At 45.8% G+C, this 126729-nt stretch overlaps 2 protein-coding genes across 5 annotated transcripts; one reads left to right on the top strand and one right to left on the bottom strand.

Moving 5' to 3' along the window:
- Positions 1 to 14587: 14587 nt before the first annotated feature.
- On the top strand, positions 14588 to 101206 carry LOC119399625 (protein argonaute-2). Of its 4 annotated transcripts, none has more exons than XM_049417795.1 (5): positions 14588 to 14717; positions 29465 to 29571; positions 33717 to 35671; positions 98900 to 98958; positions 100890 to 101206. In XM_049417795.1, the coding sequence occupies exons 1-5, from the start codon at positions 14630 to 14632 to the stop codon at positions 101150 to 101152; spliced, it is 2472 nt and encodes an 823-aa protein (XP_049273752.1). In that variant the 5' UTR covers positions 14588 to 14629; the 3' UTR covers positions 101153 to 101206. The 4 variants fall into 4 exon arrangements, with proteins under 4 accessions (XP_049273752.1, XP_049273753.1, XP_037522358.1 ...); XM_049417796.1 differs by lacking the exon at positions 98900 to 98958 and adding an exon at positions 67024 to 67082; XM_037666430.2 differs by lacking the exons at positions 98900 to 98958; positions 100890 to 101206 and adding exons at positions 67024 to 67082; positions 68674 to 69132.
- A 6341-nt stretch (positions 101207 to 107547) lies between these two features.
- Positions 107548 to 123392, bottom strand: LOC119399624 (xaa-Arg dipeptidase). Its single transcript, XM_037666427.2, has 6 exons — positions 123185 to 123392; positions 122301 to 122449; positions 112925 to 113074; positions 110080 to 110221; positions 108900 to 109145; positions 107548 to 108325 (listed from the first exon to the last, which is right to left on the bottom strand). The coding sequence occupies exons 1-6, from the start codon at positions 123390 to 123392 to the stop codon at positions 107982 to 107984; spliced, it is 1239 nt and encodes a 412-aa protein (XP_037522355.1). The 3' UTR covers positions 107548 to 107981.
- Between the last annotated feature and the right edge of the window lie 3337 nt (positions 123393 to 126729).

Below are 126729 nucleotides of genomic sequence, written 5' to 3'. Positions count from 1 at the left end.
CTATGGCAAATGACAGGCTGAAGAATGGCTCAACTAGCAGCACGTCTGTTGCTTTCATTTTCCGAGGTGCTGCAAGATCCAACCGATCGGCATGTGTAGCTATACGTTAGAGCATCTGTGTATCTTGCACAAACACTGCATTGGGCCCATATTTGGGACACATATTGTGCCCACAGTTCCGAATACTGGAGAACAACATGTGCATGTTGCCCATCTAAAAGGACACACCGGAAGAAATGATAACGCAGCAATGTTATAAATTTCAATAAGATTCACCAAAACGAAACAATCCTACATTCATACAGTCCTATGACACATGGATTTCACAGGTATGCGTATAGCTTAAGCGCACGTGAGTGCTACATTCGTCACAACGGCGCCCTACTTACAATACTGCCTTAACTAAAGTTGCGTAGACTTGAAGATTGCTCGTAAAGAAAATACTTTTTTTTCAGTAATATTTAAAGCGTTTTCGAGTGAGTACTCGTATCCCTACCTTTCAGAAAACTGTAATGCATAATTTTAGGAAGAATTATCTTCGCATTGAAGCACGATAAAGACTTTTATAATTTTCTGACGTGCGAGTGGCCTATTGGAGAGAATATAGTTTCCCTTTTGCTCATTTCTTTTTTTGTTTCATGTGTACTCTTTCTCTCGCCTCTTCTTTCCTCCTTTCTCTTTCTCCTCGCATAGGGTAACAAACGACATGTCGGAATTCTAGCTAAAATTTTGCGCTTTTATTTGATTTGTATACCTCAATTGCTCTTGAAACAATTGTAACGCTTACTTGAGAACTGTGCGAAGATGTTCACTCTTGTACGTTGCTCTATAAAAAAAGTCAGCCTAAATTGTGTCGCTTCGATTCATTTCATTGTGGCAGTCGTCGCGCCTTTTTCTCTTTTCTTTTCGATAACCGCACAACAACACGGACCACTTTTTCTTGCTTACGCACGGCACGGACACCAAAATGTCATACGCAAGTTCGGCCAAACCCGGCCCTGGGATTTCAAGCTACTTATTCCACTCAATAATAATAATAATAATAATAATAATAATAATAATAATAATAATAATAATAATAATAATAATAATAATAATTGTTCGGCTTTTACGTCTCGAAATCACGATATAATCATGAGGGAGGCGATGTACGACCCGTTAGCCCTTGAGCATAAGAGAAGCATGAACTACTTCTTGGTAGTGTTAAAGATACTAGGCGCTGACAGATTATTTGCAAGAGGCAGATTACTCTACGTCAAAAGGTCCGAAGAAGGGGGTATGTTTATATTATTCAGAGCCATTCTGCTATGAAGAGATGGAAGACCAGCGCAGCTCAATTCGAGGGATCAGGAAACTAGCCAAAAAGTATCCAAGTAGCCAAAACGTTTTTTCTTGCGCCACCTAACTAAAAAAGTGGCCAAATTGGCGTAAAGTAGCCAAACCTGGCAACCCTGCTGCTTACCTTCTCAGAAATTAACGGCGGTGGCCAATACACGGATAATTTTAAGTGATATTTTTGGTGGGGAGGCGGGATCCTTTAACAAAGTTCTCGGAGCGGCTATTACATTGGTGTGGCCATTACATGAGTATATGCGGCACGTGCTTGCTGAATTCTCCCTTGACATGAAAGCAAAGGGCCCATTTCCCAACTGATACGCCGATGAAAAATGTAAAGGCTCGTTCACACTGAGCATTCCGGCGACCGGAGAGCCGCAAAATCCGGTTCGGCGGCGGCGAGATTCGCCGAATCGGCCCTCTCCGCGCCGATCGCTCCCGGACCGATTTTTGCGGCAACCGCCGCCGGATCCGCTCGCCGCGGAACTTGAAAACATGGCGGCCAAGTCCGACACGCTCGTCCCGTCGCAGTCGAAAAACATCCACATAGCGGAATTGCTAATCGAAATGGTGCGGAACTACTGGAACTACCTCGTCCTTTACGACAAACGCCACCCGAAGCACAAGGACAGTTTGCTGAAGGACGATTTGTGGAATAAAATTGGCAACGAGCTTGGACTGACTGGTACGTACGAGTACTGCTGTCTATGTTGCTTTGTTTCTGATGCAGCTAGCACCAGTTCAAGCATCGCGATGCAGCTGCCTTGCACGCCCTAGTCGCAAAGAGCGTTGAAACGAGCATGGTCGTTTATAGCAGCGCTGAAGACCCGCAAAATTGCATGGCGTAGTTGCGAGCCGCGACAACATCATGAGAACATCCGGGCAACTGCGAATCCATCACGCGCTCACCCGTGGTTGATGGCTTACTCGACAGATGGCGCAATATGGCTATCCGGCCTTTAATCCGGCGGCGCGGTGCGCGTGCAGTGCGAACGACACTGTGTTTCGGCGACAGGAGCATTCCGGTCGCTGTGGCCGGCGGATTCCCCAGTGTGAATGAGCCATAACAGTGGGATGCGGAAGCGTTAGCGAAAACACGAACCGTGACAGCCACAGCAGCTTGATATCGAGAATATCATTCGACAAAGGCTGCCAACAAAAATTTCCGAAGGCGCATGATGTGAAGTCACGCGGATAAGCTGCATGTTTCTGTATATTGCTTTTTTTGACAGCTAGAGCGTGAAACACCGATTACATCAACAGCATTGCTTTGAAGTGGACAAATGTCCGCTCGTGTTGTATAGCTTAGCTGTCAAGGTCGTAATTGGCGTGGGTTTAATCAGCTTGCTCCTAATTGTCGTCGTTAATTACCATGATCTTAATTAGGTCGGTCTTAGCATGACACATTATTAGCGTGACCTTTATTAGCATGTTTTTGCACTACTTGGCTTATTTTTATCGGTTTTAGCATGACGGCTTAATTAGGTTAGGCATAACATGTCTTGGCCTAATTATCTAGGTCTACTCCTCAGCTAATTAAGTAATCAGCCGGGCGCACGTGCTCGGGGAGCGAGGCGACGATGAACAAGAGGGCGAAGAGATAGCGCACCGGCCTATACACCTTTTCCCAGGAAAGAAAAAAAATCACCGGCGATTACAATACTGCCTCATGCGAATTCTGAGCGCAGCTGTTTAGGTGTTTTGATTTTGCGATAAAGTTGAGGCGCGACTGCCTCGCTAAACAGGAGACCGCGGAAGGCAGCGCGTGGGCGCGTTCTACAACAGCCGCCGCAGACAGGCGTCCGTTCATGCAGCGCCTTATTTCCATATATGGTATCGCTGGCTGCCCTCGTCGCATACCTTAGTGATGACGTCACTGCGACAGCCCGACGGAACGCGCTATTGTGGCGCCGCGGGTGGCCGCCGCGAAACCTGTCGTCACGCCACTTCCGTTCCCTCCTCCTCGCACTGTCCTCGCGATTGGCGTCTCTCATCCTCCGCTGCGCTCCGCGTTTGCTTTCGCCCTCGATGGCTCTGACGGTTACGATGACACTGACGCCGTTCAACGCAGGAACAGGCGCCTACAACCTGCGCTTCAAAAGTTGTGTATTATTGGCGAACTTGGGGCCGGAAAACTAGATGCAAAATCCAAGAGTCCGCTAGAGCGTTCCACACTAAGTGTCCCTTCAACCAACGCACGTCTTCCCCTTCTTCCAAGCGTCGCAGATCAACCCACTTTGTCGAGCCCGTACGCGACAGGCATGCGTTGCACCGTCACAAGAAGCGCGAGCAGGTACGAGGCATTGCAGACGCCAACACAGCGGCTCGCTGCGCTCCGCGTTTGCTCTCTTTCGTCCTCCTTCGCTTTATCGGTTACGCCGACGATGACGGCGACGCCGCTCAACGCAGGAAAGGGTGCCTAAGAGCTGCGCTCTAAAACGTCGCCATGCTGGGCTGTGGTACGGGAGTACAAATGCTGACGTCAAAGTCTCGGCGGTGCATTTTTAAGAGTCACACCTATTTGGCACAACCCAGAGAGGCTTATGGCGGCGTCTAGGGAGCCCGTCTGGGAAAAAATGCAAGGCAGCGCGCTAGAAGGTAGAGGGCGATCATGGTGATCATGATAATGATGCATGTTCCCTCGGCAATTAGCTCCGGCCGCGTGCTGTTGAAAGGCGTTCGGCAGGAGCTAACTCTGAGACTACCGTACTAATTATGCTAAAGAATACTTAGTTCACGCATTAAACTCTTGAAAACGAATTTAAACAGCCCGCACCTCCAAAAATAATCATTCGCAAATATTTCTGACACTTTTCATGCATGTAGTGCCGGGAGTCATCACGGCTTCGGCGTGCTTACAAGCGCCATCTCTGATGCGTTAGAGAAACAGCGAATGGGCTCGAAGATGCCCTAGGGTTGCTATACGCCAGACGGTGTATGGAGAAAGCGACGCTTAAGGATTCAGGTCTCAGGTGGCACTGGCTTCAAGTATCAAGAGGCGCCGGATCTACCCGGGGGCATTGGACGCTCGACTCGCATAGCGGTACGACGCATATAGGGCGTCGCCCAGTCATGTAGCGTTAGAGCTTTGAATAAACCAGTTTTATAATTCTACTCCTAAGCGCATCACTACAGAACATGGTGTCAGAAGTTTGAGCTAGGATACGTCACGTCACAAAGTGAGTGCTCATCAAAACCTCCACCCATGACTGAATCAGGAACTCAAAGTGATCAGCGCATCCAGCAACAAGCCCCTCAAGCCTTCAGCTTCATCGCCGAGCAATGGAGTGCCTGGAAGCGAAGGTGGGAGCGTTTCCGAACCACCAGTGGTCTTTATCACCAATCAGACACCGATCAAATCAACTCATTGATCTGCATCATGGGTGACAAAGCTGAAGACGTCCTCACGGCACTTCTCCTCACAACCGCCAATGCGAAGAAGTATGCCAAAGTCACAGGAGCCTTCGACAGTCACTTCGTCGTCAAGAAAAACATCATCTATGAGAGAGCGCTCTTCAATCGCCGCATACAAGACGAAGGTGAACGAATGACAGACTTCATCACAGCTCTGCACGCTTTAGCCGAGCGGTGCGACAACGGCCACTTACAGGATGAATTAATCCGTGACAGGATTGTCGTCGGCGTGCGTGACCAGAAGTTGTCGACGAAACTTCAGCTTGAACAAGACCTCACACTGGAGAAAGCAGTACTCTGCGCAAAGCAGTTCGAAGAAGTCCTCAGCCGACGCTCACAGACAGTCAACGACTTCAAAAGACCGAGCAAGGAATCAAGCTGCGCCAGGAAAGGAACTACCATCGTCACCGCGGTGTCCATCGTTTACCGGTCCTCAACCCAGGGCAGAAAGTGTGGATAAAAGACCTCAAACGCACAGGTGCCGTCCTAAGACAGGCTGACTCGACACGCTCATACTGGATCCAATGCGAAACGGGCCCTGTCAGCCGCAACAGAAGACACCTCGTCAAAGACAGCGCAGGTGTGGCGTTGGACAATCATCCGGCATCAATCATTCGGCAGAACTACTACTGTTTTGATTCCAATAAAATAGTGCAAACACTGTTTCTTGTATCAGTTGAGGTATGGCTATTTGTCGTGCATGCAAATGGAAGAAATAAACTACAGTATGCAATACATATTGTTGAAACACTGCTCGCTCAATGTAATGGCCTGTGCTTTATTACCGAACAAGTAGAACAGATGATTTACACATTAGAACAGATTGTGGAAGACAAATAGGTGACAGGCAGTTAGGCGACAAGTCATCACTGTGTTCTAACGTAGGTTGGGTGGTATTTCATTTATCGTAGCATAATTGAAGGTGCCTGTTGTATAAGTGAACTTCAACATAATGTGCAGGTGGACGAGGGAGTGCCCATATGACAGTTTTTCCAGTTTTGTACATATTTGCTATAGTCCTCGTGTTTCTGTGTTATGTATGTAAAATTCCGAATTGTGAACAAGCCAACCTGTCTACTGCTTGGAATATAGTATACTAGCAATTCAAACGAACCATTATTTTCTGGAGAACAGCTGTTACATCTAGGAGCACTGTAATAAATATTTTTTTAATTCGCACTGCGTCATCTGTGCAATGGGAGTGCCAAGTACACATGGACGTTCACAAGGAAGAAGTGCAAGTGCATTAACTTTTTATTTTGCGGGAGACATGTCCCTGGTAAATCTGTGGATGTTTTGCTTGACCAACGTTACTAGATTAGCTTGACATCGGGGCACGCTTTTGCAATTCGCTTTAACGCGGTGGTGTGATGCTTAGTAATAACGGTTAATTAATAAAATAGTAGGTAGTCTACAAGTATGAAAGCAACTAAATACAAAAATATCAGTTATAAAGAACCACTGTATGCCACGCTAAAGCGCAAAATGCAAATAAGTGCTAATTGCGGAAATAGATTATCGTTCAGCTGCTCAGAAGGTGCTGTTGCCCCTGCGTGCAGCTCGCGATAGTAGGCGCGCTTTAATGCACGTAATGTAGGCGCGTTACAATATCCTTGTAACTGTGGCGTCTTCGTGTGTAACTTTTATATGCTATGGGAGCGGCAGCTGCGAGCGCGCCGACGCTAGAAGAGAACGGTGGACACGGACACGCTCGCGGCTCGCGCTCAGTGACCGTTGACAGTGAGTCGCGGCCGAGTCTTGGAATTAAAAAGACGGGTTGCTCAGTGTCTCGTCCTCGTCTCTGAGAGGATCTGCGCGGCGGCTCGCCCATACCCCTACAATGCAAACACAGGTGGTCTCAGAACAGCTCAGAACACGCTGCTGCCACTGGACGCCTGCAGCTCGCGGCAGTAATGACTAAAATTTCCCCACAGGATACGCCCATGGAATGCACATACGTTCGGCCAATTGAAGATAGCTTTGTCACGCTGGTATCTACGAATTTCGGGCGAGCGAAGCATTGTCGATATATGAATAAGCACTCAAGAGGGCATACGTTTATCATTTCTTAACGGCACGACACGACGAACCGAAGAATTCGGAGCCGAAGGTGTTCACTTCAGCCTGCATGACGCCCCACAAATTATGTAGTGACCTTACGTAAGTTTAACATACGCCTATGGTTCTTTGAAGACGACTAGAAGCAAAGGTACTCGCAGTGAGTTGACAGTGGAATTCAGGTTGTATTATTTCGACCTTAACGCTGAATCCATCTTGGGGATATCTGTGAGGTGAAATGTATTATCCAAAGGTCAAATGATCGTGTGCATTCTCTTTCAAAAGAATAATAGTGTTAAAACCCTCAGCTATATTCCAACCCTCATGGTTCACGAGGGGCCGCTCTCTGGCCTGTTAATTAAGAACTTGCTTGCAACTCGATCTGTGCACGCAATGATCAAGACAGCACGAGATCCATGGCGTTAGAACTCAACGCCACACACAAGCTTTGTGGGATTTGAGGCCAGTTATGACATTCAAAACTAATCGAAACTAGCGAGGCACAAGAGGCTGCGATACTGAAAAGGCAGTGTGGCCAAATTTAGGTTACGCTCGAAGGTGCGCGGGCGCGCTGAGTGCAGCACACGACAGTTGGCCTCTACCGAAAGTGAGTCATCTTTTTGAAAACTCACAAGAAAGGTTTTCAATATTTCAGTCTCTTTATTTAACTACAACAACTATTGTACACAGTGTCAACGGGAACAAGCGCACCTGATCCAAACACCGCTCTTGATTTATGTCGGCTATTGGCCAATAAGGATGCTATGTCTCTTGCGACGCGGAGAAGCAGATCCGTGACGTCAGCCGGCAGACGCCCCGCCTACCGGCGAGAGTGAGAACCGGCCTCTGTTTGAAAAGAGGGCGCCTGAGAAAACGGCAACTTCGCGCTCCCCTTGTAGCGTTTACGCGGCGCGCACGACTGCAATATTTGGCTGAGCAGTTCATAGCCGTGTCAGCTTTCCGCAGGATGCGTTTTTTCAACAAGCCCAAGGGGTGCTTCATGACTCCTTTAAGGGCTCAGGTCTGAGGTGGCACGGGCTTCAAGTATCAAGAGGCGCGTGATCCACCCGGGGGCATTGGACGCTCGACTCGCATCGCGGTACGACGCATATAGGGCGTCGCCCAATGATGTAGCGTGAGAGCTTTCGATAAACTAGTTATATAATTCTACCCTACAGCGCATCACTACAGAACAATGCATGTGTGAGCTTCTGGACTCCGCGAAACAATAAACAAATAAAAGAAGATGCCGCTAGTTTGAAGACACCAACCAACTTTGTCGGCCGCCCTTGACGTGATGACGTTCCATCGTAACCAATAGAACGCGGCACGCGCTCAGTGTTGGATTTGACCTTTTCGTGCTATTCGTTCGTTCAAAATGGGGTTTCGCAAGAGTTCGGAGAGATTCCGAGTTTCGCCAGACTCGGGCTACCCTACATAGCATCCCTGCATTGGTCTGCGCCTTTATCTGGTGGCCAGCGATCTGCTGTCCTTTCAGCTGTGCTCGCTTCTAACGAAGTGCAGAATCCCATTGTAATAATCACAGATTACATTGACATAAAAGGTCGTTAATCAACGTATAGCCGCTTGATCCTTCGTGGTGTTCTAGCGATTGTAAACGCACACCAGAATTTGACGAACGCGTCATCTTGCGTGAGGAAAAACAAATGCTTCTATGATTGAGCCTACACTTGCCGATATATTAGTGGACGTGCATCAGTAAGGCAGCGATGGATTACCTTGCATAAACAAGAAATACTCTGCTTAACCGGTTATTTATCGCGGAGACCCGCACACGTGTCAGGTTGAATACAGACGCTGCATTGCCGAGTATTTGCAGATAAGTTATCTAGTAACCTCATTCACACCATAGCGCAATCCTTCAGTTGATTGCGGCGTCTGTGTTGTCTTTTCCCTTTTTATGTGTGTGTGCGTGTGTGTGTGTGTATGCACGCCTGACTTCTTCTACGATGGATCTCCACCAGCTAGCTCAACTTTTACAGCTTAAATTATTCTGAGCTGACAATAACATCCTATTTTAGTGGCGATGTTCTCCGCCGCCGCCGCAGTTCGTCGCACCTCTCGCGCACAACAACAATAATAATAATAATAATAATAATAATAATAATAATAATAATAATAATAATAATAATAATAATAATAAAAAGGTGACATTTTCACAGCACGGGCGAAGCAATGAATGAAATAGCAACAAATTGCAGTTATAAGAAGTGAGGTTCGCAGCTAACTGTTTTGTATCCGATCTCGCGTAATTAGAAAACGCTGGTGTAAGAGAATACGGTCACTCTAGGGAGAGATGCTCTCCGCATTGTCACTTCGCGTTGAGAGCGCAGCACGTAGTAGGGTATACGAGCCGCCCTCTGTGATGGCTGCCGAGAAAGCGCGCGCACCAGCAGTCGCGACCACGCCCTTAGGTTCAAAGTGCAAAGTTGCTGCTCGCGCGGCACCCCCCCTCCCCTCCATCCGGTCTTTTCATGCTCGTTAATGACGGGCGGGGCGTTTCCTGTCTGCTTCGACGGCAGGCCTCCCGAGAGCGGTGATGCTATCGCATGCACTCTCCGAGCGACGGAAATGGGCCTGCTCGTTTGGTCTCTGTTTCAGCCGCTTTGGTTGCCCCCGCTCACGCGCTTTTACCCGCGGTAAAACATAGGATGCGCGGGAGATCTTATCAATTTGGACTTCATACGGGAGGGACATGACATCGACTGCAAAAACCCGGCGAGACTGTCCATATAATTGCTATCGCAATAAAAAAACAGGGTTGAAGAATGAATCTAACACAGATACTCTGCGTGGCATTCAAGTGTTCTACACAGAACCACGGCACTGCTTCAAGCGTCTTCGCAAAAACACCGTTTAAAGGCGTCATATCGGGTGAGGAATCACGTTAACAGACACAATGTCGCGCGGCATTGGAGTATCACGGCCCCAGACGTCACATCATGTGAACTGTGCAACGAGTGAGAGGTGTAAAGCTTCTCACCCACTACAAAGAGGTCATCCTCATCATCAACAGCCAGAGCATCAATAAAACTTGCTGGTATGCGCATGCGCGTATTACCTTACAGACGCGTAGTGGATAACCCGCTAATGATGCATTCAGACGGCAGACCGAATCCGGATTTGGCGTGGAACCGGATGACGAGTCCGCGGATCATCCGCTTTCAGGTGAATCCACATGACGGACAGAGTGCTAGCGCACGACAGCACTAGAGAGCCAGATCACTCTGGACCGCAGCTTCCGCACTGGCTGCCAGCAGACAGGGTTGAGAGTATGCAACAACATAGAAGCTAACAGAAAACAACGCTCGCTTTGTGGAACGTCTAGCATTGTCGAGGAGTGTGATTTGTTTCGGTGAAAACGGCGTTACTGGCGGAGAGGAAGGGTGGGAAGAAAAACCTGCTGTACACACAACTGCTCAAAACAGACCTCGCTGCTGTCGTGCGTGGGGCTCCGCATACAAATCGAGGATACAGTGATGCGCCGATCTGTATCGGCAGTGTTTTTCTTTTGTTGATAACAGGTATTGACCGTGCACAGTGCTCTGCTGCACATTGTGTTTCTATCTCTTGGTCCGCGTCTTTACCTGAAGTGCAGTCTTGAAACACGGCCGGTATTATGAAACAACCGCCCTCGGTGACAGCGCCACTTTGCCTGCCGCAGAATCCCACGTCTGTAAAGAATAAATCGACCACTCACCCGTTATTCTCCTCCAAACCACCAATCAGCGCGCATTGCAAGTCATAGATATCTCAAATGTGATCGTCTTAGAAAACGGCCCCAGAAACAAATTCAACCACGTCCCAGCAAGCGATGAACTCATCTCAACTGCGAGGGCAGACGTACGGTACAAGCAGGAGAAAAGTTTACTGGTGGCCGGACCCGGCTGGTTTGTCCGCTAAACCTGCAGCGTTCCGCCGTGAGAATTTCGATGCCAAAAACAGGTTGGCATTATCCGTCCGCGAGTCGCGCGCGCGAGGTGCGGATGAGCCTTATTCCTGAGGCGAGGTCACGTGACGTACCGTCCGCCCCTACAAATCCCGATTTTGTCCGTCGTCTGAACGCACCACAATAGGCAAAATGATGTTGTGGGTACTTCGCTACTGCGCAAAAAGATTATCATTCGCGTAGTGTGTACCACGCAACTGTACTTGCAGTAGGCACCCGCATAGAGAGTTTACAACTGGCTCTATGAAGGCCGATCCTCCTGCTTACGATGTCACTCTGCGGCGTGTTCCGCGCAGTCCTGGCGTTTCCTTTCAGCTCTAAGTTTCTCTCTTTCTCTCCTTTTCTTGATATACTTTATGTTCTTTAAAATCATTTTAGCTAACCTTTAAGTCCGTTCTGTGCGCGTCGTTCTCTCGTCAGTTGTGGGCAAGAATATTTGCATCGCTCCACAAAAGAATGTGAATTTCCCCACTAATGGAAAGCCTGCGCCATCTGTTTGGGATGAATGAAAAGAGAACACACCAAGCATGAAGTGCCGGAAAATAGAGGGCGCTTCAGTCGGCAGGGAAGACACGGAGAGGGAAGTTGAAATTTGCTATACAGGACCCAATCCCGTACCATGCAGGATGTTTCTGTTTTAGTTTACTTTATAGCGATAGCGTTAAAGAGCTCGTTTCGCAGAAATTCCGGTGTCGACGGTATGTTTTGCTGTGAGCGAGAAATACGAGTTGTCCGTGAGCTCAAATCAGAGGCAGATGCAAATAAATAAAAAAAATGCTCCTGTTCGAGTGGGATCCGGGATTCGAACCTCCTATCCCTCGCTCCGTGGCGCGATGCCTCAGCTGCTCGGCCAGCAGGCATACATCTTTTTTTTTTCTTTATTGCCAGCACGCATACACCATATTGCAAGCTAAGGCGGGCTATTTATATACACCGTTTAGCGTTGGTGGTACGCACATTTCTGAGGTTCTTCAGCGGCTTGACAGGACACCCGCGAGATGGCGCATGGGCCGACGGGCGCGCTTTCTGTGTTCTGTCGCGCCGCATGGAGGATCTGGGCGCTGGCGCGCGTCCGCACTCTGGCTTTCCTTGTGGCACGGCTTAGGTGTCGACTGAAAAGAGAAGCGAGGCTAGCGATTGGGAACGCGAAACGAACACGGTGTGATTAGGCTCTCGCGTCCTACACTTAAAACGAAACTGAAGCCTCCTTCAAGTTTGTTTGCTATTCTCTCTGGGTCAGGTGCACTCTGCGAAGGTCGCGACCGTACTCGTTACTTTTGTATTCCTTTGAACTTCGGGAATTTAACGAAAGAAGGGCGCCACAGAAGCGAACATATCATACGTGCTCGTCATGATTTATATATTTATTTGGCCATTAGCTTATTTATCCATCTCAATATATTGAAGGCCCGAAGGCGTTACAGAAGGAAGTGGCTACTAATACTGTTACGTGAAACACACGAGTGTTACATGTGTTCAGTAAGAGTGACCGCTATAACGCATAACTTTTCCCTTCTCAGTCTGCTCCGTATTCAACATCTTCATGACTGGACAAAATCTTCTGGGTCATGCCCACAGCGCTCGTTTTCCATGCTATGTAACACGACCCCCGAAAACGTTCCACAGCATAGTCAGAGCATCGGAGAATAAACTGGTTCTGATACTGCGTCCTGCTCACCATTATTCATTCGTTATTGTTCCGTAATTTTAGGGGCGAAGCTCCTTAAGGCGGCACCCGTTCGTCCCTCGTAGTCGTAGTCGTAGTAGTCGTAGTGCGTAACCAGTCTTACGCTGAAACTGACATGCAGAAACTGACATGCACGTAGCTCGTTTTGATCTCCCGCACGGCAGGTTTGCCTAGCCGCGCTGCTGCACCAGCGATGATGCACCGGCGCCGATGGATAGGCGACTTGGGAGCGGCGCGCATTGGCTATGCCCAGTTCTGCAAAACGCAAAACTTCGTTGAATTGATTTTAAAGATGAGCCTGGTTCAGCGGATAAAGTTCGTTCAACTGAAATGTTCACTATTCAAAAATTCGTTTAATTGAAAGGTGTTGTGCATAGAATGCATAGGAAAACAGCCGGGGATTTTCTAAAAGTTCGTTATTCTGAAATATTTCTTAACTGACGTTCGCACAAGTGGGAGCTCACTGTACATACATACATACATACACACACACACACATATATATATATATCCATTGCCTAGTTGGCTATCAAACGTACGGCTGCAATTCGTAAATTGTAACATGTATGTCCCGTAATGTAATTTACTTACGCAGTTCTTATTACGGCAGGCATAATTAAGATTTATTTAATGAGTGATTGCGAATTCGTCAAGTACTCATTCTGATTTCTAATACCCCTGTCACACGGCAAATCTAATGTCATTTACAACAAATGACATTAGGTGAACTTAATGTCATTTTACCTGCCTGCTGTCACACGACGAAAACAAATGTCATTTTAAAATGATGACCATGACCTTAGCCCTCCGAGCCGTGACGTTGGGAGAAATAAAAGTCTGTTAAAACTTGCATCTCACATGCGTGTATCCTCGAAAAGAATTTTCTATCACTAAAAAGCTGCTCGAAGAATACAAACGCAGCCGTTTCACACAACTTCCCACAGCTGTACGACACAAACGAAGTCAAGCCAAGAACCAATCGAAAACCAACATGGCCGACGATATGACCGGGCGTTGGTTCGTTGGTACATAGCGTTGGTACAGTGAACTAAAGCGTGCGAGCACGACTGACTCTCCGGCTGCAGGAATGAGACGGCGGCAGCTAATTCGTGTAGTCACCACCTTGATCACCAAAACACGTGCAATCGGACGATCAACACCCGCGATACAGGCAACAACAAGAGAGCACAAATGAAACATGGCCGGCGTCCAGCCGCTGTAGTTGAGAGTAGCTTTCTTTTAGAAACTTTCGCGCCTGCTGTTACATGATCAAACCAGTAATAAGTTAATCTAGTAAAGAATAAGATATTTACGAATTACAAAAGTTACGCATACATAAGTCAACAGTTATCTCCCTAAAAGGTCCCTGGCGTCGAGACTACGCATTCGGTCCGAAATCGAATGCGAATGTGTTTCGGGAACTCATTCGACTGGAAATGTCATTTTCATCGAATGGCATTAGTTTCCCCGTGTGACAGCAAACAAATGACATTACAAACGAATGACATTAGCTGTAAATGACATTAGATTTGCCGTGTGACAGGGGTATTAGATGTTTTTAGCGGGTACCACGGCTCTTTTGAATACAAAAAAAAAAACATTTAATAAACATCGCACGGCAAGCGATCGCAAGTGAATTTGAGTCGTTAAGTGCGCTGCTCTCTACATTTTACACATACCGTACGCTCGGGACACCACTCGTACTCAAGTGTTCAATTATTAAAACTGTTATTGGAGCGTCTTCTTCTTCAAGTCGTCAGACGTATAAGCGTTAGTTGTGAAGCTCGCTCATAATGCGACGAGAAAATAATAACCTTGCGTTGCTGCAACGAGTGGACCAATTTCGACAAAATAACGAGGCGAAAAGAGCTCTCCTCTAACGTTTTATAGTTGTCGCATTCGCTCTCCGAACTGACATTTAAATCGAGCTCAAGATTAACCCCGCTTCAAACCGCGAACAAACGCGGAATACTTTTCTCCGGGTGGGAAATGCAAATTTGGCGCCGTCTGTCGTGCGTAGCAACGGCTGACGCGGAGTACGACAACCCCAGCCGTCGTCATCGGCTGTGGCGGCGCCATCAACGGCCCTGGCGGTCGCGGCGAGGGACAGAGGCGGCCTCAGACACGCAAAACACAGCTGCCGTAATCAGCAGCCGCGGGGCAGCATGGCAACACGCGGTCCCGGACGAGGCGGCGGCTATCGCGGCGACAGGCGAGGCGGGGGTCCCGGACGCGGCAGGGGCCGCGCTAGAGGTGAGACTTCCTTCCAACCAGCTCAATCCACGAGCATCCGTTATGCATCGTACGACGAGATGTGTATGTGTATTGTGCGGTGACGTGGCCTGTGCGATCCGCTCCGTGCAGCTAGCCCATCGGGCCGCAACTGGTGCTGCATCTAGAAACACGCACGAGTGCACTAATCGTAAAGGGCAATTTAATCGGCCCTTCCAAGGCTCTACAGGTTCTACAAGTGACGCATGATGCGAGAGGACATGCCAGTTTGCCCTTAAAAGTTGCTTAAATTGTTCTGTGCAGTGATTATTGGCAAGCTCGGCGCATATACTCCTACATGGCTTAACAAGCAGAAATGCTTTTGTGAGACAACCAATTGATCTGTTTGACTGAATATTAATACATTTGAGAGAAAATGTTCAAGCGACGCGTAATTTTGATTTATTGCTTGGAAGGTTCGTTGTTTTTGTACAAGTAGAACTTCCGTTTTGAAAGGCGGGCTCCTATATTAATACAAAAGAACATAGAAATTGCTTTTTTTCGGTCAGCAGCAGCACCAAATTTGATCGCGTTTGTTACACCTGAAATATAAAGTCAGCATGTAGGGTGTGGATCATGCCTATTCTTTTGTTTACACCGTAGATTTATTATGAAATTGTCCAAAACCACCAGGATTCAAAGCCGAAACTATGGGGCGTGTAACTTTTCAACTCATCAATTAAGCATAATATCACTATTCCATGAATTCGACCTTATAATACGTTACAAGAACATCAAATTGATATATATTTTGCTAAAGATGCCGGTTTGAGCATGTCTTTTTTTAAACTTCTCTGAACGTCGTGACATGATCACATCAGCGGTACATACAGGCGACAAATTTGCCCGGTTTATAACTTAATAAATGTTCAACAGTGTTAGTAAATGTTAATAGATGCGTTAACAGAGAGTTAATAGTCATTTGAAAAAACTAGCATATCTCTTTTGGTGAAGAGTTGCAAAAGCAAGTTGCCTTGTATTTTTGAAGCATGCCTATTTTCGCAACATTAAAATGAATACCAGGCCACGAACAAAAATTGTTCTTCGGACAGTTGTTATATAGGACTCAACCTTCCATTTGAAATTCAAGACTTGGCCGCCGTTGGGTCCAAGGGTTCTCGCGTAAAAGGACATTGCGCGTCTTAAGTCTATTTAAATACGTGGCATCGGACCTGGCGAGACATGTTAAATCTTCATTTTAGGTGTTCAATGACACTTTGGCACACAAAACACCGCTACGACGGTCGTTAGAGCGACTTCGGGGCCTGCTGAGGTGCACTTATGCGGCTTAGTATAATGGCATCATTGCTCTATCGATGTTTTTTTTTTTTTTTTGATAGGCAGTTCCAAAGCAGTTGAGAGATCTAACGCTCCTGTTTCTCGAATCGCACCACTTCCAATTGTGCGGCTTATTGCCATATCGCAAATCGGAAAGCCAGAATACAAAACATTAAATACGTTTGTAAAGGCCAATCGCAGGCACTATGCACGCATATTGTTTGGGAGTCTCTTACGAAATTTTGATGTGGGAGGTTCAATGTCATTGTCTCTCTCTCGCTATATACTAAGAAAAAAAGTTAATCGTTATTCGGTTTAGGATATAAATTAAAAGTCACAGTGACATACATCACATTTATTTTTTAGAACAGACAAAAGAGAGAAAGAGAAGAGGGAGAAAGGAAAGACATGGAGGTTAACCAGAATAGAACAGACAAGAAAGCCAAGGAAAGTATAGGGGATGTTATTTGTAGTAATCAGGATGTAAATCAGAAGGAAGTAAAGTGGGCGAAAAGATAATTTGTTGCTGGCAGAGACCGAACCTGCGGCCTTCGAATAACGCGTCCGATGCTCTACCACTGAGCTACGGCGGCGGTCATGCTCCCGTCCACTTTATAGGGTATGTATGTGCATTTGAACCTATAAGAGTGTATTCTGCGCCGGTAGTAGCCATGACGGCAAGTGTGGAACACTCTTTTTCGGCCTACTGGCAAGTTATCTTTTCGTTCACTTTGCTTTCTTCAGATTTACATCATAATTACTACTACAAATAAACAAATAAAGAGTCTCTCTCATACTTTACTACAAATAACATCCCCTATACTTTCCTTGGCTTTCTAATTAATGTTGTGTCCAGCAAAGAAAAGCGAGCCCTTAAAATTCCTTTCTTTCGTTATAGATTTCAAAACAGGAGAAAGTGCCTCAGATCAGGCTGGCCGACGTTTCGATAGGGGACCTATCTTTGTCAAAGGCGCCTTGTCATCCCTGGCGTGTTAGTTTTATGGGGTTAGTGATGACGTCATGTCCAGCGGCGGCGTGTCTGTTGCTGTTGGTAATTGATGCCTGGAAAGAGAGAAACTCGAAAGCAGAAGAGTAAAGCCCTTGCCACATTTCAAGAGAGTTTGCAAACACGTTCGGGTCTGCCATGTCAGAGTTAAAGGTAGCTGCAAAGAAAGGAAAAAAAAGGGAGAGAAAAAAAGGGGGGGGGGTACAACCAAGCGAGAGGGCGAGTGCAGCCATCACAAAGAGCTGCAGAAGGTGGTGAGGAAGGGAACTACAGGCGGGGAGAAAAACCGGGCGGCTTCCGTTTAAATGTCCGCCAAGGAGCTGCAGAAGGTGGTGGGGAAGGCAGCTACAGACGACAAAAAAAAAAAAGGAAGGTACTCGGGCGGCGTACGTTTAAAATGCCGCCTGCCTACTTTAAGTGATATTGAAAGGGTTGCCCGAAAAGCAAGCTCCTGCTTAATGGGTGAAGTAATTGGCTGGCATATGCATCCAGTGTCGTCGGTGGCTTCCAAAAATTGGGCGCCCGTCAACTAAGAGGGTGAAGTAATTGGCTGGCATATGCATCCAGTGTCGTCGGTGGCTTCCAAAAATTGGGCGCCCGTCAACTAAGAGGGAAAAAAAAAAAAAGTTGAAAGGAACGAGGGGCGGCCGGGGGGGAACAATCGGAATAAGACTCGTAGAACTTCCTGAGAAAGCGAGGGCTGTGACAATGCTGGCCAGAAGCGGCCTTTGGAGCGCGGAAAGGGGGAAGGAAACCGTGGCTCGGATTCACTAGAAAATGAAAACATCTTAAGAGAATAATATCTACACGTATGTGCACATTTATACATGCAAGGTTAAGAGATATTAAAAAAGAATATTGATAGTGTATTATGGGAGCTGGTCGGGATTTTATTTTGCGAATAGGTTAAGGTTTTTGTACGCTCAGCTTTCAAAAACCTTAACCTATTCGCAAAATAAAATCCCGACCAGCTCCCATAATACACTATCAATATTCTTTTTTAATATCTCTTAACCTTGCATGTATAAATGTGCACATACGTGTAGATATTATTCTCTTAAGATGTTTTCATTTTCTAGTGAATCCGAGCCACGGTTTCCTTCCCCCTTTCCGCGCTCCAAAGGCCGCTTCTGGCCAGCATTGTCACAGCCCTCGCTTTCTCAGGAAGTTCTACGAGTCTTATTCCGATTGTTCCCCCCGGCCGCCCCTCGTTCCTTTCAACTTTTTTTTTTTTCCCTCTTAGTTGACGGGCGCCCAATTTTTGGAAGCCACCGACGACACTGGATGCATATGCCAGCCAATTACTTCACCCTCTTAGTTGACGGGCGCCCAATTTTTGGAAGCCACCGACGACACTGGATGCATATGCCAGCCAATTACTTCACCCATTAAGCAGGAGCTTGCTTTTCGGGCAACCCTTTCAATATCACTTAAAGTAGGCAGGCGGCATTTTAAACGTACGCCGCCCGAGTACCTTCCTTTTTTTTTTTTGTCGTCTGTAGCTGCCTTCCCCACCACCTTCTGCAGCTCCTTGGCGGACATTTAAACGGAAGCCGCCCGGTTTTTCTCCCCGCCTGTAGTTCCCTTCCTCACCACCTTCTGCAGCTCTTTGTGATGGCTGCACTCGCCCTCTCGCTTGGTTGTACCCCCCCCCCCCTTTTTTTTTCTCCCTTTTTTTTTTCCTTTCTTTGCAGCTACCTTTAACTCTGACATGGCAGACCCGAACGTGTTTGCAAACTCTCTTGAAATGTGGCAAGGGCTTTACTCCTCTGCTTTCGAGTTTCTCTCTTTCCAGGCATCAATTACCAACAGCAACAGACACGCCGCCGCTGGACATGACGTCATCACTAACCCCATAAAACTAACACGCCAGGGATGACAAGGCGCCTTTGACAAAGATAGGTCCCCTATCGAAACGTCGGCCAGCCTGATCTGAGGCACTTTCTCCTGTTTTGAAATCTATAACGTGTATCCATCCGTCGGCTCCCTTCTTGATCTTTCGTTCATGACATTTATATGGCGATTCAACCGGAAGGCCAGTCTTCCGGTCGAAACGCCAGAATCAATGTTATGTTTTTCACAATGGCTTTCTTTTATATATATATATAGAGAGAGAGAGATTTAATTTGGAAAATAATCGGGGGAGGGGGGGGGGGCTACGTTAGCTTCCTGGCCTTTATTCAACTAATATACCTCTTGAATGAACTTTTCTGTCATGCGTGCATTGTTCCGGGAAGTCCAGCCACTTTCACTGACGCTTTCATCGAGGGCAACGCTCTCAACGTGCGCTCCCTGAATCCGAAACTATGCTGACGTCAACGCGCATTCTACAGCAGCATAGCTATATTCAATCAAACTGTGCGGAATGCACAGAGCGTCAGTGAGAGACAATAAAAAAACTGGATCTGGAATATACAGTGGCATGTGTGCACAAATACTAGGGGTTTTAAGTGTGCGTGCGCAGAGTCAACAAATACGGAACGTGTTGATGTCGCTTAATTTTTGCTTTGCTTTCTTTTGAAAGTGCGATAAGCCAAATAAATATATTGATGTTCATCTTTCTTTCCATGAGCGTTACTCCTACTGCACAGCTAACTTGGAGAAACAACCGCTGAGCTGCGTGTTTCAAACGTGCAGCTTAAAGCCGCACGTTGTCTCGAACCCTGGACATAACCATGTCATATCGCGAGTTTTAGGGGCGAAGCTCCTTAAGGCGGCACCCGTTCGTCCCTTGTAGTCGTAGTCGTAGTAGTCGTAGTGCGTAACCAGTCTTACGCTTTGACCTCCAAGGTGGTGCCGGTGGGAGATTTTTCCTGTGCGTTGTTGAACAATAAAAAATTCGCAGCGTGCGCGTTAACTAAAAGCCGAATTCTTCTGTCGCTCATTCCCCATTAGCAGCCATTGGCATGTTCCAGTAGGAAACGTTAGTAGAAGTAGAAGTGTAAGTGTTAGCTAAAAGCCGACTTCTTCTTTCTCTCATTCCCATTAGCAGCCATTGTTTACCTCCAAGGTAGTGCCTGGTGAGATTTCTCCTGTGCGTGATTAAACAATAAAAATCTTGTTCAAAACGCCGTTGATTGATGAAATAAACCAACGAAAGACGCCAGATGTTTTGTAAAAGCAAAACGAAAGAACGCCAGATGTTTCTAAAGCAAAACGAAAAGACGCCAGCTGCTTAACGAAAGACGCCAGATGTTTTCTAAAGCAATGGTTTTCTAAACAATGAAAATTCACAGCGTACATGTAAAATTAAAGTGAGCTGCAAGTCGTCATAACTCATCGAACCTTTAGTATAAACGCGCCCGATCTCACGTCGGTGATGATGTACTGGGCAGAATTCACGGAAGATTCACGGTTTACCGATGAACCTCGGCAGCTTCGCCCACTCATCATCATTCACTCCGTGGATATGCTGTGATTTTTTTAGTGTCTCTGTTCTACCTCGTCTGACTGAGAGCTACGCAGTGTGCCTGCGTGACTTGTATTCGACACATCGGTAGTTTAACGTTTCATGCATCGGCATTCGCTTAGCGGTAGATGGTTGTTTTTTATTTGTTTTTTTTTTTTGCCCGGCGATAAACTTTTGCAACGTGTAAGTAGGCCACCTACAATGTGAAGCGGTTATTCTGTCAAAATCTTTTCGTCATATTTATGACATTAACTAAGTGATGCTGATATTGAATAATAAAAAAATAACGTTTATTGGATCGCAGAGTAAGCTCGTTCGTGGTACTTTTTTTAATAGCATGACATAAGTTTATTAAGTGAAGTGCAGAAGACAATGCACGTCCACAGCACGGGTGAAACCGATATTTCTTGAGACGCATCGAAATCGCAATGAAAGAACCACGCATCCTGAATTAGTCAATTATTCTATTGACTCATTGTGCAAGGAATATCGAGAAAGCGAGCTAAAATGTAGAATTGTGCACTCTCTACAAGCACTTTAAATAAAAGTCCAGTCATCCTAATAATAAAAACAAAAGTGTTTATTTTGTGAGGAAGAACGATTAAAATATTGCATTATCCTTGCGGCTCTCATGCGTCATTAGTATGAACCATTCAGCAGGTATCTTGTGTTTTGAACGGTATCCTTTTACCTGCTTTGGTCTTTAGGGACAAGATAGTTACCATTGCAATGCTGGCTTTGTGTATTCTTCGAGATAAATGTTTACGCTTTACCGTATATATAAGATATCACTAGATGTTATTATCGTAATCAACAACGCTGTGAAACAATACGTAATTCACATAGTAGTATAGAATGGGATCCAAATACCAGGCCGTAAAAATAATCACTTTCCCTCAGCTCATTTGGGCCGTAAGCCTTTGAAGACTTCGAAACGCCATGTTGTCAGAGGACAGAGTGAGGCAGCTAATTGGTTGCGGCTCGATGATAGCACACAGATAAGAGAGAAGACTCACGAACTGTAAGAGGAATACAGCAAAAAGACAAGACTGGACCCTCGAACCGTTGCGCGGCCGGGCTACTGATATTTTGCCTGACCAAGAGATAGCATCACATTACTTGCACGTCTCAAAGCAAGCGCTCACACTATCTGTCAACTTTTTCCAAGTGGCTGGGGCCATGACTCACAGCGCGGCAACGCAGATCAACATCCATCTCGTCTTATCAGCGCGGCCAGTCGTTTCACGTTTCGTCAGCATTACAAAACCTGCTATTGTGATTGGCGTTGGATATCTGCGAGGTTCTCTCCGTGCCACGCCGTTACCGTTGCCTGGTAAGAGCGAATTTATATATTATTTAGCGCAAAGGTTGTTCTCCTTGCATTTTGCAGTCATATGCTACACCGCTACCTCTTATCAGCGCTAGCAACGGCGAGCTATTCGCCGTGAGATCAGGCTGCAGATGGCGGGACTATCGCCGCGTTATTGTGCATACGTGGTCGGAGGCACCTATCCAAATGTATACAACGGTGTTTCGCTGTGAGCCGCTTGTCAGTGAATAAAGCGCGTTGCTTGCAGCCTACTGGTGATATATACGCTCTACATTGTCACATTAATGCACAAGCCAGACGAGCGTTCCTATTACGTGCGAGAGAACCGGACGCACTCAGCACCACCTCGAAACCTGTTCTATAACCTGCTCCTACCTAACGGTAGGAGCACGTTATAGCTACCGTTAGGTGTGCTGCGTAGCAATTGGACCGAGAGATATATGCTCACACCACGAGTGCTCTATTTCTATCATCTTCCCGGCAGCGTGCTCCTTTTCGAAATTGAGCATCTGAAATCTTGTACGGTTTTCTGCGAGAAAAATTTTAACAATGTAAATTATCATTTCGCGAGCACAGGGGTGGGGGGTCGCCTTTTCCTTTGTACACACCTTTAAAGAAAACTAGCGATCCGCGAAAGAACCAGACTGACAGCCGTTCATTGTTCAAACTTCTTCTGTGCAGGGCTCGCCGGTACACGTTTATTCCTTTTGCTTTTTCAACACACTCCCGCCCCCCAGTAGTGTTGCACAACTCCAGCTTGTACAATTTCTATACTGGCCTTCCTAAAAGCTTTCCATCTTGGGCTTTCACTCGGCAAGTTCGGATTATACCATCTTGATCAGGGTAAACGTCTGATTCGCCCTAAGGGCCAAATACCTCTGGAAATGCCAGGCTCCTCGATGATCACCACATCAACTTCTTGGAGACAGCTGCTAGGATGCGCTGGGTGAAGGTAATGCGCCCGTAGTTCTAATAGGTACTCTTCCACCACATCCACCGGTGATCTACCAGCTTCTGATGGTGTCTCAACTTTTTGTTGTCACGTCGAGTAGCCTGAGCACTTCCAGCTTCGTAGTCGTTGTTGGTTCGCTCCGGAGAAGCCAGTGATGAACGTTGAGATGTCCGCATACGTGGAGGTGAAGCGGTCTTGGATTAAGAAGCACGTCCAGTTCCAGCTGTACAGTCGCAATTTTCTCGCTGTTGAGCTTGCTCTTTCCCGGCACTTGGCGTAGCGATGGCTTGAGTGATTGGATAAGTCTCTCCCACCAGCAATCCCACCAAGGCAAACCAAGGGAAATAAACTTGAGCTCTCTTCCATGCGTCGCGAGCAATGATGAAAAGGGAGAGCACTTCAGGACGTTCTTAATGAACTCCAATTCGCGCGATGGTGTCCTAAATGGGAGTGAGTTATCGGTGTAGAGTGCTCGCGCTTTTCTTCCAGCCAAAAACCTTCGGAGTGTCCGTAAGAAGGCGTTGGCTGAGATCCCACTCGTCAAATCATGGTACGCTCCTCTTGTCGCTGCACGAGTTGCATAAACTGAAATATGCATCTCTAGATTAAGGCTCACACCTTTATGAAGCCAGTTGTTCAGCAGTGGGATGCCTTGAGCTTGTGACAATGCGCCGACCACGAGTTGGAACTTCGTAGTGAGAGAGTCTTCTCTGGTAACTTCTCAATGTGTCGCACGATAGATAACCCGATCAATAGGAATATTAAATGCCAAGCATTTTTTAGCGAGCCATTGACACTTTGAGCGTTTCTATCTATCTATCTATCTATCTATCTATATATATATATATATATATATATATATATAGCTCCTTAAGTCTTGATGCTCTCATTAACGCCTCCTTAACGTGGTGATGAACAAAATTGGCATGGGAGGGTAAGCGAATTTGTCGGGTAATAACATGAATAGCATGAAAATCCTTTGCGTACGTCGTCAAACCCTTTCCTCAGACACTTGTGGCACATACCCGTTTACCATGGGCCGCGGTGTACGGGTATGCGCCACAGGTGACTAACAGTTTATATCTGCCCAGGAACGACGAGAATAGGCATTGGTAATTTAAATGCGAGAGCGCCAAGAAAAAAAGTCACAGTTTCTCCGCAACGGCGAAGCAATGAATGTGATAGCAATAAATTTAAACGTAACGCGAAGAACGGAAAGCAGCTCGAAATTGCCAGCGCGTCGCTCGAGCCCAAAGGACGCACGAAAAGAACGCACACAGGACGAGCGCGAACTGTGCTGCGTCACAGCTCGACACTTGAAGCGCACTGCTCAAAAATAAAGCAGGACGCACGAAACAAACAAACAAGTACACACAGGACGAGCGCGAACCAACTTTCACAGGGTTTACTTACTTTTGTTTGAACAGCGCGCTCCTTTCGCAAACGCGGCCGCTGCAGCGAGCGAAGTGACCTTCGTACGCTCTGTGACTTCAGCGCGGACATCGCGCGGAAATCACAAGGCATACGACCCCCCGCTCCATGCCCCCCCCCCCCCCCCCCCACCGACCGCCCCCTTCTTTCCTCGAGATAGGCGCATGGAGGCGACTAGAGCTGTGCACGGGCCGTATTTCCGAGCCCGAGCCCGGCCCGGGCCCGCTGACTTTGTCGAAGGCCCGCCCGAGCCCGACGGCAAAGGGCTGCGAGCCCGCCCGGCCCGGCCCGACGTACGAAAACACAATCCCGGGCCCGGCCCGGCCCGGCCCGGCTTTTTGAAGGTTCGCTGCGAAAACAAATCGTTTTCCGGTAATTTTGCATGCAACAAATATTTTATTTCCAGTGCATACCTGCGACAGCGCGGCTCTTTTGCTATGCAAGTAGACGGCCTCATGCCAGCAACAATGGAGTTCGCTCGTCAAAGCCGTCACGTGAATGGGGTATGCCCATGCAAGCGTCAGCTTGCACGAAGGCGATCTACGTCGGGGCACTCGTCGCTATCGCGTGCATTTTCACTCATATGGGATTTGGCCTTAAATCTAACGCGAACAGTCGCGCGGCGTCGTCACTAGCTCAGGTGGTGTTACTTCTCTGTTTGTCGGAGTGCAACAGAGGCAGTGCTTTACCTGCTCCCATTTTGTTTAAAGTAGCGAATGGAAAGGAAAAGTAAAGGGCGGTCGGGGAAAAGGCGCTGCATGCGTGCTGGAAAACAATTCCCACTCGTTCTCTATATTTCGGGCTTGAGTCGGGCTTTGCGTCGGGCCCGAGCCCGGCCCGATAAAACTCCAAGTAGCCCGAGCCCGGCCCGGGCCCGAGGTGAAAATACGTCGGCCCGCCCGAGCCCGGCCCGCGGGCCGGGTCGGGCTCGGGCTTTCGGGCTACCCGGAGCCCGTGCACACCTCTAGAGGCGACCACGCCCTGTAGCGCGAAGAGCAACGGCGTTCGCAAGAGCGGGGCGACGACCTTTAAAGCGCGCCACGCGTGCACGTCGCGCCATCTATGTGGTAACTAAGAAAGCATGCTGAAGTAAATGGTGTATATAAATCATAGAGTTAATATACTGACTCTAAAGGAAAAGCTCCCCATAGGGCCCATGCATTGAAACCTATAACCGCATGGGTTCCGCCATGATGGAACAAAACGATCGTTGCCAGCGTTGCCAGACCCTGAGACGCTCGCTATATTTGACGGTAGTAATCAGTTTTAATCTACCAACCTAAGCCAGCTACGCGCTGTTCAGAGAACAGCTGTGCTTTGATGCGTGAAGCCGTGTGTTAGTGTACGGTTGTCTGTGCAGCTGGTCCGGTTGATAACAGTTAAAATTTCCACCTGTTTGTGCATGGTTTTTACTAGGCACTCCCTACCAAAGTTTCTCCGTTCGCTGGCACAAAGGTCACTCGACAGATTCGCAGCTCGAAGCAAAGTCCGTAGGCCGTGGTCGCGCGCTGATTCGACTTGCAATGGCGAGACACCTGTATCCACGTTCTTTTTCAGCTCATTGCTGCCGTACTTCAGCGCAGAGAGCCGTAAAGCAGAAAAATGTCGATTGCAGCATGCAGCGGCGAATGTGAGACATCTCCCGAAAGCTTCAATCGAAACTAAAGTTACACGGCCCACGAAGCTTTATCGCCGTTAAAAAGTCTTTAAAAAATCGGTTGCGACTAGTTCGTACATAACTTTCAGGGCTTGTCTCATCTCTTCTTTGCCGTCCGTCCTGGTTTGCACTGAAGTATTCAGCTTGAAAGAAAAAAGGGCAGTCACATGAAGTCGAGTTGTACGTGCCAACAGAAAGCGCACACAACGGGACACTATGACAACTACGAGATACACGACGCGAACGAAGTTTCAGGGGCTTAAACACGACGCGCAAACCGGCGTAATCGGCCACAAGCACACACTCGCGTACTCGCGAGTGTTGATATGGTGGTGCCATCTAGTTAACCAGCCTGCAAACGCTCCTTTCCGCGCGCAGTAAATTGCATAAATAGCCGTCGTATTCTTTCGTAGAAGTATTCAATATAAACACAAAACAATATCCGCAAGTTTTTAATTGTGCAGATGCTTCTTTAGGATTGATATGTGATGGCAAGAATGACAACGTTCCAAGATGTCAGCGTTCTTGTGGTTATAGGTCTCGCGGCCCAGCTTTTCCTCTAGAGTCAGTATATTAACTATGATATAAATAGCTCGCCGTTAGCAGGCTGAAACACGGTACCGTTGGTGGCCTAACTGCTAACGCCGCGTGCTGCAAAGTGAGAGGTCGCCCGTTCGATTACGCGCGTCGGAAAGTTTTTCTGAATTAGTTTTCTTTGTGTGGCTTCTATATATATATATATATATATATATATATATATGTATATATATATAGAGAGAGAGAGAGAAACAGAGAGAGAGAGACATATACATATACGGGGAATGACGGCGGCGACGGCAAAAATCAGCCGAGACTGTCCATCTAATTGCTATCGCAATAAAACTGACATCGCCAGCGTTGGCCCGACGAATGGAAAGAATAAAAAATTCGGCAGATCCCACTCCTTGTGGGAATGGGTTTCATGCGAAGCAGTGAGCGAGTATATTTTTATGCTGTATTTTATGGCTTGAGGTCACGCGTTTCGAGGTGGACTGACGTGCTTTTGTAAGTGTAGTCGTTGCGTGCACACCGTGGGCTTACTAGGCACATCGACGATACTGGCGTTTAAAGGCAACTTATAGTCCGGCATAAAGTCAGCACTGCTGTTAGAGCACGTACGTCAGTATTATCAAAACGAAGTGCACTTTACGGTGTAATGATGTGAATGTCACACGTAACTTTCGTTAATGCATTCCTCCGGGGTCGAGCAAAGCTTGAATATAGGTTGCTGATTCATAGGAATACAGATGTGATGTTTATTACTGCTACAAAAGCGGGGCCAACACTGGAACCACAAAACCTAACCTGGCATGACACCTCTGTCGTAGGAGTCCATATGTAGTGTTATTGCTTTGTTATAAAATTATACATCTAGCATCACTACCGCAATTGACGTTGCACCGACATCACGCCTGCATAGGGTGTTTTTCTAAAACAGTGTCTAGACCTGGCGTGGACCTGTTGTAGTGTAGCTGACTGCAACGTAGAATACTTGGGTTCGATTCCTGCTGGGATCGAAACTTTCGCCGCCTGTTTCCTTGACTGGTTGCTGTAACTATGGCAACTGTGACTCAAAGCGAAGCATGGCGATGTGGTGTGAGATTGCCTTCGTGAATTGCGGCCCTTGCGTTGCCGTACATACCGCATTTGCGTCTCTAGTCGCCGTGCTTGTCATCGTGTTTGAGCTAAACGCCAGGACTTCATTTGACGTCTTGTTTCAACGAAAGAAAAGCGCGTATGCCGCATGGTGTTTAACTGCATGGGTCATTGCATACGTTGCCGTTATGTTCACGCCAGGCGATGTACCCGGCTAAAGTGGCGGCGATTAAAAGCTTTACGTGGGACTGTTTCTCGCTTCGACAACTTGCACTGGCGCTGCCACGACCCCTTCAGCCCTTGAACATTCAATGTTTTTATTTATTTACTATTTATTTATTTATAATTGATTTGCTACATACCTGCATCGCCCCAATGGGCATTACAGCAGAGGGGCCCAGTTTTGCTGGAAAAGGGGCCCCTAACTTATTTGTATGTGTGTCTGTGCGAAGGTGTACGTATATATATATATATATACGTAGATTGTGGAGAGGCTGTCTTCTGTTGCCGTAAGACAAATAGGAAAAGGATATATGCTTCTAAAAAACTTTATTTGTCAATGTTTCGATCGGCGACCGATCTTTATCAAGGCGAAATTTACGAGGCTTCGATGCGCTTTTAAAGCATCATCCTCCGAGCAGGGAGACAGAGAAAAAAGAAAATAATTTTTAAAAAGTGAAAATAAAGAATGTAAAAGTGAAAAAGTGAGCACCCAAAAGACCACGCGTGTACACTCGGACATACAAAAACACATGATCCTCGAGGAAAAACAAAAGAAAACATATAAATGTATATATAGATAATCAAAGTGGACACAATCAGTAAGTACATTCCCTTCGTCCATTGTCAAGCCCCACCACAAGTTGCGCGCCCTTACTGAATGCTTGAGATACGGCTTCTTTTGGACTGTCGTTCGATGAGTGATGGCGAAGAAATTAGCCGAGGTGTTAGGCCATTGCTAAACTGATTCCAACTACCAATGTACAATTTATTGGCTATTGATATTACGTAACACCACTCAAATTTTATGCACTTTTCTGAAACCTCTAGTGACGTCACAAATCTAATACGTTTTCTATCCACGTGCATGTTTCGATTTACCTGTGGCGCAGAGAGACAGCGCCCTCGAACACTGCGCACCTCCTGGGAAGTAAAAGGAGTTGCCCGCATCACCGCTCGTTTAAGGCAGTACGCACCGGTTCGCACATTTCTTAGGCCACGCGTGCTCCTACACGCAATATCATGGATTCTGAAATCCCCACAAGGCCTCGCCCTGCGGCGGGAATCGGGTAGCTTGGGCGGTGTACATACTCAGCGGGTGACACTGTACATAACGAATAGATCGTTTGTATAAGTTTTCGGCCGTTTCTCTTACACATCTCTGTAAGGAAGGGCGTATTACGCTTCCCTGTGCCATCCTGACCTGCCTTTGGGTATTTCTTTTTTGGGGTGTCAGAATTTTTATGTACATTCCATTCCATATTCTCATCTTGCACCGTTCGCATCCGGACCATCCCGATGATGACAAAGGCAGAGCGCCATTCTGATCCTTGGGGAAGGGAAAACGAAGATAGCAATGCGTGGAATCTAGACATCGTGGTCCTCCTTTCCTGCGGAACATTCGCTGCTCCATCAAGCCCACAGTAACGGATGCGTTGCCTCAAGGAAACGTTTGCGACTCTCACCGAATAGTCAAAGCTATCGTCAATTCCCTTGTATTTCGCGGTACCTCTTCTTTTATGTTTAGTCCTTTCATTTGAAGCACAACTGTTCTTATCTTTGTTAAATTGGCTTACTTTTTGTTTCTTCTTGATTTCATTAACCTACGAAAGTGTATTCTAGTTATGCAGTTCCGCACACTCCTGATCATTGGCCAATTCGTCTCGTTTGCTTTGAGCCGATATATTTGAGGTAATCATCATTATAACACAGTGAAGTTCTTTAAGGCGTCTCTATCAGTGATTAATAAGGTGATTTCAACTGAGAACGGGCTTGCTTCTAACTTTTTTTTTCTTTTTTGCGTGCTTTCAGATGGCCAACATGAGGCCCCGCAACTTCCCCAGCCAGGGAGACCGCAGGAGGTGTCGTTTGCAGAAGCTATGCGTCGGCGGGCTATTCAGGCTGAACAGCCAATACAGGTAAAGTCACACACAGACAACAAACGCGCACATTATTGAGGTAAAATTGGGGTGCCGAAGACATGCTGGCCGCCTTACGCTTTCGTGTAAAAAATGCAGGCCGCCCAGATCGAATATTCAGTACCGAGTCTGGCACGCTCTCCGATGCTCCGAGGTGGTCTGGGTAGGCAGTTTTGCTGTATCGCACTTTTTGAACAACAGGAGTGCCCAGAACACACTTTGGTAGTTTTTTCGCTTGTTCCAGAGGGCACTTGTTTTTCCAGAGTGAAAGAAATATCTCTAGACAAGGAGTGATCTAACGCCTCCTCATGGAGGAAAGCACTCCTGCAGCATTCTAGTGAAGGCACTCCTCGGCGGGAGTAAAATTATCACGTTGAGAGAGCATTGGTATAAAATAATCGCGCGCAAAAAATGTGAAATTCAGACACGCACACATCCACGCAACAAAAACACGTAGAGCGCTCGCAACCAAAACACGCACACTAAAACAGAACCTTCCCGATCTCTTAGGGAGAGCTGTGAATGCAGGTGTGATGTTTGGGAGCGTTTCGCTACACTGTTTGTCAAATACTCGCTAGGATCCACGCCTGTAGGCAGGAAATCCGTTCAAATTACGGTCGCTGCTAGTTAGTCCATTATGCGACTACGTGCGCGGCTCCTAGTGAAAGCTGCAGAGCCTTGACGCAGCTTTTGCGGATTTTAGGACAAAATTTACCTGGCTAGGTGCGGCCTGCAACGCTTACCCGTGGCGTCCTGTCGATAGGCGGCCTTGGAGCGGCTGCGGGAAAAAATTAATTTTTCGCACTTCAACAGCATTTCCCGCACTATTTCCAGTACCAATCATCTCTGTGGTTAACTATGAAATAGACCACTGAATTTACACACTAATTTGACATAATAAAATGACGCACGGCACAGGAATCGAACTCGTGACCAGAAGCCCCGAAAGCAGAAACCATTCCCACTGCACTACAGAGCCACCGCGTACTTGTTTAAGTTTTCATAGGCTGATATATTTACAAACTGGTTTGCTGGCGGAGCTTGCAGCTTCTGTTCTTTTATCATAGGCGTCTGTTTTCGCGCGCATTAGGTTAATAAAAGGTATACGCGGCGTCATCAACTCACGGAGACCACCGTAAAAACCTTCGGCTCCGACTTCGGTTCGTCGTTTGTCGTACCTCAAGAAAAATGATAAACTTGTGTCCTTAAGAGCGCTTCTCCATATATAGCTGATGTTTCGCTCGCCAAAAATTCGCGGATGCCTACGTGACGAATATCTTCAGGCGGCGAAACTCACGTATGTGAGCGTGTGCTGTTGAGCAATTCTGGTTATTAAAGGCGATAGTCTTTCTTGGACGCAGTCTTTCTTGGGATACTCGAACGCAGAAATTTTGGTCTGTCTGTCTGTCTGTCTGTCTTTCTGTCTGTCTGTCGCACAATTCAGCCACACGGCCAAAGTTTAAGCCGTTGCTGAACGCCCAGCTATCTTGAACTGGTAGCTGCGTTCATACTTGTGAACATTGATGATCAAAAAGCAAATATTGCGCATATCTGAGGCGCAACATCAATACGTAAGTATTGGGTGATGTGTTCCTTTACTAGAACATACATAGATACGTAATTCTAAAGACCCTAGTGTTTATTGGACTGCGCTGAAAATGCGACGCTATGCACAAAAAAGCCCTCTGCCGATGATATGGTGCTGCCACCTGGAAGTGGCCCTGGCAACAGCATCAAGGGTGGCCGCGGATGAGACCAGGACTCGTGTAGTACGGCCGGCATAAGACTATCGTCTTTCGACGACATTTGCAGCGGAGCACGCAGATACGCGGCCAATTTTTTTTACCGCGTGCTGCACGTGTCTGCAGTGGCAGCAGCGCGTTCTCAGCTTGTCGAGGACGCTCTGCTTTGGCATAATAATGTTACATACGTAGATGCCAGAGTTTAAAGGGTATTTTAGCGTGCACCCGCGCAAATATGTGTACTTATTGCGCGTGTACATGCTGTCGCTAGCTGCACGCAGAGGCAGCGGCACCTTCTGAGCAGTTAGACGAAGATATCCGGAATTAGCCCTTAAACGCTGTAGCGGGGCATAAGTTGTTCTCAATTAGTCATAGTGTGTATTCATTTGCTTTTGTACTCGGAGACTAGCCACCCTATTACTAAATAACCAGTTCAATATCACGCCGTCGTTGGAGTGAATGTTGAAGGCGGGCACCAAGGCTAAACACCATGTCCACTAACTCGGGAGTTGCATGTCTTCATGAAAATAGAATAGATTATACGTTTCTACCTCTCTGTCGCGGACGCCCGTGTGTAGTTGGCACTCCTCCTGCAGTGCCTATAAGAATATGGCATTGTTTCATGCCTGAGTGGAGCAGCTGTTCTTCAGTAAATAAGGTTTTTGTGTTTGGTAGGACATCATTGCTACCGAATGGCACAACTTTGCTTGTTCGTGATTCAAAGTTATACATAGCACGAAGATGAGGAGTGCAGCAGATACATACAAACTTACAAAAGGTGGGTGCCATGTGTACTCCCACTGCCTCGTGTGTCTGTACCTGGTGTCCAAATTCATCATACAATTATGCTGCCATTGATAAATGACTAACCCATCAATGTTCGATCATTCTTGATCTGTCTGTGTCTACTGCCTGTCGCTTATTGCTTTTGCATGATGTTTTGCAAGAATCGTCGGTTCAACCTTTCTGATAGAAAACAAGCATTAACTACACGTCATTGTTTCAGCAGTTTCTTTTGCATGCACAAGATTTTTTTTGCCTGCATTACGAACTGTTAAACTTCAAGTGATACAAGAAATGTTGGTTGCAGTAGTTTATTCGAATCTAAATAGTAACATCTGTAATGTCAACACAAAAAATATACATTTTCATGTCCTCTCTTCTTACTATGGTCAGTTTGCACAAAACATAAAGATCGAAACAAAGGAGCAAATATTGCTGTAATTCCCCACGTTCATAAACTTTCCAGTGGTCTAAAAATAGTTGGTTCCCGCTACGTGGATCAGCGGGTCTTTACTGCGCGTAATAAGCGTGGGAGTACTTGCGCTGCTCTTCAAAAAGAAACTTGAGCAGGTCCAATCTTCACAGTAAGGAGACGGTAGCACCAAACACCGAAATCAATACGTGCAGCGCGAAGCGCGATTCCGGCATAATTTATCAAATTCCTGTGACTTGTGGGCTTGTTTACATTGGGGATACGGCATTCTGCCTGAGCACCCACCTAAGAGAACTTTAGAACGGTTTAAACACTGAGTATTGCTCCAATTTAAGGCTCGTTCACACCGGCGACTAGCAACGGTCGCGCGACTAAGTTAGTCGCAAAGCGACTGGTCGCAAACGGTCGCAAACGGTCGCAAATGGCCGTTTTGGTCGCAAAGCGACTGCTTTGGCTCAGTCGCTCGCTGCTCGATTTTTCAGTCGCGCGACTGCAGTCGCAAAACCTCTGAACCAATCAGATGCGCAGAAACAGGACGTCAGCCTATTTTACGGGGCAACGGCAATGCAAGCTGTATACGAGCAGACGTGAATTCTATATGGCGACGCATATAGGTCGCACGCAGGTGTGAACATCGGTCGCTTTGAGTCGCTTTTTGACTTCCAGTCGCAAACGGTCGCGCGACATTGCTAGTCGCCGGTGTGAATGAGCCTTTATCCGCGCATTGCAAGTTTTGCAAGTGCCTACCGACATTTCACAACAAAGCAGTATGATAAAGGCACGACGACGACACCGCACGCTAAATAATGGAAGCACTCTTCATTAAGAACGCGGATGATAGCTGCGTCAGCTGTCCCTCAGTTGCGTTATTGCGAAGCGAAAGTTTCTGCCGACGCCCCTGAGTGTCATCACTGTGGTGTGCTGAACAGCTTTCCTGGTCAGTGACAGAGTGCAATGGTTCCTCAGTTTTTTTCTGCGACAACGCCCGCGCCAAATTAGCGGGTGGCTCACATTAATTGTGTGTGAATTCGTTTTGCTAAAAATTCAGCTCTATATCAGTAAAAGTAGTTTTTCGCGTAGAGACGATGCTGCGCGCCCCTTATTTTCTCCTGCTTACTTACTAGCCAATTAACTGTTGTTTATTTTGACGCTCTACTGAACGTATGACAAGTGAACTTTTTACGCAGGCGCTGCCACAGCGAGGCGGCGCTGGCCGTGGACGTGGCGGAAACGAAGCACCTCCTCCTGTCGCGGAACAAGTGGCAGCTGAGCCTCAGCGACAGCGCGTGTTTCCTGGGGCTGCCCGGCAGCCTCTGCACATGGCTGCTCTCAAGGAAACTTTGCCCGCTGCTCCGGAAAGAGCCGTCGTTCCACGGAAGACAACATTTCCCGTACGGCCGGATAAGCACGGAAAGATGGGGCGACCAATTGAACTTCTGGCAAATCACTTTGCGATTCAGTTGCCCGATGGTGACGTCTACCACTACGACGTGACAATCATTCCTCCTTCCAAGAAGGAAGAGGCCAAGGCTCCCGACCAGAAAAAAATTCGCTGTCTCAGCACACGTGTCAACCGGCTTGTCATTGAAAATCTAGTGGCTAAGTATCGTGGCGAGCTTAACAAATGCCTTCCTGCATTTGACGGGCGAAAAAACTTGTACACACGAAGGATGCTGCCATTCAAGGAGAGGACATTCAACGTACCCTTCACAGAAGATGACCGCGATCAAATGTTCATTGTTCACATTCAATACGCAGCGACAGTGAACTTAGACGCACTGCATGCGGTGTACGAAGGACGAGCGCGCGTAGTGCCGCAAGAAGTGATCCAGGCATTAGACATCATCATGAGGCACGGCCCATGTGTAACGCTAACACCTGTAGGACGATCTATGTTCAAAGCACCACTGCCAAACATGAACAGTTCCATCGGGGGAGGTCACGAGGTGTGGTTCGGTTACCACACCAGTGTGCGTCCGGCTCAGTGGAAACCCTTGCTCAACGTGGACCGCTCTGCGACGGCTTTCTACGAAGCCATTCCTGTGATTGAATTTATGTGCAAGCTGCTGTCTGGAAGTCAGCGTCCGCTGCGTCCGGAGAGCATCCGACACCTGAGCCCATCACAGTGTGTGCAGCTCTCTAAGGAGCTCAAAGGCGTACGTGTCAAGGTGCTTCACCTTAAATACCCTCGAAAATATCGTGTCGGAAAAGTCACGCAGCTACCAGCACAGGATCTGAGGTTTGCACTCGAAGACGGAAGCAAAATTTCAGTGGCGGAATACTTTAGAAAGCATTATCCGAACTTCATCCGTTACCCTAACTTGCCATGCATTCAGCCTGACACGAATCGACCCGTCTATCTCCCACTTGAAGTCTGCCACATCGTGGAGGGACAACCGTACAGGAAAAAACTGAGCGGTTCCATGACCACGGAAATGATACGGCGCACTGCACAACCACCCGAGCAACGTTTTCGGGCTATCAAAGAGTCAGTTCATGATATGGTGCAAAGGAGCGCATCATATTTGAATGAGTTTGATATTCAAGTCAGCACCGACCCGACGCGCCTCACCGGCCGTGTTCTGAATGCGCCATCGTTGGAGTTCGCTGGCCCGCAGCCACATGTGCGACCAAGATATGGTGCGTGGGACTTAAGGAACAGTAAACTCTATGATGCGAAACCGATTGAAAGCTGGGCTCTTCTCGGTGTCAATTGCCGGCTCCATCCACAAAAGGTTGGCAACCTCATAGGCGTGCTTAAGAAGATCGGCGGTAATCTGGGCATGAGAGTAAGTGACCCGGTATGCGTGGTGAGCGGTGACAGTAGGCCAGTCTTCCAAGTGCTTGAGGAAATGAAGTCCAGAGGCGTTGTGCTGGTCGTTGTCGTACTCGGACAGCAGGCTTCTTATGCGGCCATCAAAGAGGCGGCTGAAGTCAGGCTTGGCATCCGCACCCAGTGCATCAAGGAATTCAACTTCACGGACAAGTGCAGAGATTCATTGATAAGCAATCTGTGCTTGAAGATCAATGCAAAACTTGGTGGCACAAATAACAGTTTCGTGGAGGGGGAGAGGCCAAGTGTCCTCCACGAGTCAGTAATCATCATTGGCGCAGATGTGACCCATCCAGCACCGGGCGACAAGTGAGTAAATGAATGCGGTATCTAATGCAGTATCTCGCTAAATAATGTGGAAAATCTGCCACGTCTGAAATTCTCCTAATCAGCTGTACTTAGCCGCATTAAGGAAGACATTTTGAGATACCATGTCCATATTTAGAGTGACCTAAAATTATTCGTAAGCGTCGCGGTTAGTCAAACTGGCATCGGGAGACCGGATGCTCACTGCTTTTAAAGCATATACAGAAAACATCGCACATTTGTAACAGAGCAGTACGCAGCAAAAAAACTTTCTTGTAAGGATTAGTATACCTTGAGACGTTACATCCTCTCTGTTACTAGTTATGAAATCACTACGCCTCTAAAAAAGCGCAGTCCTTGTCGTTCACCATAATCTTGCCTTGACTAATACAGTCGTGGTCCCTGTTTCCAATATGTCGTGCTTCCGCTATCTCACCAGTAACTTGATCCATAGGCTGAACAATTATTTCTGTTTTAGGAAACATGCTATAAAATCCGAAGTTTTTACAATAAGCAGCAATGTTAGGTCTGCTTGATACTTTTATAGATGCGTGACGTTCTCTAAGCCATTAATTTACGCATCTTCCGGATTGGCCAACATGCATTTTATCCCAACAGAACACCGCGCATCTATAAAAGCATCGAGCAATACTGATTTAGCTGCTCATGGCAAACAATGTTGATTTTACTCCGCGGTTCATGAAATAGAAATTATTTCACTGAATAAGGTCAAGTCACTAGCGAGATGACGAAATCATACCACAGAAGAAAAAAGGGACATGACCGAACTGGTCAAGCCGCGGTTACGCTGTATGACACGGTTTTCTATAACTGAGTGATTGTGATAACTAATCACTGAAATACTCGCTGTTTGTCCAGTCACATCGATAGCGGTGCCTCGGCAGTCAAAGAAGATTGTTATGCATGTGTTCCAGGCAAAAGAGTAGAAAGTGTAGACTGCCCTTGATGTAGTACATACAACTACTCCTTCTGGGACGTAAGAAGTTCGGCGCAGACGATCTCGCCAGTAACCGGGCGTAGTCTGTGCACGAGGTGAGCGTAGTGCGCAGGCGATCACATCTCCAGGTTCAAACCATAATCATCAGCCTGTTTAATTCTATTGGAGGACGGGGGCCTGTGGAAACGATCTCCTTATTCATATCTCATTCCCTAGTTTATTCCATCATACACGTGCTAATTTTATCGCACCGCTGATTATATGCCGTCTACAACTGAATTTTTGCCTTGGCACCCAATCCATAACAGACGCCGGTTATTTATTTTATGAATTACATTACCTTCTTACCTTCATTTGTTTTATCTCAAATCGAGCAGCGGTATTGGTCGCAGCCTTTCGCTGTTGAATCTAAGCGGCTGTCTTCCCGTCTCTTGATGCTGTGTCTAACATTTATCGATCCATCGCTCGTCGCTCATTGATAAACTTTGCAAGCTCCCTCGTTCGCAACAAACGCGTTCAGTACATGGTGCGTACTATACGCGAAAGAATATCTTCTTTTGCGAAGCTGTCACTCTTGGAAACATAATGAGGTTGTTAAGTCTCACGGAAAAAAAATTAACTCTTCCAGGCTCATTCCTAACTTCATCATTATTATCAGAATTCATTACACTTGCAGATGTTCAAAAAACTGAAGCGGCATTCCTTATACGGCGTCTGTTGCATTTAGCGATGTGCGATTTCATGCCGGGCCATAAGAATACGTGGAGAACACGTGCTTTACGATTGCCAACAGGGTTAAGCCGTCCATCGCTGCGTGTGTGGCAAGCATGGATTCCATCCCGTCCCGCTACCGGGCTTCCATTCGTGTCCAGATCCAGCAGCAACAGGCAGTGGCCCGAGTAGAAATCATCGAAGACTTGAAGGTCAGTGCGCATACATAGTTTTTGTTAAGCCTACATACAATAGAAAACGGAATCAATGGAACCCGTCGCTGTACACAGAACGTTATGATAACGATAATCTTGACATTGGGGTATGTGTCGGCTTCAAATTGGTGCTACATAGCGGAGCAAGTGGGATGAGACTATCGCACAGAAAGCATTCCTCAAACGCTCACGGGTCACGCATGAGGAATGTAGGTTGCTACATCACGTGACCTATGCCACGTGAAAGGAAAGAAAAGAGCGAGGATTGGTATATTAGCGATCGCAGAAAACGTATCCATTCCCTGCCCTAATTTTACTTTGCACAGCTCAGCCAAATATGTCTAGCGACCTTGGCTTTCAACTATTTTCATGCGATGAGGTCCAAGAGCAATAACGAAGGTTCTGTTGGAGTAATCCAAAGGGTATCGATTGCAGGGAAATGAAAGTCGTCGCCGTATTTCTTTCCTAGAGTTCTCGTTCGTTCATTTTGCCATGCTAACACATCGTCTTGACCAGAAAATAGTACTTGTCCTGAAAGGGGCATTTTTAAAGTGGTTGATGCCTTAATCGATCCCCCTATTTATCGCAGGCGATGGTTGCAGAGCTCCTCATAGCCTACTATCGGGAGACAAGAAAAAAGCCAGGCAAGATCATCTTCTACCGAGACGGGGTCAGCGAGGGCCAGTTTGGATTCGTGCGGGACCAAGAACTGTCAGCCATCAGGGAGGCCTGCCTCAAGCTCAGCCCGAACGGCTCGTACAAGCCTGCAGTTACGTTTATCGTAGTCCAGAAGCGGCACCATACTCGCTTTATGCCAGTCGACCCAAGAGATGGCGTGGGTACGCCGAAAAACATTCCTCCCGGCACGACCGTGGACACGGTGGTGACCCATCCGGTCGACTTTGACTTCTTCCTCTGCAGCCACGCCGGAATTCAGGGAACGAGCAGGCCCGCGCACTACTACGTCGTCCACGACGACGCAGACTTTACTTCCGACGAGCTGCAGAAGCTCAGCTACTACCTCTGCCACACATACGCGCGCTGCGCAAGAAGTGTTAGCATTCCTGCGCCGGTGTACTACGCCCATTTGGCTGCCTTCCGCGCCAAGGAGCACATTGCTAGCGCCTGCAACGTCTCGAGCGGCAGCAGCTTTAGTTCGGAAGGAGGCGACAGTATCACCACCGAGGAGTATGTGCGTGCTGTCAGCGTTTCTTGCGATTTGCAAAATACCATGTACTTCGTCTGAAGTCGCAGCCATTTGGAAGCAACTTGACTAAGGAAGCCTGAAAGCGATGTAATTTAATTCACAACTCACTGAGTGTGTGCGCCCATGCTGTGGCTGTGGAACGGGACGGCAGGCTGATTCCTCGCTGCATTAATCTTCCGCCGGGTCAGCAAAGGTACTGGTTCCTTTAACAGGTTATTAGGGACCTGTTTTATGGACCTAATTACCCCGACGACCGAATGTGAGGGTTAGAGATAAAGAAGATGGCTTGTAGATGTGTCAGCATACTTCTCAGAGATAAATTCTTGAACATGGAGTTACGCTCCAGCCAACGTTTCCACAAGGGGACTTGTCTTCTTCAAAGCTGCAACTAAATAAGACAAGTCCGCTTGTCGGAACATTGCCTCCAGCGACACCCCGTGTTCAAGAATTTTTCATCTCTTCAAACTTACACCTTCCCCTCAACTTTTTCCTTCACGGTACTTCTCAATCTCACCAGGGTAGCCTCGGGCCAACGGACTAGAGCTTGACTAAAATGATCGGAGGAGAGACCTATAAGAGTGACAAGACGACGTAGAACGATAAAGAAGACGTTTCCTTGCGCGTTTGCGTAAAGTGCGGAGAGCTGAACAAGCTGCTTATGAACAAAACGTGAACGCAGAGAGGCTTCCGCCTGCAACGTACGCTACTTCGCGTCGCTTTCCGGGAACACAATAAATGCTCAATTCTCACCTCTGGCCACGTCAGCCTGCGTGGCAGCTACCAAAGTAAGAACAGTGAAGCGACTTTTGCTGTCACTCCTACATTTATTGCGTTTTCTACTCATTACCGCCGTTCAGCGCAGTACTTAATCCGAAATAAACATCGATTTTTCTTGATTTGATGTGTCTTCGAGTCGTCGTCAACTCCTTGTGACTCCATAAGACCCCCTCTGATTAGAGAGGGACAACATGATGTTTAAAGCTTTTAGGCATTGATAGTGCAGTAACCTGCGACAGGCAGCAGTTCAAACGACACGCTAGCTTGTGGTGGAGCGTCTATTGAAAGCATCGCTTCGATATATATCGTGCAGTGGTGAAAGGCATTGGGCAAGGTAAAGGCAGACGATATCTCAGATAGGACCAGGGGTAAGGAGAGGTGGTGCAATAGCGTGCACGCGCACCGCTGCCTTGGCTGGTCCGCAGAAATGAACAACGAAAACATAACATTCCTTCCCTCTTAATTTAGAACCGTTGTATCGGCTACCGAGTTCGTTTCGATCGCCTCAGGAGAGGCTGTGCAAGGTCGGTCACCTCTGCGGTCGCGTCGATGCCAGGAACCTGCTGCGGTAGTCGACCTGGGTCTTCACTGTGGCCCGCCCATGGCTGTTCAGCTGCGGTCGTTTCCTCGTCTGCTGCGTGATTATTTGGTGCTTGAGGGGCTACGCTAGTCGCGCTGGTTGAAATGGCAGTACTAGTTTTGTCAGCTCGTCCGTCCCTCTTTTCACCAGCCGGGGTTTCGTAAGCCGGCCTTCCAGGTGTACCTTGATGACTGTGGCGGGCTTCGTCGACGTGGCGACTACTTTGGCTGGCGTTTCCACTTTTAGCATCCTGGCTCTGGACGTGGAATGCACACGCCCTGGCGTCCACTGTGTGTTCGTGACGTAATTCCGCACATATAAGCTTCTTCCTAGCAAGACAGCCCAGTCAAGGGATACTTTTCATTCCTTTGGGTGGTTCACCTGTAATTAAGCAACAGCTGGAATAGGTTTCTTCCAGCGCCCGTTCTGTCATTTTGCGCAGCCAATCCTTCCCGCTTATAGCCGCTCTTTCGGCGGCTGCGTTCGACTACGGATGGAATGGCGCTATTCGCAGATGAAGAATGTTACTTCTTGCTACAAATATGGCTAACTCCTTACTTGCGATATGAGTACCTTTATCAGAATCAGGCACGATGGTGTGCGGTACTCCGAAAAGGCAAAACATGCTTCCGCAAACAGTGAACAGGACAAGCTGTGTTCGCAAGCCTCCTGGGAACCGCTTCAATCCACTTAGTGTGTGCAACAACCGCCACAAGTATCATCTGTCCTGCTATTGGCAGTGCAAGATCTGTATTGATCCGGGACCACCTGTCATGTTTCGGGCAAACTTACTTGTGGGGCTGCTGCTGGCGTGGGTGGATTCTGCATGTTTTTGCAGTTTTACACTGTACCGACACGTCCTCTATGTACCTGTCAACACCCGGCCGCCTGAACAATGGCCGTGCGACCGATTTCATGGACGATGAGCCCTGGTGCGTGTCGTGTAGATGCTGTAACATATTTCGTTTTGCTGAAGATGGTATCACAACTCGACTTCCCCAGTACACTAGCTTGTGTGCCCACGACAATATTATCTTGCGGCCAAAAACGCCAGCAGCGATTCCTCCATCCCTTAGCCGTTCGCGGCCACCCATACGAAATATAGTGCGTCATGTGGAATAATACTTTGTCCTTGGTGGTGTAATAACGTTATCAGTCAGCCCGGCAGGAATAGAATGCGTTTATTCAGCGCCGATGCACGTATATATGCCGACATGTGACGTCACATAAATAAAACACCCAACGTGTGGGATGTCGTGAAGCACCTCATCCATCATAGCCTGAAAGATTGCGGGCGCACTAGCCACTCCGTAGGGAAGGCGCTGAAACTCAAACAGCCCCAGACTGGTGTTTACTGCCAACAGTGGTCGCGACTCCGGAGTAAGTGGCAGCTGTTGATACGCAGAGGACAGGTCTAGTACACTAAACACCCTTCCGCCTGCTAAGGACGTGTAAAAGTCCTCTGGTCTCGGAAGTGGATAATGATCCGTCTTCAGAGAAGGCGTTACTGTTTTGTAGCCCCACATAACCGGACACTGCCGTTTTCCTTTACAACAGTGACTAGTGGCGTAGCCCAGTCACTGCGCATTACCGGGCGCAGCATGCCTGTTTCCACATGTTCCCGCAGCTGCTGCTCAACTTTTTCCTGCAGTGCAAGTGGGACTGGCCTAGCGCGGCAGAACACCGGCTAGGAGCCCGGTCTTAAGACTATCTGTGCTTGAAACTTTTGTCTTGTTCCCAATTTTGTTGAGAACACGGCAGGGTACTTTTGTTTTAGACACGCAACTCTGTCTTCGACCGCAATCTGACCAATCTCCAGCCAGCGAGGTTTTAGACGTTTTAGCCAATTTCTCCCGATAAGAACGGGTAACTTCCTGCCGTTGTCCTTAACAACAATCATGGGTAACGTCATGCTCTGATCTTTGTACTTCACAGCCACGTCACACTGCCCTTTCAGCTGTATTTGCTCCCAGTATACGTGCGAAGTGACATTTTGCACGGTTCTCATTTCACGTGTGAAAACTGAGATTGGTAAACTGGCTCCGGAATAATAGTGACTGCCGCTCCCGTGTCAATCTGCATATTCAGTGCGCGCCCTTCAACCTCTACGCTGACTTAATAACAGGATTGGGTTGCATTAACCACATGGTACAGTTCATGCTCCGAGTCCTGGTCCGAACATTCAAGCGCATGCGTGCTCTTAGGTCTCGCTCTAGCATTTGGGCGCATGATTTTCAAATGACCTACTTCTGAACATTTCTGACAGATAGAGTTTTTGTACCAACACACTTCAGACGAGTGTCTCCTGCCGCACCACTCACAATTTTCGCTCTTTCGGACATTGCTTCCCTTGGGCTTAGCTGATCTCTGGTCTTGACGTGGTCGGCCCTTGACTACGTGCACTGATGCGTCTCGTTCTCTGGACCGCATTTGCTGAGTGTCTCGTGCCGCTAGTTCCCTGTACAGGGCAATTTTACACGCGCCATCAAATGTTAGCTCTCGTTCAGCAAACAGCTCGCGCTGGGTTTCCGTATCCCAGCAACCAATCTTTCTCGGCGGACGTCTTGCAAGAAATCGCCGTAGTTTCACTTCCTGACTAAGTGTTTGAGTTCCACGATGAACCCTTCGACACTTTGCCCCTCCTGCTGTACGCGCCGGTCTGACTTGCACCGTTCCGCTATTACTGAGCTTCTGGGGCTGTAGTGCTCCTTCAGGAGACGCTTTACTTCGTACGTCTTTTGTCCCGGGACCTCTGGCACAACCAGACTTCTTAGCACTTCATAAACCTCTGGGCCTATTACTGTCAAAAAGACGGAAAGGCGCTTGGCCTCGGCTATCTCATTAGCCGTTAAGAAATGCTCAAAACGCTCTATGTACGACTTGAAGTTTTGCGTCTTTGGGTCGAACTCCGCTATTTTCCAAAGTGGCGGCATTTCGAGAAGGTTAAATATGATTGCTACTCACCGGTTCGGTGTTTCCTTGGTTCCACTGTCTGCGAGCTCGACGGCTCGTAGCCGTTGCTGAGACGAGTAACTCTGCAGGGCGCTGGGTAGGCGGTGCCGTACTCCGGGGACATGTACTTGGGCTTTCACTGGACGAATGCGCGGCTCGCTTGCTTCCGTTCCGTCCGGCCGGCCGCTCGACTGCCGCCTACGCGGGTACGTAGGACCCTCGTCGCCAGTTGTATTAACGTTATCAGTCAGCCCGGCAGGAATAGAATGCGTTTATTCAGCGCCGATGCACATATATATACCGACATGTGACGTCACATAAATTGTATACAGATTGTCAGCCAGATATACACGTGGCGCGACATGCTGCGCTGTTATAATTCGACAGTGGCTACCATACCTTCGTGCAAGGCCTCCCGCGACAAGACGTACTCGGCTTTTGCAGAGCGATACTGTAAATGGTAAGTAAAGCTATATCACTGTTCGACGTTGATGCACCCACGTTGGAGCCTAGAGGCACATATCCATCCCGAGGACTAACGTCCATGATCTTGACTTAACCCTTGTGGAAGCTGAAATAGTTAACAACTTAACATACACCCGGGCACAGGATTATGGTGAATCCCGCGCAAAGATCACATCAACAAACACACAATTTACATTGGTAATCGGTACGCACTTATTCAAAGCGTCGTCTGACTATACAGAAGCCAAGGCGTGCGCTCCCCACTAAGAGGGCAACCTACGCCTGCGATCATGCATATACCACACAGCGCTTCAGGAACACGAGAAGCACAGCCGGCAACCCGGGAAGGCGTTCCGCTAAACGCTGGCGTCTCTCTCCCTACACCCAATGGCTCACTGCAGGACATTCAGCGGTCGACGTCATTGCCTTTTTGTGCAGCTTATTGGAGCAGTTTTCTTAGGCGGTGTTATCGCACCCGAAGCAGTAGGTGGCAGAGAAACGCCCTTGGTGCCCGTGGAAGCTGCACTACTCCGTCGACGAATCGTCACGCTCACACGACGAGAAAGCGAAATGTCACGAAAGCCAGAGGTGACGACGCGAAAGGCGAATCATCGCGTACGGCGCATTCCACCGACTGTAGAGTTCCCTACAATGATGCATTGAAAGCATCCATTACGTTGAAACTACCCAAGCGCTCCCTGTCGTCACTCGTTAATGTCATGATGAAGTACATTACTTCATCGCGTCTAGACCGCAACACAGCCGCGCCATCATCAATGTGAGAGGAAGGTGTGAGGTATATAAGGCGTGCTTCTAAAGCCTCGTGCATGTTCGTCGGTGGCGCAGTGGATAGAGCGCCGAGCAACAGTCATCGCAGGTCAAGAGGTGAGTGCGATTCTCAGGTCATCCATTCATCCTCATCGCCGAAACCTTCTGCTTTTTTGTCATCTGCTCGTGTTTATGTCACCGACGTCACGTCCGTGACGGAAATGATATCAGTGAGTCTTGGTGGACCCCTGCATAAAATGTTTCCTGTTAAACAATTTCTTGGCGAGGTGAGGTTCGAACTTGCGTACCCGCGATCCGAAGACCAGCGTCTTAACTACTCGGCTATCCGGGCACTTTTTGAACAGCGGAGCTGTGTATGCCGGCAGTGAAAACTTTGGTGTTCGTAGAAAACCACAGGTGCGTATGCGCCACAGGAATTGGGCATACCCCACTACCGAGTGCAGCAGGTTCGAGCGGTGAACAAAAACCCTGCTCGGCAAAGTGGAGCACGTGACACACGTGAAAGAGAGAGAGATAAGAAAGATAAGCAGATTATAGAAAAAGAGAGGAGGAAATACAGAAAGCTATCGAAAGAAAGAGAGAATACAGAGAAATAAAGTGAATAACGACATAAAAAGATAGAAAGACAGAAAAAGACATAGAAAGAGAGAGAAAGAGAGGTGAAGAAAGGGAATGACACGGGAATGATATATTAAAAGAACTGAGCAAGACGGGAAGAGCAAGAAAGAGAGAAATGAAGAGAAACAAAGAAACAGAGGGAAAGAGATAGAATGAAACAGAGATAAATAGAACAGAGAGAAAGACATAAAGAGAAAGAAAAGAGAAACAAATAAAGACAGACAAAGAAGTAGAGAGAGAAATAAAGGGAAGAAAGAGAAAGTTAGGAAACGCGAGAAAAAGAAAGAAATGGATAGAGGAAGAAAGAAAGAAATACGAAGAAAGAAATACAAAGCAACAGGTAGAAAGAACAGGTACAAGAAACACAGAGAAAGAGAAAGAAAGGGGCGAAAGAAAGGAAAAAATAGAGAGAAAAAAGACAGCCCACCCTAGTTCCACTCTTCCTTCGAGCATGGCACCAGTAGTGCGAAGCTGTCAGAAGCTTTGATTTTCTTGTATTTGGTATTTATTCAAATGCGAATCAGAATACAAGGTATACGAACCGTTTTTGAGCCCCGTTACGCATTGGGGCACGCGTTCGCTAAGCCCAAAGACTACACACTTGCGAACGATGAAAGCGGTGCCGCCTACAGAGCACAATGCGCTGTTTACAATGGAACTTGCATCGGCGATAAGGGCAGGAAAAGATCAACGAGGCTTAAGGAACATAGAGGGGATGTCGCTAAAGCCACCCATTCCACGTGTTGTAAGACGGAGCTCGTTAAACACTGCTGGACGACAGGGCATACCTTCGAATTGAACATTACGACGCTGCTGGCTCGTGAACGAAGCTGGTGTAAAAGAAAGCTCTGAAATCGTGGTTCATCCGTCGCGACACATCCGCTTGCAACAACCAGCGCGTCCCCCTACCCGACGTTTAAAAGGACGTTTGTGATCGGTAGTAGACTGGGCGACCTCCGCTCATTTGTGGCCAGTGCATACTGAGCATGCCACCTGCATAGGTGGCTAAACGTCTATGTTATTTTAGATGCGAAGCAGCTTTTGCTCGGGGCTGTGTCCGGCGGTGGCGTCCGCGCTCCACTGCGCATGCGCCTACTCTCTCTCCCACTCTCCTTCTTTGCGCAGGTGTTCGGTTGCCTTCTCTTCTCTCCACTCCCGCGCTGCAGCCGCGGCCTCTCCCACGTGATGCAGCCGCGCCGCTCTCGGGAACCATGTGTGCTTGCACGCGCTAGCGCATTCGGGCCGGTGTAAGAGGCTGGGTAAGACGCTGTGACTTCTTCCCCTTACACTCTCTCAGCAATTATGTGATTGCGTCGGGGAACGAGATTCTGCAGACGCGTGATGAACCAACGCGTTGTATCCTAGTCAGAACGCGCTGGCACGCGCTAGCACGTTCGGGCCTGTGTAAGCGGCTGGGTAAGACGCTGTGGCCTCTCCCCCTTACACTTTCTCAGCAATCACGTGATGGCGAACAGCAACAGCAACTACAGTGAATTCTTGGTGTGCTCCACTTGCAAGGACGCGTTAACATCGGGCAGGGTGTCCGTGATGAACGGAACTTTAAGTCGACCCATGCGCTGCTTCGCATCCCCACAAGGTTCCCTTTAGTGGGAGATGGTGTAATTTTTGTGATTACCCGTTGAGTTAAGTCGGAGTAAATATTTTAGAATCATGAATTCACGTGGCTTTTGGAACATTTTCAATCAAAATTCGTGAGGACCACCTCTTGGAGGCCAAGTTCGTGCGGTTTTATTTAGTATGGTTGCGCGTCTGTTTTCTAATAGCCGCTAGCAACTGTCTATTTCGGAGAAGGTGATGCTCACGCCAGTTTTTGTATTTCCCGACGGCGCCGCTACAGCGAAATAATTTAACACTTCCTAATGCCAGTAGACGTCATCTTGGTCAGCGACAGGCTAGGCATGTCGCCTGCAAAAACGAAGTGCGACTTAGCCGCACCGCTGTGGTTGGTAGCCATAGGCGTGAGCAGGGGGGAGGAGGGGGGAGAGGGGGGCAGTCGCTTCCCCTAGTCACTTTAGAAAGGGGGGATGAATGTCTACGCCATACAATAACTTAATAAGGAGGGGGGGACGCTGCGATGAACCTTCGCCCGCCTTCGCCCCCCCCCTGAAGGAGAACCCTGCGCACACCTACGTTGATAGCCGAACCTACGCGCAACTTGCCAGCTCAAGGTATCATACACGGTATCTCTATCAATGGCAGCTAGTAACGCCATCTGTGGTATGTTTTTGAAACTTTTAGTATTCTCAATACAAGTGATGCAACGCAAGCTGTCATTGCACACTATGTTTAACTTTTATTTCATTGAAATTTGTGTACTTTCTACCTAGGGAAAAGTGCAGGTGTCACTATGCCACCGTCGGCCTCTGCAGGAAAATAGAACTTTGTTTAAAGATATATAGACAAAAACACAAAAAAAAAATTGCACCATCACCATCTCCCCGAAGGAAACCCTGATGAGATACGAAGCAGCAGCGTTGCGCACGGGTGGCGTCACGGGTTAAACGGCGCTAACGCGGGTGCTGCGGTGAGCGCTGGAAGATTCGTTTGAAGCGAAACTCGGTGTAGCGTTTACTGGTGTAAACGTTTGTTTGAAACGCAGACACGGGAGCCGAGCGGGCGTTGGAGCCGGCAGCTGCGGGCGCTCCGGCAGGTGAGGGAGAGAGTGACGTACGCGCGAACCTGCGAGGGAAGCGTGCGAGGGGAGCGTGACGTCAACGCCCAGCTGCGGCGTGACCTACTTGGCACCGCTCCAACACCTGCGCCGAAGGGAAGCGCGTTGCCTCGCGTTTGTGCGGACGGAGGGACAGCATTACACAGGTGTGACAGGTTCGTTTAATAAAGCAACTAGAATGAGTTATGCAATACCATTCTCGAATAAGAGACGGAGGTGAGCGTTTGATTTTCAGACAAACGAAAATATATTTTCACACACAAAAAAAGAAAATAAACGAAAGGGTAACACTAGAATGAAGAAACGGTAAACTAACAAGCGTCAGCCTGACCACAACTACATAGAGTTCTCCTTACACAAGGGAAACTTATTATAAGCTTAAACGTCGTGCAAGTCCACACGCTAATGTCGTCAGGAAAGTCCTCATGTGGAATCAGAGTAGTACGGCTCACCAACGGGTTGGACACTCAAGCAGTCAGGTAGGAGGACGCGGTGGTGGAAGTCTCCAAGCTCGGGCCCTCAGCCCGACGACTCACTTCCGCTCCCGGTAGATGCCGTCATCGGCGGTGCTATCTCCCGCCCGAGCACCACAACCACGCCAAGCCGGGGCCTCAGCAAAAGCCACGCCGGTAGACTGGTCGCCAGGTCCGCGTGCAGGCCCGCGCCGGCTAGGTGGACGCCTTCAGAGCCCGGGTACAAGCGCCCGACAAGCTCGCAGTCCGCACCCTAGCCACGTTCTTCGAACAGCCCCCACAGCTCTTCTTTTTCCTTTTCGGCGCAGTGGCTCTTGGCGATTTTTTTTCTTTCGCGTTTTTTTTCCATGCTCCAATGTTCGGCGCGCTCGCGCAAGTAGCACGTTGTACGTCGTCCTCGTCGTTTTTGCTGCTCCAACCATCGGAAGCACCACACTCGCGCACTTCATTCATAACAAGAGTCCCCCTTTTGAAGGAGTTTGTTTTTCGGAGAAAAATAAACTGCAGTTCAGTGCGCGACAAATCACTAAGTGTCGTCCATACACAGAACATCCCTAACAAACAAAGAAAAAGAAAACACAGAAGTAAGCTTGTGTTTAGGGAACTATTACAAGCTCACAGCCGGCTTATATACTCCGCCCAACATTTTCAGAGCCTGTAATGTGTTTGACCCCAAAATGAATATTCTTGCAATGCAAGGCTCCCCCGTAATATCCTGCTGTTCAGGTGCTTAGTTCCTAAGGGATACTGCAGTGGCTGGTGATTGGTTTGTACGACGAATTTGTTCCATAGGAAAAGGCATGATATTTCTCGATCGCCCAAACCAACGCCAGGCATTGCCGCTCGGCTGAGGAGTATCTCTGTTCGCGAGGTTGAATTTGGCGACTGGCATACGACACCGGGTGGAGGATACTATCACATTGCTGCCTGGGCCAATACCACAGCTGTCTTGGACCTTGAAGCTAGGTAACGGCTTCTCAGATTCCTCTTCCTCCACGACGACAAAAGAGGACGTTTGGGAAAGCTCTTCTTGGCGGCGCTCTTCATATTTCTTCAGCATATTGATATGAAAGAGTTTTCTACAATGTCCTAGGTCCAGCCAATTGTCATAGTCGCTTTTCTTCCCTGTTACGGTAAACGGCCCTTTCCAGTTCATTAGTAACTTGTTATTGCTTGTTGGAAGCAGGATCAGAGCCTGATCGCCAGCTTTCAGTTCTCGTTGCTTGCTGCGGCGGTCGTAATACCTCTTCTGAGACTTCTGAGATATTTGCCCTGGGAATTTAGCGTTTGTGAATCTTCGGGAACTTTTGGGGCCTGTTACTCCAACCATAAGCAAACTTGGCTGGTTATCTTCGGCCGCAGAATGAACCTCTCGTTTGCTGGATTCATCTCGAGAATGAAGTTGCCAGCAGTCGTCTTGGTCATTGGCATCACGTGACCCAGGCATATTACCTACTATGACATCATATAGTGGCGATGCCATACACTTGACAATAGCCGTCCCAGAAAAGTAGGGAGATCTGATGTGCACCTTAGCCTCAGGGACTACAATGGTGCTCCCATCAGCTAGCCACAAAGTAGCCGTAGTGCCAGTGAGCGCTTCATCCGGTACTAATGATCGGCGTACAACCAAAGTGTTACTGCCGGTGTCCCTTAGGACCCGTACCATTTGTCCATTGACTTCGCCTGGTAACACGGGCATGTGACGTGTGTTACCCAGCGGTTGCGTCGTCACCGTGCCAGTGACACCATCATCTTGTTTTGAGTCATCGCCATCATGCGTGGGTTGTGGGCTAGTCTCGTCCTTAGGTAACAGCAAACAAGAGGTAGCTGACCTCGACGTGTTTTTCCTTTTCAAACAACCCTTGAAGTCATGTCCCGATTTACGGCAGTATGTGCAATATAATGGCTTCGGCTTAGTACGACAGTCAGAAGCCTTGTGCCCCGTACGGCCACAAACAAAACATTGCACCTCTGCTCTTGGGCTCGAGGGACTCCCTTCACCCTTGACACTTGTGTCTTCACCCTTATCCCGAACTGTTAACAAGTTCTTCAATCGCTTTGCCTCCATGAAAATATCAGCCGCATCTGCCATGGCTTCCAGAGTCTTGCAGTTCTTCTCCCGTAAGAAGAGCGCCAGCTGACTGTTGCAGTTGACCATGAATTGCTCGGCCACAATCAAGTCACGGACAGAATCGAAGTCCCTCCCTGTATGGGACATTTCTATCCATCGGTCAAAAAAAACTTTGGAGTCTTGAGGCATACTGCCTTCCAGTTTCGCCGTCTTCAGGCTTGCTCTTCCGGAACTTCTCCCGGTAGCCTTCAGCCGTGAAGCGAAAACGCTGGAGCAAAGCCAACTTGACCTTGTCGTACGATAGAGAATCGTCAGGCGACAATCGTCCAAATACTTTCAAAGCCTCTCCGCTTAAGCACAAGCTAAGAGCGGTGGCCCACTTTTCTCGTGGCCACTCTTGACCTGTCGCCACTCTCTCAAATCTCTTCAGGTAGGCATCGAGATCATCTCGGTCCTCGTTAAAACCTGGTATAAAGTTATGCGGGTTCACTACCGCAGACGCGCTCCTTTGGATACCAGAGTCAGCCACGGTAGGCTCCCCAACACCGGTCTCAGCTACTCTCAGGCGCAGTTGCAGCGTCCGTTCTTCTATCTCCAAGCGTCGCTGGCTTGCTTCTCCGCTATGGCCCTCCTTTTCTGCGACTTGAAGGCGCAGCTGTAAATTGCGGCCCTCTAGCTCCAGCTGTTCTTTCTTCGCGTCTCTCTCCGCCGCTCGTTCCTCACGCGCTCGCGCTTCTCGCTCGTCGAACCATGCCTGCAATTCTGCTCCTTCCAACCCCATGCGTTCTGCCAGCGCCATCAACTCTCGCGTGCTCATTTTCTCTCTTTTTTTTTTACCGTTACGAAAACCGAAAACTGGGTGTCAAACGCTCACGTCCTGTCGCGCGGACGCCAATTTGTGACAGGTTCGTTTAATAAAGCAACTAGAATGAGTTATGCAATACCATTCTCGAATAAGAGACGGAGGTGAGCGTTTGATTTTCAGACAAACGAAAATATATTTTCACACACAAAAAAAGAAAATAAACGAAAGGGTAACACTAGAATGAAGAAACGGTAAACTAACAAGCGTCAGCCTGACCACAACTACATAGAGTTCTCCTTACACAAGGGAAACTTATTATAAGCTTAAACGTCGTGCAAGTCCACACGCTAATGTCGTCAGGAAAGTCCTCATGTGGAATCAGAGTAGTACGGCTCACCAACGGGTTGGACACTCAAGCAGTCAGGTAGGAGGACGCGGTGGTGGAAGTCTCCAAGCTCGGGCCCTCAGCCGACGACTCACTTCCGCTCCCGGTAGATGCCGTCATCGGCGGTGCTATCTCCCGCCCGAGCACCACAACCACGCCAAGCCGGGGCCTCAGCAAAAGCCACGCCGGTAGACTGGTCGCCAGGTCCGCGTGCAGGCCCGCGCCGGCTAGGTGGACGCCTTCAGAGCCCGGGTACAAGCGCCCGACAAGCTCGCAGTCCGCACCCTAGCCACGTTCTTCGAACAGCCCCCACAGCTCTTCTTTTTCCTTTTCGGCGCAGTGGCTCTTGGCGATTTTTTTTCTTTCGCGTTTTTTTTCCATGCTCCAATGTTCGGCGCGCTCGCGCAAGTAGCACGTTGTACGTCGTCCTCGTCGTTTTTGCTGCTCCAACCATCGGAAGCACCACACTCGCGCACTTCATTCATAACAACAGGCTAGTCAAAGAGCTGCTTCGCATCTAAAAAATATCACGTGACATCCCCGCTTGCACGCAGTATTGCAGTGTTCCCTAACGTTCCGCGCTAGGCCCCGATTTGCTGCCTCGACAGAGCAGTGCGATGAAGCACGTTTTTCTAGCGGCAACACAAGCAATAACCGCTGCATCTGCTTATCGTTGTCATGAACCGACACGAAGGAAGTGTATCGTTTGCACACGGAACGTTAAGGCGCACTGCAATCACGGCTCGCATAGGCGCGGAAGCGGGCATGCCACGTGCAATTTTTTGTATTCGCATGTATCTGTAGTAAAGGTGTGCGCCGCCGCGCCACGCCGCCGCCGCCGCCTGTTTTTGATCACGCCGCTCGCGCCACCGCTGAAATCCCAAGAGAGATCACGCCACCGCCGCCGCCGCGCAATATTTGCGGCGCGCTGCCGTTAGTATTTTCTTTTATTTGAATGGGGAATCTGGAAATAAAATACAGCACTTCCCTGTAGGAGCTCTTCTCGATGTGTCCATGTAATGAACAGTACGTCTCAGCGGCCGCTGAATAGCGGGAGCTCGGCAAGAAGCGCGCCCCCTGTTTCATGTTCTTGTTCTGCAGCGCTATCATGACATCACGAAGCTTTCAAACACTCTCGACACAAATGATAGGCACGGAATGCGCATCAATGCAACGAACACAGCCCTCAGAGATTCGATTTTTGGTGCACATATTTTTTGATCGTGTCAGCCATCGATTTAGGTTTAATGCGGCCGCTCGTATAACGCAGCTGTAAGGTCGGTACGCATTCCCTGCATCGTTCTCAAACATCTGGGACACATTCACATGCAAATTCAGACTTGAAAAGTTCCTCTTTCTGTGCATTTCGTCCACTCTCTTCTTACTCTAGGAATGTGCTGGCGGGATCGGTGCAGCGACGTGGTCAAGAGCGAGGTGACATCATGGCTCACCGCTTTTTCGAATCACTGAATGCGCTCTGTCGAAATGGACTGTGGACATCTCCTTTGGATGAACGCATCGAGAATAGCTCCCCCAGAAGTTGTATCTTTTTCTTCTCCTGAAATATCACGAGTAGTGATGCAGAACTACCGGTAAATTGACTATCGATAGTATCGATAGTTTTTTTTTTTTTGATACTATCGATAGTGTAAACAAACTATCGATAGTGCTACTATCGACAAACGATCGATAGTGCAATCGGTAGTACCATCATTAATTTTACTATAGCGATATTGCTATATTATTGCCACGCGTGTTTATTGCTTTGTTTTGACGTATTCGGGTTTCACCCACAAAGACTGTTAGCAACGTTTGACAAAGACCGCGACGGTATGTATGAGAAGCTTCACAATTGTTTGAGATCATTCTGTTAAAATTACGCGCTGGACGCGAATAGTCAAGTTTATTCGAGAGCTCACGCGAGCACCAGCGATAACGCTGGAAGGTTTGATGACTGATGTATAAAGGACGAAGCGTTCTACCGATGATAAGATTACTCAACGGCTGACAACTGCTCCCGCCGCTATCAGTGCGCAGCATGAATCGCGTGTATTTTTAGTTTTGATTTTCTGGACACAAGTTCGCCCAAATAAAGAGCTCCGTATTTCCCAGTCTTGCTGCAGCATTTTTCACCGTGACAACCACGTGACAATACTATCGATAGTGGTGTGAATAATTATGCGGTTACTGGCTGGCCATATTGCCAAAATATTTACGATAGCCTACTGCCAGCTTCGTTTAATGTTTGAGCAATTTTTGGCAGAGAAATAATTCTTTTGGTAGTCAAAATGGCGGAATATGTCCATCAATAAATTCGTATCCAAAAGCAACCAGTTACACCTTACAATTAACTTCTTGGTAATTTTTTTTTATTTTGAAATAATAAAATGCAATATCAATTTGAAGCCGCGCAGTCCTACCACATGTAACGGCTTCCTCTCCGCTACAGCTGAACAGTTTGGCTTTATGGTCATGTGTCAGCAAAGCACTCTGGTGAAGAACGCAGTGATGTCAACTTTCTTCCTCTTCGGCATGGTCCTCCGGCAGCACTATGTACCACGCCCGCGAAAAACCAAGTTTATTCTGCAGTGAGTCCGCACTGTTGATTTTATACTATCCATAGTACCATCGAATTATTTACTATCGATAGCGCTATCGATAGTATTTTTCACCATCGATAGTTCGATAGTGGCTCAGCTATCGATAGTATCGATAGTACCATCGATACTTCTGCATCACTAATCACGAGTACTGCCTGACCTTGCCGCGTCCTCCAGCCTAAAAGGGCGACGACCCAACTCGCTGATTAGCATATTCTTTGAGTCTTGGAGCTAGTACACTGTGCATAAATAAAGGAAATAGATGAGTAATATATATATATATATATATATATATATATATATGTGCACTAACGCACCGATATATATATATATATATATCGGTGCGTTAGTGCACTTTTTCCTTTCATTCTTACTCGAGTAAATCCATAAATAAATACAGAAGTAAAGAGAATGGGAAACTTAGAATATAGCTGAGCTAGTTGGTAGGTATTCATGTTAAGCTGACATGACGTGGAAACACGGGCATAAGAGAAAAGTCGAGAGAGTGAACAGCTATCTCTTACGTAGACCACTACTCGCACTTGATTGATAGGTATGGCCTCTTACGTGGGAATGCGCAGATAAATATTTGTTTCTACCTTCGGTTCCGCCACTGTGTGATTTTTCAGTTGTTAGCGGAGTTTCTGGTGTCTTGACTACTCTCCTGCGTCCGTGTTTGCTAGCCCTGTTTTTATAAAGGGCCCCTAACAGCCTCTGAAAATAGAACAAAAAACAAAAACAACGAGCGCGTTATTCTCTCTTGGCGTTTCTTGTCTTTTGGTGCACTTCGTGATGCCAGAACAGTGATTCAGGTGACATCATCAGGGTAGATACTCTCGATTGCTCCATATACGAGAAATAAGAGTTGTGAATTGTCTCCCATACTGCTTTGCTATGCAGCCGCCCACCCGCTCTTGCTTCTCTCGAACGACTATTGTGCGCGATCAACTGATTTCGCTCCATTTTGTGCGTTTGCGACCGCGCATGCAGAGATAACAAACTGTAGCCGACAAGCGCGAAATCATGATAGGTTCAACGCTTCGTGCTGACATTAGCCATTAGCCGTAGATAGCCAACGAACAATGCCTGGTACAACTGCAGGAGACTCTTCTCAGAGGGGCCCCATCTTAGTCCTGCTAGAACTCGAAGAACATCTACAAAACTAACAAGTTTTGTACGTAGCGCAGCGACATGCTTATGACACCGACGTCGTTTATGACACCAGTCGTTGTTCCTTTTCCGCGAGCGAGGAACGAGCGCACTGAGATAGTCCCCAATTGTGTGACGGCCTTCAGCCCCTCGAGAATAGTCTTGTTTGTCACGTCGACTGACAATATGTTCTGCCTGCCATTTATACGAATTTCAGTCACTTGCGCAGGTGCGACTCGCTCAAAATATTCAGTTAATGACTGCCTGTTAAGAGAGTTCAAGCTGTCTGTTGTAGAGGTAGGCACATACGAGATTGTAAAACACTGCTTGTCGGTATCCAACGCCGGTTGCGAGTCTCTTGAAGATGACGTCCTTCGAAGCTGTCGCTTCAACCAGCGGGAAGTGAACGTCACGAAGTCAGCTTCCGACTCCATCTCTTCCACGGACGAGCTGTCGGTAGAGTCACAAGGAACGGATACGACGACACGGTCACTCATCTTCGGTCCATCGGTAGGCAGACGGCTGGGGCCCGTGGTCTCGTTGGGGTGATGGTCCCCCATCCCGAAGGATGACGTCCTCCGTTTCGCACGATCAGTGAGCATCAGGAATTGTCACAATTAAGGAAAAACTGGGAGGAGTCCAAGGCACAAGTATGCCCGAAAGCACTTCTTCTTCCTTCTCCAATGCATAGAAAGTTAGAAACTGGCTAATCGGACGTTTTGCAAACTGATCTACTACTTCCTCTTCGGAATTTTTAGGCCAGCTTCGTTGCTTCAAAGGTTAGTCAGTTAAGCATGATTAATTAGGCAATTAAGAAGAACACAAATATAGTTTGAAGTACTCCAGGCAACAGTCAGCAACATGCAACTGGTCACGTAGTCATAAAGTGCGTTGGCACGTTTTTAGGATATGCCTATAGATAGCTGGGGCACAATGTATATCCACATTGTTCCGGCACATCCCAATTTCCCGCACATCCTACGCATTGTGGTAATCGATGTCATGCGAAGCAGATAACTAGGAGCCGCTGATGGCGTGAGCCGTCTGACCAAAAGCCATCCACCACAGCCGTGCTAGCTAGGCAAAGAAATGAAGGAGGTGTTACAAGTTATTGCATGAAATTCTTTCTTAAATGAATTAAGACACCGACGCGTCCGCAGATCAGGCCCTCATTTTTGCTGCTCCGCACGGAATAAGTGATTTGTGTTGGCAAGCCAGGCACTGCAGCATTAAACTCGATGTTCGCAACTTCGCAACTGCATTACAGTGCTATCGCTGAAACTCTACGAATTCTTTTCCATAGACATGGATGGGTTTCCTTGGAGACTTGTGCCTGCTTTCCAGGCGAAGAGCCCGAACTCGTTCCGAGTTGACTAGAGCATGTGGATTTCGTCCTTCCCGAATATGCCGTTTTGTCCTTCAGTTTCGTCCAGCAGAACAAAGAGGCAAAAAATGAAAGCTCTTGAAGTTGATGCGACGCTAAAAGCATTTGCGTAAATGGAGGCATGCGCGTTGCGCGGGCTCACCCCACACACTGACTACGCATTCACGACCAGATGTAAGCTTACTTCCCACACTATGTCGGCACTTGCACCCTAAACACCACTCCACAACGCTAGCTAAATATTGAACAGCTACGTGGCACGGCATATGTGTGTCCAGTTATAAGATTTACGCTAGCCACGATTACATAACAGTACCTAACGGTTGGGCAGCCGGAATTGATTTTACGGGAGTGGGTACGGCATACCTGCGAACATGTTCTAATGAAGAACTTATCAAGACCAAGCTTGTGCCTCTTGTTAGGTATTATGGAAGACGACCACCGGCTGCGTCGGAGACCGGCAGTTCCATGGCGTATCCTACGAGTCTGCAGTGAAACCTCTCAGCGTCCACTTTAATTTGTCACTGGGGCAAACATTTCACCTCCATGCCTGGCGTATTTAGTAGGAATATGCTTAATGACTGAAAATTGTGCATTCCACTGGAAGTAACCAGTGGTTGACTGTAGCACAAGGTTTCAGGTACGCACGCGAGTGTACGCTTCACTGGCAAATAAAAAAGTCCCTTTCTGATTATCAATGGGGAACAGTTTATTTTATTGAGAAAGACGTAACCGACGATATATTCAGCCTTCAAGTAACTTCACACCGTGTTCCCATGTGTTGGGTACCAAACCGGTTTTCCTAACCTGTTTAACCTTTGTTTGTTTGTTTGTTTAGCCTTTGCTTCTCTAATATTTCTTCTCTTCTCTTCTTAGTAATACCGTATCCAACAGCTCCCGATGCGACGCCGTTCAAAATATTCGACGCTACAGCAACAACTACAGCTGGAAGAGCGTGCTCTTCGGTTTAGTCAGATGCGTTTGATTACGTTGAGAGCCTCGAGGAGATCTTGGCGGTGGTCTCTGATTGAATGGGAATGTCCCTCGGCAAGTAGCTTCTTCGCGTCATCTGCGGTGATCGCTGGCCTGCTGACGGTGGCCGCTTGTATTTCTGTTGCGCGAGTTAAGAGAATAAAATCAAAGCATGTTGAAAGATGCTGAAATAACAATAATGAAAAAGCGCTTTCTAGAAACACAATCACTATAAGCGCGAGTTTCATGCGTTGGTACTGTAACGACGCTGTATAATGAGGATGCTTCTAATATGCCTTCTCGCACTAGAGAAGCTGATTAAAGGCCTTCGACGTACCACTGCATGTACCTTTGGTAATGAGATGGACGTTTCGCACTCCAATCATCCCGTGTAAAAACTCGCACTTCATACGAAACAGGCCAGAGACAACGCGGAATAGGTTTTATTTTTTTTCGATTTCTTTTTCCAAAGCTCACACGCGGACAAAAGCGCAGGTCAGTGCAGGCCAGCAATATCCTCCTCATCGTGCACTTGAAGCGGAAGACAGGAAATTAAAATTATAAAACATGTACTACAGACCTGATGCTGATTGTATAATCAAACTTATTTAATTTGACGTCCGTGACTACCCTTCTACAAGACATCATCTTATTCTAGCATACGCAATATTATGAAAGCAAATATTAATCGAAGAGAGTCGGTCACCTATAACCCTCACGATAACGTCGTTTAGCAAAGCAGTTATAATCAAAACAAAAAAATTCTAAGATAAACGAAGCTAATGGAACAGGTATCGAATGTATGTAAATTGAAAGAAGACATTGTATGGATATTAACCATTAGGTAAATTCGATTACTACTTGGTTTTCTCAATACGCAGGTCAAATGCCAAACGTTCTAGGCGTCTGCCTCACGATGCAGAATATCTACTCAAGTTAAAGGCAACAAAAAAGATGAAACGCGCGACGGAAAAAAATTTCAGCCCACCCTTATGTTCACCTAAGTGCTTTGAAGGGCGTGTGCCCCTAGCCTTTCGTCTGCGTGGGAATGCCAGGAAGGCGCCAAGCGAGCCGCACAATAAGCCTACTCTCTAGCGCACCCAAACAATCAAACGGCGATCTCTGATATTCAATTAGGGCTAACGAACGTGGTGGTTTGTGCGTTTTCGACGCAAAGCTGTGATCATTCGATTATTTTCATTAATACTCATGATGATTAATTGAACCCTTTTGTGCTGAACATATGCTCCTCTATCAGATCTCTCCTATCCAAACCTTAAGAGCTCGTTCTTTTATCCGGTTTTATATTTGTTTGGAATTTTAAAGAATGTATACACCATCCCACCCTCTGCGCACATATCATCATTCAATTACTTTAATTATTTATGCTATGGGTTAACCGCCTTTTTTTTCGCATGAAACTTAGGCTCCTGTGCCTTGTCTATCATTTATAACTCTTAACGGCTCTTTTTTATGCTGTTTTTTTTCTTATTTGGGGCTTGTTCAGAATATATGGACAACCCCACTCGTTGGTGAATCTGGGGTGCACTACAAGAAAAATAATGTCGCCAGCCGCTTGTGCCATAAAAGAGGAGGCAATACACAGCTTTGGCACTTACGGCACAAGTGTCCCAGGATGAGAAGAGCCAGGGTGGCATAGGCATTCATTGCGAATAATCTGCGATGAATAAGACCAGGCTATCGTGCATAGCAAATCCACTGAACTAAAAAGGGCACGCCGCACCCACGCATTTGGTATCGCTATTTCTTGCTCACTTATTCAGGTGACTCACTGTTCAAAACTTGTCGGCTCCCTATTTGGTAAATTTGCTATTTTCAGCGATAAGTTGTTCCTCTGTGTACAGCACTTAGATTTCTCCTTCATAGAAAGGATTCGGACTTCGCAGACTGTGCAGTTGTCAGCCTTAATGTGAGCAATCTAGCAGCATGGCAATGCACGAGACGTACACGATTCAAAAAGGATTTTAACAACGTTGCTAGTATATGTACACCTTTGAAATAGTGACATACCGCGCGTTTAACTGCTGAACTTTCTTCAGCGGTAGCCAAGAAAATTGCCCAGGCTTGATTTCTACAACTGAATTTTGTGCGACTTAGCCCTTATGTAACACCAAAGATCAGGGGCGTAGCCAAGGGGGAGGGGGTGTTGGGGGGTTCAACCCCCCCCCCCCCGAAATTTTGCAGTTTTGCTTGCGTATATATACACGCACACATACAAACGCATGCACGAACATACATAAGGTATGGTTGAACCCCCCCCCCCCCCGCCGGAAAAAGTTTCCTGGCTACGCCCCTGCCAAAGATAGCAAAGGTTTGACTCGCCTATGTCACGGTAACTGGCTCCGAAGACGGTGAGCTTGGTTCTGTCTGCTTCCCTGGGACCTCGAAGGCAGCTTTGTGATGTTCGTGAAATGGGCTGCATTGCATAAAACATAAAACTCGCAGTATTGCATAAAACTGCAATTAACCTTTCGCTCTTTATACGTTGCGCAACATAAGCAGGATATAATACCTAGCTTCTTCATGCACTGCGCAAAGCATATGAGTGAAGATGCACTGGTAGCATAAAAGTACTTGAATTGATAGGCACTGAAGCTTAACTACCTTTTTGCACCAGCTCTATTGGAATGCGGCCACAGTCACCACAATTCAAGTCCGCCACCTTGTACTCAGAAAATGAATGGATGGAAAGTCCTTTATTGACAAAGAGGGAGGCGCATGGCCTCTGCGGGGATAAGCGGGACTTTCAAACTATACTAATATTTCACAGTGTCGTAGGGTTTGCACTTATTCAAGTCACAATCACTTGTACTGAAGCGACGTGTGATCAGTACTGTGGTTTGTCGGACCCCCTAAACCACACTGATCAGGCCGCTCTGGCTTCCATATTGCGCAAATAATTGCGTGTCCGGGTCCATACGCAGCGCTTCCCGATAATTTGTGCACTGCAAAGCCTGTATGGCCATTCACCCTTTAACGAATGCGGAACATTGCCATAACAAGTGGTGAAGGTCTGCGCGGCAGCGCAACCCGCAGTGATTGCACGTCACTGTCGCAATGTCCGGTGGTCGCCATTTAGATAAAGAATACGGTGTGTTTGCAGAATATGCATACTCCTTATTGATGAATACTTCTTTAGAGCGCGAAAGCAGACACTTGCTGGAAAAAGAGGACTGGTGGAGTAACCTGCGCAGTGCGTTTTTTTTACTAGCATGACGCAGGGACGTGCGCACGTTGTGCATTGTTACTACTAAGGGAGCCATTTGACTTAAAGGCTCATACGGGTTTACCCTGAGAAGTGGGGCTGAGAAAGGTTAGCCGACCCACCTGCGGAAGCAGCAGCGACGTGTGCCTCCGTATTGACCCCGGGCACACCCGTATGCCCCGGCGTCCAGATAATTTCTATCGGCCTGTCGGCTTTTTCATGCCTACGAAGGATGCTCTGAATAGCGGCAGCTGTAACATCCTCCGAGGCTAGGCGAAATATTTCCGAGTAAGCAGCGTGTGAGTCGGTAAAGACACGAAGGGGTTTCTGTATAGCGTATGGGAGGCTCGCAGTCGCTCCCCATATGGCATGCATAGGGGTACCTTTCGGTACATGGCACCTGTAGGCCCCAGTGTACTCGGTGGTCTGCGCACAAATCCACGCTATAGCGGCTATACAAGCTTTGCCATTGCAGAGAGCAGCGTTCGTGTAGATGTCGATGGTATCTAAGCTCGCTTCCCTGAGGTGTCGCATGGCGAGAACCTGGCGGGCAGTATTATTGTGACGAGATATGGGACGACGGAACCGTCGAGAGGCTATCGGAGTTTCCCATAGGGGTAAGGACTGATTAAGAGGGGAAACGTCATACAAAAATTACGGCCATTGGGATCAAAAAAATATTCAGCAAAGTAAAGCAACTATCTTTTAGGGCCCCTCATTCGTAGTCCACTCAGCAGCTAATACAATGTACTGTGACCTAATCGCAATAGGTATGCAGCATTAAAAAAATGCAAAACCTTACAGATTCGCTCTGCGGCTCTCATTGGATATTAAAATGCGCATGTTCAGTTATTACCTATTTAAGAAACATACATCCACGCCAGCGCTGATATCGCTTATCGTAAGCAATAGATTTGGGTCAAAGTACCTCCCTTGATTAAGAGCATCTTAAGTGGATATTGTTTGAGGGTATTGCCTGCTGTATTGCACGAAGGTTCAGAAAGTTTCCATTTGCTGGTAACTATAAAATCCAGCACATTTCACGCACGCATCAAACCTGCCTTGGAGGTCCCAGGAAAGGAGACAGAACCAAGCCCGCCGTCTTCTTCGCAAGTTGCCGTGACTCTGGTGAGTTAAATCATTCTCATTGAATGCGAAGCATCTCTTAGCGGACGAAAGGCATTTTTACCTTTTCTATGTCTATATCTCGCTGCCTACGTGTGGGCTTTTTCGCGGTCATCTCCTTAACTTGACATATACCAATATTGCCATGGAAATTCATGAGTATGCCAGCAACTCCAATAACAAGTCATTGTATGAATCGCGCGACATAATTGTCGCATACGCCACGAAATCCTTTCTACCAGACAAATGTTGCGCACAACAGCATACCACGGCCCATAAAATGCGGTTATGAGGGACAGATTATCGACAGGATATATATACCCAGGAACAGCGATAACAGAATTTCGTCCGCCTCGGTGGGACAGTGGTTACGGTGCTCGGCGGCTGACCGAAAGGTCGCGGGTTTCGTACCAGCCGGAGCGGTCACATTTCGCGGGAGGCGAAATGCGAGATGTCCGCGTACTGTGCGATGTTGTCCACGTTAAAGAACAACAGCTGATCGAAATTTCCAGAGCCCTCCACAACGGTGCGTCTGAGAATCATATCGTGGTTTAGGGAAAAAAAACAAATATTAATAATATTGATAACAGACTTGCGAAATCTTAATGCGATATCGTTAGGGCGCCTGTGTCGTAGAACATGTGGTGCCGGCGAGGGCAGCGTTGCATGTAAGCGAAACATCTGGTCAATGCAAAAAACAAAATCAGGCTTCGAACGGGAATTGAACGTAGGAATGCCGCGTTGCAGTCAAGCGTTCTACCTGGCAGTTATGCCTGCGCTTGATACTTCTCAGTAAATGACCCTATACAGGCGTCAGGTTGGGGGAGCAGCAATAGTGGTTGTAGCGTTGGCTCTCCACTTTTATAACAATGTCACAAATATGTCATATGAACTCACGTGAGTCTCCAAGCTATAGTCAATCGTTCCTCAACCCGGAGGAATACGCCGACAACCGCTGCTTATGATATACACAGTAACGTGCACTTCGCTTCGATGAAAGTGACACCTGTGCTCTAACGTAAATGCCGACGTTACGTTGGGCAATAAGTTACCCTTTGGGCGCCAGTGTAGATTAAGAGCACGATAAACCCACCATATAGCCATGACTGCTCAAAGTACACAAATACGTCGATCCAATTCGCAACGCTAGGTTGAAACCTATAAAAAATGTCGTATGGACCGCTACTCGCCTACTGCTTTGCAAGACGTCGCCTACTTATGTGAGATTTGCCGATTTTTTGAAGTGTTATGCTGGTGCTAATACACACAAGATTATGTTGTAGAAATCAAGCCTAGAAAATTCTTTTGTGCGCCCCTGAACAATGTTCACCGGTTAAACACGAGGTAGTTCACTGTGTCGGTACTGTGCATTTGACAGCAATGTTGTTTTAGTAGTAGTAGTAGTAGTAGTAGTTGTAGTAGTAGTTGTAGTTGTAGTAGCAGCAGCAGCAGTAGTAGTAGTAGTAGTAGTAGTAGTAGTAGTAGTAGTAGTAGTAGTAGTAGTAGTAGTAGTAGTAGTACTTTATACACAGAAATAAAGAACTCAGTGCAGGGGCAAGGGCTAAAGACAAACAGCCTGACAAAGTCCCCTGTCCCTCCGCAGGTCGTTACAGTGCATAAGCTGCGAACGTTAGCACAGCCCAAAATATATATTCAGTACATTGGTTTTAGAGAAATGAAGAACGAGCAACTTGCAAATGTACACATAAAATTCACACAAAAAAATAACAAGTTTACATAACACATTTGAGGAATTGGAGGTCGCTCTCGTAGAAGTACACAACTAAAGGAAATCGACCTAGAATTTCGAAACTGAGGATCGCAAAATGCATGCGGGTGCACCGAGATTACACTGTACATTATTATAATCGAAATAAAAATTTATGAAAAATTTAAGCATTAGCCGAGGAATGAAAGTTCACTAATTAGTTATGATAATGCATAGCGGTTGTTGTTATTATTAAGTTCTTTATTTGTTTGTTAACAGCCGCTCTACTATCCTTTTTCTATCGACGTGATATAAGGAGATGTTGGTGCACAAATAAGGCGCTGGCTACTCTTTAGCTCTTGGAGCAAAGTTCAATTGATCAGCAAGGGTATTTAAATCATGAGGTACCTGATACGCAACACATTGTTTTCCATACTTGCTTCTTGTTCTAGGAGCTCGTTTCTTTTGTTCTCGCAAGCAGTACTGTCGTCTTTCGGTGCAACTTCCTTCATGAAGCTTATTCTTTTGAATTAACTGAAGCAATTTAAAATGATATAATTGATGTATCCTGAGCATTGAATGTCCAAATAATAGTGGAGCAGTGCGCAAGTCTTTTAGGCTTTCCCTGTCTTTTTTGAAACAGCGCAATATTTTCCTTTGTACAGCTATTAGCTTATGGTAATTTTCTTGCGATGTCGTTCCCCAGACTTTCATTCTATAAGTTACTTTAGAATGGAAGAGTGCTTAATACATACTAATTTTTAACCTTAACGGGTCTACGTGCATTGTTCTAAAAAAACAACGAACTATTTTCGCTAATGCGGTAATCAGATGCTTCACATGTGTGTTCCAGTTTAATTCCTCCTGAAACCACACACCAAGAAACGCTTGTTCCCAAACGTGTGCGATGGAATTTCCTTCAAATTTTACAGTTATGTTACTGATAGGTTTGTTTATAGGTCGGAATATAATGGGGGTTCTTTTGTTCGCATTCAAGCGTAATTCATTTTGCCTTAACCAACGTGAAAGATGGCTTAGATAATTCTTTACACTGACCTCAAGTGATATTAGACTGTCTGATGGAAACAAAACGTCCGCATCGTCAGCGTACATCATAAGTTCAGGAGAATGAGGTATATCGACCATATCATTTATATATGCAAGGAACAGTAGTGGCCCTAGTAGCGATCCTTGCGGACCCCATGGTTTAATTTTATCTGCGTAGAAACTGTGTTATGCATTTGTACAAATTGGTAATGATCTTCAAGGTAACTTTTAAAAAGTTGTAGTGCACCTCCACGCACCCCATACCTCGATCATTTATGAATCAATGATTTTAACTGTATGGCGTCAAATGCCTTTTGAAGATCGAGAAAGAGCCGAAGAGTGTATTTTTTACATAGTTTCGATTATCTTATACTTGATATGCAGTGGAACAACTAATTTATTTTTTTAAACCGTACTGACTTTTTGTTATTATTAGATGCTTATCAAAAAAGGATGCAAGTCTATCATAAAATAAACGTTCAAATATTTTTGACATTTGGAAGCACGGATATAGGTCGATAGTTCCCTAAAGTATTGATATCATCATCCTTATGCACTGCAGTGACTTTCGTCACTTTTAACTGCTCTGGAAATACAGCTTTAGTGAGGGTGCACTCAACAGAACCTATTTCATCAATCCCTGACGGAACATTATTCTTAAGCTTTCTGATTAAGCTTTCTACTTGAATCATATCTCTGGGTGCCATAAAAATAGAATAACGCAATGTAAACTTATCATAAACTTATCAGGAGTTGGAGCATTATCTCTATTTCCATCTGTAGAAACGTAGGAGCCCGAATTTATGAAGTGTCCATTCATAGCATTGGCCAACCTTTCACCGCTTTTGTTTCACCGTTAATTGTTAGATCCTGTGTCCTATTGCAACCCTTATTTGTGTACGTAAGCCCATTTTTCACCTCCCATAACTTCCTCTGGTCATTGTAAATTCTTTCAAGTAATTTTTCATAATAGTTCATTTTAGCCTTCCCTATTTCTGAATTAAAACATTTCTTTATCCCTTGCATGCAGCTAACGCGTCAGTGTTCCGCGAGTGGATGAAATCGTGGTGCAATTTATTCTTTATTTGAATGCGTCAGTGAAGATCAAAATTGATCCGAGGCTTTCTGCATTTTTTTTTTATTTCTATCACGTGAGCGCGTCTGAATTGGAAATGCTGCGTCATAGCACTCAACAGCCGCAGGAATGTGTTATAAGCTTCTCGAAAGTTATCTTGCCTATAGACAGTGTTCCAATCTATGTTCTAAACTAGATGAAAAAAAAATGTTCCCGAGTTTGCTGTTTTTAATTCGACGGAAAGATGTCTTTGTTTTCATGCTAATTTCAGAAATAGGTGGTGCAAGAAGGAAGATGGGCATATGATCACTTATGTCATAAAAAATACCCCAGTTTTTATATGCTATGAACTCAAATATAACGCGCATATATCAAGGAGCGTAGCATTCCTTATTATAACCCTAGTAGGTGAACTTTCAAAATTTGAACTTCCACATATAAGTAACAGCGTTTCAAAATCTTTAGCATAAGGATCATTAGAAGAGAGGTCAATGTTTATATCGCCCATGATTAGGCAATGAGCATTCCAGCGAACAGTTCATGATAACACAACATCAAGAAACTCGATAAATTTCTTTTTGTGGCATGTGGTGGCCCACATACACCGATTAATAGAAATTAGCCAACACACATGGTCATGCATTCAACATCGTCGTGCATGACAGTATATTTATCAAGCAGTTCACTTGAGAGCGCATCCCTAAAATAAACAAGACCTCCACCTTTTTGCTGATTACGACAGAGAAGTTCATGACGATAGCCCGGAAAGAACGGGGCATCTCCTTTAAAAGTAATCCATGTCACGGAGAAAACTAGCGCATCAAATCCAATAGATGTAGACCATGGAAAAATAGCAATGTCGTGGACCTTTCCATTTACGCTTCCGCAATTTATATGTAATGCAGAAAACAAGATTTTTCCAGATTGAAGTGCTCTATTAAAGTCTTCAGCATTATAATACTTTCGGTTATTAAAAAGATCAGTCATAGTGAAATGTTTTTTTAGTTTGTTATGCCACGTGCCATGTCTAATTTCTAATTTTAGCCAGGTTTGCCTCATCGGCAATGTATATCGTTCGTGAGCCTTCATCTTTGCGTGCTAGTCGTTAATTCGGTTGTATAATTTACGTGCATTACGGATGTGCTACGCCGCTTACAGCAATTACAGTAAAGGCTGCGAATTGTGCGCAATCACTCTGAATGAGAAATCTGAGTGACGTATGCAAAATATGTTCCCTAATCTCCACGATACTCGAATTGCGGCAGAATAACAGATTCCTGAAAAAAACCCTTTGTTATGCGTACCACGTTTCGTTGCCCTTTCACTCGATTTACTATACCCGGAATAACATGATATTCTTTATCACAGATTGTTTGCTATGAAGGCCTACGTCATCTTGGCAATCCTCATCCTGGGACATTTGTGCCGTAAGTACCAACCCTGTGTATTAAGTGCGGAGCACTTCAGGTGCCCGTCCTGTCGTATGCTGTCGTAGCTTGCCGTAACGCAGGCAAAACCAGAAATAGCACAGCAATCTCTAGCATACTGAGCAAGCTTTCGCGCCAAGGAGAAGTCTTCTCCCTCTTGTTCTTCGAGCGCCTTAATGATTATAAGTGCGGCGCACTTCAGGGGCCCGGGCTGTCGTATGGTGTCACATACTGTCGTCGTTTGGCGTAACGCAGGCAAAACGACATATAAAAATAGAAGAAAAACAGGAAGAAAGCGAGAAATAGAAAGAGAGACAGAAAGAAAGGGAAAAATCCAAAAAAATAGGAAGACCAATAAACAGGAAGAAATAGATAAAGTGATGGGAAGAAATAAATTTAAATGAAGAGAGCAAAAAAGACAGTATAAAAGGGAAAGGCAGAAAAAGAATTAAAGAGAGGAGGAAAGTAAACGGAAGATAAACAAAGATGGCTGCCGAGTTCCGCCCTTCCTTCAGGCTTGGCACTTCTAGTGCGAAGCCGCCAAATTTTTCTTTCCTCGTCGTATGCGTTACACATGTTACCGCATTCTTTGCCTTTCACTTGCGTAGATGTTCTGTATGAGGAGACAGACGGGAAACAGGTTTAAAATTTAATCTCTGCATTTGCACAACCTATCAGCGATCATGATTTACGTAATCGTCAGCACGCATGAGTACTGTCTGTCTCATTCCACAAATACATTTGGCACCTGCGACATTAATTTCTTTTATTTTAGAATTTTTTCACATTATATTAACTATTTCGTGAAAAGAAGTAGTCAACTTTATAGCTGACCTTATCTCTTTTTTAATATTCAGTATCAATAAAAATTCATATGCTAGAAAAAAATCACCGCTTGTAATTTGTAAGGCAATGATACGCTCCAAATTTAATAAATTATCATCATTCGATGTGGGTCGGGTATATGCTATTTCTCTTTTGATTGGTGTTTTTTTTTCTTAGTGCGGAGCACTTTAGCAGTCCGAGCTGTCGTATGCTGTCGTCGCTTGGAGTATCGCAGGCAAAGGCACATAGAAAATTTGAAAGAAAGAGGGAGCATCGAGAAATACAAAGAGAAAGTAAAGGAAAAAATAGCAAGAAAAATAGAAATAAATTGAAGTAAAGACCGAGAAAAGCTAGAAAAACTGGAAAAGAGAAAAATAAAGAAAGAGAGGAGGAAAGAAAAAGAAAACAGAAGAAAAACAGAACAAGGCTGCCCAGCTCCGCACTTTCTTCGGGCTTGGCACCACTAGAGCGAAGCTGCCTTCATTTTTTTCTTTCATTTCGAGACTTCGATTTTGTGGAAGAGAATGCTGGTTCAATAGTACGTGAAAGTGCAGAAGGTTATCTTACAGCACTATGTTGTGTTGCCTAGCATTCCTTCTATTTATGCAACGTGATTTGATTGTCAAAGCATAAAGCACACGTTTTTCTTGGTGGCCTCTCTCGCAATCTCTTTCCCCGTTAATTATACTTTCACCATCCCCTATGCATCCACTTCAAAGTGAGCGTTGACATGTACGTTTAATTTCTTTCGGACTTGGCGGAACAGAAATTCAAGCGGCAACGCTGAGCAGTCCAGCAACGAGCACGGACGACGGAAGGAGACTACTCACCGAGAAACTTTCCCATTCCATCATGGAACACCGTGAAGAAATCATCGAGGCCCTCAAGGGAATCGAACACACTGTTGATGAAACCGATGAGCACGCTGTTCCAGCTATACTTGTTGCTGTGGCGGCGAACGTTGTCAACGGCCTCGTATCGGGAGCTGTTGGAGCCGCTGTTGGAGCTGTTGTTTCGAAGATAGTGTAGGACTAAATGTATCTTCGGTTACATCTTTCTTTCAATACAAGGAATATCTGCGCATTTACGGTGAGGATGTGGCCTTTTTATTTACCACGTAGGCGTACTCTGGGGTGCGTGCACAAAACCTTTTGTGACATTAAAGCGCTCGTTTTTTTGCAAAGGAACGCAGAGTTTGCAGTCATAAAGCATATTCTACTACATTCATGAGAGATACTCGCGGAGATGCGTGCCCCTGTGTCAGTTACTCTTGTAGGATACGTCGTGCAACTGCCGATCGCCGACGTAGCCGATGGTTGTCTTCCATAAAACCCAATAAAATCTGCACAGTTGTTCCTATTGAACTGTCAGTTGGAATAACCTTTATTATGTAGCCCTCGCCGCCACCGTCACTGGTATTTGAACTATCGCACCGCTGGGAAGGGCTACGCTAACACAGAAGCTGATTTTCCGAATGCTCTTTCCAACACGCTGTTGTTAAATTTTCATCCGTTCGTTCAGATATATGTATGCGCGTCGTTTCGCTCGTGTATTGCGTGGCGAGTAGCTTAAACAGGGGGTGATTTAGTGGATTGTTTTGGAGTGCTTGTGCAGTTTTGTGAAGCTTACCCTTCGCGACGTTAACTCCATGAATCTGGCCATTTTTATTTACATTGTCTGCGGAATATTAGGCGCACTCATATAAACACACGCATGAACATGCATAAATTTGTGTCGTAACCGCTCCAGGGAAAAAGTTTCTGGCTACGGCGTTTGTGCGCGGCGTCAGCATACATTGTTTCGCCATCTTTCTGATGTGCCTTCTTGACTACCTTCAAACTTGTGTTATCGAATCTTTGCTCAAGATAATCCAAACGTGTGTCTTTCCTCATGCGTATGATTTGACACGCCAAAGAACAACAGCTATGATCATGTACGAAGCGTGGTGTCTCGTTTTGTTCAATAGGGAAGTTACGACAATGAAAGTTTGCTTTAGACTGGTACGTATTCAAGCGGTGGGTGTATAAAATAGGAATGGAATCGTACCGTTCGTTTATTTGTTGTTTTCTTTTTCTTAACGCTTCCGCCACCTGGCGGATATCTTCGCAACCGATATGCACTATAATATTTCTCCATGCGCTTCCAGCTGTGGATATATTCGCCCTCATGTTTCCAAATGCTTGCTTCCTGGTTAGATCAGTTGTTGGAGCGACCACCCAGGAAAGGTGCAGTTCCAAGGTTCAGTCTCCGAACCAGAATAATTTTTTGGAAACTTATAGAGGCTTTCTTTCTGAGCAATCCGTATGTTTCCTCCTGGCTTCGTGCTACAAACCGGTGGTTGTCAATTTCCTATTCGTAACCCTTTCGCCACCTAGCGGGTTTCCGCGGGACCTAATTGCAAGCATTGGGTGTGTTCGCGTACTATATCCGTTTGTTTTTCGCAGTCTTGAACACGTTCCTCTATAACATATATTACGAAAACACATTCCTCGTTCTCTTCCCAATTTTGAAACGAGTTCCTGTTACAAGTTCCTTTAATGCAGAAGGAACTCGTTGTAGTTACAATTCCAGCATTAGAAAGTTTCGTTACATTAACGTTATTTTTTGGCTTTTTTTTTTCAAATTAAAATGCAGTGTCGGACGAATCCTGAGTCGAAATAAAGTGACAACTGTAAAGTTTACATCAAACTACGTATTTTATACTGATTTGAAAATTAGCGCTCCAGGTTGGAAAATATAAATATAATCTGAAGAAACGCTCCCAAACGAATTTTTTTAGAGAGCACCGGGCATACTACAGACATATCGGACTGCAACGATGACGGCGGCCGATTACACGTTGGTCTTCAAATGCGCTGACTGTAAACCCGATTGCACGCATATGGGCGCTTTCTGGCGTCTATAACTCACGCTTTTACACCCCACAAATAGGGTATAACAAGCTAGACCAGCCCTATTAATGGGTGTATCTTAAAACTTACACCCAGCGTGTGTAATAATTGAGGGGGGGGGGAGTAAAAGCACCATTACACCTTACACTCTTACAAAAAATTCCATAATTTGAACCGTAGCCCCTCCCGGATGGCTCCTACTGTTGAGCCAGAAAGCTTACCCTATAGCAGCAGCAAAAGGGACAGTTGTGCTAGCTGGTTTGGGTTCATTTTGAAACAGCGAAAAAGAGGAAAGACTCAGAAGACTTAACAACACGAGCGCTGACTGACAACTGAGTGCTTTATTCAAACAAAACACAAAGAGAAAGAGAAGAAGAAAGAACAGAACTCGCGCGTCCAACCTACGCGCATGAGACAGAGAGAGAGAACTACTTTATTGTGGTCCGGGAAGAGCGTCCCCCGCGCCCACCCGGCTATTCCCAGGTGGGGACTGACAGGTCTAGCCTGTGGGCCCTGTCGCGGGCGTATCGGACGGCCGTCCTGGCATGACAAAAGGATGCAGGCTTACAGTATCATCAGGTATTAATAAGGAAGTCAACACGTATTTGAGCAACGCAATGGGTTCCAACACCAGTGTCGCCATTTTATTGCGATAGCAATCATATAGACACTCTCGGTTGATTTTTGCCGTCGCCGTCTGTCGACGCCGTCATGTCCCGAATATGTATATGTATGTATGTATATATATATATATATATAAAAGACGCAAAGAAAAATAAAGCCGAAGAAAAAAATTCTGAAGCACCCGACCGCGGATTCGAACCAGCAATCTCTCGCTCCCCAGTGCTCTGCGTTAGACAACTCAGCCACACGCCTTTTTTTTTTCTTTATTACCGGTTTCATAACACGGCACAGGAATAACAGCAGAAAATACAACAATAGACACAACTGAAGCAATGTCAAAGCAGTGCACACCTATGATTAGTTACATGCCTAAAATTCCTTTAGGTAAGCCAGGGGCTCAACCCTGGATAGCCAGTCAGGGACAAAGACTTGTTGTTTGAGTACATCAACATATTGACAAATGCTTTCGCGAAAAAGCACGCGTGCAGGTCTCCTGTCAGGGTCGCAGTGGAAACCGGCCATCCTAGCCCGCCATAGACAATGGAGGCCAAGAAGCATTATTAGATCGAAAGGCAGTCCATCCTCATTTTCTATTGGTAAAAATCTTATTCCAAGTGAATGCAAGGGAAGTTCTTTTTTGAGCGTTCTCTGTAAAACGTCCCAGAAATAAACCCCCTCCCAACAATGCAAAAATACATGATCTATTGTTTCTGGCTTTCTGCAGATAAAACAATCGGAACCCCACGGCATATAAACACCTCGCTCTTCTAAGAAGGTCCGAACCGGCAGGGTGCCCGAATGTAACTTAAAGAAAAAGGTTTTTGCGCTCGCCTGAATTTGCATTTTCTTAACACGTTTGAGAACATCGTTACCCTTGCCCCCACTATTTATTACCCTATACATAGGTACCGGAAAAATCATGTCGCATATGTCTTTATGCAGTTTCTTTCGACCGACTGAAAACAGGTATTCACTTGAAAACCTAACTGACAAAAAGCGGACACTGTCCACAACTTCCTTAAAGAAACCTCGCGTGACTCCGGGCATGCTTGCGGTGCTAACAACAAAGTTAGGCAACACACGACAAAGGCGCAACTGGCATACTGTTCTCAAGAAGGGGTCTCGAACAGCCCGAAAGAAAATAAAGCGATTAACAAGTTGCCGCACAAATAGATGCGACAGGCTGAGTCCACCCTCTTTTACTCTTCTGAACAGATTCGTCCTACTACATCTTTCCCAGGAGGAGCCCCATACAAACACAGCGAATATCCTATGAAGCTTTTGCACATTCACTCGTGTACAATACAAGACCTGCATCACATACCATAATTTGCTCATGAAAAATATGTTGCACACAGTGGCTCTAGCAAACATTGAGAGACAGGTGCCGTTCCATTGCGCTGTTCTTTCACGCGTTTGTTTTATTTGTTCAGTCCAGTATTCATTGGTGTCTTTGTAGTGTTCGAAAGGCACACCTAGGTACTTTACTGGATGTTTAAACCACCGAACGTTAGCATAAATATCTGGGGTTGATGACCATTCTCCGTGCCATGTAAGCGCCGGCGAAATAGCGGCGAGCTATTTATATACACCATGTACCGCTGGTGGTAAGCAAATCTTGGAGGAGCGTCAGAGTGTTTTCTATCACGCAACGCCCCTAATTTTCTTTCAATTTGAAAACTGCCCTTGAGTCGTGCACGGCAAAGTGGCCCTTTTCTGTAGCCACTCGTGATGTGGAAGGAAAAAAAAAAGATGGTTGATGCCTCTGTCATAGCAATCGGTATAACACGAAAGTGAAACGTGTCGTCACAGTAGTTGATTACTTATAGCGCATTGGTATATCAGAGCTTGTATAATGTCTACTGTTGTTTGGCAGATGTAGCACCACCTGATGTGGACGCACTCACGTTGACGCCTAGTGGCACATCTCCGTACCGACGACTAACGCCCATGATCATAATTTAACCCTTGCGGCAGCCGAAGTTCTTAACATATACGTGGACACTGTACATGGTAAATCCCGGGCAAATATGTCATCAACAAGCACATAATAAGCACTGATACTCGATATGCACTCCTTCAAGGCGTCGTGAAACGCGAATTGAAACGCTACGCGCGTCGTGTCTTCCCTCTAGCCTGGCCGTAACTTCTCACAGGGCGAGCGGGAACGCGGCGCGACAGCCGCGGGAGCGTTGGAGAGCTATTTTTTATATGGATGGATGCCATGAGCGATGTTTGCGCTAAAGCCACCCTCTCGCGGTGTATTAAACGAAATTAGACTTCTATTGGAAACGCGCCCAATGGGACGGTCGCAGCAACGGGCCGCTTTTAGGGGCGAAGCTCCTTAAAGCGGCACCCGTTCGTCCCTCGTAGTCGTAGCAGTGGAGTGACATACCCATAGGGCCAATGGGGACGTTTTTCCGCTTCCGGCGACGGTGGCGGTTCCTGGGAGCGGCGGGAATTGACTGGATTCCGGAATTCTGGTGGAGGCGAGCCAATCCGAAAGGAAAAAATCCAATATGGCCGCGCCCGTTTGCGGTCGCTTCCTCGCTCGTGGTGCCGCCGGCCCCGCGGCCGCGACGTCGGTTCGAGCGTTTGCGCACTAATTGCTACTGCACTGTCTTCTCTCTTTATTGCCGATGTACGTACGTAATGTGTGTAGTTGTTTTTCTGCTTCGTTGTAGCCTCTGTGGTAGCATGGCGAATGGTGGCGAGCGGCGCCGTCGCAGCTGCATAGCAGCCGCTTTCGGCGCTCGCTCGAGAAGCAAAAAGCGCATATAACTTTCTTCACATGACATTTTATTGAAGGAAACGTAAATTGCTGCACGTTTAGGCAATATTTGGGCTATAATATCGGTAATAATAACAAAAGAAAACGAAAAAGATTCGAAATACTGCTGTGGTAAAACCTGAATACAGGAATGCGTACATCGAGCACGCGTACAATATAAATAGGATACGCAAACGCATAATACAGCATAATACAATCACATAAGCAGGGTAAGCATATAAAGAAGTGCTACATCAGCGTAAATAAGTGTACACATACGAGTTGTACAGATTATGACTAACAGCATGAAGCGAAACAATACCGCGCATTGAAATATATCATAACAAAACAAGTTGTTCGAATGGTTGGTTCATACTGTGCAAAAGATAATGACGCAACGCAAGCCGAAGAAAACAAGGGGTACAGGAAAAACACCCTTTCCTGTACTTTTTTTTTTATTGCCCTGCGTTGTGTCATTGCCTTTTGCACATATACACACGCACATACTTTTGCATATATCTACACAGAAAGTGCACCTAACAGTCGTAGCCTTTGGCGATCATGTAGACAAACCCATGGAGCATAAGTAGATCAATGTCATAATATGCTGCAGCGCTACAGCATATTATTTTGTAAAAGCAGTGAGACAAATCTACCATTTGGCTCAGCTATCCCTGATCATGTTTTCCTCCAGCTAAATGTGTTGCAGGCAAGCTCACGTGATGTGAACAAGACACGCGATGCTTTAATTTTCAAGTAATAAAGGGAGAAAAACGCAACGAAGAATGGTCTAGACTCAGTTGCAGAGGTGACCTTTGAAATTTGTGGAAACATTGTGGTTGTGACTGGTGAACAACAGGAATGATCACAGGTCATTAGTTAAGTTCGAAGTAGTGCGAAATACTCAAGGTAACATGAAATATACACGAAGATAAGCATCTTATCAAAGAAATAAGTAGAGTAAAGTGCAAAGTTGAACGCAGCTTCCCTATTATTTTTCTACCAGGTATCATGTTGGATCCATCACAATGTCAGAAGATTTTCTGAGCAGTACTTAAATTGCAGATGGAGAACGCTGCACAGTTTCATCATAATGTGTCACTAACTAGAACTGCATCGCTTGTCATTCGTTGGTTCAGGAAGTGGAATGTCGGAGTTTGCAGAGTTTAGTTAAACAAGAAACACAATTGCTCTACACAAACAGTACGTTGTGAATAGTTTCAGTGAGTATGGATGCATGCTTCTATTTTAAACTAACATGCATGTCAACCGAGTCACAGCTTCTGCACAAACCCCTCTGGAATCCTCACAGAGCTGAGCACTTCATCAATGTATCTTTTATGCCTGTGAATAGCTGACACCATCAGTTCTTTGCAGTGGCACAACATTCATGACCAGAGGTTTGTAATTAAAAAGTGACAGAGCCCCTGGGTGCTCAAAATCTTTTGGACTTGGTGAGCACCTGAATCCATGCATGCTTCAACCTTCGTGGCCCGTCGCAGTGGTCTAGTGGTTACGGTGCTCAACTGCTGGCCCGAACGTAGTGGGATTGAATCCCGGCTGCATATCAATGGATGCAATATGCTTGAGGCCCATCTGCCTAGATTTAGGTGCACGTTAAAAAAATCCCAGGTGCTCAAAATATCTGAAGTGCTCCACTACTGCATGCCTCATATTCGTATCATGGTTTTTGGACATAAAACCCCCACATTTTTTAATAATCAACCTATTTTTGCAACGTTCATTGTGAATTAATCACACTGTTACTGTTTGTAAAGGCTGCTTCAGTGTAAAACGAGTCGTCAGTATTATATAAATTTTGGCATTTTTTGGGAGGCTGGATGTTTGATTGCCTTCCAAACCATGTCAAGCAAACAGAAAGAAAGCAGAACGAGCAGGGTTTTCCAGTGCATTTTGGGAAGTGTTGGCATTTCCCAATACTAAAGCAATCCAGAACCTCTTGATGTAATACGCATGCTGATAGGGGCACACAAGGCTTCAAAAAAAAGTTAGTCGGTTAAACTTGTATAAAACAAAAGTAACACAGCAGGAGCAAAAGTAGTCAAAGCATTACCTACAACCATAGCAGAATTATAAATACACATATATAAATATATACCTAGATAAAATATACATATATACATAAAAATACGTACATATACACATAAAAAAAGAAATAGTGCAACACATCTAAAAAATGGATAGGAAATGGGTGCAGAAGGCTGCACTAGAAATCCAATTTACATAATCATATTCTAGAAAGGCACAGGATAAATTTAGCCTGCTACTTTACGTTTTTGCTGGCAGCAGCACTGTGCCTTGACTTTGTTTCTTGTGTGTTCTTGTTTACAAATGTAATGTGCCTATGCAGCCTTGTGCAGCAGAATATTTTAAGAAATTTCTCAGTGCAGCAAACTGAACAGAAAATAGCTTGACGGATTGGCATCCTTTCCACCAGATTTTTGCACACATTGGAAAAATGTGCACAATAGTTGATTTCATGTCTCAAGGCCGAATCCAATTCCTTTATGTAATTCAGACATGATTCAGAGGTTACTGCAAAGGAACCGAGGAGTTTCTCGGGTACACCACTTTCCTTGAGTAGTGCAAAGAATTGGTGTCGTCCATTGAGATAGCCACCATCCACTTTAAGGAGTGTTCTCTCACACATGCACTCACTAGTCCTCAGTTCAAGAAAGCTGTTCACAAGAGTACCAGCGACATGGCACACAACATTTTCATACACCATGTCGGTGGCATCTTGTGAAGATGCCTGCAGATCAGATGAATCAGAGGCCTGCTGCGTGCTGTGGCTTGTGGTTGTTGTGCTGCTAGGTGACAACAATGCAGATGCACTCTCCAAATTGTTGAGGAAAGTAATTGTTGTCACCTCACAGTTTCCTTGAGAAAGCTTGAAGAGCTTGCCAATCCAAATATGTTTTAGAGCCGCCACGAATTGGTACACATTTGGTGTCTCATTGCAGCCATGTTTTTGACAAATGATTCCAAAAATTTTTCTAGGGGATCTTGCTGCAATCAACGTGTGAAAAGATAAGTGAAATCAAAGTCCTCTTTTAAATCAGTCCACAGCAACAACAAGGCTTTGATTGTAATCTGCCAACCTTTAACAGTGCGCGGCTGCTTGTCCCGAGGACTACCAAAGTGCCATTGGGCAATCCAACTGATGCAAGACTCAAGAGAAGCACGGTGTTCCGACCCATCAATCACTGCATACCGCAACTTATCGTCCTGATTTTTTAGGGTCGAACTGTTCTGGCTGTCAAAAATCTTATCCATTCTTTCTGTGAACTGAGCTGTAAATTTAGCATCAAGAGGAAGCTCTTGAATGGCAATGAGAGTGAGGAGTGCCACAGAGACAGATTCACTGAATACTTGCGTGGCATACTTCACTCTTATGACAGCAAAGGGCATCTTGTCGATATGTTGCTCTTTGAGCTTCCTTGGCAATCTTTCTTTTTTAGATGTTCAGTTGGTGTGTTAGAGGTGTGATTTGCGAGTATTTTTGTAAAAGGTTTCAATGTACGCTCAGTCAAACCCCTCGGAGCCAATCGTGAGCTTGTGTTTTCTCAAATTATTCCGCGTGCAATTTATCAGGTGTGGGATGTCAAACATGAAGTATAGTTTGCAGTTGTTGACAGTAAAACATGGTTCATGAAGAGAATGGATCAGCATTCTTGACAGGCTGACATTGTTTGACCCTTGATCATAGATGACCACTTTTACCAAAAGACCTTTTTTTTCAAGCTGCATAATTACATCTAATAGCAGCTTGTGCATTGCAAGAGCTGACGTTGCATTGCGGGACACTGCAAAGGCTACTGGCTGTATCCAAATTCTCGATATGCCAGACACAGCCATTAGAATGGCTGCATGTGCCACACGAGAAGTCCTTGTGTTTCCATCATATGTGTAGCCAATCAATATATATTGATTGGCTACACATATATATCTTTGATTGATCGTACATCAAATGTCTTTTCAGGGCTATTTAATCGAATAAAAGACAGCATGCTTTGTCTTGCAGAGGCCAAGCTTTAATGATTGGTTCTATTGCATCCATGGCACCTGCCATGATACCAGGTGTCAGTGCGATGTCTGCCAGCCAGCACCTGAGTGTTCGCACATGTGGCAAGTGAAGCATTTCTCTGAGGAAGCGTGAATTGAGAGCGAATTGTTTCATCCATTTGGACCAATGTTTTTTTTGGGGGGGGAATGTACCAAGCCTGATTTGTGCTTTAAGCAGTTCAAAAAAGGTCCTTTGACAAATCCGGTTCCAGCTTGTATAAAACCTCCTGCTGCGTTACTCGCCTCGCCTCGTCCCTTTTTTTCATCTGACCGACTGCCTTGCGGTACCTTTCACTTCGTGAGTGAAGTGTTAACAGCTTCTTTTTGGTGCGAAGGGTGTGCACAGAGCTGCGTTTTCTTCGCCCACTTTTTTGGCGTTTCTTGCATCTGCTCCGCGCTGCTGCCCTCCTTGGAAAATTGGAGGCCGCTCGGACCAGGCTCAGCTGAAAAAAAAAGACATGGAAGAATGCGAAGGTATAGGCTTTCATCAGTCTTGTAGAGAAAGAAAAAAATCACGATTAAGCTATCAGGGCGCAATCACAGGGCTACTAATATACGGACCACTATGTGCTGCCATGCCATTTTTCATTGGAAGCAATGTGTATTCTGCGACTCAGACAGGAATCATAATTGATTTATACATTCCAAGCATTTTATCTTCAAAGAATCATCCATGATTAAGGAAATATCACAAAGCATTGCAAAAATGAACATTTCATGAAATGCTGAACAGAGGCAATGACATTTACAAAGTGGAGGATTTTGAATTATTCATCGCATAAATAGCTATCCGGGCTGCATAAGCCACATTTACATGAATGCACACCTTGATTGTGCATCATATTCCGCTGGCCTATCTCGCAGAGCTACACTCATCACAACAAATCGGACAGCACAATTTTCAGTGTGAACCATGTAGGTCCAACTGCACCCACTTTATATTTGAAATATAAATAATTGCGTGAACTAAATCACCGGTTGCAGGTCCTGAACTATATGTATGGTTTTGTCAACATTATAGGTTGTGACAATATTACACAGGCTTAGGTGTCCATATCTACTAGGAAAGCATCAAGACTACTGGTCCATACTTCCTTATGCAGATGCAGGATGTGTACTTTGCAATAATTCTCTCTCTCACTTTTTGCACTTACCATCACTTGGTGAAACCTGTGACGGTGGTGTGGGCCTTTTTGTGGGTGTGCTTGGCGAAGCGGCTGTTGAAAAATAAATAAATATGCTATAAAAGGCTGGCAAGCAGGTATTTTAATACCCTCACTTTGCATTGCACGTGTAAACACTGAGCAACAGACTTATGGAGCAATTTTCACATGTGCCTGAGGAAAACTACTCAGTGTTTTCATCTCTATGGAATGAGCTCAACAAAGAAAGCACTGAGTCTATGCATTGATGTAGAAAAAGAAAAGATATCTATACCACACAACAAAGCTTTCTTGCACGGAGGTTGGTTTGTTGTGAACTCATACCGAGCTTCACAAACACTAGAGGAGTAAGAATGGAAACAGGACAGAGTACAAACTATTTATACTGTGAGATGCCAAAAGCCATTTTCGCTGCTCTATCTCCCTGTTTCCTCATTTTGCGTTTGTGCAGCATACTATCAGTTCATCCATACCATGTAAACAGTGCACTCAGACATTCTTACTGGAAAGCATGCAAAATGCTACTTTATGAGTGCAAGCTAACAACATTTTTTCCCCCTAGAGTACATTTCCTGCATTTAAGGTTTACGTACAGCAATTGTTCTCATAGCACTGGTAATTGAAAAACAGCTGTGGCATTTCTACCTACTGTTCTAATTTCAGAGAACAATCTGCTCGAGTGTGCAGGTGTAGAATACAAAATAGTACCGCTCTTTGTTTTTATTTTTTGCAAGCTATTCGTGCAGTATTACAGTGGCACCACCAACCAAATATTCTGTACCCTTTCATTCAAAGCAGAAAGGTGAAACAGATCCTTGTTCGGTACACCTACCTTCCACACTAGGGGGGCAGTCTCAGCAGCAGGGACGGCAACTCGCTTGCAGTAAACTGGTTGTCTGCAATAAAGTACTCGAACTTAGTCACCCTACGGTGAAAAAAAAAATTCGGCAGATCCCACGTACCGTGGGAATCGATGTTATGCGAAGCATGCGCTTGGAAGTTGACTGTGACATAATTTTTGTTGCTGAGCGAAACGCTAGAAAATGACGCTAAACATCAGTATAAATTTTATACATACACATATATGCTCAAGAGCCGTATACGTCTTATTTAACCAGTTGTTTACACTTGGGTAACGCTGCCAACGGCAACGTGGGTATTACCAACACCGGAAGAGGTAAGCTGATATGTAGTGTTTATACTTGACTCATAATGACGGCGAACGCACGCACGTTTCACGAACCCGTGTGGAAGCGGTTCTTGACAGTTCTTGAACAAGGTCGTCATCGCCGTGGTCATTGAGCAGCAGCAGCTGGTCATGACTTGTTATTAGATCCGGTCGTCATCGCGGTGACGAAGGGTCCATGTGTAGTGAAGTATGAGGTACAGTACAGTTGTTGGAAATCGTGGATGCCTCGGTCATTTCGTCGACAAATTGTTTGTCGATAGAGCTGGCGACGTGTCGGAACTTGAAGTCACCCTTCGCGTTGGTGAGGTACAGGCCGTCGAGGCTGGTAGGCCTGGATAGTGCTACGTAGACCAACATCAGTGGATGGCGCTTGTCGTATTCGTAGACTACGTGGGCGTATGTGGCCTACGTAGCCTAGTCTACAAAGCGGCTGCCAATCAATCTGGCATCATCATCAGTCAGCATGAGGCCGTCGTCCAGCCTCGCAACAAATGAAGAGGACACTGCGTCGTTCTGGCGGTTTAAGTGCACTTCACGGTGCGATGATGTGGATATCATACGTACCTCTCGTTAATATATTCCTCCGGGGTCGAGCAATGCTTCAATATAGGTTGCTGAACCATAGGAATACAAATGTAATGTTTATTAGACTGCTATAAAAGCGGAGTCAGCACCGGAACCACAGACGTTAACCTGATATGACGGCTGTATCGTGAGAGTATCATGTAGTGTTTATTGCTTTCTTGCAAAATTAGATCGCCAGCACCATAACCACAATTGACGTTGCACTGACATTACGCCTGCGTAGCCTGTTTTTCCAAACTAATTTACAGACCTGGCGTGGCTCTGTGGTAGAATACCTGATTGCCACGCAGAATGCTTGGGTTCGATTCCTGCCGGGATCCTAATTTTCGTTCTTTCCATTCGTCGGGTCAACGTTGCCGATGTCGGTTTTTCTTAACGCTCTCGCATTTAAGTTACCAATATCTGTTCTCGCCGTTGCTGGGTAGATACAAACTGTCAATCACCTGTGGCGCATACCCGTACACCGCGGCCCGTGGTAAACGGGTGTGTGCCACACGTGTCTGGAGGAAAGGGTTTGACGACGCACGCGACAGGATTTTCACGTTATTCACGTCATGACCACACATTCATATTCGTCAAGTCCTGTTACCCTCACATGCTAATTTTGGTCTACACCAAGTTAAGGAGGCGATCACGAGAGCACCCAGACGTAGGCGGCTAGATAGATAGATAGATAGATACGTAGATAGAAACGCTCAAAGTGCCAGAGGTTCGCTAAGAAATGCTTCGCATTTAAAACGGTGGTCGTGCGGAAGAACTCCAGGGAGCACCCACAAGCGGCATAGTCGGCAGAAAAATGGGAAAAATTGGGGGACCCTTAAGCTTCGCCTTTAAGAGTTGAACGCGATAGCGAAATCCGGCCCCTAGTGCGCACTTCAACCACTAAGTGCATACTTATTAATGTGTATTGTTACACTCACACACGCACGCACGCGCGCAAATTTTACAGGCTTTCGATCTAAAGCAAGAGTGGCATGGCCTCCAAGATATACGCCGCGCGCCGGCCCTCTCGGATGCCATGAAAAGTCGATACATATTTCTCACAATACCTCACAGATGGCAGCACATTATCTAGCGTTTGCTGCGTTGGCTTGATATGTTTTCCTCTAGATGGACATAGTTGTCCATTTTTAGAGCTGTTTGAAAGTTCGTGTGTGTATTTAGCGGCGATGGCTGCACTATCCCGGCGTTTTTCGACGTAGTTTGATGGCCTCGCGAATGCGCCTACCGTATGGGCTCGTTTTCGTCGTGACACCTGCCGAACAAAATGCGTTAAGGAGACTCCTTCTACTACATGGCATTTATGTAGTGTTTTTGTCCGAAGCAGTTGCAAGCAACATCGTGGCTTTGTGGTAAGACACCTGCTTGCCACGCGAACGGCCTGGGTTCGATCCTCATTGGGACCGAAGGTTTTATCGTTTATTTTATTTGCTACTTTCTCGATTTTTCGCTCACGGATGATTTTTCGCTCACAACCAACGGTGCCGACGCCGACAGCGGAATTTCTGCGACACGAGCTCTCTAACGCTACCGCGTTAATACGGCTTACCCTTTAAAAAGCTAGGGTACTGCACGCAGGCGATTGTTGAGGCAGCGCCCCGTTTGCCCCACGTAAACATTACCGCATCATAACGGAACGCTATTTATGACACTGCTTTTGCAAGGAACAAACTGCGTGTGGTGCTTCACTGTGCAACTTCTGCTAGACGACACATTCACACTCGAGGACAGCATCTCAATTCTGACACACAAGCTCTTCAGCTTATGTTAGGCGCAAAAGTAGACATCAACATTGAACCATGAATATACGCAATCATCGCTAGCATATTACCTTTTCCTTGTTTGCCATTGCGGGTTTCTGCTTGAACATTGTTTGCTTTCTTCAAAACGTTTAATGATGCGGAAACAGTGGCGTCAAGAGAGAAGGCTACATATACCCTATAGCTACTCCTTTCAGGGGCGCATGGCCTATCATAGTGGCTTCTGCCCCAGTGGAAAAATCATGGCCTCAGCGATACTTTTATGGTGCATATGAAGCACGTCCTACATGGCCCTCACATGTGAGGTGAAATTGTAACTGCACACACGGCCTCACTACAGTCAAAATATGTTGTGTCACATACAGCGAAAAATTCGCACAGTTTTCCCAAAATGGAAAATAAAATCCATCTTTATTAAACAAAGAGCTCGTACATGTTTCAGAGACGAATTAAATGGTATTTAAAGACAATTTCCGAGTCTGCAGAACGGCCCCTATACGCTGCCAAACAAGGCATCGTATCAGAGGCGAATCACATGAGATGAAGCACTAACGACCAAGGCGTGTGGATAACAATATCAATCAAGAGCCTCATTTGCTTCGATGCAACACATACGTATTGTGCAGTAAAGCATACAAACAGCACTGAAAACAGTAATGTAATGCAAATTGCATTATTTCTCTATTATACTGAATTACTAATATATCCAGCCACATTGCAATCTGGACATTGAGATGCCACAGTTTTAATGTCTCGTGACATGCATTATGTGCAATAAGCACGACTGGAAGTACTATAATAAATGAAATGGCAAAACAGTCTTGAAATGGCCTTTTCATTTTACAATATTTCTTGTGTGTTCAAACATTCAGAATGCTGGAGGAACAATAGTTCTGGAGTGAAAACCATGAGCATATTTACAATGAGTTAACAGTGCAACTGCATCCGAACCATGCAGTATACTTGAGGTAATGATGTAAAATAATATGCGCATCATATAATTGAGAAGATGCTGGTACGAAACAACACAATTTTTGAGATGCACACACCAAAGCAGGGTTAAACGGTAATCAAATACAAACACGCAAATATAAATAAACAAATCGCATGTAATTTTTAAACTCAGAAAAACTGCAGTATACGCTGCTGTGCAAATGAAGCACAGCGACAGAGCGAGGTGGAGGTGGTTGGTTTGGATTCATATTGCATGTGACAGAGTGGATAGATAAGGGGACACATAAATGATTAAATGGTACTCAATAAATTGACCTTTTCAATTACGAAAATCAAATACACATATAGGAATACAAAAGCATAAAACCCTGATATCCATTTACCAAAGAGTAAGCATTTATGAAGCCGCTATGAACAAAATTACTGGACTCGATGCAGCTAGTAAATTTCTTGTCATGAGAAATCTGATGGTTTGGATAGGCACTTGCCAACTTTAAGTTTGATGTTGCACACTTCTCCTATCAGTTTTATTCTCCAGTTTGAATGCTCCAAGACGCCTTGTTGACTCGTTCCAAAGAGGAACCTAAGATGCATTGGCACAGACTCCCGCAGAGACAGCTAATGCTCTCTAAGATATTCACACACTCACTTGTTTGACTAACTTCCTCACAGCATGAAGAACCATTGACAGGGCTGTTGCCTTTAGAACTTTTGTTTGTGTTATATACTATAAACCTGCCGTTAATTTTCTTGGTGCACAAGTTAAATAAAGGCTATTGACGAATGGCATCAATCTTCTTTTTCAGAAAAATGTAATCCAGGATACATCTCCTCTAAAGTCCAGAAAATGCCGATAGGCAAGCACGCAGCAAGGTGGAACTTATGTGCATGTGCAAATGGTGCAGTATATATCCCGGTTCTGTCACATGCTCGAACTTGTTATGTATGCGAGTGGCCTCTGCAGCTATATACATAAAAAATATTTTAAAGAAATGCATTACCACTGAAAACTTAACGTTAAGAAATCGAAGTAAGCGGTAACATTCAGTAACACTGATCGTTGGGCGAGTTGTTATGGGTTCATGATTAAACTCGGCGCAACGGACACGATATACAAACGAAGAATACACGAGGACGGGCGCCGGGCTCTCAACTGATCTTTATGCACGTCGACACACGCTTATATACATGCACATGGTTACACAGAAAACACGCGAAGGTGATAAAATATACAGGGTTTTATCACACCGGCGCCTGTCCTCGTGTATTCTTCGTTTGTATATCGTGTCCGTTGCGCCGAGTTCAATCATAAACGGTAACATCGCAGATGAATTGCTGCAGCGCCGCAGTGGATGTTCACTCGCCAGATATCGCATGATGACTGATAAATTTCTACAAAATAACGAGAACATGTTAACTGCTGCCCAACAAATGACGAGTTCCTTACATCTCTCAGGTCAGCATGTTTTTCAGTCCGAGGAAATGGAATTCCATGGTGGAAATTCCGCACTGCTAACGCTGACAAAAATAACGCTCCTATCATGAAACTTCGATCGGAAACCTCAGCTGGTGCTGCGGTTTACGATGTATTCAATAGCTCGAACTATAAGCTAACAAATGCCTGCCCCGCAAGATATACATTACATTTTGTACACCATGTAGGCTCTGAATTGGCACTGCATGCCAGATATCGCCTTGATGCAGACGAACGCATACAGGCCAAATTAGACGCTGTGTCAATGCGAGGCTAAGCGAGCATAGACTACCGTTGATTCAAGCTACATCACCACATTCAGGGGGTAATTTCTGCTAATTCCGGTGCGCATCACTGTTTCGTGATGTCATGAAGAGAGAGAGAGAGAGAGATAAACATTTTAATGAAAAGCTGGACATGTCTGGCTGGCTGTTCGCCTGATATGCTACTCCAGGTGCTGAGTGACGATTATGATATATACAGTGATAAACGCATAACACATAGAGCCACACAAGTTTACAAAGTTTCGTTCAGGCTCGTGGCCCGCAAGAAAGTCAAAAGCGCTTTCCTGGCACGTAGCGAACAGGTGCTGCTTTGTCATGGGCCCAGAACATGTCGCAACTCAAGCACGATCCCCGTTGAAAAAGTTATTCAATATAATTTGTGAGGTTTTACTTGCCAAAATCGCGATATGTTTGTCAGACACGCCACATGAAGCGAGAAAGGGTGGGGGGGGGGGGGAATTGCTGCGGATTGCTTTTGACCTCCAAACCACCTCGTCCACGTGAATATAAGTACACAAATGTTTCTTTTTATTTCCCCCCTATCGTAATGCGGCCGAGAATGGAACCCGTATTATCGAGCGCTTATCTGCCAAATGCCATGACCACTGAGCTACCACGGCGGCAGTGGTGTAGTCAGGAGGTGGCAGACTGGCCACGTGCCCCTCCATGGAATACCATGGGGTACATAGCACTATATGACACTAGACCACATTTGCTGACCCACTCCCACTTCGGTTGAAAGATGTGACCCCCCACCCCACAAAACAAATTTCTGCCTACGTCATTGCATGGCGGTGTCCATGGTACTATGGAAGCACCAAGTGCGGCATATGGCGTATATTATCGAAGCCTTTCACATCTTAAAAAGGGGACAGTTGCGTCAGTTAACCGTCAACGCGGATATTGGAAGATAATATCCATTTTTTTTTGCTAAGCACGTGCGTAGCGTAAGATAAAGCATGGATGATGCTCAATTCATATGCTTTAGCACCCCGTAGTGACCTAACGCTGGAAGGGCTCACGTGCTATTCCTTGCCGCCTGGTTTAACTCTCCCCTCTCCTTTTACCAAGTTCAGTCCGGAGTCCGCGCACGCACCCGCCCGTTCCTTCTTCGTCCGTAGTCCTTATTGTGAGCATTTGAAAAACACCAGGAGTGAACATAAACTAGCTGAGTTTTCTATCCCGAAGCTCCTTTGGGTTAAAAAGCAGAATTTTCATTCCAATTTCTTTTTACGCGATAGCGTGAAGGAGCTCATTTCGCAGAAGTCCCGGGCTCGGCGTCGGCGTCGTTAATTGTAAGCAAAAAATCATCGTTGTCCATGAGCGAAAATTTGAAGCAGGTGCAAATAAACAAATAATAAAAATATTCCGTTAGAGTGGGAATCGAATCCATAACTCCTGTGTGGCAAGCAAATGCTCTACCACGGAGTCACGCTACTGCTTGGAACTGTTACCAAACCCTATACTAGTGTCACGTTGTGAGATGAGTCTCCTTAACGTACGTAATATTGAGTGGGAGAAGAATAGAGTCGCACCAGGAACAAAAACATGTGAATTGTTGAACGAATGGTTGGTTTAAAGGCGCACCAATTAGAATGCGCGTGGGCATAATTAATCACCATTATCAGCAACAGCATCACCCAAGTGGGCAGCTGCTCTGGTGCCCGTGTTACCTTACGGATGCGTAGTGCTTGCTTCGCCGATTCGCAATTCGCCGCGAGATCGGGCTATAGGTGGCAGCACCGTCGCCGCGTTGGTGTGGATAGGCAGTCGGCGGCGCGTATACAAATGTACGCAGCGGCGCTTCGCCGTAGGCGGTTTGAATCGATTGTCAGCAAATAAAGCTCGTTGCCTGCAGCCTCATGGTGATGTATACGCATTCCATTGCCACATTAATGCACGAAAGCGGCCTGACGTTCCTATTACGTGTGAGAGAAGCGCAATCTGCCAATCAATGTGGTACTGGCCTTCGGTCACATTAGTGTTCTGCACTGTGCTCGATGTTATTTCTTGCACGTGTTTCAATTGTGTTTTGCCTAAACCACAACATAAATTGTGTTGCGCGACTGAGCCAATTAAGTACTTACTCCTTGCTCTAGCGGCTACAAAAAAAGAACCTGTATTTCTGCGTAATTAAATGAAGTAGAACTTTGTGCACTGTGCTTTTCTGTATGCGTCATTACGCATGCCGCTATAGAAATGCATGTCTTTAGGGCTTTTTTTTTTCTACTGCTAACCGGCGTCTGCAGACCCTAGTTCATGCTCTGCGGAATCACAAGCCTTTCGAAATCGCCAACACATCACGAGATGATGTCGCTAAAATTCTGCATTCACACCTCGACATTCAGTACTTTTTGCTTCGTTTAGGACGACGTCAAATGCACCATATGATGTGCTTGAACGAAAAAGTGGTACACACATTGAAATGATTTTGGCGAATGGACAGGAATGGACGGAATGGATGGGAATGGAGGTTAGACCTAGCGCCATACCGACACGTGCGTGCACTAACTTATTAGAGTGCATAGAAGTCTCGTAAGGCGAAACGCTAATGTATATCGTGTAGGCATACGTACGAGCATTTTATACTGTGCTAGCACAACGGAATAAGCTGTAATCTGAGGACGTGCATGACGTACGCACACATGCGAACACGATGCGGCTAGCAGACGACGCAAGGAGCCATCCACACGACGGGGTTTCATGCGCTCGCCGCTAGGTGCCGACTGTGCTAGCAATAGCAAGAATCGTGGCGTAGTGGGACCTTCGCAACTGTAATTGCCGTAGGCATCCTAGGATAGTGTGAAACGTCCAATGGTACGCCCACGTACGTTACTTTCTTTGCGACACGGTGTCCACCGAGAACCGAAGCAGGCTAGCGTTTGAGAAGCTGATGCGAAAGGGGCTCGATAGGGGCCCATTTGTAAATTTCCGTCGCATTTCTCGCTTTCAACATTCGCGTCGAATTCATTGTCTGTTCCACTGACCCTTAGATTTTGACTAACCCTGTACTTATTTATCAACCGTCCTTTTGTCCATTTCATGTCTTCGACTACATCAGACCTACTTTTTCGTTGCTTTCCATGGGATGCGACGCAGCAGCACCAGCACAATGTTTAATCGCTGCTTGCCCTTTATGCATTTCCTCGCCGGTTTTCCTGGTCACAAATACTGGGGTGTCCCATGCTGTGACACTGGTTCGCATGGTTCTGCCCAGTCATTTATGGCTAGGCACGCGGATGTCGCCGAATGTTTGCCATGGGGCTGCCATATCACTACGTTATGGGACGACGCCGGCGCATCGTCCTTCAAGCTGCCAATTGTATCGTAGTTAGCGTTGTATATCGTCCACCCTGCGCCTCCATAGATGTTATTCATGCTCTTGCCAACTACATGTGCGGTGTTAATATTGCTTCATCGAGATTGATCTCTGTTGGTGATTTGAACGCTCCTGACATCGATTGGCTTTCCCTGACTGCAGCGGGTCGTGATGCTGATATCTGTCAGGAATTAATAAATATTTATTTGTGGGTGGGGCTTACTCAAGTCATCTGATGTGCGACTAGGCTTAATTATATCCTAGAGTCAGTTTTCTTAAGTACAGATCTAGATAATAGCGAATTTCTTGCGAGGCAATTGAAGTATTGTCAGACCATGAAGGTGTCTTGATATCCCTTTGAACCACGTCCAAATCGCCCTATGCATTTAGTAGCTTCCCTGATTTCATTCGTGCTGATGACAATTCCATTACTGATATTTCAGCCGATCATTTTCATACGTTTTGTGCGCTTTCTGACAATCAGCATATACATTGCCTCGTTAATTTCTTTGAGGATCTCGTTTACTCACGTATCCGAAGATTTGCACCAGCTAAAACAAAGAAAGGCAATGCTATGCTTCCTTGTATCACTCGTGACATCTTACATTTACCTCGCCGTATCCGTCGACTTAGGCGCTCCAAAATAACTAGCAATCCCGTTGTCCTCGACAGATTTCAGAGGGGAATGAGTGAACGAAACTCCAAGATGAAAACGGCGAAAGATTTTTTTTTTTTTTGCGTGTAGTTGCCGGACATGTTAAGGACGAATCCACGCAAATTTCGGCATTCGAGTTTGCCGAACAATGCCTCACCGTCTTTCAGAATTGATAATGACGTTATTAGTGCGATAGTTCAAATCCCAGTGCTGGTGGCGACGAGTGCTGCAAAATAAAGGTTGCTCCAACTGACAGTTCATTATGAACAACTGTGCGCATTTTTTATTGCGTTTTATTGAAGACAACCGGCGGCTACGTCGCCGATCGGCAGTTGCACTACGTATCCTACAACCGTAACTGAAGCATTCATTCTAAAAAGAGAGGGCGTGCAAACACGGACACAAGAAAGAACTCACGACACCACAAACGCGACTAACAACTTTGTGGTGTCCTGACTTCTTTCTTGTGTCCGTGTTTGCACGCCCTGTCTTTTTAGAATGAATACTTACCAACTAGCTCAGCTCTGTGTTATTCGAAGTAACTGAAACCTGTGGACTTACATTTCATTTTGGCACAGGGGCACGCGTAACCGCGAGTATCTCTGATGAATGTAGCAGAATATGATTTATGACTACATTGCCGAGACTTCTATGCACTCTAATAAGTTAGTGCACGCACGTGTCGGTATGGGGCTAGGTCTAACCTCCATTCCCATCCATTCCGTCCATTCCCGTCCATTCGCCGTCCAAACTCTGCGTTCCTTTGGATGTAATGACCGCTTGAATGTCACAAAACGTTTTATGAACCCACTCCAGAGTACGCTTCAGTGGGAAATAAAAAGGCCACATCCTCAGCGTAAATGCGAAGATATTCCTTGTATTCAAACAAAAATGTGACCGAAGATACATTTAGTCCTACACTGTCTTCGAAACAACGGCTCCAACAGCGTCTCGAACAGCTCCCGATACGACCGCGCTGGCAACTCCCGCCGCTAAAGCAACAAGTATAGCTGGAACAGCGTGCTCCTCGGTTTCATCAACAGTGTGTTCGATTCCCTTGAGGGCCTCGATGATTTCTTCACGGTGTTCCATGATGGAATGGGAAAGTTTCTCGGTGAGTAGTCTCTCTGCGTCGTCCGTGCTCGTTGCTGGAGTGCTCAGCGTTGCCGCTTGAATATCTGTTCCGCGAAGTCCGAAAGAAATTAAACGTACATGTCAACGCTCACTTTGAAGTGTATGCATAGGCGATGGTGAAAGTATAATTAACGGGGAAAGAGATTGCGAGAGAGGCCGCCATGAAAAACGTGCGCTTTATGCTTTGACAATCAAATCACGTTGCATAAATAGAAGGAATGCTAGGCAACCCAACATAGAGCTGTAAGGTAACGCTCTGCACTTTCATGTACTATTGAACCAGCATTATCGTGCACAGCATCGAACTCTCGAAGCGAAAGAAAAACATTGAAGCAGGTTCGCTCTAGCGGTGACTAGCCCGAAGTAAGTGCGGAGCTGGGCAGCCTTGTTTTGTTTCTCTTCGGTTTTCTTTTTCTTTCCTCCTCTCTATAATTCCTTTAATCTTTTCCAGATTTTTCAGCTTTTTTTTTCTTTCTTTATTTCTATTTACTTCTGTTTTTCTTCCTATTTCTTTCTTTCATTCTTTCTCTTTCTCACTTGCTTCCTCTCTTTTGCTTTCTTTTTTTTCTATCTCGTTTTGCGTGCATTACGTCAAGTGACGACAACATACGACAGCCCGGGCTCCTATAGTGCTCCGCACTTGATATCATCACAAAGACGCTCATAGAACAACAGGAAGAAGATTTTATTCGTGCGAGCGCGCTCTCAATATGCTAACGATATCTATGCTTATACGTGGTTTTGCCAGCGTTACGGCAAGCTACATGAGACGACGACAGCATACGGAAGCCCTGGCTCCTAAGGGGCTCCGCACTTAGAAAAAAAGAAATGAAAAGACAAATCAGGCCCGTAGCCAGGAATTTTTTTCGGGGGAGGGGGGGCACTTGCTGGAAACCTTGAGTTTTTGAGGAAAACACGTATTTTTAGTATTTATTTTTTGTAAAAGCACCTACTTCACCAAAATTTCGGGGGGGGGGGGGTCCCAGACCCCTAGCACCCCCCCCTCCCTGGCTACGGGCCTGAGAGAAGTAGTCTATATCCGATGCGCCTAGAAGGATGAAATTTAATGAATTCGAAGCCTATCATTGCCTTACTAATTACAAACGGTGATTTTTTTCTAGGGTATCCATTTATTGCGATACTGTAATTTAAAGAAAGACAGTAGCTCAGCTGTAAAGTTGACAACTTCTTTTCACCAAGTAGTTAATATAATAACAAGAAATTCTAAAATAAAAGAAATTACTGTCGCAGGTACGAAACGTGCTTGTGTAATGATAGAGGCAGTAGTCATGGGTGCTGTCAGTTACGTACGCAAGTTTTGCAAGTATAGCGGTTAAATTTTAAACGTGCTTCCCATCTGACTTCTTCTACAGAACATCCACGGTAGTGAAAGGAAACGAATGCGGTAACATGTGTAAGGAAGACGACGAGGAAAAAAAATAAGCCAGCTTAGCCTTATTGGTGCAAAGCCTGAAGGATCTTAGCAGCCTTCTTCGTTTACCTTCTGTTTATCTCTTTCCTTCCTCCTGTCCTTGTTTCTTTTTCTCTTCTGTTTTATTTCCTATTTTTTCTATGTTTATCTCTATTTATTTCTTCCTCTCGCTTTATCTCCGTCTCTCTTTCTTGCTCTTTCTATGTTTTTTGATAATTTCCCCTTTCTTTAACTCTCTTTCTATTTCTCGGTCCCTTCCTCTGTTCTTTTCTATTTTTATACATTTTTGGCTGCGTTACGCCAAGCGACGACAGCATACGACCGCCCGGGCCCCTCAAGTGCTGCGCAATTATAATCATAAACACGCTCGAAGAACGAGAGGAAGAGGCTTCTCCTTGGCGTGAGCGTGCGCTCAATATGCTACAGATGGCTGTGCTATTCGTCGTTTTGCATGCGTTACGCCAAGCTACTACGGCATACAAGAGGCCGGGCCCCTCAAATACTGCGCACTTAATGAACAGGGTTGCTACTTACGGCACAATTGTCCCAGGATGAGGAGTGCCAAGATGACGTAGGCCTTCATAGCAAACAATCTGTGGTGGAGAACGTCATGTTATTCCTTGTAGTAAACCGACTGAAGGAGTAACGAAACGTGGCACACGTAACAAAGGGGTTTCTTCAGGAATCTGTTTTTCTACCGCAATTCGTGCGGCATTTTGACATAAAAGCCTTTACGGTCTCCTATTATGTCAATACATATTGTGGAGATTAGGAAATATATTCTGCATACGGCACTCAGATTTCTCATTCATAGTGGTTGCTCACACATCGCAGCCTTTACTGGCTTTGACGTAAGAGGTGTAGCACATCCGTAATCCACAAAAATAAACAACTCAATCAACGAGTTCAACAACATCGCTGGCGAATGCACACCACCTACACAGTAAAGCACCGTGTGTTTAACCGCTGAACAATGTTCCGGGTGGACAGAGGAATTTTCTAGGCTTGACTTCAACAACATCATCTTGTGTACATTCGAACCAACATAACGCTTAAAAAAATCCGGCAGATCTCACGTATTGTAGTAGTCGATGTCATGTAAAGCAGTAGCCGAATAGCAGCCTATGCGCCTTTTTTTTTTATTGGTTTGAGCCAAGCGTTGCGAGTTGGATCGACGCATTTGTGTACTTGGAATAGTTGTGGCTTTATGGTGGGCTTACCGTGCACGTCATCTACACTGGCGCACAAGAGGTAACTTATTATCCGACGTAACGTCGGCACTTACGTTAGAGCACGGATGTCAGTTTCATCGAAGAGAAGTGCACGCTACTGGGCATATCATAAGCAGCGCTTGTCGGCGTATTCCTCCGGGTTGACCAACGGTTGTCTATAACGTGGAGACTCACGTAAGTTCATATGACGTTTTTATTACATTGTTATTAAAGCGGAGAGCCAACACTACAACCACGATTGCAGCTGCCATGACGTCACGCCTGTATAGGGTCGTTTCCTGAGAAGTATCAAGCGCTAGCATGGCTGTGAGCTCGAACTCTTGACTGCAACGCAGCATTGCTGCGTTCAATTCCGGTTCGAAACGTGATTTTTATTTTTTGCGTCCACCTCATTTTTCGCTTAGCCTCAACGCTGCCCACGCCGTCACCGCTTTTCTGCGACAGAGGCGCCTTAACGCCATTGCGTTAATATTTCGAAAGTATTTTGTCAATATAGATAATATCTATGGTTTCACGTCCCAAAACTACCATATGGCTATTAGAGACGCCAAAGTGGAGGACTGGAAATTTACACCATGTGGGGTTCTTTAACGTGCACGGACATCGCACAGTAGACGGGCCCCTAGCATTTCGCCTGCATTGAATTGCGACCGCTGCGGGCGAGATCAAACCCGCGACCTTTAGGTCAGCAGCCGAGCGCCGTAACCACTGTTCCACCAAGGCGGACGAAAGTCTGTCATCGCTGTTCCTGGGTTGATGTGAAGTATGAGTCACCAGTGGTTCATAACCGGTTTTAATGGATCATGGTATATGGTTATGTGCCACATATGTCTGGCGGAAAGGGTTTCTTGACGTATGCGACAAGTAGCTCACGATATTCATGTAATCACCTGTTAATAGTGTTCTCGTACACTAATGTCATCCCATGGGATTATTGGTATGTGTCAAGTTAAGGAGATGACCACAAAAGAGGCCTGAGGTAGTCGGCGAGATAGAGACATAGAAACGGTCAAAGTGCCTTTTGTCCGTTAAGAAATGCTTCGCATTCAATAACAAAGATTTACCTCACCTCAGTCACGGTAACTTGGGACGAAGACGGCGGGCTTGATTCTGGCTCCTTTTCCGGAACCTCCAAGGCAGCTTTGATGTGTTCGTGAAATGTGCTAGAATTTATAGTTGTGAGCAAATGGAAGCTATCTGAGGCTTCTTGCGGCAATATCATCAAACAATATACACTCAAGAGGAAGTCCTCATTATCAGGCGAGGATCGTTGACGCAAAATCTATTGCCTGTGATGAGAGATATCAGCGCTCGAGTGGATGTATGTTTCTTACGCAGGCAGTGACTGAGTATCCGCATGTTACAGTCCAGTGAGAGCCATAGAGTGAATCTGAAAGCTATTGTTCAGTAAGTAGCCCTTAGTGTTGCATACCGATTGCGGGTCAGGCCATACTATATTGCCTTAGCTGTTGATTGGTCTACAATTGATGGGCCCTAAAGGATACTGGCTTTGCTTTCGTCAATTTTTTTTCGATCCCAATGGGCCGTTCACGTGTTATGACGTTTCTCTTCTGAGCACAAGGCAATGGACTTGAACTGTAGTGACACCTCTGCTCTTTGCAATAGAGCAGATGTAGAAAGGTAGTTAAAGTGCAGTACCATCAACTGAAGTACATTTACGTTATCACTGCATCTTCACGCATATGCTATGCGCAATCCATGAAGAACCGAATGCATTATATGCTGTTTATTTTACGCAATGTTTTCGTTTTGAATTGCACCATACGCCCCCTTCCGTCTATTTCTCCTCCTGGGAGTGTGCAGTCTTTGTAAATAGATACATAAAGGAGTAAATGAACACACAAATAAAGGAAACAACCGTAATTATTGAGTTAGTATTTAAATAATTGAAGCCTCCTCACGTACTTTGACTGGGGTGCATTGATATCCAAACTATGTGACTAATGATTGCACCAGCTGTTGATAAGAATTTCGGCCTCATTTTCAGAGAAATTCATTTTAAATATATTATGTTCTACTGTACGGCGCGTTATAATCCTCTAGTGCAGTAAATGTGGGCAGTAGTTCTTTAATTATATATTTATTTGCTTGTTTCATTAACAGCAAGGCCTGGGGCATTAGACAAAGAAGTGGTCTACGTAGAGTATATCGGAAAAGCAAGAGAGCTGCAAAACATAAATAATGAAAATGTTGGATCTGAGTGAGAATTGAAGCCAGGCCGTCTTCGTGGCAAGGAGGTGTTCTACCACACAACGCCTCTGCTTGGAACTGCACTGAAAGTAACTTTCATGCTTCACAAACATACGCGTCCTGTAACAGGTGTCAGAGTACGACATGAAATATCGCAGTAATGTTTCATGATACAAGCGTACATTCCCATCGGGCGTCACACCATGTGAATATACTAAAGGCTTGACGGTTTAAAGCCAGCCAACCATTACGAAAGGCACACACATTACTGCGCGGATTCCCTTAAGACCACGTAGTGGATGCATCGCAACTTCGAAAGAGTTTCTCGCGCATAAATGCCGTATTCCAATCGAATAAGGAAAAGTTCTGCTCATATTCGGAATTCGAATATTCCCACACACCCATTATTTTCCTTTCATATATACTCTACGTAGACCACTTCTTTGTCTAATGCCCCAGGTCTTGCTGTTAATGAAACAAGCAAATAAATATATAATTAAAGAACTACTGTCCATATTTACTGCATAACAGGATTATAACGCGCCGTACAGTAAAACTTAATATATTTAAAATGAATTTTTCTGGAAATGAGGCCGAAATCCTTACCAACAGCTGGTGCAATCATTAGTCACATAGTTTGGATATCAATGCACCCCAGTCAAAGTACGTGAGGAGGCTTCAATTACTTAAGTGCTAACTAAATAATTACGGTTGTTTCCTTTATTTGTGTATTCATTTACTCCTTTATGTATCTATTTACAAAGACTGCACACTCCCAGGAGGAGAAATAGACGGAAGGGGGCGTATGGTGCAATTCAAAACGAAAACATTGCGTAAAATAAACAGCATATAATGCATTCAGTTCTTCATGGATTGCGCATAGCATATGCGTGAAGATGCAGTGATAACGTAAATGTACTTCAGTTGATGGTACTGAACTTTAACTACCTTTCTACATCTGCTCTATTGCATAGAGCAGAGGTGTCACCACAGTTCAAGTCCATTGCCTTGTGCTCAGAAGAGAAACGTCATAACACGTGAAAGGCCCATTGGGATCGAAAAACATTGACGAAAGCAAAGCCAGCATCCTTTAGGGCCCATCAATTGTGGACCAATCAACAGCTAAGGCAATATAGTATGGCCTGACCCGCAATCGGTATGCAACACTAAGGGCTACTTACTGAACAATAGCTTTCAGATTCACTCTATGGCTCTCACTGGACTGTAACATGCGGATACTCAGTTACTGCCTGCGTAAGAAACATACATCCACTCGAGCGCCGATATGTCTCATCACAGGCAATAGATTTTGCGTCAACGATCCTCCCCTGATAATGAGGACTTCCACTTGACTGTATATTGTTTGGTGATATTGCCGCACGAAGCCTCACAAAGCTTCCATTTGCTCACAACTATAAATTCTAGCACATTTCACGAACAAATCAAAGCTGCCTTGGAGGTTTCGGAAAAGGAGCCAGATTCAAGCCCGCCGTCTTCGTCCCGAGTTACCGTGACTGAGGTGAGGTAAATCTTTGTTATTGAATGCGAAGCGTTTCTTAACGGACAAAAGGCACTTTGACCGTTTCTATGTCTCTATCTCGCCGACTACTTCAGGCCTCTTTTGTGGTCATCTCCTTAACTTGACACATACCAATAATCCCATGGGATGACATTAGTGTACGAGAACACTATTAACAGGTGATTACATGAATATCGTCAGCTACTTGTCGCATACGTCAAGAAACCCTTTCCGCCAGACAGATGTGGCACATAACCATATACCATGATCCATTAAAACCGGCTATGAACCACTGGTGACTCATACTTCACATCAACCCAGGAACAGCGATAACAGACTTTCGTCCGCCTTGGTGGAACAGTGGTTACGGCGCTCGGCTGCAGACCTAAAGGTCGCGGGTTTGATCTCGCTCGCAGCGGTCGCAATTCAATGCAGGCGAAATGCTAGGGGCCCGTCTACTGTGCGATGTCCGTGCACGTTAAAGAACCCCACATGGTGTAAATTTCCACAGTCCTCCACTTTGGCGTCTCTAATAGCCATATGGTAGTTTTGGGGCGTAAAACCATAGATATTATCTATATTGACAAAATACTTTCGAAATATTAACGCAATGGCGTTAAGGCGCCTCTGTCGCAGAAAACTGGTGCCGGCGTGGGCAGCGTTGCGGCTAAGCGAAAAATGAGGTCGACGCAAACAATAAAGATCACGCTTCGAACCGGAATTGAACGCAGCAATGCTGCGTTGCAGTCAAGAGTTCGAGCTCACAGCGATGCTAGCGCTTGATACTTCTCAGGAAATGACCCTATACAAGCGTGACGTCATGGCAGCTCCAATCGTGGTTGTAGTGTTGGCTCTCCGCTTTAATAACAATGTAATAAAAACGTCATATGAACTCACGTGAGTCTCCACGTTATAGACAACCGTTGGTCAACCCGGAGGAATACGCCGACAAGCGCTGCTTATGATATGCCCAGTAGCGTGCACTTCTCTTCGATGAAACTGACATCCGTGCTGTAACGTAAGTGCCGACGTTACGTCGGATAATAAGTTACCTTTTGTGCGCCAGTTTAGATGACGTCCACGGTAAGCCCACAATAAAGCCATAAATATTCCAAGTACACAAATGCGTCGATCCAACTCGCAACGCTTGGCTCAAACCAATAAAAAAAAATGGCGCATAGGCTGCTATTCGGCTACTGCTTTACATGACATCGACTACTACAATATGTGAGATCTGCCGGATTTTTTTAAGCGTTATGCTGGTTCGAATGTACACAAGATGATGTTGTTGAAGTCAAGCCTAGAAAATTCCTCTGTCCACCCGGAACATTGTTCAGCGGTTAAACACACGGTGCTTCACTGTGTAGGTGGTGTGCATTCGCCAGCGATGTTGTTGAACTCGTTGATTGAGTTGTTTATTTTTGTAAATTACGGATGTGCTACACCTCTTACGTGAAAGCCAGTAAAGGCTGCGATGTGTGAGCAACCACTATGAATGAGAAATCTGAGTGCCGTATGCAAAATATATTTCCTAATCTCCACAATATGTATTGACATAATAGGAGACCGTAAAGGCTTTTATGTCAAAACGCCGCACGAATTGCGGTAGAAAAACAGATTCCTGAAGAAACCCCTTTGTTACGTGTGCCACGTTTCGTTACTCCTTCAGTCGGTTCACTACAAGGAATAACATGACGTTCTCCACCACAGATTGTTTGCTATGAAGGCCAACGTCATCTTGGCACTCCTCATCCTGGGACATTTGTGCCGTAAGTAGCAACCCTGTGCATTAAGTGCGCAGTATTTGAGGGGCCCGCCCTCTCGTATGCCGTCGTAGCTTGGCGTAACGCAGGCAAAACGACGAATAGCATAGCCATCTGTAGCATATTGAGCGCGCGCTCACGCCAAGAGAAGCCTCATCCACTCGTTCTTCGAGCGTTTTTATGATTATAATTGCGCAGCACTTGAGGGGCCTGTGCTGTCGTATGCTGTTGTCGCTTGGCGCAACGCAGCCAAAAATGTATAAAAATAGAAAAGAACAGAGGAAGGGACCGAGAAATGGAAAGAGAGTTAAAGAAAGGGGAAATTATGAAAAAACATAGAAAGAGCAAGAAAGAGAGACGGAGATAAAACGAGAGGAAGAAACAAATAGAGGTAAACATAGAAAAAATAGGAAATAAAACATAAGAGAAAAAGAAACAAGGACAGGAGGAAGGAAAGAGATAAACAGAAGGTAAACGAAGAAGGCTGCCCAGATCCTTCAGGCTTGGCACCAATAAGGCTAAGCTGGCTTATTTTTTTTTTCCTCGTCGTCTTCCTTACACATGTTGCCGCATTCGTTTCCTTTCACTCCCGTGGATGTTCTGTAGAAGAAGTCAGATGGGAAGCACGTTTAAATTTTAACCGCTCTACTTGCAAAACTTGCGTACGTAACTGACAGCACCCATGACTACTGCCTCTATCATTACACGAGCACGTTTCGTACCTGCGACAATAATTTCTTTTATTTTAGAATTTCTTGTTATTATATTAACTACTTGGTGAGAAGAAGTTGTCAACTTTACAGCTGAGCTACTGTCTTTCTTTAAATTACAGTATCGCAATAAATGGATACCCTAGAAAAAAATCACCGTTTGTAATTAGTAAGGCAATGATAGGCTTCGAATTCATTAAATTTCATCCTTCTACGCGCATCGGATATATACTACTTCTCTCAGGCCCGTAGCCAGGGAGGGGGGGGGGTGCTAGGGGCCTGGGACCCCCCCCCCCCGAAATTTTGGTGAAGTAGGTGTTTTCTCAAAAAATAAATACTAAAGATACGTGTTTTCCTCAAAAACTCAAGGTTTCCAGCAAGTGCCCCCCCTCCCCCGAAAAAATTCCTGGCTGCGGGCCTGATTTGTCTTTTCATTTCTTTTTTTTTTCTAAGTGCGGAGCCGCGTAGGAGCCAGGGCTTCCGTATGCTGTCGTCGTCTCATGTAGCTTGCCGTAACGCTGGCAAAACCACGTATAAGCATAACCATCGTTAGCATATTGAGAGCGCGCTCGCACGAATAAAATCTTCTTCCTGTTGTTCTATGAGCGTCTTTGTGATGATATCAAGTGCGGAGCACTATAGGAGCCCGGGCTGTCGTATGGTGTCGTCACTTGACGTAATGCACGCAAAACCAGATCGAAAAAAAGAAAAAAGAAAGAGAGGAAGCATGTGAGAAATAGAAAGAGAGAGAAAGAAAGAAAGAAATAGGAAGAAAAACAGAAGTAAATAGAAATAAAGAAAGAAATAAAAGCAGAAAAATCTGGAAAAGATTAAAGGAATTATAGAGAGGAGGAAAGAAAAGGAAAACCGAAGAGAAACAAAAAAAGGCTGCCCGGCTCCGCACTTCCTTCGGGCTTCGCACCACTAGAACGAAGACGCCTCAATGTTTTTCTTTCGCTTCGAGAGTTCGATGTTGTGGACGATAATGCTGGTTCAATAGTACATGAAAGTGCAGAGCGTTACCTTACAGCTGTATGTTGGGTTGCCTAGCATTCCTTCTATTTATGCAACGTGATTTGATTGTCAAAGCATAAAGCGCACGTTTTTCATGGCGGCCTCTCTCGCAATCTCTTTCCGCATTAATTATACTTTCAACATCGCCTATGCATGCACTTCAAAGTGAGCGTTGACATGTACGTTTAATTTCTTTCGGACTTCGCGGAACAGAAATTCAAGCGGCAACGCTGAGCACTCCAGCAACGAGCACGGACGACGCAGAGAGACTACTCACCGAGAAACTTTCCCATTCCATCATGGAACACCGTGAAGAAATCATCGAGGCCCTCAAGGGAATCGAACACACTGTTGATGAAACCGAGGAGCACGCTATTCCAGCTATACTTGTTGCTGTAGCGGCGGGAGTTGCCAGCGCGGTCGTATCGGGAGCTGTTCGAGACGCTGTTGGAGCCGTTGTTTCGAAGACAGTGTAGGACTAAATGTATCTTCGGTTACATTTTTGTTTGAATACAAGGAATATCTTCGCATTTACGCTGAGGATGTGGCCTTTTTATTTCCCACTGAAGCGTACTCTGGAGTGGGTTCATAAAACGTTTTGTGACATTCAAGCGGTCATTACTTCCAAAGGAACGCAGAGTTTGCAGTCATAAATCATATTCTGCTACATTCATCAGAGATACTCGCGGTTACGCGTGCCCCTGTGCCAAAATGAAATGTAAGTCCACAAGTTTCAGTTACTTCGAATAACACAGAGCTGAGCTAGTTGGTAAGTATTCATTCTAAAAAGACAGGGCGTGCAAACACGAACACAAGAAAGAAGTCAGGACACCACAATGTTGTTAGTCGCGTTTGTGGTGTCGTGAGTTCTTTCTTGTGTCCGTGTTTGCACGCCCTGTCTTTTTAGAATGAATGCTTCAGTTACTGTTGTAGGATACGTAGTGCAACTGCCGATCGGCGACGTATCCGCCGGTTTTCTTCAGTAAAACGCAATAAAAAATGCGCACAGTTGTTCACAATGAACTGTCAGTTGGAGAAACCTTTATTTTGCAGCACTCGTCGCCACCAACACTGGGATTTGAACTATCGCACTAATAACGTCATTATCAATTCTGAAAGACGGTGAGGCATCGTTCGGCAAACTCGAATGCCGAAATTTGCGTGGATTCGTCCTTAACATGTCCGGCAACTACACGCAAAAAAAAATCTTTCGCCGTTTTCATCTTGGAGCTTCGTTCACTCGTTGCCCTCTGAATTCTGTCGAGGTCAACGGGATTGCTAGTTATTTTGGAGCACCTAAGTCGACGGATACGGTGAGGTAAATGTAAGATGTCACGAGTGATCCAAGGAAGCATAGCATTGCTTTTCTTTGTTTTAGCTGGTGTAAATCTTCGGATACGTTACTAAACGAGATCCTCAAAGAAATTAACGAGGCAAAGCGCACAAAACGTTTGAAAATGATCGGCTGAAATATCAGTAAAGGAATTGTCATCAGCACGAATGAAATCAGGGAAGCTATTAAATGTATAGGGCGATTTGGACGTGGTTCAAAGAGCTATCAAGACACCTTCATGGTCTGACATTCCTTCAATTGCCTCGCAAGAAATTAGCTATTATCTAGATCTGTACTTAAGAAAACTGACTCTAGGATATAATTAAGCCTAGTTGCACATCATATGACTTGAGTAAGCCCCACCCACAAAGAAATAGTTATTATTCCTGACAGATATCAGCATCACGACCCGCTGCAGTCAGGGAAGGCCAATCGATGTCAGGAGCGTTCAAATCACCAACACAGATCAATCTCGATGAATCAATATTAACATCGCACATGAAGTTGGCAAGAGCATGAATAACATCAATGGAGGCGCAGTGTGGACGATATATAACGCTAATAACAATACAATTGGCAGCTTGAAGGCCGATGCGCCGGCGTCGTCCCATAACGTAGTGATATGGCAGCCCCATGGCAAACATTCGGAGACATCCGCGTGCCTAGCCATAAATGACTGGGCAGAACCATGCGAACCAGTGCCTGGGACACCCCAGTATTTGTGACCAGGAAAACCGGCGAGGAAATGCATAAAGGGCAAGCAACGATTAAACATTGTGCTGGTGCTGCTGCGTCGCATCCCATGGAAAGCAACGAAAAAGTAGGTCTGATGTAGTCGAGGACATGAAATTGACAAAAGGACGGTTGATAAGTAAGTACAGGGTTAGTCAAAATCTTAGGGTCAGTGGAACAGACAATGAATTCGACGCGAATGTTGAAAGCGAGAAATGCGACGGAAATTTACAAATGGACAAAAATAACATGGCGCAGGCTTGAGCTCCGCTGTCAAGAGTAGAACACGATAGCGTAATCGAGCCCCTTTCGCATCAGCTTCTCAAACGCTAGCCTGCTTCGGTTCTCGGTGGACACCGTGTCACAAAGAAAGTAACGTACGTGGACGTAACATTGGACGTTTCACACTATCCTAGGATGCCTACGGCAATTACAGTTGCAAAGTCCCACTACGCCACGATTCTTGCTATTGGCTGCGAGATCGAGCAGAGTCGGCACCTAGCGGCGAGCGCACGAAACCCCGTCGTGTGGATGGCTCCTTGCGTCGTCTGCTAGCCACATCGTGTTCGCATGTGTGCGTACGTCATGCACGTCCTCAGATTACAGCTTATTCCGTTGTGCTAGCACAGTATAAAATGCTCGTACGTATGCCTACACGATATACATTAGCGTTTCGCCTTACGCGACTTCTATGCACTCTAATAAGTTAGTGCACGCGCGTGTCGGTATGCCGCAAGGTCTAACCATCGTACCGTCCATTCGCCAAAATCATTTCAATGTGGGTACCACTTTTTCGTTCAAGAACATCATATGGTGCATTTGACGTCCTCCTAAACGAAACAAAAAGTACTGAATGTCGAGGTGTCAATGCAGAATTTTAGCGACATCATCTCGTGATGTGTTGGCGATTTCGAAAGGCTTGTGATTCCGCAGAGCATGAACTAGGGTCTGCAGACGCCGGTTAGCAGTAGACAAAGAAAAGCCCTAAAGCCACGCATTTCTATAGCGGCATGTGTAATGACGCATACAGAAAAGCACAGTGCACAAAGTTCTACTTCATCTAATGACGCCGAAATACAGGTTCTTTTTTTTTTGTAGCCGCTAGAGCAAGAAGTAAGTACTTAATTGGCTCAGTCGCGCAACACTATTTATGTTGTGGTTTAGGCAAAACACAGTTGAAACACGTGCAAGAAATAACATCGAGCACAGTGCACAACACTAATGTGACCGAAGGGCAGTACCACATTGATTGGCAGATTGCGCTTCTCTCACACGTAATAGGAACGTCAGGCCGCTTTCGTGCATTAATGTGGCAATGGAATGCGTATACATCACCATGAGGCTGCAGGCAACGAGCTTTATTTGCTGACAATCGATTCAAACCGCCTACGGCGAAGTGCCGCTGCGTACATTTGTATACGCGCCGCCGACTGCCTATCCACACAAACGCGGCGACGGTGCTGCCACCTATAGCCCGATCTCGCAGCGAATTGCGAATCTGCGAAGCAAGCACTACGCATCCGTAAGGTAACACGGGCACCAGAGCAGCTGCCCACTTAAGTGATGCTGTTGCTGATAATGGTGATTAATTATGCCCACGCGCATTCTAATTGGTGGGCCTTTAAACCAACCATTCGTTCAACAATTCACATGTTTTGGTGCCTGGTGCGACTCTATGCTTCTCCCACGCAATATTACGTACGTTAAGGAGACTCATCGCACAACATGCCACTCGTATAGGATTTGGTAAAGGTTCCAAGCAGTGGCGTGACTCTGTGATAAAGCATTTGCTTGTCACACAGGAGTTATGGATTCGATTCCCACTCTAACGGAATATTTTTTATTATTTATTTATTTGCACCTGCTTCAAGTTTTCGCTAATGGACAACGATGATTTTTGCTCACAATCAACGACGCCTACGCCGAGCCCGGAAATTCTGCGAAACGAGCTCCTTCACGCTATCGCGTAAAAAGAAATTGTAATGTAAATTCTGCTTCTTAACCCAAAGGAGCTTCGGGATAGAAAACTCAGCTAGTTTATGTTCACTCCTGGTGTTTTTCGAATGCTCACAATAAGGGCTACGGACGAAGAAGGAACGGGCGGGTGCGTGCGCGGACTCCGGACTGAACTTGGTAAAAGGAGAGGGGAGAGTTAAACCAGGCGGCAAGGAATAGCACGTGAGCCCTTCCAGCGTTAGGTCACTACGGGGTGCTAAAGCATATGCAATGAGCATCATCCATGCTCATCTCACACTACGCACGTGCTTAGCAAAAAATGGATATTGTCTTTCAATATCCGCGTTGACGGGTAACTGACGCAACTGTCCCCTATTTCAGGATGTAAAAGGCTTCGATAATATCCGCCATATGCCGCACTTGGTGCTTCGATAATACCATGGAAACCGCCATGCAATGGCGTAAGCAGAAATTTGTCTCGGAGGGGGGGGGGGGGCACGTCCCTGATCCGAAGTGGGAGTGGGTTGGCAAATGTAGTCCAGAGTCATTTAGTGCTGTGTATCCCGTGGTATCCCATGGAGGGGCACGTACCCGGTGTGCCACCTCCTGACTACACCAGTGCCGCCGTGGTAGCTCAGTGGTCATGGCATTTGGCAGATAAGCGCTCGATAATACGGGTTCCATTCTCGGCCGCATTACGATAGGGGGGAAATAAAAAGAAACATTTGTGTACTTATATTCACGTGGACGAGGTGGTTTGGAGGTCAAAAGTAATCCGCAGCAACACCCCCCCCCCCTCTCGCCTCATGTGGCGTGTCTGATGAACACATTGCGGGTTTGGCAAGTAGAACCCCACAAATTATATTGAATAACATCATGACATCACGAAACGGTGATGCACACCCGAATTAGCAGAAATTACCCCCTAAATGTGGTGATGTAGCTTGAAACAACGGTAGTCTAAGCTCGCTTAGACTCGCATTGTCGCAGCGTCCACTTTGGCCTGTATACGTTCGTCTGCATCAAGGCGATATCTGGCATGCAGTACCAATTCAGAGCCTACATGGTGTACAAAATGTCATGTATATCTTACGGCGCAGGCATTTTTTAGCTTATAGTTCGGGCTATTGAATCCATCCTAAACCGCAGCGCCAGCTGAGGTTTCCGATCGAAGTTCCATGATAGGAGCGTTATTTTTGTCAGTGTTAGTAGTGCGGAATTTCCACCATGGAATTCCATTTCCTCGGACTGAAAAACGTGCTGACCTGAGAGATGTAAGGAACTCGTCATTTGTTGGGCAGCAGTTACCATGTTCTCGTTATTTTTAGAAATTTATCAGTCGTCTTGCGATATCTGGTGAGTGAACATTCACTGCGGCGCTGCAGCAATTTCTCTGCGATGTTACCGTTTACTTCAATTTCTTAACGTTAAGTTTTCAGTGGTAATGCATTTCTTTAAAATATCTTTGATGTATATCGCTGCAAAGGCCACTGGCATACGTAACAAGTTCGAGCATGTGGCACAGCGATGGCTTTGTGGCGACGCCGCTAAAGAGTACTTGGGGTACAGTTTTTCCCTATCCATTACGAGGCAAACACATCTACCGTCCTCAGATTGAAGGCCTTGCCTTCCCTCGATATACGTTAGACATTGCATTCCCAAAGTCTGCCGTGTTAGCAGCTGCGAAAAAATATTGGTGATGCCTCCTTCAGCCAGACCTAATTTGGAAGCAATGATGACTCAAATGTAGCAAGAATTTTGCCTAATTCTGCTAAGTTCTGTTGGGTAGAACCTGTTGAATGTATGGTGCGCACGATTACATACGTGCAAAAGAAATAACATGACCGAGAAGAATAACACAGCAAAATGTGGAAGGACTATAATATTACAGAGGTTAGAAAGGACAAACAACTTCTATGAAAGCGTTCGTGGCCCAGTAAGTTTCATAAAACGGAAAAACAATGCCATCCACTCGCAGAATAAAGCTGCAAAAATACATATATTTCACGGAAATCCATATAGTTCGGGTGACATTGGTGCTACTTTGGAATTAGAAATAGGGACCTACGCTTTCCCGGTGCAGGCACCCTACTGTTGCAGGCCTCCTGCAGGCCTCCTCACTATACTACGAGGCTGTCGCTTCACGGAGGCTCATTAATCAACAAGAAGCACGCGAACCGACAAATGAGCTTTGCAGAGGCCTGCAATGTAAAGTCAGGTTCAAAAAAAGATCTTGCAGATGGTCTTGGACACATCTGAACTTTTAGGTGTTGCTTCACATTGCAATTGTTCACCTGCAAACAGTATTTTCTTGTATTACATAATCGTTATACCTATATGTTGATGTTAGGTATTGATATTTGGCACACTGGATACATAATTCAGACGCTGAGCTTTCAGGCTACCTAGACTCGTTATTCGATTAATCTAAATAATCAACAAATGAGCAAAGAGTCAGTACGCACGCGCTATGGTCGGCTATAAAAAGATGGTACACTTATGCTTCACTAGATGTTTGTCCCTCAGCGTGTGCAAAAACGTTAAGGAGGTCCAATCCATGTATAGCGCTGAAAAATACTGTGCAGGTAATGAACAATCAGTCAGATTATATTAGGAGATATCAAAGGATACGTTGGCCTAGAAACACAAAGAAGTGGATAAATTTGTGGGCATGTACATGTGTTCACATATAAGGTACGCATCTGCCCTTTAATTACATAATTCGTCCTATACTATTCATCAGTACTAGCAGTCTACTGTGACTAGCGCCCCATTACGAGATAAAAAGCCCCAGCCGATTACCGACCACTCTTGCATACTAACAACATGACGAGCTCGCTCAAGACTGACGGAAACACTGGTTTATTGAAGCTTGCGAACATCTGTAATACAAACATTCGGATATTGCTTCCTAAGAAATTACAGTATCTGCATCCAATAATAATTAAAGCGATTAATCTATTACTCTGTTTTAAAAGTGCTTAGAGCATTTAAGGGCAGATGCTTTTAGTTTAAGTTCCTATATCAGATAATGTAATATTCAAACCGATTCACTGCCCACAACATCCTTGCAAGAACGACCCAATTTACCATACGCTATTCTAGCGAATGCGGTCACTTGTTTATGAACCATTTGCTCCTGGATACCACAGTGTATTCTGTAATACCCTCAAAACAATTATTTGACCGTGGTCTGTTTCCATCTCGAACAAATGTGCATTTACATTTATTTCGTCGCTTATAATTACTGTCACGTCTACTCGTCATAGCGATAGAAAATGGGCCTACAGTTTCGACCCCATTTCCACTTGACTGCTTCTGTCAACTCGTTCTTCTTCTAGCGCTGATTTCGGTGAGCATGTAAATTCTTTTCTCATGTTTGTCCTAATTACAGAGTCACTCATAACGCTTATGGCGGTAAGTGCCAACGCCTTGGCGACCTTCAGGGTTACGTCGTAGGAGCGCTGGTCATTGCTGGCTTCACGGAAGCCTTCGGTGTGGTTCCCACCAGACGTGGCAGCCTCTAACGCATAGTAAGGTTGAATAGTTGGAATGGCGTGCGACACGTTGCCAACGTCAGTGGACGCACTGCTAGCCGGAGACACGTCACCATCCGGGAACTGCAGTCCTGATTTAAAGACAAGAAATAGAAACGAATTAGGCGTCATTTGCAGTACCCTACTACTTTAGTTACGCAAGTAGCAAATCACGCTCGCACACAAAGTTTTTTTTCTTTTGTCAATTCGCCTCATCTGCATCGATGGCTTTATTCTTGATGGAGGCGGGGGGACGAGGACAGGCCATGACAAATAATGAATGTAACGTTTGTCTTATGTGTAAGTTTAGAACGCGCCCAAGGGTGCCTTTTCTATGGTCTTGCCAGAAGTGTATGACCCCTTACACAGAACATCGCCTGCGCTGGACGCCCATTTGGCTCCTTGAGCCAAGAGGGTGATAATATGCTCATGCGGAAGCGATATTCTGACATGCCTGCGAGCCAAAAATCGGTGCATTCAACCATGCAAGGATCTCGAGACCAGGCGGCCCGCCAGTGCAGATGGTAATTTCAGCACGCGCTTGCGTGGACCGCATTTTCTGGGGTCGAGTGCAGTGAGTTTATCTATTTGCACTAGAGGCCTTAGAAATATCCGTTTAAGCTAAACGCTACTGATCAAACTAGACACTTCCGAATGAAGGCTTACCCTGCTTTTCCGCGTAAGCCCTGTAAACCTTTGCCATGACCAAGTTTGGCACGAGGTTTTTGTACATGGGCATTGGCTGCTCCACGCTCAGCTCGCACCCTGCGCTTCGACCTCCGGCGTCGAAGCAGGCGCGAACCCTGCGCTGGAGCTCGTCGAGTTGCGAAGCTTCTGGAGCGCGCAAATCGAATTCCAGCGCAGCATCGGCCGGTATGATGTTGGGCTGGTCACCGCCTTTGCGAAAGATGCCTGCAAAGCATTGACCTTTACGTTCAACTGGCAAATGGGGACAAGACTGACATCAATAGTGCGAATAATGTCTCCGTCATCTTTTGTGTGCCGACGGCGTAAACAAAAACTTCAGTTTTGCCGCAAGGGCGAAGATATGAATGCGATATAGACATAATGGAATGTTATACGAAGTAAGGCGAGCAGCTCACACCTCTCGCATCCGACCTGGCGTAACTCTACAAAACACTGGCGTAAGTCAACGTGGCTGCTGCAGCGATCGAAACGACCTTCATCCTGACCATCGCTTCAACGCAAACTGAATGGTCGAACACAACGTACACATTACTCACGCATTGATACAGGACAATGTATGTCTAAGCAATGTACAATGTAGCTAATTGACAGTGTCAAGAAATCTCCCTCAGAGCGAAGCTTGTCTTAATTTCAGGCATGGCTATTTCCTCTTCGTAAAACGTGCCATTACGTCCCTTAGTAACATAGATGCATCACGACCAAGCCAAAGGCACCTTTTAGCATGTTCGATGATTATGTAAAAGGGGGGGTGTTTCGTTTATGTTGTATCAAGAGCGCGCGAATCTTTGGTTCGACAACTCAAGGAATGAACGGAACAGCCGGCCAGCCTACAGCCCGGTTAGACGTTAATATCGGACTCCCACAAAAGTTATTGTAAGTGACTTTTGCAAACAATATTAGCCCCGAACAACTCGGGAACAACGTAGTATTGTTTGCATAAGAACATTTTCTTAACGGCTGCAGCAACTCCCGTCATTGGTCGTTCGTGCTTGTCTCTATGTCTCAATTCATCTATCGTTTGTGAACCAGCATTGTTTTTGTGTGCGGCGCTCTTTCCATCCTCACTGCGATTACAGCGCACTTATCCCAGAAATGTAGACCACCAGCGTATTAAATGTATGTGATGTGGTGAGCTCACCTGATAAGCGACATTCGGGCCTGACCTGCTGTCTGAGCATGGCGACATTAACGTAGGCAGCAACAGCAGCGTCCAAGGCATTGCGGCCTTGCCAGGGTGCCCCAGCTGAATGAGCGGGGAGCCCCTTGTAGGTCACCGCATACTGGATGGAATTGACAGAAAGAAGAGGAACTTGAAGAAAAGATAAGACATGAGACGCCCTTGTTCTTTGACGTACAAACACACATCAGTACGTAGAGCACTGACATGCAGCACTTGTTATTTCGAGCCCTCTATCGTGAGTGTCTCGCATCCTATACAGCAGGCCACTAAGGCCATCGTCAAACAAAATTTGCGACGTTAGTACACCCGAGATTTTGTATTGAAGGCACACAAGGCAACGTTAAACGACACTGAAGAGAAACAATGAATTGGTTTAGATCAATAAGTTGTGCTCCGACAACTTTATAGTCGCTAATTTCGCCATCATAGGTTTACTAATAGAGGAGAAAATCAAGTTCAAAGTTTCATTTTTAAATTGCGCACCGAAATCTCTCCGCGTGACGTCACGGATTTCAAAGTGCATTTATCGTATTTTGGTGCCTTCGGCTCAGCAAAATTACCCCAAACTTGGTATGCTAAGTCTATGGCCCCCTCAGAGGACAATGTACTTCATTTTTGCCGATTAGGAACTACGTAGTCCCTAGTAGGCGCCGTCGAAACATGTGACGTGACGGTGAATGATGCCGAAACTTCAAGGTGGCGTCGCCACCCACATTTTGCTTTTGCACGTTTTCTCGCTTACTAAGCGTCTTCTCGCAGCAAGCGTGGTGTTTTTGGTATTGTGAAAGAGTACCTTACTGATATGAGAAAAAAATCGTTTTGCTTTTTAGTGTCCCTTTAATGTGTTGAACGCTCCCCGCTTCACGCCTCTTTTCCATAAAAACTGGAAGAAGACATTCGAAGCAAGCGCATTGCCACTCATGACATTAACTGCAGAGCTTGGAGAGTCGATGCGCATATGAGGTAGCGAAGGGGAATTTTAAAGCGAAGCTTTCTCTCTTCATCGGACTTGCCGGGCGTTCCTGCTGGGGTCTACGAGGCGTGCGTCGATGGGTTGCTTGCAACACCACCGAATGGCAATCGCCTCCTCGCATCCGACGCCGTGCCGGAAGCGTGTGAGCAAAGGAAAAGAAATGCTATCATGCCATTTTCTCACTCTCAGTGCGAGACGCAGAAGGAGCACGCTAAAGCAGGCCAGCAAAATGGATCTAAAGTGTGCATGCAACCAGTGTCGAGGACGCCCAGGCCCGAAAGAAGCGTCCCGGAGAACACACGCATCTTCGCTATGCAGCGACACGTGGTGCAGACCATGATTGTATGCTGGCTGAATGACTTGTGGCAAGAAAACGATGCGTGGCGGCCATAAAAAGGGGTAGCTGTTGATAGCACTACTTAAGAGAACTTCTTGTTGGGCGAGATCCATTGGCGAGATGGTTCACCAACACACTAGAGCGCGGGTGACAGCGCTCCGTCCCGTCGTCTCATCAAAATCATATCCTCGTATAAAATAAAAATTAAAACATCTTAGTTTCGAGTGAGAATCGTACCCAGGCCGTCTGCGTGGCAAGCAGGTGTTCTACCACAGAGCCACTCCATTGCTTGGAACTGCACTGAAATTAACTTTCATGCTTCACAAATATTATATTATTTGTTGCTTCATATCCGGCTGCTTGGAGCCGACAGCACCACGAGAACTTTCCTGGGCATTTGCAAATGATTCACAAAGTGTGAAAGAAGCCCTCATTTTGTCATAATTACTTGCCCATAATTGTATCATATTGGTCCCCGTTCTTTCTCGAGAGAAATAAAATCTTTAGAGCACACATCGCTTGTGTCAGGGTGTGAAACGGGATACAGTGGTTGTTCACTTGAGAAAGTTTGTAGAAATGGAGAAAATAAAAATGAGAGTTTGTTATATGACCGCTGTGTCGCTCAAGACAACTGAATGGTCAGTGAATGAGGCAGGAGTGACGACAGCGACCGAGGAGGATTGTTTATGTATATGCACAGAAGGATGTAATGTCTCACAGTTCGCTTGTGACGTGACCTCCGCGGGAGAGTTTGTCACCGAGCCCCGCATTCTGCCACTGTATCTAGGCAGGCTAGGCAGCCTACAGTGAGCGGTTTGGAGCTCAGTTGTTCCTCCCGTGAAAAGCACTGCACCGTAGGGGACAGGGACAAGGGAGAGAGGGTGTTCAGAGAAGGAGAGATAGAGGGAGATGTCGTTGAAGGGGAGACACTGTTTAAGGCCTCATTTCTCCTAACCGCGGCAGTCAGCTTCGCGCCACCTCCTCATGCAGAGTGGCGCACCGGCACAAGTTTGGGAGTTTCACCTCCGAAGCGTTGTCCTTTTGGTCCTTACTGAGTGGTGTCGTCTAGTGGGTTAGATGGAAGTACTCTCACGACGGCGACGGTAGAACTGCCACCTACTACCGGAAGCGAGGAACAACCTATCTCAACATGGGAGACGAGGAGCACGAACATCAGAAGCGCGAGGCGAAGCGACAATGGGTAGTGAATGCAGCGCGTCTCGTTTGTCGGCACAGACAAGTCCTTGGAAAATTCTTTGTAATGGATGAATTTGGAACGGGTACGCTGCCACTGTGATAGAGTTTGGTTCCGTTCGCACGTGAAGTCGGTGGTCGAGCGCCGTAACACAGCCCTCCGCTTCTCGTCGTTCCCGTTATTCCCACCTAGGCATTTGATCCACCCTTATTCCCTTGCAATACTACCTGTGTGCCTAATTTATATGGACCCACAGTAGCGCCAATGAGCAAGTGACACAGCGACAGCAAAACTTCACCTTGGTGACAGCTGTAGTGCGGCATGCAGCTACGTTACGGGAGCTCGGGTGGGCCATGAGCGCGTAGTCAATACCGTCGAAGGCTCCACCTCTCAGGAGGTGCACCTTGCCACCACCTCCTTCTTCGGCTGGCGTGCCAAGCATCACTACCTGCAGGTTATAGAAAATAAGGTAGTGATGAATGATGAAACAAAACCTATGTTGAGACAATGCTACCACTTTAGGTAGCAGCCCCACTGCGTCTCAATAATAATAGAAATTTTATTAGTATTATTATTATTATTAGTAGTAGTAGTAGTAGTAGTAGCAGTAGCAGTAGCAGTAGTAGTAGTAGTAGTAGTAGTAGTAGTAGTAGTAGTAGTAGTAGTAGTAGTAGTAGTAGTAGTTGTGCAGTAGGTCGGTCGGTTGGTTGGTTGCCAGGTAGTCGCAGCAGTATGGCTACAGGATTTTTGAAGAAATGTGTCCGGAAATCGTGAAGAATACGGGAAATTATATATTTGCTCACTGCCTTCATAATTAAGTTTCCTGGGGCGGCAGATATCTTAAGATGTCTCGAGACAACAATTATGACATTATTTATAGAACATAAATAATGCCATAATTGATGATGTCATAATCAGAAGTATTTAACTTTCTAATTAGAGGATACAGGCGGTCGGGTCAGATGGCAGAATTGGTCTTTCCTACGAAGATCCAATTTCCGCTTTGAAATTTCCGCATTTGCCTCTTGTAATTGTCGCAAAGTGAAGAAATCCCACCAAATTAACGGGTGAAACCGAAACTGAAGTTCCTCTGAGCGCAACTGCTAGACCCTAGCAGAGGACAAGAATGGCGTCACTCTTCCCGATAACAATTGCAGTTGTGTTAGTGCTTGCACATTCGTTAACCTACGTGCGCCTAGCGTGCTATATTGGCAAGCGAAACCTTCACACAGACGAAAGATGACAGGTTGACATTATTACTGACGTTGGCTAGTTCTTGACTCCTCGGAAGAATGTGGCAGTTGCCCTCCTCAGCGTTTTGTCTCGGTGTATTCTACGAAATTGGTCGAATTTCAACCCTACACAAAGATTGCCAGTGAACGCTTTTTGGAAACCTCAAAGCTACATTGGCTCTTTGTAGGCAGGGCTTAAATTCTCCATTGGTACCAGACCGCCTGTCTCCTCTAATTAAAGAGTTAATACATTTGATTTGTATATTTATTGTCATATTTAATGTATCAAGTCATCTTAATGTGTTTGCCGCTGCATAAAAGGTATTTAGGAAAGCAGCGAAGAAATATGGCATTTCCCTTATTATTTAGGATTTTGTGACACGTTTTTCTGTATAGCATTGCACGGCTCTGGATCCATGGCTTGATAATGAAAACGTTTACAACAGGGCCCAGATTCTCCATAGCGTTACATCCATTTTTTATTTCTTTTTTCCAGTTCTTTAGCGATGCCTCAAAGTTATCGTGTCCTTCTCCAAGATTTGTGACTGCCGCAAGGAATAGATTCTTCTTCCAAGAGTGTGGTGTGCTGGTATGCATGTGTGTCTTTGCGGTACGGATTTGTCTCGAGACGCCGCTACTGGGTATCCTAGTGAAGCCACTCTGAGAGTGTGCTCTCAGGATGGAGTATGGGCTGCTTCGTTGACTGCTGGGAACGAGTGCCCCAGTATCCAGGCAGTAAATATTTCAGCCAAGTGATTGCGGCGTTCGAGGATGCGTAAAGCGGCTCTCAATTTTCGGGCTATAATATAACTGGGGCACTCTGTTTGGGAGTTTGTCAAGATCTTGCCGTAGCAAAAGTACTGACGATTGGACGACCTGGTACTGATTCATATCGAATACGAAGCATCACAAAACGAGGAGAAAAACTAGGAGCACTTCAGTTTGTGATATCTCAATTTCTTGTCCTTGTCCTGCGTTGCGCATTCAAGAGCTATTGCCACCTCGGTCGTTCTTGACTGGAACCTGGCTATACCAAGTGCGTCCTTTTCTCTGTTTACGATACCAAAGAAACACTTTCCCATGCGTCACGAAACACAGCGTCATTCACCCAGCACTTTATGAATGCAACTGCGAATTCTGCCACAAGCCAAACACCGTGTATCACATGGTGTAAGAATCCGACCGAAGCCACAAAGTCTCCCTCCTATTTAACAGCCCACACAGGCCTAACGGGACACTTTACTCACTATCCTAATCCGTGAGGACAAGCGAAAACTAGCATACAGGGCCAGATAGGCAGACTGCTTACATGACCTCCTGAACTAATAGAGTTCTACCACAAGGGCGACAGCCAAACAACTTCAGCTGCTCTAATAAAAAAGTTCGTCTCTATTTTAATGCGTTGCAGTGGCAATAGTTCTAGCAATAGTGGCGGCAAAGCTGCTACAGAGCCACAACTGCGACAAGCACAGAAACCTAAAGCAATGAAAAATGAAGGGTACAGTCAAATTACCTTACGACAGAGGTTGTAATTTGCAGGCGCCAATTTCATTTCAAGTAGGCTTGCTTTTTATCACAAAGACCTGGCAGTCGCGGCAGCTCTCGGCAATAGTGGCGGCATCTAAACGAAAGGCTAAATGCGTGAAGACAAGGGAACGTTCAATGAACAATTGAGAAAAAAATTGCAGCAGATCCCACGTTTTGTGGGAACCGATTTCATGCGAAGCATTGGGCAAGTATCAGCCTATGTGGCACTTTTTATTTCTTGCTTTAAGCCAAGCGTTACGAGGTGGATCGACGTCTTTGTGTACACTGGGTAGTCGTGCACATATCGGGGGTTTACCAGGAACGTAGACTACGCTGCCCGTGGTACATGGTCCGACCTGACGTGCACGCTCACATTACTGCCGATATGTCAGCTCTAACGAAACGTAGTGCGAGCTACGGGGTGATAACGTATGGATCATAAGTGGCGGTCGTCGACGTATTCTGCCGGGGGCAGTACAACGCTTGACTTTAGTTTGCTGAGTCATACGTGTAGATGTGTATAGTTTGTGAGATCGCTCTCAAAGCGGCTAGTCAACACTGCAACCACAGTTGACGTTGCTCTTATATTATGCCTGTACACAGCTCTTTTACCAAGCAGTTTCAAGCATTGTCGCGGCTCTGTAGTAATGCTTGACTGTAGAGCACTGCACGGGCTCGGGCCTACCCGAAAACCCGGGCGCGGCCCGGCCCGTGGGCCGGGCCGGGCCGGGTAAAGTAGTTTTCATGGCGGGCCCGGGATGGGCTCGGGTCCGAAACTCCGGTCTTAGGGCCGGGCCGGTGTTTGAGGTGGCGGGCTCAGGTCGGGCCGGGCTTGCACTTTGCTCAGTTCTCAAAAGGACACTAAAATGATAAAATGAATCATTCAAGACTGATAAAGTGTACTATGAGAACTCGAATGTAATTAGTTCCACCATCGTAAGGAGAAAATCAAGGGCAAACTTCAATTTTTAAATTTCGCGCCGAAAGCTGCACGCGTCACGTCACGAATTTCAAACTGTATTTGTCGTATTTTGGGGTCATTGGGTCAACAAAACTTCTTTAAACTTCGTATGTTAAGTCTATGGCCCTCTCAGAAGTAAGTATACTTAATTTTTACCGATTAGGAACTACGTAGACCCCAGTAGACGCCGTCAGAATATATGACGTCGCGGTGTTTGTTTCACGATTTTCAAGGTGGCTTGTGAACCCGCATTTTCCTCTTACGCGTTTTCTCGCTTACTAAGAACCTTGTTGCAGCGAGCGTGGTGATTATTCAATTTTAAGAGTAATTTACTGATATTAGAAGAATTTTTTTTTTCTTTAGTGTAACTTCAAGTGTGTTCCTCATACGTTGCGCGTACATATGGTTTCAAATTTTATTTATTTATTTAGAAAATGCCTCACAGGCCCCAGAAGAGGCATAGGGTGAGGGGGCATAGTGTTCAATACATATTGCATATGCATACGCTCATTCAAAAAAGAAAATTTCTACATAGTCAAGAAAATTCTAAAATACCATTCTATACATGTTAGGGGAAAAAATAACAGTGAAAAAGGAAATTAACAAACAAGTAAACAGACATAAAAAAGATTGCACATCATGGCAGTAAGTATAGCATAGGAAAACATTTACACAGTCAGAATATAATACAATTTCGTACTTGTACAATGATAACAACTCAAGCGCGTGACAGTGCAATGAAAAATGCGAACGTAATGGGATTTAGAAGATTATCAAGAAAAATATGCATATTAAGTAAAGGAAACTAGGCGTGGTGTGAAAAATGTTTGGTCAGTTGCATGCAGAAGGTGTCATAGTCTTTAAGGAAAGCAATGTTATCCGGTAGGCTGTTCCAGAGACGGATAGCGCGAGGTGATGGTGAAAAATTAAATGATTGCGCCGCACCATATATGCGGGCGTAGCTGTGAATGTTGTGCAATCTTCGCGATGTGTAGACCTGGTGTTTCAAGCATGGTAATGATGACTCGTCAGAGTGAATTATCTTGTGAAACAATGATAGCGGTGCATTATTACGGCGTGTACTTAACGGTTGTAATGATAGTTCGGCTTTGATCTGCGTGATACTAGACTGGGCACTATAGCTGTGAGCAATGAAACGGCTTGCTCTATTCTGAATGGTTTCTAATAATTCTATTAGGTATTTCTGATGAGGCGACCAAATGGGAGACACGTACTCAAGCTGTGGTCGCACGAAAGTTAAATAGGCAAGTTTTCACAAGGGGGATGGTACACTACTCGTGTTACGGCACAAAAATCCTAACTATTTAGATGCATTGGCACATTCGCTGGTTATGTGCTCTGACCATGATAAGTTCGGTGTGAAGTGCACGCCTAGATACTTAAAGTTCCCAGTCGGCGATATAACACTATTGTTAATGCGATAAGTGAATTGCGAATTAACAAGTTTACGGGTGAAAGACATTACCTTACACTTCGACACGTTCAGCGTCATTAGCATGTCCTACACCTTTGACCAACCAACTCTATATCTCGACAAAACGATTTTTTTACGTGGGGCAAGCTATTTGGAGAAGTTTTATGAGCGACAAGTACTGAACTTCTTTTGCTTCTTGTGTATGGGGCAACTTGATTTATCTGAAACGGGCGATCTAAAATTAAATACACCAGGCGTTTATGTCGTTAACATGTCACTATTGTTTACTTTATTTCGATTCATTATTATTTTATATCTCAAATGTTATTCTGTAATCGCAGTAATAAGTGTAATATACTAAATGTATACCTACAAGTTACAATTTATCATCGCAAGTGCGATCACGGAGCTCCAAGGCAGGGAAACGTTCTTGAAAGTTCCAGCCCTCCACTAAAACGAAGAGTCTGCGCGGAGTCTCAGTGCATAAAATCCTTCTAAAGACATTCTTTTTCCGTGGCTCTGTCTCGGCTTTCAGAGGTCATGTGACGGGAGATGGACATGCACATCCTGCTTTGTGTGCCGCTGAGCTTCACGAAAATTTACGTCCGCAAGGGCCAGGACAGTGCCGAAGATAGGAGTGGAGGGGGGGGGGGAGGAGTAGGTTGCACCAGGTGTCAGCTAACGTTGCCATTTGAAAGACCTTTTTAATATTTAATATATGGGTCATTTCTGAAGGGTATTTGGTGACAAGATTCCACCAGTATATCGATACTTATCTCCAAAATGACTAAAATGTGGACGCCAATTCTGCAATAAAGCGTTTTTTCACGGTTATGTATCAACACATGGTGGCTGAAGGCGGTGCCTCACGAAAAAAATGATTCAGACCTGTCATGCTTCTGTAGCTCAAGGATGCACTTATAAAGCAAATAAAAAAGTCACAGTTTCGCCGCAACGGCGAAGCAATGAATGCGATAGCAGTAAATTTGAATGTAACGCGAAGAACGGAAAGCAGCTCGAAATTTCCAGTGCGTCGCTCGAGCCCAAAGGACGCACGAAAAGAACGCACACGGGACGAGCGCGAACTAGTGCGTCACAGCTCGACACTTGAAGCGCACTGCTCAAACATAAAGCAGGACGCAAGGAATGAACGAACAGGTACACACAGGAGGAGCGCGAACTAAACTGTCACAGGTGTTACTTATTTCTGTTTGAACAGCGCGCTCCTTTCGCAAACGCGGCCGCTGTAGCGAGCGAAGTGACCTTCGTGCCCCCCGCTCCACCCCACCGGCCGCCCCTTCTTTTGTCGAGATAAGCGCACGAAGGCGACCATGCCCTGTAGGGCGAAGAGCAACGGCGTTCGCAGGAGCGGGGCGACGATCTTTAAAGCGCGCCACGCGCGCACATCGCACCATCTATGTGGTGACTATGAAAGCATGCTAAAGTAAATGGTGTATATAAATAGCTTGCCGTTAGCAGGCTGGAAGACGGCACTGTTCGTGGCCTAACCGTCTAACGCTGCGCGCTGCGAAGCGAGAGGTCTCCCGTTCGATTTCGCGCGTCGGAAAGTTTTCCTGATTTTTCTTTGTGGTTTATATATATATATACATATATATATGTATATATATATATATATATATATATATATATATATATATATATATATATATATATATATATATATATACGGTGCATGACGATGGGGAGGGCAAAAATCAGCCGAGACTGTCCATACAATTCAATAAAAACTTGACGAAGACAGTCATGTGCGGGCCGCTCGCGAGAGGTTCGCCGGCCGCATCACGAGGGCCGCGTGTTTCAGACCCCTGCGCTATATAGCGCGAGAGCTGCGTGATACTACTGAAACAGCGTTGGAATGTGCAGGAATAGCATCGGTCCATTAAACAAGGCGTGGAGCAAAATATATTCGCTTGACGAAATAGCTGGCTTGAAAAAAGACAATTGCGAATCCCGTGCCGGGTGATGTCCTCTTACCTCGAACCGTATGAATCCAACGAGTAAGCGTCGAGAAGCTTATTCGCACCTTTATTACCAATCTGGAAAAAACCCTGAAAATAGACTGAAATCGCTTCCTAAACCTCCCTCAAATGCTACCCGCGTTGTCCGATGGCCACCTTATACCGGCAGGACATCGCTAGGAAGGCATACACCATTATAATAGGAAAAAAAGCATGGTGCAAACCATGCATTACCACACTGCTGAAAACTGCAAGGAGAAGCCCTCAAAGGGGAGCTTTATAGATTATATTGAAGAGTGGCACGACGCTCGAGAACGAGAGAAATGAAGGGATGAGCAGGACAGCTATTCTATTTCTGCCGAAGTCCACAAAGTCATCCTCAATTTGGTCCAGTGGTGGAAGTTGAGAAATTCACTGTCGGCGCCTTCACAATTCGCAAGGCAGATGTGTGCCCCCACCGCTAGCGCAAGCAGTGCAAAAAACTTGGGCGCGGCAGGATATGTGATGATATCTTGATAATTTGGTTCTTTGTACTTTGCATGTGAAGGAATAAACTATAAACTATGCTAAAAAACCTTATAGACTGTAAATACCAGCAGTGGTGTGATAAATGAATGGAAAGCTATGACAACTGTTTTTTTTTCTTCCTTTCTGCAGCGCCTACGTATTTCTAAAAATACACGTGGGGCACGTGGTTCGGTATAATTTTAACGAGGTTAGTGTATTTACCGCAAAGGCAATAACTTTGGCTTTTTTCCTCTATTCCTCTTGCTGTGGCAAGATTGGCTTTGTCGTTGCAGCACACTTTTAAATTGGAATGGAGAGCGCAACAAAACCAAACGGAAGAGAGTCTTCTGTTCTCTGTCTCTTCTGTTTTTATTGCGCGCCCTAACGAAACTGAACTCATGCTGCAAATCACTTCTCTTGCTACAATATGTGCAACAAAATGCTCTTGATGATACCCAATGTGTTTGCAGAAAAAATAGGTACAGTATATCACTGCCGAACAAACGTTCATCGCACCCAGTATGTCCGCTCAACTGTTTTCACCGTGAGTCCCTTTTTACAAGAAATTACCGTAGGTTAAAGTATAATTGTTAGCGAAGCATGCGCCAACAAAGCGTAGATATTTGCCACTTAAAACGCTTTCTTGTCGATTCCATGTTCGGGCAACACCACCTAGATCATTGGTTCTGGCCCCTGTCGGGCCCGATCTGCGGTCGGGCCGGGCCGGGTAGGTGAAATTTTTTCTCGGGTTCGGGCCGGGTCCGGGTCTCGCTTTGAGCCACCGGGTTGGTTTCTGAGTAAACTTCAACGAGTTTCGGGACCGGTACTGGCCCCTGCAGTGCTCTGCTACCGCCTCCTCAGATAAACGTTATTCGTGAGTTCATTGTACTATCCTGAGCAATATGAGCTACAACGCCGAATTCGTGTTTATTCAACCATTAATTGTAATGTACTCATACGAATGTGACATACTGAATTTCCAGAGATGCATATCTGCTTGAGCATTCAGTGTCATGAACACCTTTGCGCTTAACAACTGCGTTAAGCCACTATGACATTTAAAAGGTAATTTCTGTGTATTAGCTCATATTGCTCACGACTATACGTGGCTAGGGGATCCCGACTGCCCAGAACCTCAGCGCTGTGCCAAACGTTAGCTACGCGGTGAAAGATTCCTCGCACAGCGGTGTGGACCTCCAAACAGAATTTGAGGAGCGCTTCCAGGACATTACCAGCATTGTCGATGATTTCCAAATTTTCGCTTTGCTTTTTCCGGTGCCGGTGGGTGATGCCGCGCCCAAGCTAAACATGGAACTTCATCTGCAGGCTTCTGCAGGAACCAGGGAGTGCCAGACTTTTATGACTTTCTCGATGATGCGTGCTACCCTCTGCTACGTTGACAGGCTGCTAAGATTATCGCAATGTTCGATGGTACCTACTCGTGCGGTACCTGTTTTCCTTGCTGAAACTGAACAAGTTAGCTTTCCGGTCCAGGATGACTGATGAACATCAGCGAACGACTGTGAGTATCGCCTCCGCACAAGAAGTTAATGCGGACTTTTCTTTCGTTTTCTCGTCGGAGCCAAGCGTTGGCAGGTATCAAGCCAGCGTACGTGTTTAGAACTTTAGCAGTTACTTAGTGCTTCCCAGGAAATAAAATTTTTCTGACTTCGCTAAATGGTACTTCCATTATGTTCTCGCACCTTGACATTAACGAGGCTTTGTTCGAGCAAGCTACACAGAAATTACTGGCCTCAAGCATTTTTTTCGTCACCTTGTGTTCAAACATAACCGTGAAAAAAAAAACTATATTTCAGAATTAGCGTCCAGATATTAGGCATTCCTGAGATAGGTATAGATATGTTTCTCGAATTCTGACGGCAAATCCGCTTCCGAAATGACCCATATATGAGATATGGACAGGTCTTCTATCAATTGCGACGTTAGCTTACATTTCATGGCAGCACTCCGGAAACAGCTAGCGGAGGCGAGTCTCTAGAAGCACATGATTGACTTTCCGCAGAGCAGCATACCTTGCCTGCCAACGATGCTTGTCGCAGGACCTCTTTCACGGCAACCGCGGCCGCTACCGAGCCCTGCGCAATAAGGTTGTGACCGCAAGCGTGGCCAAGACCCGGAAGGGCGTCGTACTCGCACAGAAAAGCAGCGGTTACGTCCCCATCTGCAATTGGTTCGAAAATACCTCATTTCAAGTGGTGCCTTAGAGTCGCCACCCTTTGTAACAACAGTAGAAATTAAGACACACGTGACAAATGACCAAGCATGTCAGCTTTTACGCATAATCACACGGAAGGGCCACCTGCTATCATCGTGCAGTGGTATTTCCAAAGTTTTGCGTTGTCCAAACGGTTTGTTTCCATCCCGTGATAAGCCCTTGTTAGAGACGAAGGTAAAACTGGAAACGGGATGACGTGCTCCAGCCGTCTCTGCACCGTTTTTCTCGTTTCAATTTATGATATTAGTACATTGAATGTTGTGTAAAAGAAATTGCATGCACAACACATTATTTGCAACGAAGTTTCATGGTTTTTATTTTTAGCCATTTTAATTAAAGGTAAACACATAAACTGGAATGGGTGGGTTAGAGAATTATTTGATAGAGACGAACTACACCAGCAAGAAATTACTGGTTATGCGTACCTCAGTAGGGGCATTGCAGACTGCCATGCGCTGCTGTTGGGAATTCGAATGCATTGATGACGACTACAATGGGAAATGAGCCATATAAACGTCGCAGTTGTTCGTGTACTTATATAAACATTACAGTCTTTGTATGATGGTAACATATACATGCAAGAGGGAATATTATATTTTGCCGAGTTTTCGGATAGCCATATCCGAATTGAGCGGAATGTCGCAGGGCATGCTAACGAAGAAAACACAGCGCGGAACTTACCTCCGAATTCCGCGCGGAAGGCCGTTGGAAGCACGTACTTTCGCACCACTTGAAATCCTTCTTTCTCGAGGTAATCGCTTATGTAGTCATGGGCTTTCCGCTCGGCAAATGCCACTTCCGGATTTTGCCATAGGTACTGCCCCAGGGAGGTCAGCACGGCAGCTCTTGAATCGATAGCATCTTCAACGACGCATTCATACTTTTCCATCTGAGAGAGACGAGCGTATTAGCTGATTGAGATCTCCTTTTTCACAACAACACTGACCCAATCAACTAATAAAGCCAGACAATAATAATGCATTATCAACAGAAAGCGATTAAAAATGAAGTTTAGTGATGCTAAATTGAGTACCCTATTTAGTTTAAAAATGTTTAAAAGCTCTCGGAAATTGGAAAATTTGTCAGTTTCTTCGCTGCCGCTCTTCCGCCAGACATCGTTTGAAACAAGTACATTTTTCTGACTAAATGAGACACATTAATTGATGTCTTAGTTACTCACTTTAAAGCGCATGTTTGTGTGGCAAAGGTTGACGAAAAGTATCGTTGTGAGTTTCTACTGCTCAACATAGACTTGTACATCAATATAACTTGCGTCAAGGTTTTCTTTTTTTTTTCAATATACCTGGCTCAGTGCGCGGCACTGTGACGCTCGGCTCTCGGCCCGCTACGTCGGTGGAGTAAAATCAAATTTGGACAGTGTATACTGCGCTATAATGTGGTCCGTTTCGCCCTAGCTACCTAGTGAATATTGCGTCCAACACAAAACCTTCAACAGCGCTAATTGCAATCAGCTTGGGGGACACAAGTGCAACGGCAGCATTATTTACACCAAACCGGTGCATTGCAGGGGAGTTGGACGAAAAGGCACGCTTGGCTCTGACGCTTCCGCAGTCACATAAAAATGATCTTGATTCTACTTATTTCACTCTACATGTAAATTTTGAAGTGTTCATAAGCATGACTATAATTTGGAGTCGGTTTCCTGCAATCATCATGTGCCCCAATATTTCAAAGCATATAATTAATTATCATGAACAGTTTATTATTCTGATTCTTTAAATTCTTCCTTTGTCAAAATGATACCCTCCTTGTCAAATAGCTATCTGTCGTGATATCATTCGAATGAAAAATCTGTAGACGTTTCAGTTGATCAATGCCTGAAAAAACATTAACAGTATTATGTTTCCATGTAACGCGTTAAAGTCAGTGCCGATTTTTTTTTATACATTTCGAACGTATATCCAATCCGCGGTTTTGTCCGTCCAGTCAAGGTATACTGCGTCTAGTCTTTTCACTGTTCATAATATTAAGTACTCTTATTTAAACGAAACGATGCTGTTGGCTTTGATAAAGCTGCTGCTTCGTGTCCATGACATCCGTTACTTGCCTGAACGGAGTCCGCAGAAAAACGCTCCCTATGTCTGTATGCATTAATTTCCGTTCAGATGTTTAGATCTCCAACTTCCTTGCCTGATAATCATATCATTGTTTTGGCACGTAAAACCCCGTATTAATGATACATGTGTGAACTTGGAGCAAATACGCTCTCGTCTCAAAAAGCATGAAAACATGGCATGGCCTCCAGAAGACTCAACGACAGTTTATGAGAAGGTAGGCTGTGCGCCATATTCGGGAAAGAACTCTACAAATAATAAGTGCCGTAAGACATGGTGTACATATATATTTCCAAATACGAAAATAGAAAGTAGAGCCAGAGTGGAATGCCATATAAGTAAAATTTAAAGTGTTGCTAAGTCTTCAGAATAATATAGCGGGTAGTCTAAAGGCTACCGCAACATTAGCTGCTCATAACATCAGCAAAACCTATCGATGTTGTGTGCTTTGACGAGAGTATGCAGTCGCCACTTTTTATTTTTATTTTTTTTTATTTATTTATTTATAAAATACTGCAGACCACAATTCGGTCCTTGCAGGAAGGGCACTCATTTTGCATCCAAACAGGAAGTACATTAGAAAAAATCAATACAGTTAGTTCAAACAATATATAAAACCTCAAACATAACGCAGAAATGACCCTAATATGCGTACAAGAAAGGCAACATAATGCCAAAACATGAATACGGTGATACAAAGAATATACACATTTTTAAACACAACATAAGACATGGGTAACAAGCTGATTTAGGAAGGTTTATTCGTGGAGTTCCACTCCGACACTGTTCTAGGGAAGAAGGAATATTTGTAAGTATCTGTCCTAGCAAAATGAGGGGTTAATGCATGTGTGTGATCATGACGTGTACGCCTCGTGGACAGGGGGGACACATATAACTCGGGTTCTATGGATAATTCATGACTAATTAATGATTGTAAAAAGTTGAGGCGAAGCATCTGCCGGCGTGTTTCGAGGAGTGGAATGTCATTTTCTATCATGAGCTGTGTGGGGGAGTCGGTGTGCTTAAACTTAGAGTAAATAAAGCGAACAGCTTTTCTCTGGATTCTCTCCATAATTTTAATGTTGTGTTTAGTGTATGGATCCCATGTAATACAAGCATACTCTAATTTGGGTCTAATGAATGTCATGTAACTAAGTAATTTAATGCTGGCAGGCGAATTTCTAAGTGTGTTTTAGGAAGCATAGTTTACGGAAAGCGGAGGAACAAATATTGCTAATATGTGTGTTCCATGATAAATTGTTGGTGAATGTTACACCTAGATATTTGTAATTTTCAACTTCCCTTAGGGGTGAAGCGGCCAATCTGTAGGTATATTTTAACGGGCTTTTCTTGCGTGTTATGCGAAGACTTACTGTTTTATCCTTGTTTAAAGCCATGCCTGACCTGTCACACCATGATTGTATGTTCTGTAAACTTATTTCAAGATCTGTCTGGTCATGCATTGTATATATTTCCCGGAATAAAACACAATCGTCCGCAAACATTCTTATCTGTGTACCTGGTGTAACAACGGTGACAATGTCATTTATATAAAGTAAAAACAACAATGGACCCAGGACGCTGCCCTGGGGTACACCGGATGTCACTGGAAGACAGCTCGAGTTGTTACCTTCAATAGCGACAAACTGTACACGATCCGAAGATAGGCCGCTATCCAAGAAACTATAATGTTCGGAAGATTGTAATCTCTAAGCTTCTGAATGAGTTTATAATGAACTACTCTGTCGAATGCCTTACTGAAATCTAAAAAAAGAGCGTCAACTTGACAATTATTATCTAAAGTTTTCGCAAATGAATGAATTACAGTTAACAGTTGTGTCGTAGTGGAATAGCCTTTTCTGAAGCCATGCTGGCAATCTGTTAATATTGAGTTTCTTTCTAAAAATTTTGTGATGTGGTTGGCGATAATATGTTCAATTAGTTTGCAGCAAGAGGAAGTTAATGATACTGGTCGATAATTTTCTAACAATAAACGATTACCCTTTTTAAAAACTGGCACAACCCGAGCCGTCCTCCAGTCATTGGGCACTTTAGTCGATAACAAGGAAGCTCGGAACAGTATAAAAAGAAATCTACCAATAACTTCCGCATATCGTTTCAGAAACATATTTGGGATATCATCTGGGCCAC

The sequence above is a fragment of the Rhipicephalus sanguineus genome, chromosome 7 (assembly GCF_013339695.2).
Source record: "Rhipicephalus sanguineus isolate Rsan-2018 chromosome 7, BIME_Rsan_1.4, whole genome shotgun sequence".
In the NCBI taxonomy this organism is placed as follows: Eukaryota; Metazoa; Arthropoda; class Arachnida; order Ixodida; family Ixodidae; genus Rhipicephalus; species Rhipicephalus sanguineus.
The sequence above is the reverse complement of the archived record's forward strand: the minus strand, read 5'-3'. Positions and strand labels throughout refer to the sequence as shown.

Coding starts and splice junctions, on each gene's coding strand:
- LOC119399625 (XM_037666428.2), top strand. CDS start 14,630: ATGGCAACACGCGGTCCCGGACGAGGCGGCGGCTATCGCGGCGACAGG. Junction 14,718..29,464: donor CGGCAGGGGCCGCGCTAGAG/GTGAGACTTCCT, acceptor GCGTGCTTTCAG/ATGGCCAACATGAGGCCCCG. Junction 37,550..38,141: donor AAATCATCGAAGACTTGAAG/GTCAGTGCGCAT, acceptor TATTTATCGCAG/GCGATGGTTGCAGAGCTCCT.
- LOC119399624 (XM_037666427.2), bottom strand. CDS start 123,392: ATGGAAAAGTATGAATGCGTCGTTGAAGATGCTATCGATTCAAGAGCT. Junction 122,450..123,184: donor CTTCCGCGCGGAATTCGGAG/GTAAGTTCCGCG, acceptor AACCAATTGCAG/ATGGGGACGTAACCGCTGCT. Junction 113,075..122,300: donor AAGCATCGTTGGCAGGCAAG/GTATGCTGCTCT, acceptor TATAACCTGCAG/GTAGTGATGCTTGGCACGCC.